Source organism: Silurus aristotelis, assembly GCF_946808225.1.
Source record: "Silurus aristotelis genome assembly, chromosome: 1".
Taxonomy (NCBI): Eukaryota; Metazoa; Chordata; class Actinopteri; order Siluriformes; family Siluridae; genus Silurus; species Silurus aristotelis.
In genome coordinates, this window is record NC_139574.1 from 3,404,247 (window position 1) to 3,548,425 (window position 144,179).

The following is a 144,179-nucleotide window of genomic DNA, read 5'->3' on the forward strand; positions in this document are numbered from 1 at the left end:
ACCTGAGGTGAAGCATCAGGTCCAGGTGTGTGTGTGTGTGTGTGTGTGTGTGTGTGTGTGTGTGTGTGTGTGTGTGTGTGTGTGTGATTGGAAATCAGGAGAGTGGGCGAGAGAGATAGGAGGAAAGCTGTAAGTTCTGTCTCTCTGTGAGCATGAGATAAGCGGGCGGAGTAAACACTGGTGTTAATGGTTTGCTCGGCGTGTGTCCAGACTACCACCATCTCCCCATCCCATACGCCCCCCCCATCCCCCACCTCAATAGCCCAATCTGCTCCCAATGCCCTCATGTCACACCAGTGTGATCTTCCTTCCAATATTTCCTAGCGTTTTGAATCTCATCACAAAATCAAATATGTTGCTTCTCCACAACTCATGATTGTCTCTGTCTGTAATAATTGGAGCGAAAGAAAAAGAGACATTGCACAATAAAGCTGAGAGAGAGAGAGAGAGAGAGAGAAAGAAAGAAAGAGAGAGATGGATAATAGAAACCATAGAGGGAGCAAGGCCAGGATTGAGAGACAGAGAATAGAAGTCAAAGCGTAGACAGATGAAGAGTGCATGATTGGACAAAAAAGAAAAAAAGACAGAGGAAAAAAAAAAAGGAGATAAAAATGCAGGATGGATGAAAGAAGGGCTGAAAAGGGCTGAATGTAAGCAAGACAGATCGAGGCATTGAAAAGGAAAGACAGAGGGAAAGAAGAATGAAAGGAAGAGAAAGGCAGATAGTTCAGGCATGGAGGGAGAAAGTATGAAAAGAGATATAGAGATGAAAACAAAAGACAGAGAAATATATAGGATGAGAGATGGAGGGATTGAAACAGAGACAGATAGAGAAGATTTGAGATGAGGAAAAATAGGAAAGAGGAAATCGTGACAGAGAATGAAAGAGGAGATGGAGAGAGACAGGGGGACGTCTCATTTTCCTTTTTTCATTTTTATAAGAAACATACAGACGTGTGAAGAGAAGACAAATATGTTTTGAGAAATTGAAGGATGGAAAGAAAGAGAAATAGAGGAAAAGGGTGAAAGTGTAAAATGGTAAGAAAGGATGGAGAAAGGTATAAATAGTATGAAAAGATAGAGGGAAAAAGAGAGAGGTGATTAAATGGATGAGGGGACAGGCAAATAGAGACAGGTAAAGAGACGGAGAAATGTGAAGAGAAAGATAGAGACTAAACATTGATCAATTGCAAGGGAGAGGGAGGATCAATCAATAGAAAGAAAGTAAAGAGAATGAAAGGAAAAGAAATAAAAAAAAAAAACAAATTCTGTTGTTCCTTTAAATACAATCTCCTCCATTTCAGAATAGTGGGCGGAGCCAGTATTTTTAGTCACTTTGAGTCTGAAGAGCAGGTATTAAGTTTGCATAAACGTTTGGTTCTTAAGTTTAACCTGCCACAGGAGCTTCATGGATCTTTTAACTGTTCATCTGGAACGAACCTCGGCACCCGAGAGTGGTCTTCATCATGCAAATCAAAAAAGAAGAAAGGTGAAGGATCACACTTACATTAATGGGCAATTTAAACGTCACCTCCTGCCTGGTTTTTAGAGGTTGGAGAAAACTGGAGAATTTAGAAAGAACCCACACAGCCAGACACCTTGAGCTCAGAATTGAATGACAAACTCTGGACCCACGAAGCACCACTTCCTGCACCACCACTCCACCGTAACTCATATTTATGTACAGTGAGAATACCGGCTCTGTTTCAAAAGAACAGATGCCATAAGGCAGTTTTTCATCCATACCGAATATATTTCCTGCACAATTTAGCAGCTGTGAAGAACAGGAACAACTGGAGGCGGGGTAGCACTGATATACAGCTCTGCCGTAGTCATTATTATTCAATTGTAAAATGTAAAAAAAAAGTTAGCCCAACAATGCTAATCTCATTTTTATCCTTGTTATTTTATGAAAATGTTATGCTTCCCTGTTCCCAAAAGGTTCCTCAAAAGGTTCCCGAAATGGCCCCAACGCCAGATCGGTGTTTTGCATTGCAGCCACTCTGCGATCCTTCAGGTAATCTTAAACCAAATAGATCACACGGCCAACTTTTCCATCTACGTTCAAGAGACCGCGGCGATCCGTCTTTTTGATGCAAATGAGATCGCATTTAGACTCATTTGCATTTATAGTGTTTTTTAGTGAAGTTGTACAAACGGCGTGATCGTGGCCCAATAATCCGACGTCTTGTGTCGCGTTTTGATTGGACACTCCGGAGCGACTGTGACCACTTGGGGCTTAACTTTCTTTAATGTTCGCACTGAAGTTATTATGCATTTAATCCCAATCATTCGCAAGCAAATTGCCCTATTTTAAATAATACAAGCTAGAACAGAAAGTTGTTCTGTCTTGAGGAACGGAATTAAAGCCTTCAGGCGGATTTAATTTGAAGGCGTAGATCTTCATGAACGAGCTCGCCTCTCATTAAATATGTACGCCATTAAAAGTGAGGAGGGTGTCATTTATATTCTCATAGACAGAGCAGAAATAACACCAAGAACGAGTTCTTCATTCCAAAGGTGACATATTTCCAAATGTATGAGAGTGCTGGGAATAAACTGGAGTCAATTCTTATTAATAACAGCATTACTCTCCGAGTGGCGCTCCCTCCGATATGGCCATGAGGCCACAGGGACCCTGATCCCATCACCCAGATTAATCAGACTGCTGTAATAAGCTGGGCACATGGCATTAGGAGCCAACGACATGTTCAGCTTCTGATATTGTACATTAAGACTGCTGAATATTTCTCATTTGTGCCATCTTTCGGTAGGACGTTGTAGCGATTTTATTCAGACATACATTCGGGGCGATGAAAAGAATTCAGACATCCATGAAAAAACTCACAAAGAGATGGCAAAAACATGAAACTCAATGCTGACAAGCTCAGTTGAGAAAGCTGGGAGACAGCACCAGTATGATCCTCTATTAACCCAAAATTCTATACCCCTAGCTTCTAAATCAAACTGTCATAAGTGCTGATGATTTGTCAGATTTTTCCTGTCTTTAAAACACTTACATGTAATATCCTGTCCAACCTGCACCCTTAGAGTTACTGGCTAAGAACAACTCTTGGTCAACTTGATTGGATCCCATTTGTTCAAGCACATGTATGTCTGTCATGCAGACATTCCACTGGTATACTTCAAGGCTTAGTGCTCAGCCTCCTCCTTCATGTTCCTTTGTTGAAACCTCCTCGCCTTCTTCTAACATTGTTGTGATCCACGATGGTACCTAGAGCCTATTATGAATGAAGTATTACTATATAAAGTTAAATCTCAGCAGAATCACTTTTATCAATTCTAGAAAACTGCTAGATATACAATGTGGTCAAACATGGGTGGACATCTGACAGAATTGCATAAGGTTCTGCAACAAACTGTATGCTGTAGCATTACAATTTCTCTTGCCGGGAACCAAAAGACTTAAGCAGTGTTCCAGAATGATGATGCACAAAACAAACTTATTGAAGACATGCTGTGTTTAGGCTAGAGTGGAAGAACTCAGTGGTCCTGCATTGACCTTCTCAACACAATTGACCTCCTCAATCCGGGGCAGGTGGTAGCTTTGTGGCTACGGCATTGGATATAAATCCCAGCAACACCAAGCTGCTTCAGCAGGGCCCTTGAGCAAAGCCCTTAACCCTCAACTGCTCAGTTGTAAGTAACTCTTTATAAGGGCATCTGCCAAATGTCATAAATTCAACACTGATGACCACCTCATTGGAAGCCTTTACAATAAGTAAAAAGGCTTTCCATGGAGTCAACTGAAGATCAAGTCTAGACATAATTACATCATTTGGTTGCTCCTTAGCAGGTTGTACCAGAAAGATTTAAAAAAAATTCAAAAAGGACACTTATAAACTTTGGCTCTGGATAAGGACGTCTACCAAATGCCATAAATGCAAATGTAACCCCAATGACCGCCTCTGGGGTTACCTAAAACTGGAACCTTCCCGATATCCCAATATTAATATCTCATTAATCCCCACAACCATGCTTCAAAATCTAGAGAAAAGCCTTTCCAGAATGTATTATAGGAAATGCAAAAGGTGTGGAAAGGTATGGAAAACTCAGTTTGGTCTTGGGTGGCTGACATTTCTCTTGGTGTGGGGTCTCTTTTTTTCTCTGTTTTTGTAGTAGAGAGTTGGGGATGTCTGACTGTGACTCTTTTGTTTATTATTTTGGCCATGGCCCACCCTGAAGACACGCCGTTGTAGAGTTGTGTATAAATATGTTAATCATTTTACTTGGCTAAACAATATACCGACACGCAAATCTTTTGTGTGCGTCTTGTTTTGTGTTTGTTAAAAAGATATCAATTCCCTTGAATCTTGAGTTACTTACTCTATCTGGCCTAACCCCATACTGGGTCCTTACATAAGGGTTTATTAGAATCCTTAATAATAAGGAAAATAATTAGCTTTTATAGAGTCTATTGAAGATCAAGTCTATGTATCATTGGTCATTTAGGAAAGGTTTTAAACATTTTTTAAAAAGGACACCACTTGAGCTTCTCCCCATATTTAGATTGGATTTATGGTACTCATTCCTGATAGGTCTCTACATCTAATCCAAATGTAGTAGCTCAATCTTTGGCAAATTCTTCTCCACTGGCTTCCTCTGGCTTCTTGCATTAGTTTTAGAACTAAAAAGAACCTGCTTATAAATCAAAAAACAAACCAGCCTTTCCCATACATAATGGCAATGGTCAAATCCTAGACTCTCTGTGGAATCTTAAACATGCAGATTTGTTTGTAAATGTCATGAATCTAAATGTAAGGTTAAATGGAGCAATATTGTGGCCTCATCAATTATACTCCAAGTAGATTACAGGATGAAAACATACCACAGCAAATCTTTCTAAAACCCTCTAAACCAGGATTTTATGGCCACCCCTCCCGGCAGTGTGCTGGAGCCGGGCCAGATGCTTCCTAGCATTGTGCTTATGTAATACCTTTAAAAAGCCACCATCATTTAAATATGAAAGCCTTCCTCCTTGCTTAAATACTGTGTAATTTGATGAATTAGCTCTGCGGTCTCCATGTCTGTTGAGAGATCTGTGGTGAGGTAATGAGCAGGAACATTCCTGAAAAAAAAACATCAAAATCATCTTTCATTTGTGTCTCTTGTTTGCCTCTGCTGGGATCCTGCTGATCTTTCTGCAGTCAGGAAGGGATAAAATGCAGAACGGGACACAATGACAAACTGATAGCGTTTTGGTTTGTGTGTGTTCTGTAGGTTTATCTGATTCGTAATTAACAGTGTGCTGAACAGTGTTGCAGATTTAGGAAACAGAAAGGCATTCCGAGTCATGTCTGATCTAATCTGTTTGTCTTACTTGATAAGATCTGCCACTTACTTGTCCAAGTTTGTCCCTCTTACTTAAACAAATCTGCCCCTGTACTTAATCAGATCTGAACCTTTTAATTAAACAGATAGCCTGTACTTGATCAGATCTGTCCCTTTAACTTCATCACATCCACCACTTGTAATTGGTCAGATCTGTCCATTTTACTTGATCAGATTTGTCTCTTTAACTTGAACAGATCTGCTCCTGTACTTGATCAGATCTGTCCCTTTTACTTGATCAGATTTGTTTCTTTAACTTGACCGGATCTGCCCCTGTACTTGTTTAGATCTGCCCCTCTTACTTAATTAGATCTGCCCCTGTACCTGATCAGATCTGTCCATTTTACTTGATTAGATTTGTCTCTCTTACTTTACCAGATTTTCCCCTGTACTTGATCAGATCTGCCCCTCTTTCTAGATTAGATCTATCCCTCTTTTTTGTTCAGATCCACCACTTTTAATTAATCAGATCTGTCCCTATAGATTTGTCCATGTACTTGATAAGATCCGCCCTCTATAATTGACCAGGTTTGTCTCATTGACTTGTTCAGATCCACCCCTTTCACTTGATAAGATCTGTCCCTATAACTTCATCAGATCTGTTACTTTCCTTAAACAGATTTGCCTCTGTACTTAATAAGATCTGCCCATTTACATTAGTATATAGGCTGCAAAACAAATCCATAACGTGTCCACTGTGGCCATGTTGTGGCCAAAGTTTTACTGTACAAACTACTTAAATATCATTCAATGTCTCAGTATAAACAGCCTATTGGGGGGCGTGTTCTAAAACACAAATTATGGACACTAACGCATCCCCAACTTCAATGGCACATCTTTAATAAATACAAAAATTAAATGTAATAAAGCTTTTATTGAAGTGAGGAAGTGAGTACTGATGCTCAAACCCCTGAATCCAGAGGACATGAATGCTGACACTCAAACCGCAGAACCCAGACACCAAACACAAAAAACACCTGAACTGAGAAGATATAAGTACTGTCACTCAAACACCTGAACCTGGAAGATATAACAACTGACACTCAAACACCTGAACCCAGAAGATATAAGAACTGACACTCAAACACCTGAACCCAGAAGATATAAATACTGACACTCAAACACCTAAACCCAGAAGATATAAATACTGACACTCAAACACCTGAACCCGGAAGATGTAAGTACTGACACTCAAACACCTGAACCCGGAAGATGTAAGTACTGACACACAAACACCTGAACCCGGAAGATGTAAGAACTGACACTCAAACACCTGAACCCAGAAGATATAAGTACTGACACTCAAACACCTGAACCCAGAAGATATAAGAACTGACACTCAAACACCTATACCCAGAAGATATAAATACTGACACTCAAACACCTAAACCCAGAAGATATAAATCCTGACACTCAAACACCTGAACCCAGAAGATATAAATACTGACACTCAAACACCTAAACCCAGAAGATATAAATACTGACACTTAAACACCTAAACCCAGAAGATATAAATACTGACACTCAAACACCTGAACCCAGAATATATAAGTACTGACACTCAAACACCTGAACCCAGAATATATAAGTACTGACACTCAAACACCTGAACCCAGAAGATATAAGTACTGACACTCAAACACCTGAACCCAGAATATATAAGTACTGACACTCAAACACCTGAACCCAGAAGATATAAGTACTGACACTCAAACACCTGAACCCAGAAGATGTAAGTACTGACACACAAACACCTGAACCCGGAAGATGTAAGAACTGACACACAAACACCTGAACCCAGAAGATGAAAGAACTTCAGAGTTGGAAAGTATACAAATACTTAGATAATGTAATGTAGATTTTCAGGTATCAGTATTTTACTTCACTATTTATATTTTGGACATCTTTTTACCTGCTACTTCTTACATTTTCAAACCAGACTCATTACTTTCATTTGAATCTATTTGGTGAAATGTCAATATTTATTCTTCTCACTGCACCGTTTTCAGCCCATCAACATATTTCTTGTCATTTCCTGTCTCTCACACACCAGAGACGTAGACTAGTTTCTGAAGCTCATAATGAACAAGGCAGAAGACAGTAAGAAGTCTGGGGTTAACGTGGATGAGACAGAGGGAGTCAGTGATGGAAACATGACTGGGAGCAGAGACATTCCTGATCACCTGATCATCATAATCCTTTCTCTGCTTGTGTTCTATATGGTGGATCTTCAGCCTGGACACATTCATTAGATAATTAAAATTCATTAAAATTAATTAGGGCTGTCAAAATTACCGCGTTAATAACTTATTAACGCAAATTCATTTTAACGGCATCAATTTTATTAATGCGTTAAATTTCAGTTTGACTATTTTTATTACAAATATAAATACATATAAGAGAGGTGAAATAAAAATCTTCAACACAACACACGTTTGTTTACGATGTCCTTTTTTACTTACATATTTTCATTTCACTTTTTTGTTATGTATATAATTCCAAATGTGTTAATTCATAGTTTTGATGCCTTCAGTGTGACTCTACAAAACACCAAAAGGTGTGTCCAAAAGGTGTGTCCAAACTTTTGGTCTGTACTGTATATATATATAAACTCCATCGAAAATTCATTTTTAATCAGTAAACATTTGTTTTATTGATGCGCCAAGTCTTAAATCAGCACCAAAATCCGCCATGATGTGCACATTTAACCCTCTGGGGGTCGTTTTGTGGCATTTTCTCCTCATAATGCAGAAACGCACTAAAATTACTTCATCTCTTTTGATCGTACAGATAAGAGCAATACATCGTTCGAATCTGTAAAGGGTCTACTTTTATTTGCATACACTCATAGACACATAAATGAAACCGTATTTAAATTAAACAAATCCGTATAAAAGTTAGATGTACAGTTTCTCTGGAATCACCTCATTAACCGTCCGTGTGGAAACATAGCATAGGTTCACGTTTGGTGTTTTGGTGATTTATGTAATTTAAAACACAAATATTACTTTAAAACATTTGCAAGAATTTTTGTCTTCATGCTCACTATTGGGTATGATTTCACTAATAATAAACATACGTTTGCATAAAACATCCATATTCGTCCATACGCATGTTGATTAGAATATTTAAACTTGTAAATATTAAATAAAGGTACATTTAGAACAGATAAAAATGTATGATTAAGTTTCGTTTAATGTTGCGTTAACTGATGACAATCTGTGGATTTGAATACTGACCCTCAATCACCTGAACACTGTGAAGTTATGGGAAAGAGTAGTGGAAGCCAGGCTGAGAGAAGAGGTGACCATCTGTGAGCAACAGTATGGTTTCATGCTGAGGAAGAGCACCACAGACGCCTTATTTGCTTTGAGGATGTTGATGGAGAAGTATAGAGAAGGACAGAAGGAATTGCATTGTGGATTTAGAGAAAGCATACGACAGAGTGCCGAGAGAGGAGTTGTGGTATTGTATGAGGTTAGGTGTGTCAGAGAAGTATGTGAGGGTGGTGCAGGACATGTATGAGGACAGTGTGACGGCAGTAAAGTGTGCAGTAGGTACGACAGACTGGTTCAGGGTGAAGGTTGGACTGCATCAAGGATCGGCCCTGAGCCCTTCCTGTTTGCAGTGGTGATGGACAGGTTGACAGACGAGGTCAGACAGGAGTCTCCCTGGACTATGATGTTTGCAGATGATATTGTGATTTGTGGTGAGAGTAGAGAGCAGGTTGAGAAGAGCCTGGAGAGGTGGAGATATGCGCTGGAGAGAAGGGGAATGTAAGTCAGTAGGAGTAAGACAGAGTACATGTGTGTGAATGAGAGGGAGGGCAGTGGAGTGATGCGGTTGCAGGGAGAAGAGGTGGAGAAGGTGGAGGAGTTCAGGTACCTGGGGTCAACAGTGCAAAGTAATGGAGAGTGTGTTAGAGAAGTAAAGAAAAAAGTGCAGGCAGGGTGGAGTGGGTGGAGAAGAGTGACAGGAGTGATTTGTGATAGTAGGGTATCTGCAAGAATGAAAAGGAAAGTTTATAGGACTGTGGTGAGACCTGCGATGTATGGATTAAAGACAGTGGCATTGAGTAAAAGACAGGAGGTGGAACTGGAGGTAGCAGAGCTGAAGATGTTAAGGTTTTCGTTGGGAGTGACGAGGATGGACAAGATTAGAAATGAGTTTATTAGAGGGACAGCACATGTAGGATGTTTTGGTGACAAGGTGAGGGAGGCGAGATTGAGATGGTTTGGACATGTGCAGAGAAGGGACATGAATTATATTGGTAGAAAAATGCTGAAGATGGAGCCACCAGGTAGGAGGAAAAGAGGAAGGCCAAGGAGGAGGTTCATGGATGTGGTGAGGGAAGACATGCAGGTAGTTGGTGTGAAAGAGGCAGATGTAGAGGACAGGGTGGTATGGAGACGGATGATCCGCTGTGGCGACCCCTAATGGGAGCAGCCGAAAGAAGAAGAAGAAGAAGAATCACCTGAACACTGTGAATTTGAATACTGACTCTCAATCCCCTGAACACTGTGGACTTGAATACTGACCCTCAATCACCTGAACACTGTGGACTTGAATACTGACCCTCAATTACCTGAACACTGTGGACTTGAATACTGACCCTCAATTACCTGAACACTGTGGACTTGAATACTGACCCTTAATCACCTGAAGACTGTGGATTTGAATACTGACCCTCAATCACCTGAACACTGTGGACCTGAATATTGACCCTCAATCACCTGTACACTGGTGACTTGAATACTGACCCTCAATCCCCTGAACACTGTGGACCTGAACACTGACCCTCAATCCTCTGAACACTGTAGACTTGAATACTGACCCTCAATCCCCTGAAGACTGTGGATTTCAATACTGACCCTCAGTCACCTGAACACCGTGGACTTGAATATTAAACCTCAATCCCCTGAACACTGTGGACTTGAATATTGACACTGATTTACCTTAATGCAGAGGACACAATACTGATGCCGAAACACATGGCAAGATCATTAATATACTGGGTATCTATGATAATTCTGTCAGAGCTGTCATTCTAGACAATTCCTCAACATCTTCTGACCAATCGCAATCAAGATCTCAACATCGCTGTGGTAATTAAGTGTGTGTAGCACTCTTAGTTAATGCTAGCACCGGCATTGAGCCCCTCAGCTCCACAAACATCCTTTGACAGATGGATTCTGTGTCTCTTGCATCAAATCAGCCAGCAGATGGATGGCGTTTGTCGGTGTTCTTCCAACCGTATCTCAATCCCACAGTTGTTGAGCTCTTGACCTAGTTTAAATCCCACACACAGCAATCTGTCCGCTCAACTGGCTAGCCGCACCGGCTAATATTTCATCATAAATGTCAATTAGCACTGAAATTACTGATGTAAATAAAGACGTATGGGTTTCACTCGCTTTCATACTCAACTGAGGTAGAGTTAATGACTGAACCATTCAGGTAGAGGACACACACACACACACACACACACACACACACACACACACACACACACACACTTCTTTAGCTTTACACTAAAGTTAATATGAATACAGTACATACCTGAACATACAGTTCCACCACAGTGTTTATTTCTGGATTCTAATTGGTCTGAAGCTATGGATTCACTTTCTATAGTAGCAGCTCTTCTTTGTTAGGTCCTGAGACCTTCTAATTGCTATGGTAACATCTCATTAGCTGGTCCACTTACAATAAACCCAGTTATGTGATGAAGTTTCCTTTAAAGAAAAGTGTGTTTCTGTAGCATGAAGGAGTTTCCAGTCCCAGCACGGAAACACATCGCAAATATACAATCATGCCAAAAGTATTGGGACACATGACTCTCCAGCTAAATGTGCCTTCTAGAACTTCGCTCTCTCAACCACTCATCCTTCCCTCTCACCCTCGCTTTCATCCTCTCCCCCTTCCACCCTCTCTTTCATCCTCTCATTCTCCCGCTTCCTTTCTTTCTTTTTCCTAACAAATTTTCCTTCTTTAGCCTCATCTCTTTTCTCTGTAGATGTTCATGTGAACTTCATCCCTGAATTAATATCGAAGTCATCAGGTGTGCAATTTCACCTTCTGCTGTCTGATCAGCTTTTACTTCTGTCCATCTCAAAGACCTTCCACATTTGCCTTTTTTTTTGTTTGTGAAGAGAAATGAAAGCAGGTTGTCTCACAGAACTCCAGTATATTTGGCGGCGAGTGCAAACGGGAGACGAAGCTGTGGATAATAAGGAGAGCCGGGGCGATTGATATGGAAATCAGTGGCGCTCTTTGCAACGCTAAATGAGGCCTCACTGTTGATTCGGCCTCGAATTACTCCGCAGGCCGCTCCAGCTCGGTCGCGTGTTGTTATTTATGCGGGAAAATAATTAGTGCTTGTTCAGAGAAGAGAGCATCCACTCCACATTCATCGTGTGGAAATATTGAGCTCTGTGGTTTTACGCTTTATGAGGCTCAGCCTGCTCTTTGTGTTTGATTTTATTAGGATGCACTGACATTTAAATTTATTAGGCACGGAATTGCCAAGCCGCTTCTCGGCTCAGGACCGTTCGTTCGTTAGCTTTTTTCATTTGTCTGCGGGGTCGTGTAGAAAAATGAATTAAAAGATGAAAGCGATGCGCGTGTGCACGGTCGTTAAGGTAAAAGACGCCTTTTTTTGTTGTTTTTTTTTTTTTTGCTCAGACCAGGGTTTGCTATAGCTGAAGGTGAAAGACGTTTGTTCCTTTTATTCATTTCTGGAACGTTCAGAAGAAAGATAACTCCGCTGACTGACAATAACATGGCATCAGGGCTTAGCGGAATTCAGGTCATTTCTTGGACAATGTAGTTTTTGAATGCATGTGTGTGGGGATGTGGGAGTTGGTGGGGTGTTGGGGTGCACAGATATCCAACAAAGGCTTTAGTAGAAAGGAAGAGACGTGAAGAAATTAGCATTTTATTTCTCCAGAGGTGAGAGCCACCTCGCTGCAGCGCAGAAAGATAAAATGTTTATTAGATTAGGGCTTTAGGGAACAGAGACCAGATTTAAAGAATGATTGTATTTCAACTAGAGAATCTGGCCTCCATTTTTTTTTCTTTTCTTTTTTTTTTTTGCGCTATTGATTTTGACTTAGACAGCATTTAAAGTTCGATCCGAGCCTCAAGCTTGCGTATCGGAATAATCCCCGCCTTATCAAGTTTTTTTTTTTTTCCCAAAATGTAATGCGAATGCCATCTGACATTTTGGCTTGGGCAGCCGTATTCAGACATATTCAGGCAGCCGGACCTTTTAATCCAGAATTTCAGACCACCGGCTCTCCTCTTAGCAAAGAGATCATCCATTTTTTATTTATGAGTAATGAGCTTGCCAGCCCTATGTGGTTCTTTCCCAAACTGTTATCGCAAAGCTGAAGGCACACAACTGTATAAGATGTCTTTGGATGCACCCATACGATAAAATATATATTTTGAAATATATTTTGAAATTTGTTTTTAAAGACTGTATACAAAAAAATTATTGCCCAAAGTCCTTGCCTTAAACACTGAGCTACAATCTCCAACATCTGGAGCAGTTCACAATCAATATTTGTCTAATAACATGACAAAAAAACATAAAAATGTAAATAGAATACAACCTACTCACCAGAGATGCAGACTCATAATGTGCACCCCCCCTTGAGAGGCTGTAATCCAGTGGTACTGCTCGTATTCACTGGTTTGGAAGTGGAGAACGAACCCTTTCCCTGGCTGAGACACGCTAGCTAGCTTCAGGGTTGACCGACTTCCTCACAATGTCTAGCTTTTCTTCAAAATAGATTTTTAAGTATGTCCGAGACCAAATCCATTTCTCTTCCTCCGTAGCATAAAAAAAGTCTAACTCAGATGTATTAATATGTGCAGAGCTACACACGTGTTTTACCAGTCGAACTTGGCTGTAACAGTTTCCGTCTGACCGACCAATCAGAGGACGGAGAAATGCTTTTAACCTTTCAATGTATCATCTTATAATTCTCTTCCTTGCTGAAGGTTAAGATTAATAGACTCTTGTGCAAAACCCCACTTTATGAAGCACAGAGTTTTGCTTTGAGCATGTGCATTACCCGACTCTGAATACATGGAACTGCATAGAAACCGATGTAACCTTTGAACTTGAATCTTAAACTCATTATACAACCCAAACATGAATTCAGTCTATACGGCGTATACTGTCTAGCACCTGCTTTGCACTAAACACGACTGACAGATCACCACATGACCTCTTTTTTTCAGTATTAACTCCTCATCGCACGTGCTCTGAATACGGATCAGAATGTCTGCTGTGATGCAATTAATTCAATCCTGAAGCATTTTTTCCTCCAGCTTTCCCAGAACACTCGCTCATTTTTTTCTTTTTTTTTTTTATTCATGCCAAATAGGCTACATTTTTACACAACCCAGCTGGCAGCAATGTCTTGCTAGTGCTAATCTTTATTTTCATGCTATGCTAATTTATGGTTTTAAATTTTTTTTAAGGGTTTTTTTTTTTGGTTAGTGAAGGTATCCCACTTCTCATGGGGGTTCCAGAAGGGCGCAGCATGTTAATAAAGGCTCCTTGATGCCCACAAATGATATACATTATGCCAGGAATTGATTCGATTTTTTTGAGAGAGGGTCCCCATAGAATTCCTAATGAGAATATAGTTTTGCTTGCTGTTTACATGTACTGTTATTCAGAAAATAGCAGATACAAGGAGTGGACCAAGCAAAGACACATACAGTACACAAGACAAAGACCAGAAACTCAATTATGGGTGCTAATTACTGATTAAACAAAGAGGGCAGGAGCTTAAAATAGGGGGAAAATATAGTCCTAGGCCATAATCCTGACAGCTGTAACTGTTTGAATTTTTTATATCCTTTAGTTGGATAAATAATTATAAAAGATATAATGAGAATATTTTAGTAGGAGCCATTTGTTTGTTAGCCTAGCTAACATTATATAAACTAGCTAGCTAGCTATACATTAAATGGCTTACTTTATGAAGGCAAACTCCCTGAAGATATGCTTACAGTTTTTAAAGAATATATAAAAGCTCCATTAGATGAAACATTTGATCTTACAATAATGTCCACACTTCTGAGAAGATTTTGTGCTCATTCAGCTACAATGGTGTTAGTAAAGTCAGGTACTGATGTAGGTGAGGTGAGGAGGCCTGGGCTGCAGTCATTGTTCATTACTATGCTCGCAATCTCAAGTTCTTCCACTCCAGGTCTTCCACACCAAACCATGTAAAGCATATCGTCATAGTCATGGTTTCTTGCACAAACGCTGGAGCAGGTTCCTTGTTCCAGCAAACAGAACATTTCATTCAAAGAAAAGTAAAAGTCTTATACAATTGTGTCTGCAACTTTATTCTTCACAAAGTTTTGAGAAAGAACTACATATAGCTGGAAAAGTATCATCTTCTGCTTTTTAAAGAGAAATGTTCTCAATGGTCCATACTTTTTTTTTAAGGTGGGGTGAGATGGGGTCTTAGGTAAAGGGGATGGGGTGAGAGTTGAGAATTGGTCTTGGGTCCAAAAAATGGCATGGGGCAAGACAAGGTCTTGGGTCAAAAGGAGGGGGTGAGGCAGGGTCTTGGGTTATAGAAATGGGGTGTGATGGCGTCTTGGGTCAAGTGTATTGGGTGAAATGTGGTCTTAGATCAAAGGGATGAATTGAGAGGTGACGAGAGGTGACCATTGGGTAAATGGGACGGGTGGGACGAGGTATTGGGTCAAGAGGATGGGATGAGACGAGGTTTTGGGTTATGTGGATAGGATGAGATGAGGTCTTGGGTCAATGGGATGGGGTGAGATGAGGTCTTGGGTTATGTGGATGGGGTAAGATGAGGTCTTGGGTTATGTGGATGGGATAAGATGAGGTCTTGGGTCAATGGAATGGGGTGAGACGAGGTCTTGGGTTATGTGGATGGGGTGAGATGAGGTCTTGGGTTATGTGTATGGGATGAGATGAGGTCTTGGGTTATGTGTATGGGATGAGATGGGGTCTTGGGTTATAGGGATGGGTGGGACAGAGTTGTGGTGTGTTAGAAGGTGGGATGTCTGTTACAGTTGTAGTTTCTAGTCTTTATTGTTTACTGTTTTTATTTCTCAGTCAAAAAGAGAAATTGTGCTACTCTCTATTTACATTTGAAATAGCCGTAAATATTGTCATGCTCTTAAAATATATCATATAAAATCATATTTATTAACATTTAAATTTTCTAGCATGTGGCAGATGCCTTCTTATCCAGAGTCACTTACAAAGTGCTTTGAAGTCTTGAGCAACAAATTCTGCTGCTGGGGACACAGACTGAGAATACTGTCAGTTTAACACTCTGTTGGAAGAGAAAATAGCAAAAAGAAAGTATTTTTTTTTAAAGGAGAATTTTTTATTAAAAAATACCACTCAAATGGAAGTTCATTCCACCACCACAGTGCCAAAAAAAGGAAGAGTCTGGGAGCATGCTTTCTTTGCATCTGATTTGATGGTGGAACTGGTTGAGCAGTGGTAGAGAATGGTTGGATCAGAGACGCATTGGTGGAGGATCGATGGAGCATGGAGCAGTGGATAAAGATGAATGGATTAGAGAAGAACTGGTAGAGAATGGGAGTAGAGTGGTACAGTCCAGGGTGAGATTAGTAGTGTGAGGTAAAGGGGTATACATCTATTTTGGATCAGTTGTAGACGTTAATGCCTTTCAGAGGCAGACTTGCCAGGGGTGAGTTGCAGTAGTCCAGTCCTGAGATGAAGACGGACTGAACATCTGACTGGCCGGTGATGTCTGATTCTCCTGCATGATCATATTCATATAAAGAGACAGCAATAACCGTGATAAAAATGTGCAAATAAATAAATAAATAATGCAAAATAGAAGATCGAATGAAGTTCTCCCGTTAACACTGATTGTTCGTCAATCAACTATAAATAGCATCACAATCCTTGGTTTATTATCTTCTGGAGGATCTCCTGCGTGTTTTATTATTGCATATGTACAGTCAATAAAGAGTCTTCTTGTGAAGTTTGCATGTGCAAGGTGTTTATTTAAAATCATGAATCAGTTAAGCATACGAAGGCAAATTCAATCATCTTCAAATTCAAAAATCTAAAGATCTTTAAGCAGATCTTCACAATGTGTCCAGAAGATACAGAAGATCAGAGATGGTGGAAAACGTTAAAAAGAGCTCATGAAAACTCTTGAAAATTTACAAGGACAAGGAAAAAGAATCAAAGGTGTATGTTATAAGCCAAAACACATCACTTCCTGTCTGGCTACAGGAAGATCATATGTTTGAGAGACACAGGTTTGTTGTATGTTGTAGAGAGGCAGGTTTCTGTAGATGAAACATCTGTATAGAAAGTATTTTTTTCTACGGATTGTCTGGAAAGAAAAAATACATATTTCTGGATAAATGTAGTGTGTGGGTCTTTTAATAAGCAGACAAAGATGTGAAAAGAACATCATTAGCCATTCTTGCATTTCACTAAAACCAGTTTCCAAGTAAAATGGAGGTGTGGAGAACTGGATCAGGAACGTAAGAGTGTTGTTTATCTTCAAAGGACCCTGCGTAGAAACATACTGACTTTGGAATGTGTTTGTATTTTGAATTATTTCCTTAATAAGTTATTTAGTCCTCAGGATGCTGTGAATGGAGCCAGAGATCAAGTAGATGTTTTCATACATCTGCTATCCATATGATCCACTCAACTCATTCTGTCCTTCTGCTGGGATCTCATCATGGATGATAGATAATCAACTCCTAGCAAAACTGACCTGCTTGTCATCCCAGGTGATTTATGATGTTAGGGCAATCTTGTTCTTTCACACTTTGAAGACCTGGTTCAGCCCTTCGTCCTATCAAAATTGGACTCCTGCAACTTGCTTGTGGGAGATCTGCCTCTGGAAGACATTCTACCTCTGTAACTTATACATCATGGTGTCACTCTGAAGAGATGATATTGGCATTGGACTTTGGATTAAAATGTTGTGAGTTCAAATCCCAGCCACACCAAGTTTTCACTTCTGGGCCCCTGAGCAAGGCCCTTAACCCCTTCAGGGTAGGGCATCTACCAAATTCCTGGTAAAGCCACACATCTTTTCTTTACCCTTGGTGGACATCTTCAGTTCATTTTATTTATTTACTTGTTTGTATAATAAAAAAATCGATTTGATTAAAAAGTCCTTAGTATTTAAAATAGATAAATGTATACCATACAGGTAAAAGTTTGTGCACCCCTGATCATCACATCCATACGTACATCCTTCAACGTGATTTCTTCTTCCTTTACTTTTACAATGAGTTCTACTCTTCTGAGAAGGCTTTCCGATAGATTTTTGGGGCGTGACTAAGGGCAATAGTGTTTTTTTTCAGCTACAAGGGCATTAGCGAGATCAGGCTTTTGATGCTGTATGACGATGTCTGGGATTAAGTCAGAGCTCTGTAGGGGACACTCTGGTTCTCGGTTCCAACCGTAACACCCCATGGAGCTTGGTTTTGTCATGGACAGTGTTTGGGTTTCTTAGGTCCTGGGAAGTGAACCGTTACGGCTACATTGTATGCAATTGTGTGTTTTAAACTTTGTGGTCACAGTTTGGTGAAGGTTTAAAAAAAAAATCGGTGATGATAATCAAGGGTGTGTATACTTTTTGCGTACATTTTGTTTTAGATGCATAAGATCTTTCATTTGGTTGTTTATAAATGTGTGTGCTGTACTATGACCTATACTGTTAGCATGCATGAGGCACGTTCATTTAAATAATCAGGGGGTTTATTCATCTCCCTCGCACCGAGTTTGGAAAGCAAGCTAGCTAGCCCTCCATATTCCCATCCTTGTATTCATAGCCAACACGTTCGCATGTTTTTCTTCTATTCTTCCTATTTCCCCGTTTATGATGTTTTAGCCTATGAACACCTCTTTCCTTCAGCTGTATTGGTATGAAGTAACACTTTCTTCTCTCTGTCGAATATCAAGCCGATCTGTTTCATGTTTCTCGTCTCCCTGGTTTCCCGACCTTGTCTTGTTTTTTCATGTTCTCCTTCTCGCCTTGCCTTTTTTGCACGAACCACGCCTGGGGCCCTTTCTTCGTACTTTGCTAACAACATCCAAGATCTAATGACACATCCGAGATCATCTAATCGTAGTAATTATGTTCAGGCTAATTAGGTACTTCAAACACACGTGCCGAGGTGATTAGTATAGCGGGATTGAGTTGCTTGAGATAATTGCACTTTCACACGTTGCTTGAAAGGGCTAAATCTATTGATATGAGAAACGTGGCGATTGTTTGGTTGGTGGTACAATGGCTAATGAGTGTGTACAGTTTTTCCTTACTGCAGAGCAAGAGTTATCGCTGGATGCTAAAGAAGAATATGAAAAACATATTAAAACACCTGGAAATTCATGGGAACTGGTAGAAGGTCGCTAACAATTTAGCATTTAAATCACACAATTTTACATAATTATCCCAGTTATACTCCTGAGCAGTTGAGGGCCTTGTGCCAGGACCCAGCAGTGGAACTTGGGTGGTACTTGGATTTAAACCCATGACATTTACATTTATGCTTTTTTGAGGTCCCACCTCCTTTTGTAAGTTTATTTAAATGTTACGTTTAGTTAAATGTTCTCCATGTTACCTTTTTTTTCCCAGTTGAAATTTTTTGGCAGAGCCACAACACGACCCCGTAGCATTTAGGAACAAAAAGAAATGTGACATATTCGGTTCAATTTAATTCCTATGCTGTTTTAACAATGGACATTGTTCCATAGCATTTTAATGGAAATGAATACAAGAACATTCTACAAAATAGTCTTTTTTTTTTTTTTTACTAATTAAACTGTACTTGACGAGTTGAACGTTTATTATGAGATTCCGCCAAATGAATGGTGTGAATGAGTCCATCCTGAAAAAATCTTTCCAAAAGAAAACTCTTAGGGTTAACGATCTACTCTATCCTGTAGTACGCTTTAAATTCACAAAACTCTATAAAATGATTACTTAGTCGCTAAGGCATTGGACTTTAGATCTGAAAGTTGTGATTTTAAATCCCATCCACCCCAAGCTGCTAGTCCTGGGCTCCTGAGCAAGGCCCCCATAACTGCTCAGTTGTTAAGATAAATGTAACTCGCTCTAGATAAGGACGTCTGCCAAATAAATGTACAACACTGAATTTAGGAAGCTTTGTTAGAAAGCTGCGGTTAGAGCACAGGGTCAGCCATGGACCCGAGAATGTTTAGGGCCTTGTTTTAGGGCCAGACGGTCTCAGCTTGGCACTGCAAGGGCTCAAACCCACACATTTCCAAATCTGGCAACCCAGAGCCACTGAGCTACAATTTTTGCTTTTGCATGGTTAAGCTTTTAGACCTGTTGCCATGACAGAAAATCCAGGCTGAGCTAAAAGGATAAAAAAAAAATCCCAGATCATGTCAAATCATCAATAATAAAATCCAGCTAATTGAGTAACTCATATTGAAAGAACCACCCCCTGAAATATACTTTTAAAGTGGACTTGTGCGCCTGTTGTCGACAATCAGTATTGCGCTGTGAAAATATCCACTTCGCCCCTCGTGTTTCCTTTTCGGCATGAAAATAAATGTGATTCCCATTCCCAGACGGAGCAAACAGAAAAATTCATACGACGGCAAACATCGATTCTCGGAGGGAAAAACACATTGGAGGGCTCACGGCCGCTTTTTCCCTTCACCGTGGGGCTTTATTGCTGTCTGCGGAATTGAAAATAAGCCTCGGGAGGGGAGTTTGATTTGTTCCCGGCGTCGACCATTTCCCTCTAACCGCTTGTGAAGCAGCTGTCACGTCACTGCAGGAACTAGAAGGTGCGGAGATCCATCTGCAGAAGGAGCAGTTAGGAAAGCAATCAGGACAGCTCCACGCCGAGTTTTTTTTTTTTTATACGCAGATGAAAAATATAGCTTAACATTACAGAGTGAGCTTGTGACCTCCTGCGATTGCTTGATGAGATCCCAGGAGAGGGTAAAAGGGACACATCGGTGTGGGCGTGGTCTTCAGACAATCGACAATGATTGATGGGAAAAAAGGTTGAAAATAAAAACTGACTATAAACCTCGCCAAAAGTTTCTGGACACCTAAGCATAGGATTGATATGTGTTTTTTTTTTTAAGATCTAACTCCAAATTTAGTCCTTGTTTGCTGTTATGATTAGCTCCACTATTCTGGGAAGATGTTCCACTAGATTTCTGTGACATTTAGATACAAGGGTGTTAGTAAAGTCAGATACTGTTGAAGGTAAGGTGAGGAGACCTGAGTTCCGATTCAATATGTTTAATAGGGTTGAGGTTCAGAGCTCTATAGCAGGCCAATCAAGATCTTCTACTCCTGCCCATGTAAAGCATATCCTCATGGAGCTGGAACAGGTTTGGGTCTCCTAGTTCAAATGAGGTAAAAATTTCCAAATTCGTCCTGTACAATTGTGCTAACATTTTTGGAAAGAAACACATATGGATAGAAAAGTCAGGTATCTAAATTTTTTTGTTCATATAGCGAGTAACAAATGCAGTTTGTTTGTGTGAAGGGAAGTGAAGGTCTTCAGTTTTTGAGGTCGACTGATTGAACGCTTTTGCTGATTTATCGGCACCAATAGTTGATTGCTGGAAGTATCGGCTAAAATCTGCATGCTGCACGGAGAGCGCTTTATTAAATTATTTTTTGAATTTTTCGTTATAGAATAATACTTATTAATGAAAATAATAATATTGATTTTATTTAGCAAATTTTTATGATTCAGTAAAGTTTTTTTATGCTTGTAATAAATTTTACATGGCGTGTTTGTTTGTTATATCCACTATCTATTTTGAAAACTAGAATTAATCGGTTGATTAATCATTTATCGGCAAGTACGAGCCGGTCTCGCTATCGGTATCGGTAAAATCCACTATCGGTCCACCTCAAGTCAGTATGCAATGGCAAAGGTGTGGCAAAGGCGAAATCTGCAGTTTTCTCCTGCCGATCTGCTGGGCATCATTGAAATTCCCTTTGTGCTGGCAGACTGAGGATCTTGACACTGACATGAGAGGAAGAAATTGCAGCTAAGGGACTCCAATCATTGCTGCTACTCTGCCTTTTCATGTTGATTGAAATTGCAGAAGAGCCGCACTCAAAGTCATCAAAGGGAAATGCGTGACACTTTCTGATTTCAGAGAGCCGGCCTTGTCACGAGACTCAGCGTAAAAAAGAAATTCTCAATTTATAACCTTCGTCGTTTCCCTTTTTATCCTTTTTATCCCCCTTTTATTTTTTCCAGCCCCTGACCACTTCATGAATACTAAAATATATCGAGTATGACCATGGCGATTGGCCAGTAGTGTATTTCATAGAAACGATTAATTCTGACTGACGGAAAGAAGGTTACAATCATTCACATTTGGTTTGAGAAGGTCAGGCTGTTTTATACAATCGGGTTCTTGCCTAATAGGACCAGGTTATTAAAACATATTCCACAAGACAACGGTTTTCTTTTTAACACAAGGACAGTAATAAATTACAATCACCAAAAAAAAGGTCAGCATTCATGCAGGTGAAAAGGAAAAAAGCTTTCTGGAACCTAATAACTGCACTGAACTAGAATGTAAGGCATGGCCATTAGCATTGGGAACAGAAAGAATTCAACAATATTCATTTATCCATTCATTCATTCGTTAGTTTGTTCATCATGGTCCGTCTTGTCCATTTATTCACCAGATCAACTCGCTCCTTTTTCTTACTCCACTGGTCTCTTTGTGTTGTTCATCGTCAATTAAATGGAAAAAAGTTCAATGACTTCTATTTATCATTCTATTTATCGCTTCTTATCCGTCACATTCCCTCTGCTCCTTTCTTTCTTCCTCGGAGTGATCGGCTGTAAATCAACAATAAAATGCTAAGTGCTAAGCTCCTCCTCCTTCTACAGAGCGTCTCTTTACGAATGTCTTCGGTTTTCGATCGATTTTCCTGCCGAATAAGAAAATCACGTAGCAGAAGCGTGACTCCTTGATGTTTATAGAACTTTTCATGACGGGTTGGAGTGATGCTAAAGATGATAACCCCCTGGTGTTCAACTTACCCTTTAACGTTGAACCATTTTCAATGAGTTCCTTCACTGAGTAAACCAGAGAACGATCTCCTTTCTAAACTCTCGCAGTGGCCAGTCTCGAGTCGGAGGAGCTGCTTATAGCTTTATCATTAACGTAACGATATATGATTGGCCACAACATTTTTATCTTTTTTGGGGGGGTCCTTTTTTCAATCCTGCTGTGTCTGCATCTGGGGGCAGGTTCTGGCACTTGATGGCCCCTGATTCAGTTTAGCCAGAAAAAACATGAAGCTGTGTAGAGTTTTGGTGTAGTGTATATTTGAAGAAGAATTGGTCGTCCTTGCTCTTCGAGAATAAAGTCTGGGGCAAAATCATATTGTACACAACAAGCTCCCCCTCTATCTTGCTATAAGTGGGCATTATGAGTTCTCTTATGTGGATTGTTAATGCTCTTCCTTTTTCCTGCAAAGTTTCCAGGTTCATTCTTCCTCCCAAATCATGGCAGTAGGTGGACTATGTTAACTTTCCCAAAAGTCAGAATGTGTGCCTTTCAATGGAAGGCTAGTCCATCCAGGGTATATTCCATGACTATGACTACACTACAGTGATTGCTGAAGATGTCCTCAGTATAAAGGGCATGGGAGAAAATGGTTGCCTAGCCACTGGACTCTTCAAAAAACATGATCCGTTTTGATGATGGGGCAAAACTTGAAAACAGTTTTACGCTGGCCTCTTCGTCCTTTTGCTAACATGGTAGAGCTAATTGAAGATTACCTGGTGGATTCTTTCCCAGGCAACCATAAAGATTGTGTCGTAGCCCCAGAGCACCTCCACCTTTCCCATTTGTCTCATTATGAAGAACATGATAAAACATGACATTGAAGATGGCCATTGTTCCAGGCAAACAGGAAACCACCAAAATTCAAAGATCTTTCTATGAGTCATCTTCGGTTTTGATGACATGGTAAAGAGTAACATTAAAGATAACCTGGTGGCCATTGTTCCAGGCGTAGAGCGCCCTCTCTCGAGCATTGTAATCGAGCATGGAGATGTGGAAGTATGGGTTGTGAAAGGGGATGTCCACGTACTCGTAAGTGGACGTCTTTGTATCATAGGAGTAGTAGACTTTTGCCCCTGTAAGGTGGGAGTTGGTAACATAGAGCGTTCCACAGATCATGAATGACTCTCCAGCATTGCGCTTGGAATACTCTGTGTTAAAGGTGCTCAGGGGCTCTAACGTCTCAGGCTCCAAGCGAGAAATCACTACGTTGCCTGCATTCTGGTTAGTGGCGTAGACAGCCCAGAGCCCCATCTCGTCGGCCATTAGGTCTATATCTGAGAAGCCGCCCCAGGTGTACGGGTAGACGTTGTGGAAGCCGGCATACTCGAGCGCCCTCTGAGCCAGAACACGGCCTGTCTCAAAGCTGTACCGGACCACAATGTTGCTTTGCTCTTTGTTGTAATACAGCGACCCATTAAACACAACGTGATTGGTCCCCGCCCACTTGAAGGGAAGGTAATACGTGCGAGACTCTTGACCCGAGACAAAATCTGCAATGGATTTGTACTCTCGCACCACCTTGCTGTTGGTGTACGTGTCCATGTACCAAACCTGCATGAACAAAAAAAATAAAAAAAGAAGAGATTGTTAGAAATTGTTCCAGGCATGAGATCAAATAAATGCACTGCAAAACAGCCTTTGAGCAACAGATTGCACGGTAATCTGCTCAGCCTAATGATCGCATTGAATTCTTTCGTTGCAAATGGGTTCATTATAGCACTTGAGCCAGAGCCAGAGAAGCATCTGAAAGACTTTGGCGATTTCGGAAAAGCTAGAGAAGTTAATGGCTCAGATGGGAGAAGCTGTTCGCAGTACAACCGTGCCCCAAAAAACTCCACCGTCCTGGGAAAAAGTTATAGTGCTGTTTCAGAAAGCATGTGAAAAAAAAAAGGTTTCTCACTTAAATGGACTTTATAAATCTTTGGAGCTGGACACAGAGTACTCTAGTTTGGTCAAAACCAACACTGCTCATCACCTGGAAGCCATGCTATAACCTGTGAAGCACGATAGCCTAATGATAATCAGTCTCCTGATTGATCTGCTCTTCAACACTGGTGGACAGTAAGGAAGTAAATGTAAATGTTACTGTACTTAATGCTGCACCATGGAATGTTCTTTTCCTTTCAGAACCAGTCCCCGATTGATATTTTATTCACAACCATAACATCTACATGTATGGCATTTGATGCCTTCTCCAGAGCCACTAAGTTAGTGATTTCACTTATGCAGCTGAGCAATTGGGGGGTAAGGGCCTTGGTCAAGGGCCCAACAGTGGGAGTTTGTTGGTGCTGGGATTTGAACTCATAACCTTCTGAGGAGAAGACCAGTATCTTAACCACTGAGCTACCACTACCATAACATCTATTTACAGATAATATAGATATAGTTATATTTCTTTATTATACTGCCACCATGTATTGTTGATATCTTGGGCAATTATGTGAAATACTTTCAGTGCAATAATAATAATAATAATAATAATAATCATAATAATCATAATAATAATTAGCTACACGTGCACTAACTTTTATAGCCTGACTTTTCTGCTTCTGTTTTACCGCTGCTACAAATTCCATTTCATGTTGCTACGCATTTCATTTCTCTTAATAAAGTCAAGAAGCTTTGTCATTTCCACCATATATATCTGACGCAGTACACAGTGATATGAGACAACGTTCCTCCAGAACCCTGGTGCTGCATTAAACAACATAAATCTACAAAACAGAAAACACAGAGCTCAGGACTAGTAAGTGTCCTCGCCACATAAACCTGGTGCAAACAGTGCAAAGACAACACAAGACAGTGCAGGACAAATACACAAAACACAAAATAGCACCAGCCAGTAAACCTGCTGTATATTACACAGTGTGGTGTGTAAAAGAGAACATGAGTGTACATGTAATTAAACACAATGTAAACAAAAGGGTTTGTGCAAAACATATATACCTTTTTATGTATATTGATTCTTTTTTTTTACTTTATTTTAATCTTTACTTTGATCTTTTACTGTAAGCAAATGCAACTAAACAATTTCCCAATGGGATCAATAAAGTATTCTGAGTCTGATCTACTAACCAGGGTGGGTTTAAATGCATCCTCCAGGACATAAAACCATATTCTGCATATTTTTTGGTCAACTGTGAAGCTCGCAACCCATCAGGTAAACCAGAAATAGTCTTCATTAACAATCCCACATTAGCCAAAGGTCTCTAATTTCATTATATCACTAATGCTCAAAGACCAACACAGCAGCAAAGCTCTAATGACAGCAATGAGCCAAAAATTGGATTGCTCATTTTGGTCACTATATAATTAGTTTTAATGTCCTCATTATGATTCCAACAGCAAAAAAAATGTGAAATGGAAGACAGTTGATTGGCAGGAGTGTACATGTGTCTAGAAGAATACACAGTGTGTACAGAACTACTAACTCTGAAGCCCATGATGAAAGTATGGTAATGACGGCATCAATTATCTTTTCCAAACAAAACAAATTAATTCAGCCCAACAGCTGAACGCTTTAATCATAATGCATTATTGATTTGTTGACGCTGACATTTAGCTCTATAAACAGATCGCTCTATTGTATTGTTCACAAGGAAGTGAGTGTTTATCTACCACATGACCACAATTACAGCCCGATAAAAAAAACGACGTCTTATTGATTCCACCAATTATCTCAGAGCCAATTGCTCCGAACCATCAGGGAACACAGCAAAAGAGAAGAGTTACTCACTCGATTGTTTCTTGGAGATGCCATTGGGTCGGTCATCCACGCGCCGAAACGCGTGCCCGACGTTTTGATGGTTACGGGTCCTGTGATTTTCATTAATTTGCCGCACGCTGTGAAAGAATGGAACACACTGATAAGATGTAGGCCTGCTAACTAGATTCCTGAAGCCAATTTCATGCCGGCGCTGATAACGTGGGCGCTTGTGTTCTGCATGTTGAAACAGAAATGACAGAAATATGAAACCGACGTTACACATTCGAACTTCTAGAATGGGGTCAGGATTAGGGAAGGTATCAATAACGTCAGATGTGCTTGTAGGTAAATTAATCAACCCATCTATAATATATACGATTGGCGTTTAAGTCAAAAAGGGACTTTTGAGGTTATAAAATAAAAAACTAACTAAATTCAAGGAGTGGAAATCGCATTTATTTGACTTCCCTGTTACCTTTCTGCACTTACCCCAGTGTTTAACTAACGCCTGGGATGTTTCGACATAGAAAGATTTGTCACTATGCCTGAACCGTCCTCGGACGACCTGCTTCGTCATCAGAGAACCTCCATGTCACGTCACTGACAGCCATCTTTGAAACGTGGACACTGTTTAAATGTCTTACTGCGGCTGAGAGTCTCATCACCGTACTGCGCTTTATGTCTTCTGTAGATATCCGCCGGTTTTACGCCTTCGTTTACAAGAAACTTCATCACCACGCGTTGTTTCATGCATGCACTAACACTGTCGTCTGCCATCTTGATTAGCGGCCTCAGGACCGGCCCGTGACTCCTGGGAAGTTTGAGTCTCCTTGTTCAAGCAAGGGGAGAAATGTAATGCCTCCGCATCTAAAGACGTCTCATAAAGGATGTTTGGGAAGAAACTTTATATATATATATATATATATATATATATATATATATATATATATATATATATATATATATATATATATATATATATATATATATATATGTACAGTACAGACCAAAAGTTTGGACACACCTTCTCATTCAAAGAGTTTTCTTTATTTTCATGACTATGAAAATTGTAGAGTCACACTGAAGGCATCAAGGGCTATTTGACCAAGAAGGAGAGTGATGGGGTGCGGCGCCAGATGACCTGGCCTCCACAGTCACCGGACCTGAACCCAATCGAGATGGTTTAGGGGTGAGCTGGACCACAGAGTGAAGGCAAAAGGGCCAACAAGTGCCAAGCATCTCTCGGGGAACTCCTTCAAGACTGTTGGAAGACCATTTCAGGTGACTACCTCTTGAAGCTCATCAAGAGAATGCCAAGAGTGTGCAAAGCAGTAATCAAAGCAAAAGGTGGCTACTTTGAAAACCTACAATATGACATTTTTCAGTTGTTTCACACTTTTTTGTTATGTATATAATTCCATATATAATTCCACATGTGTTCATTCATAGTTTTGATGCCTTCAGTGTGAATCTACAATTTTCATAGTCATGAAAATAAAGAAAACTTTCGGGGATACAGTGAATGAATAGTTGCAGGCTAAGAGCTTAATCTTAAACAACAACTTAGTGGAGACAAAACTGTTTAGATCTTTACCCCCTTTAATTAAAGCACATTTTCAGAGTGTACCCATTAGGTCAGTATTTTCTTCTGTACAATACTATGTTATGTCAGACAGTAACCGTTCAGCAGCCCCCTTCCCCCTGCCTACCCACTCCAGTTGGAATAATGATGTCAGTTTCGGTACAGTGTTTCTGCAGAAACCCAGACTATGCTTCAGACAGGTCATTGGAACATAAGTGATGTTTAAATTGAGCTGCTTGAGTTCACTCAATTACCTTTTCCACGACAAGGCAGGTACGAAAATAGTCTGGAGTTACTGTAGTTGTTGGGAACAGAGCCTGAACTAAGTGAAGTATTAACTGCCTTGGATGTTAGTTAGGCTAATGCAGGTAGACATGTTTTAACATGGACCTAAGTGGGCAGGAATTAGGTTTAGTTTGCAGCTTTAGGTGCCTTTATCATCTTTGCAATGTAACTCTCCTTAATCCCAAAAGAGATTGAATCCTAAAATTTGGACAGAAAAGGGAGTGGGACAGGTTTATTTGAAGGTGAGAATATATATATATATATATATATATATATATATATATATATATATATATATATATATATATATATATATATATACCAGGTGGTATCAAAAGGTTTAGAGATTAGCTTTGTTTACAAGAAAGTACTTTATTTATTTACGTTTCCACACTATCACCTTCAAAATAGTCCCCTTGGATCTCTGCAGTGTTGTCGATGTTGAAGATGAAGATGAAAATGCTGGATTTTCATCTTCAGGAGGAGGTTGAAGTCAGCAGGAGCCAAATCTGGCGAGGAGTGTGGGTGCGGAATTGAGATCATGTGGAATGTTTTCAGACGATCATCGTGCACAAGTTGCCGTACGATTTCGACATTTTTATGGGTTGAGCTCGTCGAAGGTCTTCTTGATCTCTCATCGTCTTCCGGCGATGTTCTTCCACTCTTGAAACTTCCGTGTGGCTCACCTCCAGCGTCGCAGCATTGCCGTATGTCAAACGCATGTGGCAGATTTGCCCAGATTCATGCAGAATTTCACGTTTGCTCTTTGTTTTGATTTGCGGTGATGAAATCGCACACGTGGTAACGCATGTGTTCAGAATAAGCACCAGTTACACTATTAGTCTTAAAACCTTTTGATATCACCTGGTATATATATATATATATATATATATATATATATATATATATATATATATATATATATATATATATATATACATACACACACTAGGTGTTGACAGAACTGTAATAAATAGTCGTGTGATGATAATGATGGGGTCTCTTTTGAGTGTTGTTCCCCTCAAGGTTTCTTTAATATCTATTCAGGGTGCTTTATCTTGCTACTGTTGCCATTGGCTCGGTCATTAGGGATAAAGTTATAGGGACTAGTGGTGTAACGGTATAATTTTTCGGACGGAAATTTAATATTTTGCATTTCTTACCTCTAACTGTTCCGAAATTGAACCGAATCATGACTTAAAAACCGAGGTACGTACCAAACCGTGAATCTTCGTGTAGTGTTACACCCCTAATAGGGACTAATCAATGAGCCTCGGCCGCCCACGACCCTGTCGCCGGATCACCACTGTTCCTTCCTTAGAGCACTTTTGATAGATTCTGACCACTGCAGACCAGGAACATCACACAAGAGCTGCAGTTTCGGAGATGCTCTGACCCAGACGTCTAGACGTTTCAATTTGGCCAACTCACTCAAATACTTACGCTTGCCCATTTTTCCTGCTTCTAACATTAACTTTAAGGATAAAATATTTACTTGCTGCCTAATAAATATGAAGGGATGATGAAGAGATTATCAGTGTTCTTCACTTCACTGTTAATAATATTATTATGTACAGTAATAATGTTATGCCTGATTGGTGTATTTAAGTTTGCCGTATCGATATCGTCATCGGAAGTTCGAAAAATCGTAAGTCGAACCATCTTAACTTAGGGACCATCTGTATTTGTAATCTTTTTATATCTGCTTTGCAAAAAAATTCCATTGTTAAACATTGAATTGAATTGAATTGAATTGAATCTAAATCTGCAGCAAAGACAGGTTAAACTGGGTCAGACTAACATACATGGAAATTCAGTAATCCAACTGAGAGGAAACTACTCACAGCTTCAAGGACATTGCAGTGATTTTCAAGTTGAAGAATTGCACTGATTTGCAGTTGAACTTATTTTTCAGTAAATTGTTGGATACATGAGAGCCTGGCAAGATCAACTCTTATATATATATATATATATATATATATATATATATATATATAAAATGTGTGTGTCTTTTTTTACGATCCAGGTCTTGATTTCAGCTAGATATGAAAAAAGATGGACAAGTGGACGAGTATTGCCTGGTTTGATCGGGAGGTGAGGTTGGAAATCATTAGCATTACAATAATATGTAATATGTACAGTAATTATATAGAACCTGAAGAAGGCATAGCAAGGAAAAACTAAAAGAAGCCCCAAAATGGAACCCTGAGGAACACCATAGTTAATGGGATCTAGAAGAATTCCAAGCTGCGATCCCAGGCACAGATTTAAAGATGTTGTTAGAGAATATCATGATCAACAGTATCAAATGCAATAATATCAAACTAGCAGACGATCCAGAATCAAAGGATAACAAACTCACATCTGATCTTTGATAATCTAACCTTTAGGTTAGCAAATCAACAACTTGTGTGGGTTATCCATGTTATTGGTAATAAAATTGGAGTTGTCGTCCAGCTTGACTTTCCCAACTGCTTCCTTGTATTTTGCGACGTCATCTCCGTAGGCAAACGCACACACTGTCAGGCTTCTCATCCTGCTGAGACATTCTAGTTAGAAACCTGCTGCTTTCAAACAGTGGCGCTTCAGAGTGAGGCAGGGAGAAGGACGAGTGAAGGTCAGAGCATGTGTTCTGAGGGGTGTTATTTAATTGGGTTTGTGGAGACAATGTTGTTATAGGGGATGATTCAATTTTTTTAATAAAAATCTCAATGAAATCCTGCAGAGTGTAAAGAACTCGTATACACTGTATTGCCAAACGTTTGCAGACACCTGCTCACTCTTCTGAGAAAATTTTCCACTAGATTTTGGAGTTTTTGCTTGTAGACATTTGTGTTTATCCAGACACAAGAGTGTTAGCAAAGTCAAGTACTGATGTAGGTGAGGTGAGGAGGCCTGGGGGTACAGTCAGCGTTCACATTCATCCCAATAGGGTTGAGGTCAGAGCTCTATAACGGGAGATCTTCCCCTCCAAACCATGGCAAGCAGATCTTCTTGGAGCTGGCTTTGTGCACAGGGGCATAGTCATGCTGGTACAGATTAGTGACAGATTAATCTAGGTACAGATTAGTTCAAGTGAAGGGAAAATGTTATGCTCCAGCATCCAAAAACGTCCTGTACAATCGTATGCCTTCATCTTTGTGATAACAGTTTGAGAAAGAACCACATATGGTTGGGAAGGTCCATGGGAAGTGGAGACAAACTTGAATGTAGACGGGTCAAGAGAGGGCAGAACAAGCTGTGTGGATGAGTTAGGAAACTTCAATAAAGCAAAAATCCTCATAAATCCTTTTGTTCCCAAACTTTTATGCAGCACTGTATTACAATCTTCCTGCACTAATTCCTGTATTTCCTGAGAAAGCAGGAAGCATTAGGGAAATTATCACGATGATGATGATGATGATGATGATGATGGAGTATGACTAATATGAGAAATGACAGTAATGCACAACAGCAAGAATAGAGCTAATGATTAGCAGCCTGTTTGCTCATCTAAGGAATTGCGTTATTGGTAATGATGATGATTGGGTTACTAGTAATGATGGTTGTTGTGACTGCAGGCTGCACCCTCAAATAAATAAATATAGATAGAGACAAAATATAGACACAAATGCATTTCTGAGGACACGAGCTGAAGTTGTGGCAGCGAGTCACCGATCAGGATCGAGCGCTCGCTCTTTTTTAAACTCGTTCTGATCGGCGCTTGGTGTATCTACTGATCACCACCATACAGTCCAGCATCAGTTCAACAGAACATTTAGAAAGGAATAAATGATGAAGAGACTCCAGACTCGAACTCGCCACAACACACGTGACCTCGTTTACGTGGTTTTTTTTGAAGAAGGTTTTGTGATGATAATTGTAACAGAAATCAATCAGTGTTATTAATATGATTCTATTAATAGATCAGTGTGCTGAGAGTCACATTCGAGTCTTTTTAGTCGTAATAAATCGTAGTACTTTGGATACTTAAGTACATTTGAAGGCAAAAACATTTGTACAACTACATGATTTGTGTACTTCGACTCTTGAGTAGAAGCATGTGGAGGAGACTGGAATGTGGTGGTGTCTGATTTTGCTTCAAATTCAAGATTGGAGTTCCAGCCATTAGGGTTGCACAAGCCTTAGTGCCGGTCCCAAGCCCGGATAAATGGGGAGGGTTGCGTTAGGAAGTGCATCCAGCGAAAAAACATGTGCCAAATCAAACATGCGGATGGTCTGCTGTGGCGACCCCTAATGGGAGAAGCCGAAAGAAGGTTTTTTATTGAAGATTGGAGTTCATGAGAAGATAACTAGTAAGGATTTGGAACTTCTAGTGTGGTCTTCCTCATGATAACCATGACAATTGGTACAAGTTGATCACTGACAGACTAATGTACCGCCCAACTTTCTATTTTCCCACAGAGGAGGAAACCCCACTGCACTGATATCATCAAGTAATTACACGGCATTGTGGGTAAAATATAGAAAATGATGTGTGTAACTACAGAACATGGACCAAAGTGCTAATGAAAGAAATTTGAACTCGACTTTCTTGCCAAAAGTTTGTGGACACCTGACCATAAGATTGGTATGTGCTTCTGTTTGAACATCCCATTCCACATTTAGTTTCCATTTGCTTGTATATACACGAAGATGTTTCAGTAGATTTTGAGAAAATTTATGAGATTCAGGTAAAGTTCCTAATAGGGTTGAGTCAAAGCTCTACAGCAGGAGATCTTCATGAAGCTGCGCACAGGGTTTGTATTGTCATGCTGGTTCGAGTAAAGGAAGTCCCCTAGCTTGATTATGGGACCAGTCTGGCAGAGACTGGTATATGACCTGGAAGAGTCGTGCGTTCCAATACTTTCGAAAATGGAGTGTAAATCAGCCAGAATGGATTTTTATATATTTTTTTTGCGATAAATGTCTGTTTAAATGACAGTAATTATGTCAATGGTTATAATTACTATCTGGAGTGTACACAGAGTTGATGTGACTTACTGAGTTTGCTCATGCAACTGCGCAGACGGCTCTCGAGACTCATCACTCGGTGATAGAGCTCGTCGTAATCGTACGCCCCGAGCTCGTCCTGGATCCCCGTCAGCACCGCCGACAGGTTTCTGATCTCCTCTTTGAACTGCGAGATGAGCTTCGTGTCTGTTTTGTATTGCTCCAGAACAGGGATCAGCGGCTGCAGCTCATCCATCCGGTCCTTTAGCTCCTACACACACAAACACACCAAACACTTACATCAGCACCAATGCATGTCTTTTTTTCTTCCAAACACGAGCATACAAATAAAACTTGTCACCTATTTCTAATATCATTGTCATCAGATTACCAAACACACACACAAGCACAGAGTCCGAAAGATGATACGCTATATGGCAAAAGTATGTGGACACCTGTTCATCAGACTGCTATGTGCTTCTTTTTTAAAATCCCACACTGTCCTCATTTACTCCAGTCTTCTGGAAAGATGTTTCACTGGATTTTGTGTAGATTTGGTTCCTCATTCAGCCACAAGGGTCCATTAAAATCAAGTATTGATGCAGCTGCGATGAGGAAGTCTGGGATGTGTTCCAATTCATCCCAATAGGGTTGGGTTCAGAGTTCTCTAACAGTTCCAACCCATGGAAAGCAGATCTTCATGGAGATGGCTTGGTGAACAAGGTTTCCATCGTCATGCTGGAACAGGTTTGGGTCTCCTAGGAAAACTTTGGGTGTCCCAACACTTACACCCAAAGTGAAAGGAAGTGATTTTGTATTGAGGCACGTAAAATTATGCGCAACTGACCGGAAGATACATTCAAAAAAGTCGGGTTTTCCAATACTTTTGGAAAACAGAGTGTATTTATTTAATTCTTTATTTATTTCAAACGCTTTGCTCGCTCGGCTTAAATACTTGTGATGTATTGGAGTCAGCTAATTTGCTCTCAGCACTGAAAATTCCAGTATCAAATAAATTTCCAAAAGCCAATGAAACCCACGTGATTCAGTCGACTCTCAGCCCTGTAAGATTAAGATTAAACACACACAATCCACCCCCCCACCACTAGACGATATGATCAACACGAGACGAGAGATCTTATTAACATATCGATTCCCTTTCTGGAAATAGATAGAAATTATTTTCCTCCTGTAAGGCAGGAGGACGAGTGTGGAGACATCTGGCTGCCGAGCTCTTGTTATGATGCTGCGCTTTCATTACCACGCCGAAGCCTCCGGATCGAGTTTATCACTCACAGCGCAGATTTATCACCGCGGACAGCCACAATACGCCTCGGTGCGTGCCGGATGCTGAAGTCAGGTGCGGCGCTCTGGCAAGCCTGAATTACTTTCCGCTTATTTATGTGGCTCTTATTGCTTTATACCTGTGTTGACCTTGGACAATGGAGATGGCCAGATTCACAAGATACTTCAGGTTTTAGTAAGATCTCAGATCACGTGTAAAACCTGGTAAGTTTTCAGTGCATCATTGGAGGTTCTCAAATCCGTTTCTGATAATAATAATAAGAAGAGTGTGGAAACACATGGTCTTATATAGTTTTGAATAAAAGACAAAAACACATGGTAGATGGACAGTGAATGAGTGGAAGAAAGTTCTGTGGAGTCCAAATGTGAAATTTTTGTCTCTAACAGAAGAACTTGTCTAAGATGAAACCAGGAGAGAAGATGGGATCAGACTGCCTCTTAATAGTTTGGGATTTATTCTGGAAAATGAAAGGAATCCTGAACCAACATGGCAACCGTTCTATACTTTCACCACCATTCAATTCTGACTCCGTACAACAAGACGAGGACCCGAAGCGTACGTCTGAGTTCTGCAAGCTGAGTTAGTTATCTAAAGTGTTATCTATCATGGAACGACCTGCCCAGTCACCGCACCTACTGAACAGCTCTGGGACGAACAAGAAAACCTTTGGCGGATATTTTTCCAAACATCACGCCAAAGTGTTTCAGCAGAATGTTCGGAGGAGCGAACTGTCTGGATGCCGAGAGTGTGTGAAGCTGCTTTTCATGTTAATTTAGGATTTTTCATGCCCATGTTTGTTGCATAGTAATAAAAGGAATGTGCATAATAATAATAATAATAATAATATTATGAATAATCCATATTTCAGTTTAGAACTGTTTTATCACATTTTTGCTGTCTATTACTTAGTCTATTGATCAATTTTATTCTGTAACTTCACATAACCTTTGTAAATAATTGTTTAGTTTTTTCAATAGCTTTACTATTTATTCTTTATAATAATATCATTTATTTTCTACATAAATCCAAATCAGACATTCATGGTCTCTTTCAGCTCTTTTTATTTCCGCATTCCAGTCGATTCTCTTCCTCACTCGATTTCACTTGGATGAAGATCAAGACCATTTCGCTCAGATTTGCATGAACCACATTCTGATTACCGAGTTCTTAAATCCATGAGCAACCCCCCCCCAATTGTGATAAGACAGCTGGGCTTATAGTCCCTTACATCTTTCACCATAATCACCCAAGCACGTTATTTCACCCCACAATTAATAAACTTGACTAATGTATGGAAACACTTAATAAACTTTACCTTGAAGTTCCTGGCCATGATGGTCTTGCGGTCTTCCTCGATCTGTCGGAACTTCGTCCTGAGCCCCTTCATCTGGTTCTCCATTTTCATGACGTACTGGAAGTCCCGCTGAGTGCGCAGGTTCAGGACTTCGATCGACTGCGACATGTTCTGGACCTGCACCATCAGTCAATGCACATTAGTGCGTAGCGCCACTTATCAAATCCCATTACTTCTTTGGCAATCTATTTCTTTTTCTCCGAAGCAAATCGTATATCAAGGAAAGCTGAATCAGGCGTGTCAAAATCGAGTCGAGAAAATATCACAATGCTATATCGAGTACAGCTCTGTTTGCTATCTATGTAAATGCTATATAAAGAGTTGTTAAACAATTTATTATTCAACACAACTCACTGGTCAACTGGACACCAGACTGTGTGTACAATGGGGTAAAAGGGGTACGATTTGAGGGGTAAAAGGGGTACGATTTGAGGGATAAAAGGGTATGTCGGAGGCTTGGGATAGAGTTGAAGTGGCTTGAACCACTAGAAGTTCAAATGTTTATTATGACGAAGTATAAAATTAGCATACAGGTAGTGGTAGCTTAGCGGTTTAGGTGTTGGACTCTGATTCCAATCCATGTCAAGCTGCCAATCCTGGGCCCCTGAGCAAGACCCTTAACCCCAGGTGCTCTACAATCTTATAACATCTGTTTTTTGGATATACATCTTGGGCAACTGTCTTGTCTTTCTTTATCATGCTGACGTTTTTTAAGAAATCACATGGTCCTCTGTCTAACACAGTTTAACCAGTGATTCCTTTTTCCAGATCGTCTTGCAGTAGTGAATGTTTAAAAATCTGCCGTAATGAAGGGCCTTTAGCCATCTTGAGTGGCCACCTCTTTTGGGTGGCAGCATAACGGCATAACGAATCTATAAATTAGAAGAAGGGCCAATTCAGAGGCAATAAATCTATGGAACTGTTAATAAATCAGTGCTAATGTTAGCATTTTCTGCTGATCCGCTGAATTAAGCACATGGTTTTAAACATTAATGCAGATACAAAGTGTTCTGAATCTAATGGTGTAGAACAAATTCCACTGACCAAGCAGCATGGGCTCTGTAGCCATCAGTTCTTCTACAGAGGTTGTGACTTCTATACATTAACAGCATTTGGCCGATTCCTTTATCAAGAGGCCATATTATCATTAATCTCATCCATACAACTGAGCAGCTATGGGGGTTGAGGGGGTTTGCTTAGGGGCCCAGGAATGGCAGCTTGGTGTGAATGGGATTTGAACTCATGACCTTTGGATCCAAAGACCAATGCCTTAAGCGCTAAGCTACCAACTCTTTACCTGCCAATTCCAGTGAAGAGGGAGTGGCCTCTGTGCCTACCCATCCCAGGAAAGAGGGTATGACTTCTTTGACAAGCAGTCCTAGTGAGGTGGGCATCTCTATGTTTTTTGAGTTCCAGTAAAGAAGACGTGACATTTTTACCTATGGGTCCCAATGAAGAGGGCTTGGTTTCTATGCCCACCAGTCCCAGTGCAGTTAGTGGGACCTCTATGCCTACCACTCCTAGTAAAGGAGACATGGCCTTTATAACTACCAGGACACATAAAGAAGTCATGGCTTTTATGCCAGTCCCACTGAAGAGGGCTTGAAGTCTATGCCTACCAGTCCCAGTGATGGTGGTGTAACTTTTATGGCCACCAGTCCCAGTGAGGGGGGCTTGGCTTCTATGCCCACCAGTCCCAGTGAAGAGGGCGTGAAGTATATGCCTACCAGTCCCAATGATGCTGGTGTGACTTTTATGCCCACCAGTCCCAGTGAAGGGGGCTTGACTTCTATGCCCACCAGTCCCAGTGATGCTAGTGTGTCCTTTTATGCCCACAATTTCTAGTGAAATCAGTGGGACCCCTATGCTTATCACTCCCTCTAAAGAGGCCATGGGCCATAAAATTGACTATGCGTCCACCTAAAGAAGCCATGTCCTCTATGCCTACCAGTCCAAGTGAAGGTGGCATTGCCTTTAGGCCACTAAACCCAGTAAAGCGTTTAAAGTTTATTTGTCATATTTACACGTCAGTGACAGTGTGTACAATAAAATTTGTAAGTGAAGCTACAAGCAAACTACAACAACTACAGCAAACATTGAACAATAAACAATATTAAACAGTAATGAGAAAATAAACAATAAAAAAATAGTAAAAATTAGGCATAAGAAAGTTATAATTATGTACTAATAATTATTAAGAGTTCAGAGAATTGAGAATTGTGCAGCCCCGGTGTGACCTTTATAACAACCATCCCCTAGTAAAAATGGTGTGACCTTTATACCTACAAGTCCCAGTAAAGAGGCTTTGAACTCAGTGCTTACCAATACCTCTATCGCACATACAGTAAAGTACGGACTTGTAGCAGTAATACCAGCATACAGACACCTTGAAGCCCTGAGCTGACAGGAAGTAAAGTGCATATATTTAAAATTACAAAAGACATTCATGGTACAGTTATTTTAAATGTTGCCAAGTCTGCAAAACTGAACTAAACCATGAATCTAGAAAGACATCTTCCTAAAGCTAGGCATTGGCTAAAGTCTGCTAATAATTCAGCTGAGCCTTTGCATTTACATTTATGCCATTTCTTAGATGACAATCTAAAGCGACTTACATTTATTTTAATCATACAACTGAGCAGCAAAGGGTTAAGGGCCTTGTTTCAGGGGCCCAGAAGTGACAGCTTGATGTTACTGGGATTTGATCTCTGACACAAAGTCTAATGCCTTACCCACAAGCCACCACCTCCTTTGCCGTAAACAATTCCAACATTTGCACATTTATACCTGCTTCATAACTGTATCTGTGATTTTGAGAACTGATGAATGAAAGATCGTTTGGGGTTTGTGAAGAACGTTTGACCTGAAAGAATCGAACACCAAAATGTCAGCAATATAAATCACTTTTATCAACATGCTGGTAACAAACGCACTCAGTCGACAGTCATTACACCTGCACACGCTGAGGGGAAGTGGTCTGGTCTGGCTTTTCTGCTCTCGGTGTTGTAGTCTTTGTACAGTAATGTGTTTTTACGTCAGCTTCGTTTCCTTTTCACACTGAGTTGTCACCTGCTCTATTGTGTTGTGTGTCAACCATTTCAGCGACACACCTGATTCTCTTCTGATGAATGTGTTCTGGCTGCCAGACAGCTCATGGCTCCCAATTCTGTTGAATTCTGACACTCGGCAGGTTGGCGCTGCGAAAGTGATTTGGATGACCTGTCATAGCATTGCTTTAGCATTGCTGATGTTCTGCTCTTCCGTGATGGTGAGATTTTCAAGAAGATTTCTAATCTCCCATTACTTTGGGTAAAAATGACTGCTAGCGAACTGCAGGATGGTGATCTAGGAAATGAAATAACAAAGATTTCCAATTCCTTAAGATTTGTATTGAGTTCAGTTGCTAAATATGGCTCTTTGGAGAATGCTGCATGGCACCTTGCCTGGTGAAACCAACCGTGGCTTTATAGTAAAAAGGTCTAGCACGACAGTAACAGCGATGTGCCGTTAGAGCAATTAATGCTCCAGGGGAATAGATGTGTGGAATCACCTGCGGTTGCTAGTTTGGGATTTTGTTCATCTTTGGTATCTGAGAGTCTGTAGTCTAGGACAATGGAGCATCTTGCACATGCATGCTAATCGCTAGCTCAGTGCTAAACTGGACAAACCTTTTAACAATCGAAAACAATTTTAAAATTGTGCCTTTTGTTTACAATAGAACATTTGCCGAGTTTCAACATTTGAAATGTTTACTCTCTTCCATTGTGAATCAAATATAATTTTGTAAGAGTTGTACATTATTGTATTCTGTTGCAAATCATTGCATTTCCGCATACCAGCTTTTGTAGACTTGGGGGTTGTACACTGTCCCAGGGGCAGACTGCACCACTCAAGGGCCCAACAGGTTTCTAGTGCTACTGCTTAAACCCCTGACCTTCTCATCAGTAACCCAGAACCTCTGGCATTCAACCGCAACTGCAACCTCAACTAGGGTCACTATTAGCTGATGTAGATAAACTAGCAGGGCTAAACCATCACCACTAATCAATCTATCAAATCATCTTATTTATTGGATTTACAAATGCAAAAACTACAGTTGAGGGTTAAGGGGTCTTGCTCAAGCACCCAGCAGGGGCAGTTTGTTGGTGCTGGGATTGAAAACTCACAACCTTGCCATCAGAAGTCTTAAACACTGAGGTACCATTTCCCTGTTGGAGATTACATGGAGTAAATCTCCCCTCACATGTCGTGTGCACTGAGGCTAATTTATTTAAGTCTATTTTAGTGACGTGTTGAGAAGACAAATGAGTAGATTACTTTTGCAATCACTGTTTTTTTTATGTTTTTTTTTCTTTCCAAAATGCATTTGGAGAAGCATGTTTTTTGTACAAATCAGAATTAAATAGACAGAACAAACATCACCCAATTAAACAAAAAAATGGGACAAACAATAGAATCAATAGAAAAGTAAAACTTTTGTTATCCATGCTTGCTCTTTGGAAGAGATGCAAATGGTGTTTTCTATCTCTCTTTCAATTATTGTTATTTAACACAATAACAATGAGTGTGTTATTGTGTGAATGCTGAATAGATTTAATGAGACCCCCCCCCCCCCATAAAGTTCCACCAAAAATTCCCTTCTAAAAGTAATGCCACATTTCTAATAACATTTTTCTTCATCCAATTGAATATAATTTGCAGCTATCAGGGCACACAAGGCTCGTAAAGACATGATCGAATTCCTGCTTTTAGTGGTGATCTTTTCACCCCCAACATGACACTATGGATTTCTAACATTTTATTGCTGATTGCAGAACTCATTTCTATCTTCCCTAAAGCCTTTAATGCGTCGCTTTTGAAAGTAAATTGCATGGCTTTTGGATCTCGGCCAGTTTAGCATGACTGCACTTTGATATCCATGCTTTCACTCGAGCTGTCCCCTTGGTCTGGCAGTGATTTTCCAGAAGCTGCTTCTGCAACAAGTACTTACTGGTCGTGGATGATTGTGGGATCGTATCAGTGGTGGTGGAGTTTCATCCTCTGTAGTCAGGTGAGACGAGGGTGAGCAGATGATTGCACCAAGCTATCTGTAGTCACTTTCTAGGATGATGTACCAGCTTTATGCAAGTTGAATAAAGGTTGACCGACATGGGTTTTTCTTTGGAAGATGCAGATATTTAAAATTCAGGGCAGCCGATGGCTGATATATAATGTCAGGTGTTTTTTGAGCATCAGTCAGCTTTAGTTTTTCCGAAGCGTTCACTCTTGTTGGACGGCGTCATCTTTTTTTTTGGCCGATTCTGCATACTGAATAGGTGGCGGAGCTCGTCGTAAGAAAGAGAACTATTTAGCTTAACTAAAGAGGCTAATCAGCTAAGCGAATGACGGAGTACACACAGACACTTGTCATTCGTTAGTCAAAAAACTAACAAATCCATTAATAATGATCACGGCAGGTGTAAACGCTTCTCGCTTTATATATTCACAGTTCTAGCTCTTCTGGGTTCCCTGTTTGAATGCCAAATACAAATTACTGCCACCTGCTGGTAAGGGAAAGCTATGTTCTCATACGCGCTAATCTTTTCGGCCACATGCACATTTTTTTGCCCCGACTCAGGCAATGTGAGGCGACGCCACAGTTGGCTTTCCTCATAGCTAGTTCTTTGGTGTTTGTTTGGTGTGTCCCTACCTTACCTTGTTTTTCGGGATGCTACCATGTAGTTCTCTTCAAAAAATTAGCAGGCAGAGGTTATGCAGTCTGCATGGCGCAAGAGGCAGCGCCACGCGATCCACAATAACGATTAGCTGCTTGCAGATGCGCCTGCGTATTAATCGGCCTAATTTGCAGCACAATCCGTTGTTGCCAATTATAAAAAACAAATGCTTCAGCCGGACGATCAATCAGTCGACTCTTAATATTGATACTGTACCTGAGGCTGTTGTCTGTAAGGAATATGGTTGTCGGTAACGATTGAAGTTTGAGATAATCACTGGAAGGTTGAAATCCCAAGTCTGGCCAAGCAGCCACTATTGGGTTGTTTACAATGGCCTAATGCCTCTAGATACACACCATGAGCCAAATGTGAACATTTAAATGCATAGCCAGTTTCCTGCCAAGAAGGCCATATATCAATTCATCAGCTTGACAGAACACTGGATTTCTGGAACTTGAACCCAGCTGTTTATTCCAGAGGATTCCTCATTTCTACTTCAGGTGGTGTAGAAGAGACAAATGACCAAGTGTGGACGAACATCTACTCCCAGCAGTCATTTTTTTGTACCTGTGCATTTTCATAGTTTTTTCACTGAACAAAACTCAACCTCGCATTTTTTTTTACATTCCCTCCCCCACAGACATTTGGATTACCAAAACAATATAGTCCCTGATCATTTCTTTTTCCGATTTAGTTCCGGTGTAGTCCCAGCGTCTCATCAGCAAGAGCAAATCGGACCCAGGAGACCCCAGTACATTGCAAGCCAGATGGTTTAAATTGATTCAAACACATTTGCATTTACTTCGCTTCCTTATATGTTGTGTTGTTCTACTTTCCACCAATCCGGAGTAGCAGGAATCTGCATTTTTCATTTCCACTTTTTGCAACCGCAAATATTAACTCAGCGTGAGTTGAGCATCCAATTTGTTTGTGATATTAGAACACCAACAGAATTCATCTCTTTTGGCAAAACTGAAAGCTTCATACAGCATTACAATCTGCCTGTATATGTCTAAGTGAAGTGTGTGAAAAGTATATGATGTATGATGTACCTTCTCCAGTAGTTGGCGTAACTGTCTACTCTTGGCGTCTCTGGAACAAAGGTTTTGCTCGGGGGCCACTACAGTGCAGATACAGCGACCGTCTGCATCCTGAGCTGAGCTGTACACCTGCCAACCCTCCTTTGGCCCGATTGTCTACACAAACACAAAATTATACAGTACATGATGTCATGCTTGGGATAACACACTAGTATCTATTAGCTTTAGTTGAGTGCACCATTATCCATTCAAAGCAACAATCAAAGCAATCAAACAAACCAGAGAATTATGCAAATACACATCTGAGTTGGAATCATCTCCCGAGCAGTGGTAGAAATGAGAATTTGGTGCCCTTGGACTGCTCAGTCCTGCTCCTTCAGCATGTCAATAAAATCAAATTAAGCCATTTTTTAGGGTAGTACATCATTCGAAAAAAAAAAGAAAAAAAAAACACTTTTACTTGTCAGATATACATTACAGGACAATTAAATTCGTCCTCTGCATACTCCAGAGATGTTAGGAGGCTCAAAGCACAGGATCCGTGATGGTACAGTCTTCCAGGAGCAGAGGGCCTTGCTGAAGGGCCCAACAGATTTAACTACTGAGGTACGACTGGTCTTTTAATTTGTAATAACTAATAAAATGTCTGGACGATTGATGAATGAACAGCCATATACAAGAGAATACATACAAATAAATAAATAAATGTACGGATTTTGTGTGTTGCGCATTGCATTAGTCTCACTGACTGTCACATCTGTTCATCATCTCATTACTGCTGCTGCAAAGCTAGACTCCCACTGGCAATAGCATAAAGTTCATGATTTCCATTAAACATCGTGATTTGCATTTCTCTGAAATGTTTCATTTGGTCCCCAGTCTTATGGCCAACAACAGACATTGGCAATCATTTTAGTACCTGATGTAATGATTACCAGGAAATGTCTGAAATCTCTGGTATCTGAATTCTGGGCTACATTCGGAGAACTCTCCCTGGAGTCTGTAGGAGGTTCTGGAGAAAGTATGTGTGATAGGATAAAGTTGTGAATAAGAAAGAAATGCACTCATCGATGATAAACGCTCCACTTCTGTGCCTCTGCAATATGATGTTATGCTAATCAGTGTAGTTTTTTAAGCTAGGTGGAGTCAAGGCCATGTGAGGCTGCTCTGAATATCAAAGAAGTGAAAAAGAACAGAGCAAATTTTCCTGCCATCTACAAAAGCAGCAGACACACAGAGGGGGAAAGAGAGAGTGAAAGAAGGAAAAAGTGGGAGAGAGAGAGAGAGAAAGAGAGAGAGAGAGAGAGAGAGAGAGAGAGAGAGAGAGAGAGAGAGAGAGAGAGAGAGAGAGAGAGAGAGAGAGAGAGAGAGATTGGGTACTGAAATCAATGACAGACATCTCTACCCACTCAAATAGATAGATAGATAGATAGATAGATAGATAGATAGATAGATAGATAGATAGATAGATAGATAGATAGATAGATAGATAGATAGATAGATAGATAGATAGATAGATGAGTAGTTGGTATAAATTAAACAGACAGACAGACAGACAGACAGACAGACAGACAGACAGACAGACAGACTGATTGATTGATTGATTGATTGATTGATTGATTGATTGATTGATTGATTGATTGATTGATAGATAGATAGATAGATGAGTGGTTGGTTGGCTGGTATAAATTAATAGATAGACAGATAAATATGTAGGTTTGTGAGTGGTTGGACAGACGGATGGACGGACAGACAGACAGACGGACGGACAGACAGACAGATTCCTATGCTAGTCTGTAAAACCCCGATCATGAACCATGTAAATTAAACTACCTCCATTATTTATATATGTTTATTTCATGATCTTCCTTATATTGGAATATATGGTTCTCATTGTTGCAATGGTTGTTAATTATTCTCACCTGTAGCCCCTTATCTCTGACTAGCCTTTTTATAGTCTGCCTTACAAAAATATTTTACACTCTGTTTCTTTTCCTAGTTCATTAAACTAGTCTTGGAGAAGGTGTTTAACCCCTCTGTGTGTGGGGATGATTAATTATAAATTACCCAGCAGTGTTCTACTCTGTTTTTGCCCTCCTGTGGTTTGAACCCTGTCAGGAGAACTGACACCAATACTTATAATTACCCGAACATGTTTTCAATACACACATACAATATGTCTCTCTTTGTAAAGGTGTTAGTGAAGTCAGGTACTGATGTAGGTGAAGTGAGGGGGCCTGAGGTGCAGTCAGCATTCACATTCATCCCAATAGGTTTAAGACCAGAGCTCTACAACAGTAGATCTTCCACTCCAAACCACCTAGTTCAAGTAGGGGCAAAATTTCATGCTCCTGCATCCAAAGATGGCCTTTACATTTGTGTGCATCCAACATTGTGGAAAGAGTTTGAAGAATAACCAGATATATATTACAGACTTGTATTACACATATTTATTAATACTTATGTCTGTATAGTGTATAAGTGTTCTAAGTGTCACTGCCATAAGAAAGATTGTTGGATGTGAAACCACTGTGCCAGCATCACTTGTGATTCAGCTGATTGCTTTAACAAAAACACATGATGCCAAATATTCCTCTGTTGATCCCTAATGAAGATCCAGTTCAGGAGCGATCCCACTTCATTAAAATAGTGAGCAGGGTGAGAGGTTCCACTAAAGTGTACTCAAAGTGAAGCGCACTCAGAGCTAATGATTCTGAATGAGCCCATAATAGTTATCATGCTAAGAGCATGGCATGGTACATGCTGGACACCAGCACTGGAGCCTCATGTGCTTCAAGAGCAGGGACACAATTGGAAAAAGAAGTTTATCTGCCCACATAGAGCACAGGGCAATTAGGAAGATTGGTCTAGCAGGGTCATGGGGCAACGAGGGAGGAAAGCCATGACTAGCAGAATTAGAGGTGGTCAGTCGGGTCTAGCAAAGTAGGTGGCAGGTAGAATTGAGAGTCTGGTCTAGCAGGGTCAGAGGGTAATAAGGGGAAGAGAGCCAAGTCTATCAGGGTCAGAGGCAAAGAGTTGCATCTAGCAAGGTAAGGGGCAAAGAGAATGGAGAGCCAGGTCTAGCAGTGTCAGGGGACAGAGAGGGCGAAAGACTTAGTCTAGCAGGTTTACGAAATGGAGAGGGCAGCGAGCTTGTTTAGCAAAGGTCAGGAGGCAGAGCACAAAGTCCAATAAAAACAAGGGCAAATATGTAGAGAGCCTGAACAAGTCCATCCCTGGTATCAAGGATAAAAGTCGCTACATTGGTTTCCTGTAGCTGCTACATCTAAATTACAACATTGATGTTTGTCCACAAATCCAAAAATGGACCAACACCCCTCTACCTCACAGCACTAATTTCACCCCACACTGCACCACATTTCCTCCAACTTTACTGCTGCTTTGCCAATCCCTCCATCCTTGACCTCTGCACCACTGATTCCTCCATCCTTTACAATTGCACCACTCATCTCTCCATCCTCCACCCCTTATCCCTCCATCCTCCACCACTGCACCAGTGATCCCTCCATCCTCCACCACTGTTGCATGATGCTTCCAATTCTCAATCACCACTCGACTGCTCACACCATATCTCAGGGTACATGGAAACAAGTTAAAATTTTTTTGTTTGTTCTGGTACCAAGGTGGTGGAATGAACTTCCACTTGATCTTTGAACAGCTGAGTCAAACAACATCTAAAGAACTATCTCCTCCAGCGGTACCTAAATAAACTATTTTCTCTCACAGCAGAGGTTGAGACCGATGGCATTCTCAGTCTTTGTCCTAATGAATCAGCATCAGAATGTATTTATTGATGGAGACTTCAAAGCACTTTGTTAGTCACTTTAGATAAGGGGGCATCTGCCAAATGCCACAAATTCAATAAGGGAACGTCCCACCCCCTTCAGGTCAATGGGTAAAAACGGTGTAAAAAAAGTTTCCGACTTTTGATTCAAACTTACTTTAAAATAACTCATTGTTCACGTGCATGGTGTTTGGTGTCGACAAGGTTTTAATGTTGTGTGTGACAGTAATTAATTTTTTCCTAGTACTTTTAGACATTGTTTCAGGAAATTTAAAGGCATACTTTCTTTCTTACAAACCAATTCAGCAAGTGAAAAAAAAAACCAGGCAAGGTCGGCAATTAGCAAAGAACAGAACATGGGCAAATCTGAGGATGAAAAATGTGTAAAAGAAATGAGATCAGAAAACCGGAGATGCATCAAACATGAACATAAACGACTTGATAATGAATAGTGACACTAAATTAGTTACTTTGCATTGACGAGACGGAAACTAAGGGGTATATACACTGATCGGGCATTACAATATAACATTATAACATTACGGTGAAGTGAAGAACACTGATGATCTCTTCATCATGGCACCTGTTATTAGGTGTCTTCATTTATCAGGCAGCAGGTGAACATTTTGTCCCCAAAGTTTATGTTAGAAGCAGGAAAAATGGGAGAGCGTTAGGATTTGAGTAAGTTTAAGCAAATTGTGACGTCTAGATGACTGAGTCGGAGCATCTCTAAAACTGCAGCTCTTGTGGTGTGTTCCTGGTCTGCAGTGGTGAGAATCTATCAAAAGTGCTCCAAGGAAGGAAGAGTGGTGAACCGGTGACAGGGTCGTGGGCAGCCGAGGATCATTGATGCACGTGAGGAGTGAAGGCTGGTCCGTGTGGTCCGATCCAACAGACGAGCTCCTGTAGCTCAAACTGCTGAAGAAGTTCATGTCGTTTATGATCAATGGGTCAGAACTGTTTTAGCAGCTTCTCTGTTTAGTGTAGCACCAGGGTTCCGGAGGAACGCTGTCTCGTTTTTACTGTGTACTGTGTCCCACTGTGTACAGTAGAAATGACAATAAAAGCCTCTTGACTTGACTAAAAGGAGACCAACACAATATTAGGCAGGTGGTCATAATGTTATGCCTGATCGATATATACAGTATATATATATATATATATATATATACACACACATAGACCCCTGAGAATGAATGCACATGAACTTGAACTAATGATGAGACAAAGTTGAGATATAACATGCTGCTAGCTAGCGTTATGTCTAGGCACGTGCAACACTCTGCCTTAAATGGAGTGAAGCGTGAATCTTTGACGCATACAAATAAAATGCAGATTTATATATATATATATATATATATATATATATATATATATATATATATATATCTTTTTAATGAATCAAACTTTTAAATGAATAAGAAATTGAAAAAAAAAAAATTTAAATCAGAATGCAAAAATAATAAATCCATTTAAACCCAGATCGTTTTGTGAGTCTGATTTACACACTTGACCTTGAAGGCTTCCAGAAAGTAATCAGATTACTGTCATGTGATACGAGCAGAAACAGACGTGAGGGCAGCTAATTTACTATGAAAGCAAATGTAAAAAAAAAAACGAATGACGCTGAATGAACGAAACCCATAACTTCATGATCACAGATAACAACCTTGAAGGGCAGACGTAAAACAAAGTGTGTGGTCCGAGTTGAGAGGTAAATCAGGGTGTTAATTGGGGGTGACAGTAAACAGGTATAAGTAATCAGGGACATCTGGTCATGTGAGGTGCTGGTGTTAATGGGAGACGTAGTGCTCGTAATGAACTATAGGCAATAATCCTGGTAGTGGTTGAGGATATTGGACTTTGGCAGGGTGTGAGTTCAAATCCCAAAGTTCAAAGGGTGTGGGTTCAAATCCCTACCACACCAAGCTGCCACTCCTGGGCCCCTGATCAAGGCCTTAATTAGTTAAATAAATATGACCAAATTAAATGTAAACCCTGTGAATTAGACGATATAGGAGGAAAAAGTTGGTGGACACCTGATCATGAGATTGTCTGTTTTGTTTGGGGTCAACATTTAGTCCCGATTTGGTCTTATGGAAGATTTTGTGAAGATTTGTGCTCAATCAGCTACACAGGTGTTTATAATGTCGGTGAGGTGAGGAGGCCTGGGATGGCTTTCCAATTCATCCCAAATAGGTGGTTTAGTGGGTTTGGAGATCTATAGCAGGAGATCTTCCACTTCAACCCATGTAAAGCATATCATCATGGAGCTGCCTTAATGCACAGGGGAACATATTGTCATGCTGGACTAGGTTTGGGTCTTCTAGTTTAAGTGGAGGGAACATTTCATGCTAAAGCTGTCCTGTACAAGTGCATGCCTCCAACTTTGTGCTAACAGCTTGGAGAAGAACCACGTATGACACGGAATGATGGATGTCCCAATACTTTTTGGATTTATCGCGCATTTTTATATCGTGAGGCTTGGATTATGTACTCCAAACCACCTGCTTGCATGAGGAATGAGTGAGGAAACCGTTTGCCTCGGAGGGCTGAGAGTCCGAACATCTGGATGTATACGGGCTGAAGAATGGTTCGAAGCAAAACACCTGTTGTTTTACTAAAAACAGCTGTCTTGTTTTACAAGGAAAGGAAATAAAAGGCAGGAGGGAAAACGCTCTCAGCGTCAGCGGAATCCAGACTCCATACGTCCGAATACCATTCTATTTTGTAGATGGTGTGACTGAATGCCAGGATTCTGTCAGCTCTAAGCACAGGAGGAGCTGCAATGCACTGTGAGATGCAGAAGATTTAAAGCCTGATATAAAAAAGGAAGAAAAAAAGGAAGGAGGGAAGAAAGAAACAACACTTACAGAATTGTATTTCTACTGCTTTTTTGTTTTTCAATACACATTATTCTGTCTATCCACTTTGTGCTTTCCCATGTAATGCAAAATAATGGTTTATTGAAGGAATCTAATGAGTGACCCCTCTCTCTTTTTCTCTCCGTTTCTTGTTCTCGTTTCTTTGTGTACCTGTCTCCCTTCATCCCTTTCCCTGTTGATCTGCCTCCCATTTCTGCCCAGCATTCTCTTTTTTTTTTTTTTTTTTTACTCTCTCACTCTATTTCTCTTTCCCTGTCCCCCTGTTTGTTAATTAATTTGAAATTAATATTTCTTTTACTGCTTCAGTCTCATTCTTTCACCCCGAAACACTCACTCTTTTCTGTCACTCTTCCTCTTTTTTTTGTTGCTCTCGCTTGTTTGTGTCCCCGTATCCCTCCTTCCCTTTTCCTGTCTCTCCGCCTCTCATCACTTGCCTATCACTCAGTCTCTTTTGATCTGTTTCCTTCTTTCTCTCACTGTCCCACTCTCTTTCTCTTTTTTTTTTTGTCTCACTCTTTCTCCGTCTCTTGTTCTGTCGCTCTTGCTTCTTTGTGTCTCTGTCTTTCTCTCGATCTTGGTATCACTCTGTTTTTCTGTCTCTCTGCCTCACCTTTCTGCCTATCATTGTCTACCACTCTATCACTCAGTGTCTTTTTCTCTTTATCTTTTCTTCTGTCTTTCTGTTTCTTGCTGTCTCCCTTATTATTTTGATATCACTCAGTTTGCTCCTCTCTCTCTCTCTCTCTCTCTCTCTCTCTCTCTCTCTCTTTGCCTCCTTTCTCTCTCTCAATTATTCTCTGTCTCTTTCTAACTTTCTACTTCTTACATTTTTAAAACAGACTCGTTAATTTAGTTTAAATCTTTTTGGTGACACGATCAATACTTTTTCTTCTCATCAACCTGTTTCCTGTCATTGCGTGAATTTTTCAGCTTCCACTGGTGAATAATTTCCTGTCTCTCACACACCACAGACGAAGACTAGTTTATGAAGATAACTATGAACAGAGAACAGAGACATTCCTGATCATCATCATCTTTTCTCTGCTTGTGTTCTATATGGTGGATCTTCAGCCTGGACACATTAATTAGAAAAGAACATTTGAAATGTGTTTATATTAGTATATTAATATGATGTGGCGTCCAGTTACCAGCATGACATGGGTAATAATAATCACTTTTTACTGAAGAACATGTCGGAGCCCAAACTTCTTTACTTTAGCTTCAGAAAAGGGCTCAGAGCCGATCCTTGATGCAGTCCAACCTCCACCTTAAAGCAGTCTGTCATTCCTACTGCACACTTCACTGCTGTCACACTGTCCTCATACATGTCCTGCACCACCCTCACATACCAGTCTAAAAACCTTCTCCAATAAAAGTAAAAAGAGGCTCAGGAAGAAAATGTTATCCTATCAATTAACAGAACATTCTGAAAAAACAAAAATAAAAAAGACTTTTAACCTTTACATTAAAAAAGAACAAGAACATTAAGGATAACAATCACTACACATCTTATCACCGCACTTTTTTACAATGCTTAAAGAATGTTATCAACATTCTGGGAACAAAAATAAAACTACCCGCTAAAAACATAACTAGAACGTTGCCTGTTAATGTTATTAATGTTATTCTAACACTTTCAGAACTAAAGATTTTTAGCTTGGTACACATTTTTCACATGTTCTACCAAAGAATGTCATCGTGCCTTTTAAGAGAACATTCTTGGAACAAAAGAAAACTAATAACGTCACTAAAATATTATATTTTCATAACATTTTTATCTTCGTGTTTATTTCACCAAAAAACCAGACTGTTGATAAAAATTATCTTTTCCCAAAGGAGTGTTTGTTCCAATACTTTTGAATGTCACTCATTTGTGACTCTACTTGGGGCTGTTCTTGCATTTCATGTCTTCTTGTGACTTAGTACTTTTGTCTGTGTCCTTCTCAACGTATCTCTTTTCTTCTGTCCTTCTGTCTCTCTTTCTTTATACTTTTCTCTATCTCCTCTCATTTATTTGCTTCTCTACCCCTCCCTTTCTTTCTTTTTCTATCTGTACCGCTCTTTCTCTTTGGAACTCCGGGTAAGGCACTGATTTATCCGAGTCATATCCGGAGCTTCCTGGCTGTAAAAGCTGCAGTGGTGGAAGCGTCTGATTCCCTGGTGACACTCGGCGGCTAAAAGACAGATGAGCTCCGACTCTCGCTCTGCCTTCAATTCCTGCAGTCCTAATTTAACAGGAAATGTGTGTCGGTGTGGAATGTGAGGACTCGCGGGGCTCGGCCACCTCGCAAAGAGAAAGAGAAAAAGACTGCACTTTATATGCCCTCGCTTTTTTTTCTCTCTTTTTCTTTCTCTCTTTCACCTCCCACAGTGCACCTGATCGCTCTCTCCTGTCTTTGATCTATCGTTCGGAGGTGGTGTTGAAATGCGAGGCACATCACGGCACAGAACAAAAGCAAACGGTTCAGGTGGATCCATGATTACCGCAACGGAAAGATGGATAGATGAAGAGAGATAGAGAGAGAGTGTGTGTGAGAGAGAGAGAGAGAGAGAGAGAGAGAGAGAGAGAGAGAGAGAGAGAGAGAGAGAGAGAGAGAGAGAAAGAGAGTGGGGGATTAGAAGTGGTGTTAGCTGATGTAAATGTACGTTATAGGACAAATACACTCAGAGTTCATCATCTGTCCATCCGTCATCACTCTCTTCCAGCTAAACACACACACACACACACACACACACACACACACACACACACACACACACACACACACTTCTGCACACTCAATGCACGCCTGTCATTCACAATTGGCCTTGTTGAACTGCTCTCTCCTCATCCATCTCCATCCTCAAGTTCTCTCACTCTGCCAGAGAACACGGTGTCTATCTGTCAGGAACACGTGCACGTGCAAAGTCGGTCATTTCCCCGCCATCCGTCCCTCCGTCCGAACCCCGACGTTCGACTCTGCGGCAAAAACGAAACACTCATCCGAATCTCCATGCTGAGGTCCTTAATTCCGAGCCTCCGGTGTGACGTGGAATTCTGCGTCAGGTCTACCGAGCCCGAATGAAGCTTTTAATAGTACGAACAATAAATTATTAGTCTGGAAATGAGAAGGAAACAAACACACTCCCGAGACTCGTCCTTTCTCTCGTTTCCTTTTGCTGCAGTGAAGCGTTTGAGAGGGAAAAAATACAAAGCTTGAGATCATTTTGTTCTTGTACACAAACATAAATCATGATTCATAATTCAAATATTAGAAGTAATATTTCTGCTCATCGATTGTTCGAGGTAAATCGACATCGAATGGAACAATGTTAAATCGCTTTCTCAGAACACACGCCCAGTATGTCTAACAACATAAGCCTAGCATGTCTCACAAAACGAGTCCAGCATTTCTCACAGCACGAGGCTAGTGTGTCTCACAGCATGAGCCTAGCATGTCTCACAAAACGAGTCTAGCATTTCTCACAACACGAGCCTAGCTTTTCTCACAACACGAGGCTAGCATGTCCAACAACACGAATCTAGCATGTCTCACAGCACGAGGCTAGCATGTCTCACAGCACGAGGCTAGCATGTCTCACAGCACGAGGCTAGCATGTCTCACAACACAGGCCTAGCATGTCTCACAGTATGAGCCTAGCATGTCTAACAGCACGATCCTAGCATGTCTTACAGCACGAGTCTAGCATGTCTTACAGCACGAGTCTAGCATGTCTTACAGCACGAGTCTAGCCTACCCTAAAATGAAACAGTTGTTCTTAGCTTCTGGCTCTCAAACAGTGGTTCTACTTTATAGGTTCAAAGACAACCACTGTCCTGATTTTGCAATCTAAAATATCCAGAATATTTTCTGTCAAACATTTTAGACGTCCGTCTCACAGTGGCTCTGCTAACTAGCCAATAAAAATGCAGAATGAATTGACGTATCAGTCGACATGACCTGACGCTAAAACCTTACACCATGGAGGCAAAAAGAGCTAAAAGAAAAAACGGTATGTTTGATTGCAATAAGAAAAGGATATCCGGTGTTGTGACATGTCTTCTACCTGATACCATAACCAGAATAGAATAACCGCATAGAAAACAATACTGCATGGAAGCAAAAAGGCCAACACTGCTAATGCGTGATTTATCTTGCTCTAGTTGTTTGTCATTAGTGCATAGTGATAATTACATCTTCGATTCTTCTATGCTAAACTGCATTATAACTTATGATTCAATAGCCGTCATCGTACAGTCTACATTTATATTTAGGGCAGACGCCTCATCCAGGGAGACTGGATAAGCCTCGTTTAAGTGCTCAGCAGCGGCAGCTTGGCTTTGCTGGCATTTAAACTCACAACCTTTCGATCAGAAGTCCAATGTCTTAAATATGAGCTACCACTTCCCACATACCTCTCCAGTGCAGGACATGAGGGTGATCATCTTTTCAGTGAACTACAGTAGCAATGAAGACAGTAATATTACAGGTAGTTTCACAATTACAATAGTTCAACTTAGGATATTTTGATCTCATGATGACGATAACAACAACATTTTAAAAATATTTTCCCGCAGCAAGAAAACAGTAGCAGGATATGCTCCGCCCTCAACCGTTGCTCGTGCTGCCACATACTGATCGAGCATAACATTATGACCACCCGCCTCATATTGTGTTGTTCCCCTTTTGCTGCTACACAGTTGCAATCCGTCGAGCATCAACAGCATGAACTTCTTCAGCTAATTTGAGCTACAGGAGCTCGTCTGTAGGACCACGCAGACCAGACTTCGCTCCTCGCGTGCATCAATGAGCCTCAGCTTCACCACTGTTCTTTCCTTACAGCCCTTTAAATAGATACTGACCACTGCAGACCAGGAACATCCCACAAGAGCTGCAGTTTTGGGGACGCTCTGACCCAGTCGTCTAGACGTCACAATTTGTCAAACTGGATCAAATCCGTTCGCTCGCACATATTTTCTGCTTCTAACACGACAAATTTAAGGACAAAATATTCACACGCTACCTAATAAATAAATCCACCCACTAACAGGTGCCATGATGAAGAGATCATCAGTGTTCTTCACCGCTCATAATGTTAGAATGTTATGCCTGATTGGTGTTTATATACAGTGAGGAAAATAAGTATTTGAACACCCTGCTATTTTGCAAGTTCTCCCACTTAGAAATCATGGAGGGGTCTGAAATTGTCATCGTAGGTGCAGGTCCACTGTGAGGGACATAATCTTAAAAAAAAATTCCAGAAATCACAATATATGATTTTTTAACTATTTATTTGTTTGATACAGCTGCAAATAAGTATTTGAACACCTGAGAAAGTCAATGTTAATATTTGGTACAGGAGCCTTTGTTTGCAATTACAGAGGTCAAACGTTTCCTGTAGTTTTTCACCAGGTTTGCACACACTGCAGGAGGGATTTTGGCCCACTCCTCCACACAGATCTTCTCTAGATCAGTCAGGTTTCTGGCCTGTCGCTGAGAAACATGGAGTTTGAGCTCCCTTCAAAGATTCTCTATTGGGTTTAGGTCTGGAGACTGGCTAGGCCATGCCAGAACGTTGATATGCTTCTTACAGAGCCACTCCTTGTTATCCTGGCTGTGTGCTTCGGGTCATTGTCATGTTGGAAGACCCAGCCTCGACTCATCTTCAATGCTCTAACTAAGGAAAGGAGGTTGTTCCCCAGAATCTCGCAATACATGGCCCCGGTCATCCTCTCCTTAATACAGTGCAGTCGCCCTGTCACATGTGCAGAAAAACACCCCCAAAGCATGATGCTACCACCCCATGCTTCACAGTAGGGATGGTGTTCTTGGGATGGTACTCATCATTCTTCTTCCTCCAAACACGTTTAGTGGAATTATGACCCAAAAGTTATATTTTGGTCTCATCTGACCACATGAGTTTTCTCCCATGACTCCTCTGGATCATCCAAATGGTCATTGGCAAACTTAAGACGTGCCTGGACATGTGCTAGTTTAAGCAGGGAAACCTTCCGTGCCATGCATGATTTCAAACCATGACGTCTTAGTGTATTACCAACAGTAACCTTGGAAACGGTGGTCCCAGCTCTTTTCAGGTCATTGACCAGCTCCTCCCGTGTAGTTCTGGGTTGATTTCTCACCTTTCTTAGGATCATTGAGACCCCACGAGGTGAGATCCTGCATGGAGCCCCAGTCTGAGGGAGATTTACAGTCATGTTTAGCTTCTTCCATTTTCTAATGATTGCTCCAACAGTGGACCTTTTTTCACCAAGCTGCTTGGCAATTTCCCCGTAGCCCTTTCCAGCCTTGTGGAGGTGTACAATTTTGTCTCTAGTGTCTTTGAACAGCTCTTTGGTCTTGGCCATGTTAGTAGTTGGATTCTTAATGATTGTATGGGGTGGACAGGTGTCTATATGCAGCTAACAACCTCAAACAGGTGCATCTAATTTAGGATAATAAATGTAGTGGAGGTGAACATTTTAAAGGCAGACTAACAGGTCTTTGAGGGTCAGAATTCTAGCTAATAGACAGGTGTTCAAATACTTATTTGCAGCTGTATCATACAAATAAATAGTTTAAAACTCATATATTGTGATTTCTGGATTTCTTTTTAGATTATGTCTCTCACAGTGGACATGCACCTACGATGACAATTTCAGACCCCTCCATGATTTCTAAGTGGGAGAACTTGCAAAATAGCAGTGTGTTCAAATACTTATTTTCCTCACTGTATACTGTATAGTTTATACATTACGGTAGTGTGAACTGCTCTGTTTTGCTAAAATTATGTACAAATCATTACCAAATTGCAGTATACTACCCCATACTGATCACCATTCTTTAAAACTCCTGGGTAGGATAGGCCTTGTCTTGACCATATTTTCAGGTGGCAATGGGGTCATCAGAACACATCTCCATCGTAGGTAAGGATTGACCTGTATTTGTTTATTTTTGCATAAACCCAAAACTTAAACTTGGGGCTCATGGGGGAACACACTGTCTCTAATGTTGACCATTCATATGCTCGTTAATGGTCCTGTATTGGAGGGAACATGGTAGCTCAGTGGTTAAGGAGTTGGTTGGGAGCATTATGAGTTCAAATACCAGCACCATCATGCTTAAGGGCCCTTGAGCAAGGCCCTCAACCATTCACAGCTTAGATGTGTAAAGAAGATAACTGGAAGCTGGATAATGGAGTCTACCAAACGCTGTAAATGTTGCTCCTGGAGTTGTGCTGCTGGAAAAGTAACGACCTTCTGAACTGTGAACTATCAGTAAACACGAGCAGAATGATGAAGCTCTTTTACCCAGTCATTCATCACATCATTTCATTTTAAGAGCTAGACAGAGAGCGAAAGAGAGAGAGGGAAGAGAAAACAAATAGTAAAGGTCGAGTGAGCTAGTAGTCCGAGTCCTGACTGATGATCACGCCTTTTAAACGAGTTAACATTTAGGCTCGGATGAGGAGGGACTCTGTGTCTTCTCGCTAAGCTTTCTTTCTGTAGCTGTTCCTGGACCATTCATCATCGTGGCCCACTCATTTTTAATACAGTTACTGCGAGCCGTGCTTTCTGCTCGAACTGCGTGGAGACGGACGTTAATGACGCTTTGACAAATGGGATGTGGACCAGCGACGTTAAAGCACAACGGCGCAGCCAGACGTCCATACAGACCGTGTGTGTCTGAGTGTGTGCTGCATTTCTCCGAACCTCTTCATGCATCTTATCTTCCCAACAACAGAGAGAGAAAGAGAGAAAGATGGTATATCATTCTTATTCTTTATCTCTGGTTCTATTGTCTTATGTCGTCAATTTTTCCTCCGAAACTAGCCATTACAACGTTATAGATCCTGCAGTTTGTATTATTTACTTTGTTTATTCTCCATCTCTCTCCTTCTCTCTGGTAATTCAACAGTCGCTACACACTGTGCAATGCATTATCTGTCTCACAAGCCCGTGTAGAACAAGTGCAAAGCAAGAGTGGGAGCAAGTGTGCTATCAAAGTCAGACGCTTCTACAAAAACCGATCCTAATATCCAACCTGCTGAACAGAGCTACAAAAAAAGTTCCTGTAATACACAACACCTCATTTAATGTTTCTTTTCAGTGCATGTTCTTCGTATTTGGTTTATAAACCACCCTGCTTTGATCAGTGGTGGTGCACCAGGACCAGCAGAGAAGGACTTGGTGCACCACCACCACTGATAAAAAGAATGTGGTTTATAAGCCAAATTATTATGTATTCAATTATTCAGAAAAGTCGATTCTGAGTGTCTGTATATCTTCAGATTTCTACCCATTCAGATTTCAGCCATCACATCATGTGTTGCCGGGATTAAAAGAACCTCCCATAAGGCCAGCTATGGATTTTTTTAGATTAAACTCTATGCTGCTCGACGCTGTTGTTTTAACCAATCAGATTGTAAGTCGGGGACACTGGGGGCCATCTAGCAGGTGTCCAATAACATTTAAGCATTTTCATGTCCTTTGATTGGATCGTCAGAGAGAGCACTAGTCAGGGCTCGCAAGCCCAGCTGTAGCAAACTGCGCAAGATCAAATATATTCATGCGGATTTAATAGCTTTGACTGACGGAGGAAAATAAATCGATTTGGTTATGAGGATGTTTACAAGATTTAAGAAAAGCCAGACAGCGTGCACAAACACACAATTTGCCTTCATTTCAAATCCCCAGGAAAACCGTAGAGAAAAAATGCATGGAAACCCCAGGGTCATTTTACGAGGTTAATAGTAATATTTCTGTTGGAGATGATGTACATGGCTGCACTGAAAGGAGACGTGTTAAATTGTGTTAATTGAGTTTCTTGCTTTACGCCATTCAGTCTCACTGTATGAGATTCCTGTGTGATGCAACACTCTGTTCTACTGCAATTCTCAAAAATACTGATAGTTTTTATAGCTGTGGCGTCATAATGATAGTAATAAGAGGTGGATAGATTCACTCAGGACACCACTGAAGCCCTCGGGGGAAATTCACGGGCCGGTACTGCATTTTGTTGAAATAACTCATGTTGCAAACGTTTTTCTGCTACACCCGGACAAAAAGTAATACAAATTATAAATCTCAGAATGAAAATATACCATCGCGATGTGTGGTGCTAAGACCATAACATTGGTTTTATAATATGCATTCCTTGCTAAGTTCTAACACCTTGTCAGGGAACCACCAGCCATGCCTCCCTCCTACACTCAGTACACTTGCACAGCTTGCCTTCTTACTTATCACCTTCACCTGTCTCCAATCTGGTGAGATAAAAAAAACTCCCTGAGATGGTATTAGGAAGAATCTTAGAGAGCAACCAAACTCAAAAAGGCAACCCATCCTCATCTGGGTGGCACAGGATATCCATTCATTACAGTTTTATCATTGCTGAGGTTCGCCACTTTTCACTGATGGACACTTGAGTGTAAAACAATTTATGGCACTTGTAGCCCTGAGACATTGTAGCAAATATAAATTACATTTCCATGGTTCTTAAGTTCCCGTGGGATCACCACCTGCAGGAGGGACCATAAGGGATGGTGCTGTGAGGATTGGGCAGCAGTCGAAGGCGGGGGCCTGCTTAGACTGCTGCCCCCGCGACCCGAATTACGGATAAGCGGGAGAAAATGAATGAATGAATGAATGGTTCTTAAGCTTAACCCTTCATAGTAACCTCATGGACCTTTAAGGCTGCTCATGTTTAGAAGATCCTCAGAGCACTGAGTGACCTCCAATATATCACGGATAATCACACTTGTATGCTGGAAGGGATGCCAAAGACCTCGACAATCTCAGATCTGCTATTCTGCAACCGCTATTCGTTTCATCTTACAAATAATAAGTAAACTGGAGTACATATGCGATCATTCAAACCGCATCTTTGTACTCGACAGACATAAATTTTAAAGCCGGATGAGGTCAAAGAAACAGCTCATTGATATGAATGCCAAGACAAACAGATCCAAATCTTAATCTAAGAGTACGTAAAGAAATGACTTTTTGTTGTTATACAGTGTGTTTCTGAGACTAATTGTCATGTAAGTGCAGAGTAGGAATGGTTTTATTTCATAAATTGGCAGCGAGAAACAGACAAAAGTCAAGCAATTAGCAAACAACATCAATAAAGCAAAACTTGGGGGGTATATAAGGGGTGATATAGTGGTTATGGTGAATTGATTAGTCATTGGTTTTGTGAAAAATGTAAAAGGTCACGATGATTCTAAGAGAATGGCTTTTTGGACAAACAAAACTGAAGGAGACTTGATATTGTTTTTAGTCCTGCTTAGCTGCATCTGGCATGAATCTCGAATCTGTGCAGAGAAATCACAATGACAACTGAGACGACCAAGCTGTTCTGGGAAACGTTCTGCCCAGAGTCAAAAAGCATTGTCTCGGTTCAGCTCATGGGTCCTCCAAAGGTATAACGATCCCATACAGCTAAAAGTACCTAAAATGGATAATAAAACACTGGATTACCCTGAAGTGTCTTTGTATGAGCCCTGATCTGAATCCTGACAAACAAGAAACGAATACAAATTAAAAAAATAGGTTAAACACTGTGATACAAACAATGAAAAAAAAAGTCTCTGTGAGATGCTGAACACAACAATCCTTTACACGGGGATATTCTAACACAAACTGATCAACACAGAAGTGGAAGAGACAAATGAACAAAAATATTCCTAAAGACCTGCACCAATGACAAAAAAACAGCGGTGGGGCCATACACAAATCAAAAGACATGTTTATAAGAACAAACAGTGGAATGCTGTACACTCCAGCTAGCTGCACTTTGCTAGATGGGGCTATTACCTGATGCTAATGGTACTGAAGCAAATAGCCAGTATTAGCTAGCTAGCATAATGGGGGTATAAACAATTCTTTCACTACAGTTTAGTTCAATATGTACAATGTAAACACGTGGAACGTGTAATTTGTTACTAGTCTTTAATGGGCCTTGTGGCTTACTTGCCGTTTTCGTAGTAGTTTTGTTACAGGGTCGGGTTGCTAGCCCCCATTATCCCCATTCCCCATTCAGACAGGTTGGTATGGCTGGGACTGAAACCCATAACTCCCAGATCCAAAGTCCAATTCCTTAACCACTATGCTAGGTTCTTTTGTTTCATAAAGGGGTGGCAGCATATTTTTCCACATCTGTAGAGAAAATAAATAGTCCAGAAGCTCGTTGATTTCTAATGCTAGCTGACTTGTTGCTTACAAAACACGTACTTTCATACAGATAACCCATTCCATTTGTAGAAATACATAACTCAGAGTTCACATTTGTCATTAGAGCAGAGAGGGGAAATGAAACTGAAAACATCATTGCCCGGATATGAAATCTCTATTCTCCCTCAGTGAGCTTTCTAAAGCTCGATAATTGACATAATTCCGTGTGATTAGCCGAAACATCTGCTAGAGAAACTGTGAAGGTTAGTGTGTTGAGAAACGACGTTTCTGAACCACTGATTTGATTCATTCACGAGGAATCCGGCAGTTGATCCATCGTCTGATCTGAGAACGACCCATTAGCGCCACTCCCACTAATCTGTACCACAATGTTCCTGACATGTCTAGGGTTTTTGGCTATTACGGAGACATCACGAGACTGAATCCTGATGAGGCCAGAGTCATTCATGTGCGCTGTAATTGGCAGTGATCTGTGACTGGGGAAAACAACCTTGTGAGTATCTGTGTGTGGATGTGACTGTGGTCTGTCTTTAACATGTCTGTCGGTTTGCCTGTTGATGAGTGTGACCTTGTGGACTTACTGGCAATGTGTGGATCTGGAGTGTTTTGACAGGAGCTTCATGGGCTTAAAACATGAGTCAAAAACACATACAAAATAAGATTAACTATAGCGCCATCATCAGACCATTTAGGCCCTTGTTACTTGCTTGAATAGGGGGGTTGGTGTACTACGTGTTACCAAGTGTCGTGTGCCTGAGACTTACGGTTTGGTCTGAATGATTCGTTAGAGAGGAAAAGAAGAAGCAAAAAGGAGAAGAAGAAGAAAAATGAAAAGATGAAAATGACAAAAATAACAAGAAGAAAAGAGCAAGAAACAGATGGAAAAAAGAAATAAAGACAAATCCTAAGAATTACAATAGGGAAACAGTACCTTTGGTGCTTGAACCTTTTATATCCCGAACAAAATCATTAAGGTTCCAGCAGCTTCAATGCTTGGACCCCTAAATATCAATCACTGAATCAAATCTCACCAAACCACCAACTATTAGACAATGAGAATAAGGTAGAAACAGCAAAAAAAAAAAAAGAAGAAGAAGAAAAGAAAGGACATTCCTATCAATAGTCTTCCAGCAGCTCCAGTCTTTGGACCCCTAAATGTCTCACTAAACAAAAAAATTGCTGGTGCGTTTGTTCTACTAACTTGAGTTATTAGTCTGAAAGATAAGGGGTCCAATCACCAAAGGTGCAAGAACCCTATTATATTTGTTAGGATCTTGTTAAGATTTTTTCTTCATCTGGTTCTTTTTTTCCATTTTTGAAAGATTGTATGCTAATGCCAGTTCAAACTCAAAAGTCTGTGTTCAACTCACCAGGCACCAACCATGAAACAGGACTATTACGCATATCATTGCTTTGCCAATGTCACGATCTTGTAAAGTCAGAACTGCAGAGGAAATAGCACTCAGTGTGTCATTGTACATTGTACAAAACCAGGAAGGAAATTTGAAGCATCTGGACATCAAATTTGAGGTTAAATGCGAAAAATGATGCATTTAGTCCAAATTCTACTTTGGCTTTGTGTTGACTATGTTTGACATTAAGATAATTCACCAGTGTTATACAGTATATACCATTATGATAACAGGTAAAAACCAGGTTTTCAACAAATAAAGTTAAAAACTTTTCAAAACCATAAGATAGAAATTGAAGACCTGCATCACATCAAAAACACACAAACAGATAAGTTGTTAGTAACTGGCCTTAACCAAGCCTTAAATTCAGTCTTTTAAGCAAAGTATCGCTAAACTTGCACATCTCCACAGCTGAAAAATAAAATTTAACATCTTTGTCCTTCCAGACTTATATGGACAAAAATTTGTTAACCATAAGATTCTTATAATAACCTCTAATTAGAAATAAGTTTATTAGAGGGACAGCGCATGTAGGACGTTTTGGAGACAAGGTGAGGGAGGTGAGATTGAGATGGTTTGGACATGTGCAGAGGAGGGACATGGGGTATATCAGTAGGAGAATGCTGAGGATGGAGCCACTAGGAAAGAGAAAAAGAAGGCCAAGGAGGAGGTTTATGGATGTGGTGAGAGAAGACATGCAGGTAGTTGGTTCAAAAGAGGCAGATGTAGAGGACAGGGGGTTATGGAGACGGATGATCCGATGTGGCGCCCCCTAATGTGAGAAGCCGAAAGAAGAACAAGAAGATTTCAACAAGATGTTCTATTAGATTTCTGTGGTGATTTGAATGGGATTCATTCAGCCACAAGGGCGTAAGCGAGGTGAGGAGGCCAGTCAACATATACATTTATCATGTTCCATATGGTTAAAGCTCTACAGCAGATCTATCACGTCGAACCATGTAAAGCAGATCTTCATGGAGCTGCCTTTGTGCACATAGTGCTGTCATGCTGGAGAAGGTTTGGGTCTCCTAGTCATGGTTCCAGTGAAGGTAAAATGTAATGCCATGCTATTTTGTACAATTTTGTACTTCCAACTAGTGGTAATATTTTTTTTTTCCTCCCAATTTGATCATTTTGCCAGGTTTCACTCTCAGAGAAATATAATGAAGGTTAGCGTGAGGTTTTTCCCCTAAAACTTGCTTACACCTTAAAAGAAAGTGCTAATAACATCATCTTCTTAACAAGAAAAGAAACTCGTGACACCCGTGTCTGTCCTCCGTTCTGAACAATGAGGGTTGAAATTCCATTTACAGGAGACGGGACACAATAATGGAAACATCAAACCGGGATAAAAAGCTGTATCCAAAATTGGGTGGAGGTGCTCATCAGAGAAGATGTGTGGTATTTTACGTCAGCATCAGGTGTTTAGAAGAAATGACACGGCGAGCACAAATCAAAACCGGTCGTTCTGACCTGCTGTTTGAGATCAGGTGCTCAGGAAAAGCAGAGGACAGACAATGAGATGAGACGAGTCGTGAGAGACGACGCTGACTAGAAAGGACGTGGCGGTCTCTGGCAATCGTTTATGAAGCACACGCACATATATACGCACAGAACAAATGAGAAAGCCAACAAGGTTCCTGGACAGGCATTAAGCACTGAGCCTGAGTGTTTAGTGTGTGTGAATAGAACCCTGGTGTGTTTTCCACCATGCTGTGACAAAAAAAACAAGACTGAGATCATCAGAGGAAACGCCAAGATTTGGACAAACAAACCAAAAAAATAAATGCTGAATGACACATAATGGTTCACACTCGTGCTCTGTGGGTGTTTCTACACTCATTTGATCCATGAGCACATTTCTGACTGATGGACATGAGGACATTTTCGGACCTGCATTCAGCAGTCAAATATTAACTACATTTACAGCATTTAAAGACGTCCCTCATCCAGAGAAACTTACAAGCCTTGCTCAAGGGCCCAGCAGTGAGAACCTGGCAGTGTTGGGATTTGAACTCATGACCTTCTGATCCAAATTTGACCGGCGTAACCACTGAGCTGCCACCTCCCTCAATTAAAGTGAATGTTTTCATTTCATTTGGATCCATTTAGGACATGGGGTCAGGGGTTTAAGCCCTGATATTGCCAAGCTGCCACTCTTGGGCCCTTGGGCAAGGCCCTTAACCCCTTTATCCTCCAGGGGCACTGTATCATGCCTTACCTCCAGCCAATCACATTCCACTATTTATACTGGCTGTTGTATATACACTACATGGACAAAATTATTGGAACCCTTGATTTTTCCAGCCACATGTGGTTCTTCCCAAATCTGTTACCACAAACTGGGAGGCACACAGCACAAAGCCAGCTCCATTAGGATCTGCTTTCCATGGGTTATGGTGGAAGACCTACGGCTATAGAGCTGCGACACTATTAGAATAAATGTGAAGGCTGACTGCACCCCAGGCCTCCTCACCTCACCTACATCAGTACCTGACCGTACCTACTAATGCCAGTGTGGCTGATTGAGCACAAGACTCCTCAAAGTCAAGTGGAACATCTACCCAGAAGAGTGGAGGTGATTATAGCAGCAAATAAGGACTAAATGTTTAATGGCATTTTGGAAATACAAAAAAAAAAAAATCATGCTATTATTTATACGTTTCCAAAGCCAGCGGTGAAAAACGATGTCGCTTCTTAAAACCCGTCTTAAAACTCCAAATCAGTCGCCTGTTTTGAAACATTTATTGGACAATTGAACGTAAACTCGCAACTGAATATCTCTGTCACGTGAAAAACATTCGCTCTCACTCGTCTCTCTCTCGAGATGAGATCTCGGCGTTGCAGGGGGAAAGCTTTGCGCTGAGACGAGACACCGGCTGAACAAATGGACGTGACGGCAGGGATTTGGCTTCTAGTGTTACTGTTAAAAGAAAGCCCAAGGCGTTGAGCAGATAGGATCCTGATGTCTTTGTGGAACAGAGGCAGCTGAATGACGGTGTTCCGGAAGTATCCGTGCCGTTTCTCTGGATTGTTCGAGGTTTGTAATCAGTGAGACAACATGAAGGACAGCAGATTGAGGTGGTGTTTCGGTTAAAAAGGGGTAATAAGTAGTGATGAGAAGATCAGATCATTTGAGTGACTTCTTCAAAATCCTTTTTTATAAAAACATTTAGCTCAATTTTTATAATAATGTCAAGACTTGGACCAAAAAAAAAAGAGATCTATTGCATTTATACAGATCTATGCTTCTATGGGAGTCATGAGGCAAAAGAATGAATGCCTTGGATCAGCTGATTCATGAGATGAACTGCTGAATTCTGTTTCCTGTACACAACTAATCCATCAAAAACACACATTTGAAGGCACGCTGTTTATCGGATGTCTTTGGATGCTGTAGCGTGAGATTTTCCCTCCACTTTAACTGAAGAAACTCAAACCTGTTCCAGCATGACAATGAAGTTATGCTTTTCATGGGTGAAAGTGGAAGATCACCTTCTATAGAGCTCCAACACCTTCATTAGTACCTGACCTACCTTCTGAACGATTTACCACAAATCTCCACAAAATCTAGTGGAACATCTTCTCAGAAGAATGGAGTTTATTAGAAGAGCAAATGAGACTAAATGTGGAATTGAAGGCACAAAAAGAAGCACATACTAATTTTATGCTTAACTTTTTTGCATGTAGTTACTTCAACACACACACACACACACACACACACACACACCCCACCATAAAATAGACTTTTCAAAGTTTTTCCTGCTTGCTGACCTTGTGCCTGTTTTTTGACCTTGAAACTAATTAATGGTTTGTCTTGCTGTTCATTAAAGTTGCGTAACCGCAAAAGCCGCCCGAGCCTTCGATGCTGCAGACGTTGTGGTTTCTCTTTAGCAGAATAATCCGCATTTAATTTCTGAATTATTTCAGAGACAGAGAAGCAAAACTGATGGGGGGAAAAGCAGCTGCTAGAATGTAAGCGCCAACAGGAACTAATAGACGTTCCATGACAGCAAACGTAGTTTTAAAGGATAAAATGTATAGATATAAATCGTTAATAAAAAGAAAGAATAATCATTAGTAATTGTTAGTGGTGTAAGGTGTTTCGCTTCGCTGCACAATGTACCGAATGCAAATCCTTTTTACGTGCGGGACAAAGTTACGATCCGAGTTTTCTCACGAGCGCATTAAGTTGCAGGCTGAAGTTCGTTTAGTTTCCGCCTCGCACTTTGAGTGCAGTGTCACTGTTTTATTTATTATTATTAAACGTGAAAAGATACACACACACACACACACACACACTTATATACACATCTATATTACCCAAATAGGGTCTAACAAATGTAAACTGTTTATTTAACATTTTCCATCTATTTAATTTTATTTAATCAGTTAAATTATTTTATAATAAAATATCAATTTAATTATTAAAAAAGAAAGTGTATTTTATTTTGATCAAATATTATAAAGTATAAGTATTATTTTATTTAACCAAACAGGCATTTTATTTGGAATAGTTATTTTTAATGTAAACTGTTGATGATCACAAATGTTAATGATAATAATAGTTAACTGCGTAAAAAAAAACCGACAAGCAATTTTACGTTTAGCAACCCACCCATAACACTACCGAAAATGCCAGACATCAGACATCCAGGCATCATATATCCTCATCCTGTCCTCGTCCTGATTCGCGAGTCACACGCCTCGTTACATGGTGTCGCTTCGGCGCTCGGACAAACTCCAGCTTATATTTAGAGCGTTTCATGCAATCAGAGTTTAACGAGGGGTTGCTGACCTCTTGTCCACGTAACTGCGTAATCACATGCATGAAAAAGATGACAGGAAAAAAAAAACATGCTGGACAAACGTGGTCCCTTTTGTGAGGTTTTATCGAAACAAACAAAAACATTCATCATTCAATTTTGTGTCAGAGATTTGAAATGAACAATTTGGATTATATAAAAGAGAACAATCGAGAACAAGAGATTTAGCTCTAGAATTGTCTCTGGGGGCAGTTTGGGCAGCGGTCTTGCACTTTTGAGACCCATCCTGGTTTTCTGTGGGCAACCATTCGTTTTAAAAGCCTACATGGGTCTCAATATTTGTGGGCCGTATCTACTTAGTGTGGAAGAGAAGTGGTGGCTCAGTGGTTGAGTTGTTGGACTTTCTTATCAGAAGGTTGTGAGTTCAAATCCCAGCTCCACCAAAGCCTTTAAGCCCGAATGTTCAGCTATATGAATGGAACAAATGTAAATTGCTCTGGATAAGAATGTCTAGCAAATGCCTTGAAGGTAAATGTATCGGCAGTCCACACCCACTGAGATACAGGGGGCACAAAAACACCAGATCAAACCAGGGGCCCCCTGATAATAATTATTAAAATAGGTTTTTTGCCATATTGTCTGATTACTACCCAGAAAACATGCCCCATGTGGGACCCCAGAGGGCCAGCCCAAAGTATGGGTTACCCACACTGAGTATAGTACCCCAGCCCCATTACCAGCATGAAATCCAGGGTACGAGTAGGTCCCACACTATGGAGCACATCTGGGGCCATAAGTCCACACCCAGCACAGAGTGGTCAGTGGGATGTTGTGGGCCCACAGGGGCCACACTTAGCCCCTACTGAGGCCACTGAGGTCCTACCTGGACCTGATAATATATAGCCAAAACATGAATTCCCTTCAGATCCGAGTTCAAATCCCAGCCACTCCAAGCGGCCACTCCTGGGCCCCTCGGCAAGGCCCTTACCTCAGAGCTGCTCAATTGTATGAATAAGATAAACGTAAGTCGCCCTGGATAACGGCGTCTGCCAAAATGCCGTAAATGTAAATCTCACACAACATACCAGAGCCCACAGTGGGCATCCCGAAATGACCCAATGTACATGGGCTACAAAGAGGCAATGTTTGCCTTGTAAATCTCTTTAGGAGTAAAAGGTAGAAAACAAAAAAGCTGAGCTTCCTGCACCGCCATTTCTGTCTTCTCCTTCTTTTGTCTGGTCCCATTAGGGGGCGCCACAGCAGATCGTCCATCTCCATACCCTGTCCTCTACATCTGCCTGCTACCTGCATGTCTTCCCTCACCACATCCACGAACCTCCTCCTTGGCCTTCCTCTTTTTCTCCTACCTGGTGGCTCCATCCTCAGCATTCTCCTACTGATATATATGTTTATATAATTGGTCGACATTTTGTAGGATTTAAAGAAGAGTCAGCACTTAATATTGAATTATTAACACTCTATTTTTACAGTAATTTATTTGCGCATTAAGTGTATCAACATTTCCAGTGAAAGGAGTAAAAAGCTGAAGGCCAGGAGATCCTTCAGCGTTACAAAAGATGGATTATTTATTTATTTATTTATTTGCAAGGAAACACACTCAGGTTTCTAACCTCTGTATCTGAATGCTTTTTTTCCTCTCTTCTTCTCATTTTTCTCCCAGAAGGAATTTGCAGACGCATGGGTCTACCCGTCGCTGGTCTCCTAACAGCACTAGTAGATTGGGTGGAGAAATACGGAGAATAAATAAAGCGTTTTTGAAAGACAGGCAGCGACTACGGCCTCGGCTCCTGCTGGGAGAACGCCGTGACACATTTCTCTACGAGACACGGCGACGAGGCGAGGGTTTATGAGCGGATCTGAAGCGGAGCGTCGAAGGATAAACAGTATGAAGTGGAGAGAAAGACGAGTGCAGGACACTTACGACTCCTACGTCTAGTTTCCACAGCTGCACTTCATGAGGAGTCAAAGTCATTTCTGCCTTCTAATGATCACACTGCCTCATATTTCTGATCAATTTATTATTTAGTCTAAGGATAGATAGATAGATAGATAGATAGATAGATAGATAGATAGATAGATAGATAGATAGATAGATAGATAGATAGATAGATTTTTTATAGTTTATTTTATATAATTATTTAATTATAACGTTACACTTTAATTTTTATTCTTTTTTTTATCCTTTTTTTTTATCTTAGCCCACTCTTTCATTCTCATTCTCTTTAATTTTATACTTATTACATTTTTTTTGTAAATGTTTTTCTACTCCTTAATTGTTAGAATACATTTTTATTCATTTTTATTTTACTCTTTATCTCATCCTTTATTTTATTTTCATACTTTTTATCTGATAATTCTTTTTTTTTCTATTTAATTATTTATTTCATTTATTTCATTTTCACTTTATTTTATTTGATTTTTTTTATTGTTTTTTCCTGCAAACTCTACTCTTTAATTATTATTTTTTTTTATTTCATTCCGATCTTTATTTCTCATCGTTATTGTCTTTTCATTCGTATGACACAATTCATTTTTAATTTCTTTTATTTCAATTATTTATTGAATTTGAACTATGAATTCTACTCTTTTTTGTTGTTCTTTTTTTATTGTTTTAGTTCACTCTTTTATTTGAATTAAATTAAGTTTTTAATTTGTTCTATTTTACTTGGTCAATGTTTTTCTTCTCTTTAATTCTTGTATTGATTTTAATTCATTAAGAAATATATTTTACTCTTAAATTCTGTCAGGGATTCACCCTGCCACGCCCCCCTCTGTAGCTGTCAGGGATTCACCCTGCCACGCCCCCGTCTGTAGCTGTCAGAGATCCACCCTGCCACGCCCCCCTCGATAGCAGTCACGCTGCTTCCCAGGATTACCGACAGCTGTGGCTCATGAAAGATCAGACTACATAAACTCACGTTCTTGAGTCACAGGCTGTCGGTCGTTATATTGTCAAGCTGGACAATCGCGTGGCTGCTCGACCGCCGGCTGTATATGCGAATTCCACTTCCGACTTGGATTACTCATTGCCGAAGGCTTTATGGATTATGCTTGGGACATTCAAACTCATAGCGGACAACGCGTATCGAGCGGATGTCTTTGTTTGTTGTTTTCAACGGCTTATGAGTGTTTTTGTGTTGTACGGTTGTTGAAATAAAAGGACAATGATCGGACTATATCGGCTTCCGCGTCTGCAGCCTGACAGAACGACCGACCTATACCGTACGCGGATTCGCCATTCCGCGATTCCGACCGCAACGGATCGGCAGCTGAACCCGGCTTCGGATTTTCTCCGGAAGCTCAGTGCCGCTTCTCGCGGTTCAGATCCACAGAAGCCGGATCATGAGAGCGCGGCTGCGCCACGCCCCTCAGAGAGCGCGAGGGGATTACCGGCTCGTTACTCGGGGAAAAAAGACGAATTGGGCGGATTTCTGCAAGGCATCGGCGAGTATGTGGCTGTTAACATTTCCCGGTTTCCTTCCGAACGAGCCAAGATTGCCCTCTGTATTTCCCTCCTGTCTGGAGAAGTTCTTGCCAAAGCCAGCTCACTATGGAGCGCCAAAGGGGGCAAATTCGGCTCACTCGCCGAATTCAGCGGGCTGCTTCTGGGGAAGTTGGGGATAGAGGTGGTGGATCTCCACTACAGTCCCCTTGAGGAGGAAGGTGCTCCATTCCAAGGTTCTCAAGAGCACGCGGCTCCGTGCCGGATCTCCCATGAGCCTGCAGCTCAGCCCCAATGTTTTGATGAGAGGGCTGCTTCATCTCAGGGTCTCTACCAGCGTGCTGCTGTGTTCCGGGGTTCTCGTGGACGCACCACACCATCTCCGAGCGTCGGCGAGCACACCATGCCGTCACAGAGCTTCTACAGGCGTGCCGCTCTGTTCCGAGGTTCCCGTGGGCGTGCCACGCCTCCACAGTGTCTCCAGGAGCGTGCTTTCCTGCCACAGTGTCTCCAGGAGCGTGCTTTCCCGCCACAGTGTCTCCAGGAGCGTGCTTTCCCGCCACAGTGTCTCCAGGAGCATGCTTTCCCGCCACAGAGTCTTCACGAGAGCGCGGCGCCGCCACAGAGTCTTCACGAGAGCGCCGCGCCGCCACAGAGTCGTCACGAGAGCGCCGCGCCGCCACAGAGTCTCCACGAGCGTGCTTTCCCGCCACAGACCCGTCACGAGAGCGCCGAGCCGACACCTCCGGTCACAGAAGGCGAAGTGACTCCTCCGAGTCCCTTTCCAGACGACGCCACATCCCAGAGCCCCTTCCAAGGCGACATCTCGCCCACGAAAAGCTCGGCTCCGCCCCAGGTCCCTCAAGAGAGCTCGGCTCCGCCCCAGGTCCCTCAAGAGAGCTCGGCTCCGCCCCAGGTCCCTCAAGAGAGCTCGGCTCCACCCCAGGTCCCTCAAGAGAGCTCCGCCCAGCTCCAGGTCCCTCAAGAGTGCTCCGCCCAGCTCCTGGCTCCTCAAGAGGGCACGACTCCGCTCCAGGCTCCTCCCGAGAGCTCGTCTCCGCCTCCGAGCGACCCCACGAGCTCGTCTCCGCTTCAGTGTCCCAAAGAGAGCTCCACTGATGTCGTGGACCTCCAGGCGAGCCCTTCTCCGCTCGTGGATCTCCAGGCAGGCTTCACCCCATTTCCAGGCTGCTCAGTAGGCTCCGATCTGCTCCTAAGGGTCCCAAGGAGCGCCCCTACGCCCAGGGGTTTCCCTGTGCACTCACCCCGGCTCCAGGACTGCGAAAGGGAAGTTGAACCGCTGCCCCCGGGTTCCACCGACGGCGACGGCTCACCCCACAGTCCCGCAGAAGGCGACGGCTCGTCTCCAGCGCCCGCAGAAGGCGACGGCTCGCCTCCAGCGCCCACAGAAGGCGACGGCTCGCCCCCAGCGCCCGCAGAAGGCGACGTCTCGCCCCCGGGCTCCACAGAAGGCGACGTCTCGCCCCCGGGCTCCACAGAAGGCGACGTCTCGCCCCCGGGCTCCACAGAAGCGACATCTCGCCCCCGGGCTCCACAGAAGGCGATGTCTCGCCCCCGGGTCCTCTTCAGGGCGAAGGATCGCATCCAGGCTCCACGCAGGGCGAAGGATCGCATCCAAGCTCCACGCAGGGCGAAGGATCGCATCCAAGCTCCACAGAGGGTGACGTCTCGCCCCCAGGTCCTCTTCAGGACGACGGATCGCCCACAGGATCCCCGCATGGCGACGTCGGTCCTCCAGGTCCCTCTGACGGCGACGTCGGTCCTCCAGGTCCCTCTGACGGCGACGGCGGTCCTCCAGGTCCCTCAGAGGGTGGTACGACGTTCCTGGTCTCCGCCCGGGACGTCCTCCACTCCCCGGTCATTGTCATGGTTGGCGTCCAGTTCCGGTTCCCCGCCATGGAGATCGCTCCGGCTTCAATCCCCGCCAGGGGCTTTAATCAGCCTCCCGTCAGCACCGAGGGCGTGGCTCCGTTCCGGATCCTCCTGCAAGGTGTTGTTCCATGCCGGCTCTCCGCAGAGGATGCTCACCAGGCCTCCGTTGCTCCCAGGCGTCTAAGGAGGCCTTCCTCGGAGTGCCCTGGCCCGCCTGGCATAGGTGGGTTTTGGTGTCGCCCCTGGATGGGGGGGTACTGTCAGGGATTCACCCTGCCACGCCCCCCTCTGTAGCTGTCAGGGATTCACCCTGCCACGCCCCCGTCTGTAGCTGTCAGAGATCCACCCTGCCACGCCCCCCTCGATAGCAGTCACGCTGCTTCCCAAGATTACCGACAGCTGTGGCTCATGAAAGATCAGACTACATAAACTCACGTTCTTGAGTCACAGGCTGTCGGTCGTTATATTGTCAAGCTGGACAATCGCGTGGCTGCTCGACCGCCGGCTGTATATGCGAATTCCACTTCCGACTTGGATTACTCATTGCCGAAGGCTTTATGGATTATGCTTGGGACATTCAAACTCATAGCGGACAACGCGTATCGAGCGGATGTCTTTGTTTGTTGTTTTCAACGGCTTATGAGTGTTTTTGTGTTGTACGGTTGTTGAAATAAAAAGACAATGATCGGACTATATCGGCTTCCGCGTCTGCAGCCTGACAAATTCTCATCCTTTATTTGATCATTTTTTATTCAATTTATTTTACTTCATATATTTATTCCATTTGAACTTTATTCTATTCTTTCATTTTTTATTAATTTTAGTCCAAATTTTTCAATAATTTTTTTTTTGGGTAAATGTTTTTCTACTCTTTCATTCTGATTTTCTTCCCTTTTTATTAATGAAGGTTTTATTGCATTCCACATGTTTATTCTGGCTAATTTTGTTTTCTTTTTTTATTCTGTTTCAGCTCATGGACCAGTCGTTATAAAACCACTGCACTCTCGTACTGTGTGGCTGCAATTTCACGTAAAAACGTGGATTTGAGTTCAAAGAAGTAAAAAGGAACGCAGGATGATGTGTGCAGGATGTGAAGAACGAGCGAAACGCGGTTTTTTCATTATTTTAACCTTTTAACATTTCCTTCAATTACACGTTTATTACCAGTGTGCAGGCAGTGAGTGTGTGTTTGTGTGTGTGTGTGTGTGTGTGTGTGTGTGTGAGTGTGTGTGTGTGTGTATGTGTGTGTGTGTATTAACATTCTGCTTTAAAAAGCAACAACAAATAATTAACCGTTTACAATCCATTCTATTTCCTTCTCTCTCTCTATCTGTCTATGGCCAAAAGTTTGTGGACACCTGACTGTGGCTTTTATAAGGATCCTAGAATTGATCCTAATAGTGTTGGAGCTCTTTAGCAGGAGATCCTCCACACACATCCAACCCATGGAAAGCAGATCTTCGTGAAGCTGGCGTTGTGCACAGGGTTTGCGTTGTCATGCTGGAACAGGTTTGGGTCTCCTAATTCTAAATTTCATTCCAGGTTCTGTACATCCTCAACAAACACCATGTGCCTCGGATTTCTGGTAACGGTTTGTGGAAGAAGCACGTGGCTGAAAAAGTCAGGTGTCCCAATACTTTTGAGTGTATATGCACGGCGTGAATGCTGGATTGTGATTGGCCGGGAGAAGTTCAGGTGTGAGTTCAGAGCGTTGAACACGCAGGTCCATACGGAGTGAGACAGCTATTGTAGATGTTTCCTAAAGACCCTCCTGAGCTCCACTGGAGGAGTTTTGCATGTGAAGGAACTTCTATGGTGAATTTCGGGGATTTCGATAACAGGATCGACAGATTTGGAGAAGAACTGGAGAAGAACACGGGCAACAGAAGGAGAAACCGCACCAGGAGTGAGACGCTGAGGTGTTTTGTTTTGAGGAGCGGTGAGGGAGAAGTGTTTATAGCTGCTATAACATGGAGCTAAAGAGCAGAATATTATAAGAGCCGCATATTGGAAACTTTTGCCTTCTGAAAAATTTGAAATATTTCTTTCCTCTACTAATCGTTAAGACTGTATGGAGAATTTGGGTGAAATACTTTAAAATCAATAACAAAATCAATTAAAATATAAACAGATTTTGAATGCGAGATGATTTTTGTGAATGAAATGATGTCTAAAAAATATTTCTCCTGCAAGAGTTATTGGGGAATATGTGCACTGTGTGTGTGTGTGTGTGTGTGTGTGTGTGTGTGTGTGTGTCAGCATGTCGACCTCCTATAACGTGAATAGGAGCAACAGTTTGCGTGTGTGTGTGGCCGCGCTCGCGCGTCCGCCGGTCTCTAGTGACACTGCATTTTCCACCTCATTCTTTTTTTTTTCCTTTCCTTGCAAACGCTCGCGCACCTCTGCGCAACAATCAGACCTGCAGTGTGAATCTGTCTCCACGCACGCACACACACGCACGCACACGCACGCGCAAGTCACGAGGTCACCGTTTGCTCCACTATTGACCTTTTTTTTTTTCTTTTTTTTTTTTTTTTTTTTTGAGTCAAACTTTAAAGCCGACCGTCGCGCGCGTGCACGTGCACGTTGCAGCCCCGCTGTGTAACAAGGCTTAAGAGAGGCATACGGAGCGCGCGCGTGCGCCTTCTTGTTCTTCACGTGCAGTCGCGGAATTCGCGCAAAGTTCGCCAGATGCATTTGTGAGATAAAAACGGTGCATCCTAATAAAAAAAAAAAACAACCATTATCATCATCCAGAAATCATACAGCGTATAGCCCGGGTCACGTGACACTCTCGTGTAAAAGACTCCTCGACTGTAAAAGAAAGCGCGCACACAGAAAGGTAATAAACGCGTTAACGGAGGCACGCGCTCACCATAGAGGGACACCATCCGTACACGACGAGGAGGAGGACAGGAGTCGGGACGCCGAGCAGCGCGCGCATCCTGCCCCGAGTCTCGGTCCTCCGCTTCTGCCTCCTTTCCTGGGGGTTCTTGCTCCGGTGTAGCACGGGGTGTGTGTGTGTGTGTGTGTGTGTGTGTGTGTTGGTGCAGGTCGGTGTGCGTGGCGCGCGCAAAACGGACCGCACTGACGGGAGCGGCGGCGATGGGGGCGTCTCGCGCGCTGAGAGACGAACGCGCTCTCCCGATCGGAGCGATGGCGCCGACCGGACAGGAGGGAGGTGGAGGTGGAGAGAGAGAAGTCGGAGGAGGAGGAGGTAGAGAAAGAGGAGGAGTGGATGCACGCGAATTGATTACCGAGTGGGTTAGCGCGCGCGTTCTCTGTGTCTCTCCCAGTGCACCTGATGATTATGATGATTAGCCAATCGCGTGCCAGCAGGGCAAAGCAAACATCAAACAAATAAACAAACAAAGAAATAATATTAAATCAGTAAGGTGATGTTCAGAGCAAAGTTTAGAAGGTAAATTCATCCATCCATCCATCCATACATCAATCAATCAAATAATCGAGGTGATGTTTAGATCAAAGTTCAGAATGAGGATGGGGGGGTTTGACCTTTTGATTATGGCATGATTCCATTGCTGGATGGAGTGTTTCTGGAGTGAAAGCTCCCCTGCTATAGAGCTCCAACCCTAGTGAACATAATGTGTGAACACTGACTGAACCCCAGGCCTCCTCACCTTCTCACCTACATCAGTACCTGACTTTACCAACACCCTTGTGGCTAAATAAGCACAAATCTTCACAACATCTAGTGGAACATCTTCCCAAAAGGTTCATATAAGAGCAGATAGAGATTCAGTGTTGAATGGGATGATCAAAAAGAAGGACATACCAATCTTATAGTCAGGTGTCCACCAACTTGTGTGCACTCCATCAGTATACTGTAATATTAACTGGTTTTAGTGGTGTAACAGAAGTTCTTCAGAAGTTCCTCAGACCAAAAATAGCCCCGGTTTCAGGTTTCTATGGTCAAAAGTAGGTCAAAAGTATTGGGACACTTGACTTTTCCAGCCGTATGTGGTTCCGTGCTTCATTCTTAAATGAATTCTGCCTCGTTTCAGAGGAATGAGTCGAAATCTAATTACACTCTGTAGACAACATTTTGTGGACACCTGACCATAAGATATTTATGTGCCCATTCCACACTGAGTCTCCATTCTTCACTCAACAAGATGTGTCTTCTGTGGAGATTTGTGCTGATTCAGTCACAAGGGCTGTAAAGTCAGGTACTGATGTAGATGAAGGTGAGGAGGCCTGGGGTGCAGTCAGTGTGGAAAGTTCATCCTAGTAGGGTTGGAGCTCCTTAGCAGGAGATCATCTTGTCCTTGGGATTATTCTTGCCACCCTGCCTGCTCTGGAACCTGATCCTAAACCTGTTCCTGATCCCTGTTCTGCTCCGTTACTGGTTTAAACTCTGGACTGTTACTGGTTTGTGTTTTTGCTCTTCTCTTTATTGCTCAGTTGCCGCGCCTGAATTCTGGACTGCTTTTTTTTCGACCTGTATTTCCCCCCCTGCCTCTTTCTTATTAAAAACAGTTTTCTCCTGTTGCATCCTGCATTTGAGTCCTTCCACTCGGTCTCACCGTCTCTGACGCTTCCCATCTAACCCGTGGAAAACAGATCTTCAAGGAGCTGGATTTGTGCACAGGGTTCGCATAGTCATGCTGGAACAGGTTTTGGGTCTCCTAGTTCAAGTGAAGACAAAATCCTCGTACTTTATCTTGAGAAGGAACCGCACCGGTGGAGAAGTCCGCTGTCCCAGTACTTTTGGCTATAGCGTGTAAATGAAAGAGCGATGGAGGAAAAGGAAGAGGACAAGGTTTCGAGGCGTTCGCTGGTCTCACACTCCGGCATGATTAGCGAAAGCAAACAGTTTAACACCCACTCATGACAGACTATACATTATGCAGGAGGAGATATTAAAGGGCACATTACAATAAGACACACACACACACACACACACACACACACACACACACACACACACACACACACACACACACGAGAACATGAGCATGAATAAACCCTGGATGAAAAGCCTTACCAGTGAATATTCCCAGACGAGGCAGCTCATTGGTTATTGCGTGTTTTTTTGTGTGCGCACTGGATGTGTAATGAAGTCGATCAGCTGTGTGTGTGGCGTGAACACGGACGTCACGTGTTGCTAGAAAACAGTTGTAAAGGAAAGAGCAAATGACACGTCAATCTTATTAGTGTAGAGTTTTTAACATTTGAAAATTTTTACTTTGCAAATCTCATAAACCCATATTTTTGTACACAATAGAACATAAGTTTATGTCTGTTTAATGTTTAAACTAAGAATATTGTCAGGGACCCACCAGCCACACCTCACGCTCCTAGTAACTCCCCATCATACTGAATCCCCGCACCTGCACTCGTTACCACGCCACGTTACTTAAACTCCGCCCTTCCCTGGAGTCACTGTCCGTTCTACAGTTTAGGCTGGAGAACACTTACGGACTACTCTCCCTACGGATTCTCCATCATTGGGATTATTGCCTTTCCTAAGGATTTCGCGGATTCCACTGACGTTACCTTTCTAAGGGATTATCTGGATTTTCTGGATCTGTATGTACTTTATTGTTTGCTGTTTCCCCTTTTTTCCCATGTGTTTTATCAAAACCTCGTTCTGCTGAACTTCTGGCGAGTTCTTCCTGCCTGACAAATATGTGCCATTTTAAAGAAGAAAAAAGAGTCGTTTTTAATATGATAGCTGCAAAAAAGTCAGAACCTGGCCATGTTTACCACTGTGTAGCATCACGTCTTCTGTCTGTACACATCTGGGAAATGAGGAGACCAGTTGCTGAAGATTTGGAAAAGGATGATGTCCAATATGTGTCTGATACAAGATTCTAGCTGCTTAACAGTTCTGAGTTTCCTTTGTTGTGTTTTTCGTTTCATGCTACTGTACTGTATTGTGTTTCTATCCAATCAGATTTCATCCATCAATTACGTTTTTTCGCCATTAAAACCTGTGTTGAGACTTCAGAATTCAGCACTGCGAGTGCCTGTAGCTTCAAATCCGTAGCAACGATCAGATTTCGTGTCAGTGACACCGAGGCTATCTAGCAATTGTCGCAAACTGCAGAAGATCAGATATATCCATGTGGATTTAATAGCTGTTACATTGCACAACGGCTGACAAAGATCTGGGAGATACACTTACAAGGACGTTTACAAGATTTACAAGAAAAGCATGCTAATCACCTTCATTTCGAATGCAGGGCGATGTAATGAGGTGAATATCGATGCTTCTGCTGGAGATGATGTATGCAGGAGGTGCAGCTGTGGCTACAGTGAAAGGAGAGGTGTTGAATCGTGTGCATTGGGTTTCTGTAGACGTTTCCATATTCTATAATATCGATGGCTTCCGTAGACGTGGCGTCATGATGGTGTTAAGAGGTGAATCAGGCAGGACACCACTGAAGACCTGGGGGGGAATTCGTGTTTGAAGTCCCTGAGACTTGATGAGGAAGAGACCATGAGAGGAACCAGACTGAAAAGGAAACCTATTCTCATTTGGGTGGCACGAAATGTCCATTGTTGTTTCATCATTGTTGTTTACTGATAGAGGTGAATACAGAACTAAGCCTTTGTATTAGACTTTATATTAATTACAGCCCATCTTCATCTTCCTGGTTCTTGGGGTTACACAGTAACCTCATGAATGTTCAGACTGTTCATGTGAAAAACATCCTCAGCAATCAGGATGGATCTGGTAGGTTTGGTAGGAAAGGAAAAAAAAGGGAGTGGATCCAATAAGAAAAGGGCCACAAAAGCTTTATAGAAGTGTTATGACACATTATGGTGCTCAGCGTTTATCGACGTCCCTCATGGCCATCACGAAACGGATTTTTGCTCATCCTCTAAACTCACACACACACACACACACACACACACTCGTCGTCCTTCATTCTTGCAGAGCTTTCATGCCTTTCAGTCCATTCTTCGAGCCTGAATCGGAGCCAAATCGATTCTTTTGGTTCGTTTGCTATTCAGTTTGATTACGTTTCACAAAAGGAAGAGAGAAAAAGAAATGTCAGAGGGGCATGTAGAAGTAAAAACATCCTCAATTCCTCATCTCATTTATTCACTGAGCAGAAAGATCCGAGAATGAGAATCGCCATCTTTTCCCTTTTTTTTTCAATGAATGTTTCATTTCATTTAAGTGGTACAGCCAAAAGTATCTGAACCTTTTTTTTTCTTATGTAATGTTGTTCTTTCCCAAACTGTTACCACAAAGTTGGAGGAAAACAATTGTATGGATTCATTAGTTGAGCTAGAAGACCCAAACCTGTTCCAGTGCAAACCATGTGCACCAATCCACCACCATGGGATGGAAGTGTATGAAAGGTCTCCTGCTATAAAGCTCCAACCCTATTAGACGTATTGAATGTGAACGCTGACTGAAATCCAGGCCTTCACACCTCCTCACCTCCATCTACAAACACACATATCTAAATGAGCACAGATCTCTACAAGCACACTCGAAAAAAACTAGTGGAACATCATGAGGAAGCCTGAAATGATCAATATCGGCATGATATCTTGGAAAGTAGGACAGAAAACGCCGGTTTTATAAATGACGAGAAGATTACATTGTGTTTATTTTCTCCATTTTGTTCCACATCAATCTTCAGAACATGGGATTTTTCATGAGGTTGGTGTGTAACCACTAATAATCCTAATGATCATCATAAGTTTCTCGAACACCCCATGAGGTAATTTCATGCGGATCGAAACCTATAAAAACGCAGTTAGACAGCTCAGCTATTCAACCTACAAAGTCTTGGGTCCATTAAGAAGGTGAGTGAAGTGGATGTGATGCACATGAAGAACGGCATTCAGAGCCGTGCACAAAAACACAGACAGAGAGAGAAACCTCTCTTAAAGCTTTTAGCTAGCTCCACATGAGAGCTGGGTAAGTTTTAATTACAACGCTGGCTGTGTAATTAGCGGAGAGTGCCTTCGAGATCTGGTTCTGCTCATCATGTACGAACGCGCACAGGAAGTCAAGCTTGCTTTGAACGTCCTCACCGTTTTTTTCTTCTGTGCACATATTTATAAATCCATATCGGTTTTTTTTTTTTCCCGATGCAGTCACCCTTAGTGCGTCTTTTTCTTTAAGCGTGACCTTCCTTTTACAGTGACACCCTTTAAATACTTCTATTTTACATTCTCAGGTAGTACAATATATCTTTTCTATGAAAATCTTCCTTATAAATGCTCATCTTGCTCAAATTCTTCTCACACACTTCAGGTCTACAGATATCGCCATTCAAAAGCAACCTCCCTACAGTGCTAGGAATAATAAAAATAAAAAAACGCACCCTCTTGAGTAGTGTTTTCCAAATCCACTGGGTTCCGAGTTCCTTTCTACAGTAGTGCCCTTCAAAATAAACCCACTATAGAGCCTCTTTTGCACTTCCTTCATGCAGTACATGTATTCTTGCTAAGGGGTCTTCCCCCGGACACAAGGGGCCTTCAAAAATGATCTTTGTTTACACTAATTTCTAGGGTTAGGATTCCCACCATTTTTCCCTTCTGTAGAACGACTCCTTGCATGTACCTTTTTGTTTAGTTCTGTTCAAACCAACGGCAGCTTTGATTGTTCTTTTAGATGGGATAAAAATTTGCATAATTGCCTGCCCTTCAAAATACACTATATCCTGTCCAGGGTAGTATCCTTCCTGCAAGTTTCCCTTGACAGTAAAGTGCACTTTCCCTTTGTGTTCCCAAGTGCAAATTCTTTTTAGCAATTTTGTAACACGCCAACAGGGGGCAGCACAAGGATGCACGCACAGTCACAGGGAGCACCAACTATCATAAGTCGAAAGACATCATCCTGTGTACACCGGGAGCCGGAAGGAAGCAACTGGTGACTACATGAGTTACCACGTCTGCGATTTCATCCTGGCCAGGATGCTCCAAGATTACAATGCACCCTGTCACCGAGCTCTCCTCACACTTCAGTTTCTCGCTAGACGTGACCTGATCTCACTTTCACACCGACCCTACTCGCCAGATTTGGAACTTCACCATCCTCCAGAAGTGTCGCCGTTTTGACACCATTGCGTAGATCCAGCGCAAATAGCAGAAGGTGCTTGACATAGCTTTGAATAGGAGACTTCCAGGACATATTTCCAGAAGTGGCAGGAATGCTGGGAACATAGAAGGGGACTATTTTGAAGGTGATAGTGTTTAAACGTAGATAAATAAAATACTTTATAAATAAACAGAGCTAGACTTGTAATTGTACCTTTCTCACAGATGGCTCTACCGCAACGACTTTCTATGCCAAAAGCTTTCACCGTTTGCTTTCTCTGTGAACCACATTTGTCAGAGTCCACGATGAACGCCTACGATTTCCAATTTCTTCCCACATGAACTACAAACCTTACTTGACTTAATATTCAAGTTCAAAAGGCCACCCTCCAAATGGTTTCCTTTTAACTTCTTTCAGAAAAAAATTATCTTCACAAATGAACCTTTCTTCAAGTTTTCTTCGAACATGAACCCCTGTATTTCTTTCCATGCAGTGCCCTCCAATTGTACCCTTTCCTCAGGTTCCCTTTAGACTAGCCCCACTCATTTCCTATTCAGTCGTATGCTTTCTTAAATTCTGCTTTTACCACCTATTTATGCTCCTTTCAATCAAAATGATCCCAAATGTACTTTTCTTCCATTTTTATTAACAATTTTTTTAATATACCCTTCAAATACACCCTTGAGAAACCCTTGACATTAGGGCCCCCCAAATGCACCCGCTTCTGAGTTTGCTTTATACATTTGTGTCTTTCATAACTTCCTCTCATATAGCCCTAGCTTAAGTGTCTTCTATTGTAATCCTGTCAGATCTGTTTCTGCAACCAAACGCCTTTTGTTGGAGGTGGTAACTCAGTGGTAAAGCCATTGGACCGGTCACAAGTTCAAATCCCAGCACCACCATTCTGCCACTACTGGGACCTTGAGCAAGACCCTTAACTCTCAACTGCTCAGTTGTAGGTCGCTCTGGATAAGGTGTACCATAAATGTAAATGCCAGAATCCCAGACAACATCAGTACTCTAGAATCCAGATCAATTAGTTCCAAGTTCCTTTGTTCCTTAATTCAATCTCAGCTAAATGACAGACAACTTAAATACCCTGGACATTTACTCTCACAACAAAAAGTCTCACTTATAGTCTGTACTAGTTATCATTTTCGAGCCTATTTACTCCAGATCGGTTTTAATTACAATCTGTCTTGCTTCAATGATTTCTGTTTTTTTCCCCCGCCCTGGTTAAAAATGATCGCTGCACTCCTGACCTGCCATTGTTTTTGGCTATGTCTACACTAACCTGAAAACTATGTTTTCATCTAAATTGCTCCGGATCATTTTCTCCACCCTAGGATTTTTTTTTCAATCGTTGCTCATCCACATAAACATTAAAACATTTATATCAAGATGCTTCGATCTGCAGTATTTCCGCCTGCCATTTATTTGCCTTCCGGCTCTTTGAAGCGTTGCGCTAATGTCAAGGCGTCACACAGGAGTAAGTTGCGAAACCAAGAGAGAATATAGATTTGGAGACCAAACACATACACTGAAATTTCGGACCATTTTAAAAACCAGTATCATGCTGATGATGATGTTTCCCCCAACAAGTAAGGATGAGCTCACAAAACTCATATTAACCAAAAAAATTACAAAATCCCACACAAATTTTTTATTGTTGTATAAAAGTTAAGGACACTGTGCAAGACTCACTCTGGCAGCAGAACTAAAAGGGAGAACCAGAAGGTAACACAGACATGAGGGATCTCTGGAATAAGAGACGACCCACCACACCACCGTCAACAAACCTGAGTGAACGTGTGAGAGTGAGGGGACGACAGCATATAAATATCCCAGTACACCAAACACTCCATATCCATGATCCCTCCAGATCTGCGCCTTTACCTCACAAACACCTACTGACTAAAGACTTGTCTAAATAAATATGTTTTCAGGATTGAACACTGAGAGTGTGTTTGAGTCCAGAACACTGACTGGAAGGCTGTTCCATAACTGTGGGGTTTATAAGAGAAAGATCTGCCCCCTGCTGTAGTCTTCATTATTTGAGGTACCAAAAAATAGCCTGCAACTTTTGATCTAAGTAGGCATGGAGGATCATACTGGTACAGAAGTTCACTCAGATACTGTGGTGTGAGACCGTTAAGTGCTTTATACGTCAGTAGTAGTATTTTATAATCAGTGTGAGATGTAATTGGGAGCAGTGTAGATGATTAAAACAGGGCTGATGTGATTATATTTTTTAGATCTATTGAGGACTCTTGCTGCTGCATTCTGAACTAAATGAAGCTTATTTATGCACTTACTCCAACACCCAGACAGTAAAGCGTTACAGTGGTCTAATCTAGATGTAACAAAAGCATCAACTAGTTTTTCCTGCATCCTGTAACGACATCATATTTCTAATTTTAGCAATATTTCTAAGGTGAAAGAAGGCGATCCTGGTGATATTTTTCACGTGATCCTCAAAGGAAAGACTAGAGTCAATAATAACACCAAGGTCTTTGACTGCTGTACACACTGAGACAGAAACACCATCCAGAGATGCCACGTGATTGGAAAGTTTACTTCTAGCTGCATGTGGTCCTAGTAAAAGTACTTCCAGCTTATCCGAGTTGAGCAGAGGGAAGATATTAAGCATCCACGACATTTGGCAGATGCCCTCATCCAGAGTGCCTTACAACCAAGCACTTGAGGGTTAAGGGACCTTGTTCAAGGGCCCAGCAGTGGCCTTAACCACTGAGCTACCACCTCCCTAATGGGGTTCAAGTGCATACTAGAAAGAAAGAAAGAAAGAAAGAAAGAAAGAAAGAAAGAAAGAAAGAAAGAAAGAAAGAAGCTTCATGCTTGTGGCAAATTTATGAAACCAATTCAGCTAAGATGGTGAATGGCATTGAAATGTCATTTTGTTATACATTATAATTCTTAAGAAAGAAAGAACGAAAGAAAGAAAGAACGAAAGAAAGAAAGAAAGAAAGAAGCTTCATGCTTGTGGCAAATTCATGAAACCAATTCAGCTAAGATGGTGAATGGCATTGAAATGTCATTTTGTTATACATTATAATTCTTAAGAAAGAAAGAACGAAAGAAAGAAAGAACGAAAGAAAGAACGAAAGAAAGAAAGAAAGAGAAATAAAGAAAGAAAGTTTATACTTTACACATGTACATTACAACATTGGATCAGCGCGCAGAGTCAATCATGATAAAGAACCCCTGGAGCACAGAGGGTTAAGGGCCTTTCTCAGGGGCCCCAGGAGTGGCAGCTTGGCGATACCATGGCTTGAATCAACCCGACCTTCCGATCAGTTACCCAGAGCCTTAACCTTTGAGCTACAACTTCCCCTCACTGAATCTAATTTAAAATAAATTATAAACGCTATAATGAAGACATTGTAGTCACAATCAGAAAATATGTACATTTTCGAGTCGATTCCAAACAATTTCATTCGCATGTCATTTGTGTCCTGCTGCCTTCATTGTATTTCTGTTGCTGCTTATGCCCTTCAGACACACTCTCTCTTCAATTTCATTCTAAAAGCTCTTCAGCTAACAGCATCTTCATCAGGGAGGTTGCCTCCTGGGTGCACTTGCTGCCAAAACCTTCGGCTTTGTAAAGAAATCTGTCAGACATGATGAGTAACCCCAGAACACACACACACCCACACCCACACACACACACACACACACACACACACATACACACATACACACACACACACACACTTTGACTGAATACACCACCACCGAGGCCTCACACTGTTCTGCTCTCCACCTGCTGGTGTAAACAAACACATAGCTGCTAATCACGCTCACATCGCCTCTAGCATCCAACACACACACACACACACACACACACGCGCGCGCACATACACACACACACACACACGCGCACACACACACTCCCACTGAGGAGCAGTCATCAGTCATCACGCCAGACATTCTGGAAGCGTTTTACACCCCATGAAGTTAGGGAAACGCTCAGACAGATGGGGTTTCTCTGAAAGCGGGATCTGATGAGGTCAAATGAGAAACCCAAATACAAAGAGACGTTGCTATTCATGCTGAGTTAAAGAGATCTCACCACGTCGCTTTATTTTCCCCCACTGAAAGTTACTTCCGAACACTAACTCTGCTTCATAACACACCAGCATTGACTTCTTTTCAGAGCAACACCACTATTAAGTACTATTAAGTGATATATAATGATACTCACTAATAACTGTGGTGTGGTGAAACTGGTGCTGGTTTGATGTTGATATCGGGGATGATTTTGGTAATACTGGTGCTGGTAAGATATTAATACTTTGGATGGTATGATGGTTATACTGGGGTGGTATGATAGTGGTTCTGGCGCTATTAAGATTCAATCAATTCATGTCTAATATTTATGTTCAAGTATTGACTTTTGATTCTCTATGGGGTTCAGGTCTGATCAGTTTGCTGGCCAGTCAAAAACACCAACACCGTGGTCATTTAACCAACTTTTGGTGTTTTTGGCAGTGTGGGCAGGTGCCAAATCCTGATGGAAAATTAAATCAGCATCTCCATAAAGCTGGTCAGCTTTTTTGGTAAATGGGTGCACTGACTGGTTTTCAAAAAACACAGTGGACCAACACCAGCAGATGACATTGCACCCCAAATCATCAAGGACTGTGGAGACATTTTTTCCAAATAAAGAGTCCAGCTCTTCTCTTCAGCCCAGGTAATATGCCTCTGACATTGTCTGTGGTTCAGTAGTGGCTTAACACGAGGAATACAATGGGGTGTCACAAGGTTCAGTTTTAGGACCACTGCTTTTCACAATATACATGCTTCCCTTAATAAATATTATTAGAAGGCATGGGATTAGCTTCCATTGTTATGCTGATGATACCCAGCTATACATCTCATCGAAACCAGACAATACAGCTCAGCTCGGATAACTGAGTGTGTTAGAAAATTAAAAAATTGGATGACGCATAACTTGTTTTTTTATTCTGATAAGACGAAAATTTTGCTCATCGGCCGAAAAACCAGTATACAGAAGCTCCAGCATTTCAACCTGCATTTAGAAGGATGTTCTGTAACTTCTAGTTTAACAGTAAAAGACCTAGGATAAAAGACAAGTTACAGTTAGTCCAGAATGAGTTCTCACAAGGTCGAGGAAATATGATCACATAACCCCAATCTTATCGTCGACCTGTTAAGTTTCAAATCCACTGCAAACTATTCGCTACTACAGATGTACCAGCGCCAGCTAAATTCCACTTTGTGTAGAGTTTGGACATTGGACCTCTTTGAACATTTTTAGGCTCTGGCATGGAGAAGCTGGTGTTGGATCTATGATGAGCTCAGATGTTGAGCTATTTTCTGAGTTGTTTGAAAGCTCCTGGTTCCACAACATCAAATGACTGTATAAGACTGTAGAAAAAACATTACTCATAATCCTACAGTCCAGTGCTCATATTAGTTCTCACTCTCCAGTGTTCTGTATTGTTTAAAGACTATAATCACACTCTTGATATCACCCAAATGAGGATGGGTTCCCCTTTTGAGTCTGGTTCCTCTCAAAGTTTCTTGCTCATAATATCTAAGGGAGTTTCTTCTTGCCACAGTCGCCACGGCTGCTCATCAGGGGTAAATACACATCATTCACCTCAACTGTTAAATGTTGTGAAAGACGCTATAGAAATAAACTTGGCTTGAATACGAAAACTGTAACCAAATTCCTTGACATGTCTGTTTGTGGTGGCTCTTGATGACTTGACCCCAGCCTCAGTCCATTCCTTGTGAAGTTCACCCAAATTCTTTAATGGATTTTGCTTGATGAGCCTCTTGGTTGGCATCTTTTTCTTCCACACTTTTTCCTTCCACTCAAATTTCTGTTAACATGCTGGGAAACAGCACTCTGTCAACAGCAGCTTCTTCGGCAGTGAATGTTTGTGGCTTCCCCTCCTTGTGAAGGGTGTCAATGATTGTCTTCAACTATCAGATCAGCAGTCTTCCCCATGATTGTGTAGCCGAGTGAACCAAACTGAGAGACCATTTTGAAGGCTCAGGAAAGCTTTGCTGGTGTTTTGAGTTGATTAGCTGATTGGCATGTCACCATATTCAAATCTTTTGAGATGGTGAATTGGTGGGTTTTTGTTAAATATCAGCCAAAATCATCATCATCATCATCATCATGGCGGCACTGCAGTAGCTCGCAGCGGCCGCTCCGGACCCAAAATGGTGCTAACTTTATTTTGTAGCCCGCCCTACACAACACATGGACATCGGAGCAACTGGTGTCCCTGTGTACAACCCCAAAACATTGAAAGAACTCAGAAACAACCCAAACAACACCATTAATGATGACCTGCGGCAGAAGCTACGTGACCTCGGCGTGCTCCGAGAACCAGGCCTCCAGACCTCGGCATCGCCTGCGGCGGACTGACGGAGAAGGGGGAATCGGAAGCGCTGCGCGAGGAAGCAGAAACGCGGAAAGCGAGCGGGTGCTAATGCTAGGCTAAAAGCTAACCCTAGCCGGCCCGCTCTACCATCACTACTGCTGGCAAATGTCTGCTCCCTGGACAATAAATTAGACTACATCAGACTCCAACAAGCTACTCGGCGTGAGTACAGATACTGCTGCGTTTTTGTGTTTACTGAGATGTGGCTGAGTGACAGAGTTCCGGACGCCGCGATCCAGCTGGACGGGCTAGCCGCGTTTCCGACAGAAATGCAGCTCTGTGCGGTAAGACTCGCGGCGGCGGTCTGTGTGTTTACATCAACACAGAATGGTGTAAAAACTCTGTGCTTGTTTCTACCTACTGCTCATCGCTGCTGGAGTTTATTGTTGTGAGATGTAGACCTTTTTATTTACCACGGGAGTTCACCACCACTATTGTGCTCGGAGTGTAAATACAACCTAGTGCTAATGCTAAGGAAGCGCTCAGTGTACTCTACGGGACCATTAGCGAACTTCAAAACACACCCTGATGGATTGTTTATAATCACCGGAGATTTTAAATCATGCAAATCTCAAGACTGTGCTTCCCAAATTCTATCAGAATGTGGACTTTGCAACCAGAGGAGAAAACACGCTGGATGTTGTTTACACAAACATCCGGGGCGCATACCGGGCGAAGCCCCGCCCCCACCTCGGGTACTCAGACCACATCTCTGTTATGTTGATCCCAGCATACAGACCACTCAGCAGGCGTTCAAGACCAGCTCAAAAACAAGTGAGAACCTGGCCAGCAGGATCCATGTCTGCTCTTCAGGATTGTTTTAAATGCACTGGCTGGGACATGTTCAGGGAAGCTGCAACCAATGGCGATTTCATCAACTTGGAGGAGTACACGTCAACAGTGACCAGCTACATCGGCAAGTGCATTGATGACGTGACTATCTCCAAGACCGTCACTACACGCTCCAACCAGAAGCCATGGATGACCGCCAAGGTGCATGTGCTGCTAAAAACAAGAGACTCTGCCTTCAGAGCAGGGGACAAGACGGCCTTAAAAACATCAAGGGCCAAACTGTCCCGTGCTATCAGAGAGGCGAAGCGCGCACACGCCAAGAGAATCCATGGCCACTTTCAGGACAGCGGAGACACCCGGCGCATGTGGCAAGGCATCCAGGCGATCACGAATTACAAGACACCACCACCTGCTTGTGACCGTGAGACCTCCCTTCCAGATGCGCTGAACGACTTCTACGCCCGGTTCGAGGTGCAGAACAACGTGGTGGCGAGGAAGACCATCCCTCCTCCCAGTGACCAGGTGCTCTGTCTAACCACAGCTGAAGTGAGGAAAACTCTATGCAGAGTTAACCCACGGAAGTCTGCTGGACCTGACAACATTCCTGGCAAAGTGCTCAGCGAATGTGCAGAACAACTAGCAGATGTCTTCACTGACATCTTCAACATCTCCCTGAGCAGCGCCACTGTTCCTACGTGCCTCAAGAAGACGACCATCATTCCTGTGCCGAAGAAGTCTTCTGTCTCCTGCCTCAATGACTATCGTCCCGTTGCACTCACACCCATCATGATGAAGTGCTTCGAGAGGCTCGTCAAGAGGCACATAAAGACCCAGCTCCCACCCACACTGGACCCCATGCAGTTTGCGTATCGTCCAAACCGCTCCACGGATGATGCCATCTCCACAACCCTCCATCTGGCCCTCACCCATCTGGATAACAAGGACTCTTATGTAAGGATGCTGTTTATAGACTTCAGTTCAGCATTCAACACAATTATTCCTCAGCACCTGATCGAGAAGCTGAGCCTACTGGGCCTGAACACCTCCCTCTGCAACTGGATCCTGGACTTCCTGACTGAGAGACCTCAGTCAGTACGGATCGGGAACAGCATCTCCAGCACCACCACGCTGAGCACTGGAGCCCCTCAGGGCTGTGTGCTCAGTCCACTGCTGTTCACTCTGCTGACTCACCACTGTGCACCAACGCACAGCTTGAATCATATCATTAAGTTTGCTGATGACACGACCGTGGTGGGTCTAATCAGCAAGAACGACGAGTCAGCATACAGAGAGGAGGTGCAACGATTAACAGCCTGGTGTGGAGCTAACAACCTGTCTCTGAACGTGGACAAAACCACGTTCCAAAGGGATGGTTGTTGACTTCAGGAGAACACAGAGTGACCATTCTCCACTGATCATCGATGGATCTTCAGTGGAGATGGTCAAGAGCACCAAATTCCTTGGTGTTCATCTGGCGGACAACCTCACCTGGTCACTTAACACCAGCTCCATCACCAAAAAAGCCCAGCAGCGTCTCTACTTCCTGAGAAGGCTGAGGAAAGCTTATCTCCCTCCCCCCATCCTGACCATGTTCTACAGAGGGACCATCGAGAGCATCTTAAGCAGCTGCATCACTGCCTGGTTTGGGAACTGCACCATCTCGGATCGCAAGACCCTACAGAGGATAGTGAGGACAGCTGAGAAGATCATCGGAGTCTCTCTCCCCTCGATCATGGACATTTACACCACACGCTGCATCCGCAAAGCACACAGCATTGTGGATGACCACACACACCCGTCACACACACACTTCACCCTCCTACCATCAGGGAAACGGTTCCGAAGCATTCGGGCCGTCACATCAAGACTGTGCAACAGTTTTTTCCCGCAAGCCATCAGGCTCCTCAACAAACATCTGAACTGAACTCTCTCTCACACATACACACTTACACACACACACACACACACACACACACACACACACTTACACACAACTGTGTGACTGATCTGAACAACCGGACTCAACACACATCATACACTTCGCACACCCAGGTTTCAGTACCATTCACACTTTGCATTATCGCAAATTGTTTACATGCCGTTTGTTGCTTATCTTCCGGGACTTGCTCTTTTTGCACAATATTCTGTCCAAATCCTTTGGTCACTGTTTAGTTTATTTTGATTGCTGCTATTGTAGAATTGCACAATTCTGTTTACATTTCTCTGTTTACATTTTTCTGCTACTGTGCACCTTATTCTGTCACGACAGGTTTTACTGGCGGAGCTATTGCTGTTTTTATTTTTATATTTTGTGTATTGTGTATTGTCCTGCACTGTCCTGTGTTGTCTTGCACTGTCTTGTGTTGTCTTTTGCACTGTTTGCACCAGTTGCACACATGCACTTTATGTGGCGAGGATCTTAGTTCTCGGCCCTGTGCTCTTCTGTTCTGTGACTGTTGTTTTATGTTGTTTTATGTAGCACCTGGGTTCAGGAGGAATGTTCGTTTCATTTCACTGTGTACTGCATCAGCTATATATGGTTGAAATGACAATAAAAAGCTTCTTGACGCCTCTTGACTCTTGATAACTAAAAGAACCAAAGACGTAAAGTACTTCAGTCGGTGTGCATTGAATTTAATACACAAGTTTCACAATTTGAGTTAAATTACCGAAACAAATGAACTTTTTAATGACATTCTAATTTATTGAGATGAACGTGTATGTCACTGTACTATGTTCCATACACAGACATTTAAAGCAGTGTGGTGAATGTAAGGAAAGGTGCTCTATGCGAACAAAAATGTGCAGAAAGTTTGATGAGGAACCACAGCATCACTTGACAAATAAATAAAGTCCAATCTGTAGAAAAGAGTAAAGCATAGGATCCTTTGATATCCACCAGCTCTCACATTTTAGTTTCCTCGTCTCTACTTTTTCTCGTCTGACCTATCTGAGCAGGATTAGTTTCACTGGGTGACTCCTGCAACAGCAGTTTTATTTATCTTTGCTGAGAAACCTCTCGAGATTAGCAGTATCTCTTTAGCTTGCCAGAATGGCCCTGCCATCACACACACCTCATTACACACACAATAAAGTATGCACATACATTAGTCAGATTTGAGATTAAAGCAATATACTAAGCACCACACACACACACACACACACACACACACACACACACACACACACGCACACACACACAAACACACACATTTGTAATATGAACAGGAAAATGATGCCTGTGCAGATTTTTTATAATGAAGCCAAACATACTGCACTAAACCAAAGACTAGAATTAGAAATTCATTCATTCATTCATTTTCTCCCGCTTATCCGTAATTCGGGTCGCGGGGGCAGCAGTCTAAGCAGGCCCCTGCCTTCGACTACTGCCCAATCCTCAAAGCACCGTCCCTTACGGTCCCTCCTGCAGGTGGTGAGCCCACGGGAAGGCGGCCCCACGTCACTCCGACGTCACGGACCTTGATATTTCCCTCGTAAGGGACCCCCAGAGCATAGAGGGTTAAGGGCCTTGCTCAAGGGCCCAAGAGTGGCAGCCTGGCGATACCGGGGCTCGAACCCCAGACCTTCCGATCGGCAACCCAGCGCCTTAACCGCTGGAGCCACCACTCCCCCAGAATTAGAAATTTTCAGAAAAAATTTGAATGGTGAAAAAACCAGCACAGAAATCATAATAGGATAAAATTGTTCTCAGTAAAACGAGTGTTTTGATATGTCACATGTCTATGTTTTTTTTTTTTTTTTTTGAGGGGGTGGAGCCAATTGCTTGATGTGACACTGTTATACTACCTATCAATCTAAGAGTTTTGACATAGAAAGTTTCACAGTTTTTCATATATTTGTATACATTTCATACATAACGTTATGTGTGACATCACGTGGCATCAACATGGTGATTCTTCTGATGCTACATCAAAGAAGGGTTATGTTTGGAAACACATGTTCCATGGAAGGTTTGTTCACATAAAATGCAAAATGAGTGATATTTTATTTTGTAGAATTACTTTTTTGTGGTATTGCACTTATGACCTTCTCATCTGCTCACCGTGCATGGGATTACCTTCAAATGCTCCTGCTGAGATGTTCAATTCCAATGGATTGCCTGGATTGATCTAAGGTAAAGAAGACACAGTGCAGACGAATCTTAAGTTGTTTTCTATACGTACGGATTAGACTATACCTTGCTTGTCTTTCTATCTATAAAATGTCTAACAAAGGATTTGTTGCATTTTACCCCGAGGCCTTCAGCGGTGTCCTGCCTGAATCAATGGTTGATGGTCACCACTGTTATTGACAGTCGCCACAATGGCCATATGTTGTTCGAATATAAAGACTATGGAGAATATTTGATCAATCCTGCCCATTTTACTTTCTCAGCCCCTCACACCTGTATCAATTTAGGCTTTTTGTCAAGGCAGAGATATTCTTCTTCCTCTGAAAGATGTTTACTGGGCTAGTGGAGTTCTTATTATTTTAGAAAAGCGATGTGTGCTTTGATTTGGGATGCATGCCATGTCTCCACCCCTGTAATTTGTCATTATCACTCACACCTGTTTCCATTTGCCCTTTTAATTAGTTTGTTTATTTATATCCCGGTGTGTCATTTGTTCCCTGATGGTTTTCCAAGCCGATTTTCCCTGTTTGTTTTTGGCAGGTTTAAGCTCAATGCTGTTTGAAGATCACCTGACCTGCACCTCTATGACCTTAAACCTGTCTCACAACTGCCTCCAGTTGCAATACAGGACATGTCATATCTGTTTTTCTTTTCTTTTTCCAACCTTCCTTTTTAAGACAACTTGTGTCAAAAGCTGCAGTTAGGAACATGCATATATATACACACATGTATTTATTCCATTCCAGTGTTAATGCTCCCATTGAGAAGGAGATCAGTCACCATGCCACTGGTCTTATGTGATCACTAAGCACCTGAGCATCATCCATGAGCTGAAATTCAGATTTATCTGACTTTCAGCACACACACATACATGCAACTGCTCATGGCTTAGCATACACAATCTGGACAGACTCGAGAGACCAGAGGGACATGAGGAACATTAATCTATTGAGGTCAATCGCCATGTGAACCTCATTGTAATCGAGCACCTGTGTTGAAATCCTTCTTCGTCAGGTACTGTGGGGAAACAGGTAGTGTAGAGCACTAATTAGACAATCACATCTTATAGAATTATCACAAAGTCCTCATGAAACAGCTTGAGATCTTTCAATCCGTCTGTTCACATCTGTTCCAAAAACAGGAGGTCAAAGTTAGCACATGATAAATCTATTGTCTGATTTAAACAACAGTTAGAGTTAGAACTAGTTAGAGTTCTGTTAAGCCACGCCCTCGATCAATCAACCTGACAATAGCTTAATGAAACAGTTGCTACACGTCAGACGTCAACCATTGTGATTTCAGATTGAATTCTATTTTGGGGAAAAACTAAGCTAGCTTGAACATTTATTTTTTACCAAAATTGACTTCAGTTAAAGTGATTATAATGTCCAGAAAAAGTTGTACTGTAGAAGTTTCTTAGTGTCTCCATGGATTACAACGAGCTCACAAAGCAAGTTTGGGATCTCGCTATTGTAAAGTATCATTCAGGACAGGGGAGACAGAGCAAGAATTTTCAGAGCAACAGCTGACCAGGGGAAACTGCACAGGGTCTTTATAAGCAGGTGGAGAAAATAGGAACAGGATGTCCATCTTGTTGAGGAAAAAAGACAAAAAGAAGAGTTATCAGGGCATCCTAGACCTAAAGAGACAATAAAAATAACTGTACATGCCACTTCCTGCATGTGGCAACAATCAATTGTATTTTTCACTTCATGGCATCTTTCTCACAAGCCCACCTAAATTACCCCAAACAACATGCCCTGGTCAGAAAAGACCAAGGTACACCTTTTTAGAAAAGAAAGAAAAATAATCCTAACCAAGGTGAAGCATGGTGGTGGGAGCATTGTACTATAGGACTGCATCACTTTAGCTGGAGCTGGGGATCAAGATAAAGGGAATCATGTGTTTTTATTTTCAAATCTATCCTGGAGCCAAAGCACAAAACCAAGTCAACAAAGAACAGGCTTAGTCAGAGCCTAGATCTAAATCTCATCAAAATCTCTCTGAAAAAAATTGAAGAAGGATGTGTACAGGTGAATCCCTCGCTTTTAGATCAGTCTAGAGCAGTTTGGCATGGAAGAAGTGGAATCAAAAACACAGCACAGAGGGTTAAGGACCTCAAGAGTAGCAGGATTCAAATACTGGGGCTTGAACCCACAACCTTTGGATTTGTGCGCTTTGACCACTGAGTTACCACTTCCCCCTGAAAAGGTGCTTCAACAAAGTACTAGTTGGAGGGGTGTACAAACCTATGAAAACTACTTATCAAATGCAATTTTCCTGCTTGTGTCCAGTTTCATGATGAAACTATTGGCACCACTTTGTTGGGCTGTTTGTCTCTATTTATGTAATCTAAACAAACTGCCAGTGGAGTCAATTGAAGACAAGCACCAGTCACACACTGAAATATAAATGAAGAATATTAGGCTAATCTCCGCCCACAGCACAGAAAGCTCCACCCCTTTTTACTGACATGTTAATGTGATAGATTGCATCGTCTCTTTCTCCTTCATGCAGAATTAAACACACTGTTGGTGAGTTCCTGTGCACAGAGCAAATGTACCGGGTGGTGGAACATCGGTGAAGGTCAGGAGTTGGCCGTACTACACACCACACACACTTATTCTTTTAGGTGTTGCATAATAGAGTAAAGACTTGTTACACTCAGGGTACGAAATATTACTATACTGTAGAATCACTCACATGACAGATATATGGGCAAAAATTTGTAGACACCTAAGCATTCGATTAGGATGTACTCTTTGAAGCCTCCACTCTTCTGGGAAGATGTTCCACTAGATTTTTATATGGAGATTTGTCAAGATTCATTCAGGTATAAGGGTGTTAGAAGGTAGTCATGTACTAATGTAGGTGAGGTTAAAAGGTCTGGGGTCCTCATTTAATGTCTGCAATACTATAGAGTGATGGAGTTAAATGGTATTCTCTCAATGATGCAGTGGTAAAAACTGGTTAGAATACCTGGGGACAGATGAGCTTTCTTAAGACTCCTCAAGAAGTACAGGCATTGTGCCTTCATAATCAGAGCTGAAGCCTTCTGGTGCAAGGACAGATCCTCAAAGATCCCAAGAACTCCCAAGAACTAAAACTCTTGCGCTTACCAGAGTCCACTGCCGTCCTGTCCGCCCGGAAAACACTGCGACCCTTAAGCTCAAAGGCGCTGCTGGAAATGTTGTTGCTGAGCCATGTTTCTGTAAAAATCATGAAATTACATTCCTTAATCCGCATGTGTGATGTTACCTGGAGCAGCAGTTCATCCATTTTGTTCGCAAGAGACCATACACTGGCAAGAAAGATGCTTAGGAGAGATGGTTGAAGGAGGTTTAGCCTTAGCCTAGCCCTAATGCTACCTCGCATCCCCTTCCTTTGTTTACGGTCGGACGCTGGGGTCTTGCTGCCGGCCGAGCTGGATCAGTGGCCCATGGTGTTCAGGCGATTTCTCAAGGGATTTCAAAGTTTGTTGAAAGTTCCTGTCTGTAGTTGTGACCGATGTCCGGTGTTTGCCGGCTGTATGAGACGTCTGCAAGCATGTTCTGAGTGAATAAACTTGTAGTAAGTGAAGAAATTACTACCGAATCGTGAAATCTGGAGAGACTCTGGGCCTTGCGTTATGCACGCGCCGCCATCTTGGTCTGCCATCTTATGTGGTTCTTCCACATTATAGTTTTCAGGTTCCTTGTCCATAAACATGAAGCAACTTGGCAATTCATGTTTCCTTTTAGCACCCAGTCTACAAAAGCATTTTTGAAATGCTGCCTCTCTCTCTCTCTCTCTCTCTCTCTCTCTCCCCCCACCTCTACATTACTTCCCCCGCTCACCATGGAAACGGAGGCTGTGTGATTATCGACCTCATGACCCGCTGCTTGTCAGGTCATTACAGGAAATGCACACAGGAGACTGTTATGTCATGATGGAAGGGTAAGAGAGTAAATCAGACGTGACGTAACCGTAACAATGCAGCTTCTGAGGGAATTTACATTATTTAGATCTGCGTTATTTTTAATTTATGCCCCAGTCTGTATTTAACACCAGGAACAGTCTAGAAATCTTTTATATGTAAAAAGATTTGTCATTGAGTGACAAATGAATGAATAATCATTGAGCGACTGTTCACTTTTTTTTAGCTATGGAAAATTCATTAGCCAAGTCTAATGAGTGCTTTAAATCATTGCTAATACTTACATTACTAGCTGGAGATTAGCATAAGCTAATTTGACAGGATATCTGAAATTATTACTTCGAAGTACAAATCAAAATCTGCTCCTGGTGCCAGGTAATTGTGAACATTCTGGATCCTTTCAGAGGTTTAAAATATGGCCATCAGATCTGATATATATTTTGTCCTTTTTTTTTTTTTTTTGACAAAGCTAAAAATACATAATTTTCAGAAATTTCTTTCCACACTATTCATTTCCTTAAAAGTTTATTGATAAATGCACAAGAATTTATTGACCACATGTTTACATTTAACACAATATCTATGTATACTCCATTGGCTTTTTATGAATTTGAATAAAAAATAATAGCTAAATCAGTAGTGATGACCAGTTGTTGTAAGTGACTGGTCTGCTCCTGCAAGTTCATTATTGCGTACCACTCGAAATCCAAAGCCATGCATATGACCTTGAAATTCTTAGTTTCAAAAGTTCCATATACTTTTTTCTTCATATACAGTGCAACCTCGATGTTCGCAGAGGTTACGTTCTATGGGGTTCTATGATAAGAAAAAATGACGAGGTTCTGACTCTCTTGATGGTTTTGTGGAATTGTGCATGTACTGTTAACTCAACAAAATTGTGAATTACTTGTCATAAATGTTTTATTTACTACTTTAAATGAAAATTTTTTTAAACATTTTTATGTAATTTATTAGTACAAACTCTGTTTTGAAATGTTACTCCGAACTTTCGAGCCACTCGCGGCTACTCGCGGTTACTCTTAGACAGTCGCAAACTATCGAGGTCATGAGTGTCAAGGTCGCGAGTATTGAGGTTCCACTGTATTTACATTTAGGGCATTTTATCCAGAGTGACCTTACAATTATCTCGTTTATACAACTGAGCAGTTATTGGGTGTAGGGCCATCCCAAGAGCCCAATAGTGGCAACTTTGTAGTGCTGGGATTTTACCTCATGACCTTTTGATCAGAATTCCAACATCTTTGACACTAAGCTACCACTTTCCTCCTAAAAACATCTATGTAAAAATCTGGGAAATAGGTCCATGGGTTGCAGACCACTGGAGACACAGGCAGTGGAAATACAGTTAATTAGGGAACATACATGACTGGGAACACAAGACTTGAGAATAAATTGCCTTGTAACTAGAGGCATTGAAATATAAAGCCCTGGGATTAAAAGAGTTAGAACTATAGGACCATTGGAAGCTTGACCCTTTAAAAAATTAAAATCTTTGTTACTATAGATCCTTGTATTTATATAGGTCTGGAAACATAGATACTTGGCATATAGAACTTTGGAAAACCTCTAGGTGCCAAAGTTTTGTTACTATGGAACCTTAGTATATACAGCTACAGCTGCAACATCTACACTGGGAATTTCACACATTGACTAAAAAAATTATAACCCTGTAAAAACAAGCATTTGGTATCTAGAAATGCTTAAATATAGAGTCATTGGAGATACTGAGCCTTGATTATACAGAGGCTTGGGAGAACAGGTCTAGGTCTTGGAAACATAGATACACCGGGCATTGGGAATATGGCACTGTGGGTCAATTGGTGGGTTCGTGGGTCAATTGGTGGCCACACAGAAGTATACATAACTTACATTATTTTTGCTTTATTTATTATCTGATTCTGAACGATGTTTTCTTTTAAAAAATGACCGGATTTTCTTCGCCTGTCTATGGCTCACTCTTGACACATGTCAAGATGCCTCGGTCACATGTCTCACCTCCATCCGCTACCTTCTTAAAGGGGCTGCTCCATATACTATTTGTATAGCACTTTTAACAATGAACATTGTCCCAAAGCAGCTTTACACAGATAATGTGGTGATACAAATTAATAAGATGTTCTTTATAAGTGTAAGTTTGTCCCTGATGAGCGAGCCGGTGGCGACTGTGGTGAAGGAAAAACTCCCTGAGATGCGTAAGGAAGAAACCTTGAGAGGAACCAGACTAAAAAGGGAACCCATCCTCATGTGGGTTGCACTGAATGTAAATTTATTGCAGATATACAATGTTGTAGGGTACCTGTGTGTGTTGACATTAACTACAGTCCAAATCCATCGTTAAAGCTCACGTTCTTACTATGGAATTTCAAGGAACCACCCAAAGCGTTGATGAGAAACATCCCCAGCTGCACAGAGTGGCCTCCAATCGAAGAGGACACTATCCAGAGGCAGGCCTGGATGAAGTGGGAAGATCCGCGGAGGAAAGAGGGAAAGGATAAATGAGTTATATAAAGGAGTTCTGGGAACATACAATGCATTGGTAACAAAAACCCTAGGAATACTGCAGGAAGAGAGGATCTGCTATAAAACATGCTGGAAAGACAGGCTTTAGTATTATACTCTTGTGGAGATGCAGAGCTTTTGAAATATTTGGCCTTAGAAACAGTTTTTTTTTTTAGATTTAGGAAGCCTAGGAATATGCTATCAATTCTAGGGATAATTAAACCTTGAGAATGCAAACATTGGGAAAATAAAACTTTATAAACATATCATGCATATGGATGGGAATGCCATGGGAATATAAGGACTTGGGAAACATGGGGATTTTGAAATCTTTAACCTTAATATCGGTTTATGTGAATATATATGAACATAGATCCATATTTTTGCTACCTTCCCAAGCTTACATGTGCACCAGCATTAGGCTGCCTACAGAGTTCTTGAGATGTGACTCACTTTGGAATGAACCAATTTAGACTCACGGGTGGGGGTGGGGGGGTATTCTGGGGTGACTGTGTCCTCTCGGTTTAAACGCACATGCTGCCCATCACATAGCGAATATTTGTACTGTTTTTGTGATTGGAGCCTTCCAATGTGAGTCACCTTCACCAAATTTAGGATGTGTCCATCAGAGAACCTGCTGTTTCCTGACACCTTTAAAAAGGCTGAGAGAGAGTGAGAGAGAGAGAGACACATGGAGAGGAGCTCTGTCTAATAACACCTGCTTCGAATGCAACCTTGACGTTAAGGTCTTGTCAATTAGAGGGAAAACAGACAGCAGAACAAAAAGACAGGATAATGCAATTGGATAAATGGATTATACAGAAGAGACAGGTTTAGCAAGAGCTTAGCACACAGAGCCTGTGTGTGTGTGTGTTTGTGTATGTATATATTTATATATATATTCGTTTACCCTTTTTTTTGCAGATAACAGCTCATAAAACTTTTAAATCTCTAATGGCTCGAGTCCCAGTTCTCAAAATGAGACATATTGTTCCCTGTTTGCTCGGTGCTCCTCATTTGTGAGACTTTCAACAATAACACTCGATTACGAAATAGCATCAACGTCCAGGAGCACATTGCCATGCAGAAATAACCAAACACAGAACCTTTGCATTGCAGCAGCATTCACAATAACATTGTAGACAGCCAGAGTGCAGATTTGTTTCTTTCATCATTACAATGTTAGGAATGCAGAGCTTTTGGGAACATAGTGCTTCAGGGAAATAGGATACTGGAAATATAGTGTCCTGGGATGATAATTTTATTGTTCTGATGGTGCTAATCCAGCAAATATGCCTTTTTTAAGCAGAGGTGGGGCCACTGCAGGCAACCCACTATTATCAGGGACCAACTGGTTGAACCCAAATGCAGGATGCAGACAGAAGTATAGAGAAGAGTCTTTGATGGTATGTGGGCTAGAGTGAGTAGGCAGAGAATTATTAGGTCACAACCCAAATGGTGCAACAGTCCAATATCCAACACGGGAGAGCAGAGACCGAGTCAGAGAAGAACAGTCTGATAATCCAAAAATCCGAATGCGAACAAACAGATTGACACAGGGTAAAGATACACGATACTTATTTCAAAACTGGCAAACAGGGAAATACAGGGCAGAGACTAAAAACAGTCCAATAACAAAGTCCTTAATACAAAACATCAAACGGGGTAAAACAGGAGCAAAATCACAAACTGAAAATGTGTGTTTGAATGTCGTCCTTAAATAGTGAGTGGAGTACAAAATGGCCACTGAACAAGAAGTGCTGGAGCAAGATGGCCACCAACCCGGAAGTGTGGCTTGTGACGCGGAAGATCCTGACAACTATGGGCCTTGGAAATGTGGGGCATGTGTCAGGTGGTGTAAGTATGGGTTTGCCCTGCCCAAACTGCCCACAGTATACCCACACATTTCCATGTTGGGCCTGAAGGGGCATGTTTACTGGGAAAGTGTTTCCCAATCAAGCACCTATTGTAGACCAATAAATGAATGTGTGGTTGGTGTATTCAAAGTAATTGATGATCAAAAAATATATGAAAATAAAATTTATCCTGGAAACCTAGGATCTTGTGATAATCAGGACTTAATATTATATACTAACAATACTAATAATGCTAAATAATTAAAAAATATTAATTTCTGGGTTCTGGTGGTGATAACCCAGCGAACATGCCTTTCTGCGGCACAAGTTGGGTCATTGTAGGCAGCCCACTATGGGCCTTGTCACTGGCAGGAAAAGGGGGTATCTGTGGGCATAGATGGAATAAGTGTGAGGTTCCCAGTCAAGCAACTACTAAAAACAAATGAATTAATGAATTAATAGTGTATTTAAAGTCATGGATTTTCAAAGGAGAAATATTGCTTATTTCGGTATACAAGCCAAACAGGGAGACATAAAAAGTGACAGATGAGCCAGAGCGATAGACACATTCCTTAAAAGAGAAGATGGGAGAGAAGAGACATGTTGAATAATTGGTGCAAAGAAATCTGGAGTGAGAGCAAGAGAAAAAAAGATAAGGAAAAGACAGGGAGAAAGAAGACAGATGAAAAGGGAGGAAGAGGAGGAGGAAGGAGATACAATGAGAGACAAAATAGAGAAAAATACTCAGACAGAAAAAGAGACAAAAGAGAACAGATAAAGAAAGTAAGAGGTGAATGTAGTGAAGGTTGGAGTAGGCAGAGCCACACACATATATATCAATAGTATGTGTGTGTTCGGATTCAAGGCAGCAGCTCTGATTAGGACGCGACTGGTGTAACAATGTACAGTGCTCCTGCGCTTTACCTCGTCTCGCTGTCTTTCTATCAACCAGTCTTTCCCTCTCTGTCACTCATTTTTCTTTCTCTGCATTTATACTCCACTTCGCTTTTTCCTCAAGCTCGCTTAAAACTATCACAATCACCAAATGTACAAACAAGAAATATCAAATTGTCCACAGAGACTCCTGAAGCTTTAGCAATGCTCACATCTTTAATTAGAGCAGGACTGGGATTCAATTACACTGTAATCCTGGGTTTGTTTTAGATATTAAACTTTTTCTCTCAGGATGTGCTTGTGGGCATTTTACTGTGAGTTCCAGTCAGCATAATACGCCGCTGCATTATGTGTGTGTGTGTGTGTGTGTGTGTGTGTGTGTGTGTGTATGTTTGTTTTAAAATCTTATAACCCAGTTCTTTCAGCTGCTCCCATTATGGGTCGCCACAGCCGATCATCCGTCTCTATACGCCCTGTCCTCTACATCTGCCTCTTTTAACACAACTACCTACATGTCTTCCATCACCACATCCATAAACCTCCTCCTTGGCCTTTCTCTTTTCCTTCTTCGTGGTAGACACTCAATTCAATATTTAATTCATTTTTATTTGTATACCGCTTTTAACAATGAACATTGTCTCAAAGCAGCTTTACACAGATAATGCGGTGATTAAAAAGTAATATGTTCTTTATGAGTAAGTTTGTCCCTGATGAGCAAGCCGGTGGCGACTGGCGACTGTGGCAAGGAAAAACTCCCCGAGATGGCATAAGGAAGAAACCTTGAGAGGAACCAGACTCAAGAGGGAACCCATCCTCATCTGGGTTACACCGAATGTCCATTTGTGGCGGGTATACAATGTTGCGGGGTGCAGTGATGATGATCAAAAGCGAAGTGTATTTCTGAGTCAGTGTAGGAGACTGTTGACATCAACTACAGTCCAATCCAGGCAGGCCTGGATGAAGTGGGAAGATCCACGGGGGGGAGAGGGGCAGGAACAGTGGTCACTGGAGCCTCAGGAGCATGTTTAACTCGACCGAGAGAGAGAGAGAGAGAGAGAGAGAGAGAGAGAGAGAGAGAAGAGGGTGACAGGAAGAGAAGGATATGGATTATTAAGTGTACCTATTGTTGCATGAGAGTTAAAGTCACTGTGCAGTTTGGACTCCGGCAAGACTCGCTATGGCAGCATAATGACACCCCATGTCCCTCCCCTGCACATGTCCAAACCATTTCAATTACACCACCCTCACCTTGTCTCCAAAACATCCTACATGTGTGGGTTCTTTAATAAACTAATTTTTTAACCTGTCCCAATCACTCCTAATGCAAATCTTAACATCTTTAGCTCTGCTACCTCCAGCTCCACCTCCTGTATTTTGCTCAATGCCACTGTCTCTAAACCATACAACATCTCAGGTTACACCACCATCCTATAACCCTGTAATTACTCCAGGTCTGCACATCTCCCTTAATCTTTAAAATTGGTACCAGCAAACTTCTTCTTCATTCCTCAGGCATCCTCCCACCTTCCAGAATCTTGTCGAAACTTGTTAAAAACTCCACTTCTATCTCTCCTAAACATCTCCATGCTTCTAATGGTATGTCATCTGGTCCTACCAACTCTCTACTCTTCATCTTTTTAATCGCTGCTCTCACTTCCCCCTTAGTAATCCTATCCACTTCCTGCTTCACCATCTCCACACCATCCAATCCTCTCTCTCTCTTTCTCTCTCTCTCTCTCTCTCTCTCATTTTCCTCATTCATCAGCTGTTTGAAATACTCCCTCCATCTTCTCAACACACTCTCCTCATTAGCCAACATATTTCCATCTCCATCCTTTATTGCTCTAACTTGCAGCACATCTATCCCAGCTCGGCCCCTCGGCCTGGACAAATACTTTTCCCCTTCACCTGCTGCTGCATCTCCTTGTACTCTTGCCTTCTTTTCTCATCACTCTGTTGATCCCAATTCTGTTTTGCCAACCTCTTTCTCCTTATGCTATCCTGCATTTTCTCATTCCACCACCACATCTCTTTGTCTTTCTTTCTCTTTCCAGATGTCACAACAAGTGCCTTTTTATTTGTATCCCTTATCCCTTTTGCAGTATATGCCCAATCATCCAGCACCTCTTCACCACCACTGAGCCCCTGTCTGACCTCTTACCTGAACTTCCACTACAGGGCTACCAGGTACACGAACTATGGTCTGCCCAGCCACCTTGGGGCCACCAGGAGGAAACGGCAGAAAGTCTGGAAGCAGCACGAAGGGGGAAACGAGTACAGGCCTAGCCTCGGCCACGCCTGAGCCGTGGCGTCCAGCCCAAGAGGAGCTGGAGATGTAAGGGAGAACCAAAGGGGACAGTGCAACGTCTCTTGAGCCATGAACAGGTCTACCTAAGCCCTGCCGAAATTCTCAAAAGGGCGTCTGCTGCTTCGTTTTTTTCATGTATGCTGCCCTCAAGGAGAGCAGCTTCCCTAGGGCCCACAGAAGGATCAGGCATGCCAGAGCAGAATCCCCTGGTGGTTAATGTAAGAGACCACCGAGGTGTTGTCCAAGCGGATCAACACATGGTTACCTTTGAGGTCTGACAGAAAATGCTTCAGAGCTAGAAGCATGGCCAGCAAATTGGGCCCTTTTCATAGACCTTGGGCAGAGTGGCCACTCATTTCTGCTCCCCAACCCGTAAGGGACGCATCCTACTTTAGCGTTACGTGAAGACTGGGAACTCTCAACACGGGGCCCTGAGATAGGAACCTGGGAGGAAGTCTTGGGAACCAGAGGCGCATCCACACACTTTGTAAAGGTTTGTAAAGGTGCGGGATGAAAGGGCAAGACCAAATGGTAGGACCCGATATTGGTACACTTTGGCCCTGAAAGCGAACCTCAGGAACTACCTGTGAGAAGAACGGATGGATACATTTTATATTTATCGTGACAAACCAGTCCTTAGATCTGATCTGAGACATGACCTGCTTGAGGGTCAGCATCTTGAACCTGAGTCTCATTAGTGAGCGGTTAAGCTGACTTAGATCTAGAATAGGATGCAACCCTCTATCCTTTTTGGGAACTATGAAGTACTGGCTGTAGAACCCGGACTCTCTGTCTAATGGAGGGTCCACCACATTGGCCTCCTTCTTTAGAAAAGTGTGTACCTCATGTTCCATGACCAGATCCTGCTCGGATCCCAACAGGGTGGGACACACACTGTCGACCGGGGCGGACGAGAACCGAACTGTATCATGTAGCCTCTGTCTACAGTACGCAGGACCCATTTAGAACACATCTGGCAGACCATCCCAAGCTGCCAGGTAGTCTTTTAAGGGTATCAGTCTCTCAAGACTGACCTCTGTTAAACCTATAGCCTAAACTATACCCTGGTGCAGCTCTAGAAGCCTCGAAGGAGGCCGCGAGTTTTCCAGGTCTGCAATGATGATGGGCAGAAATCGAGGGAAGTGCTCGCTGGAGCTGGTTGTGCCCTGAAACACTGAAGGTGTCAAGTTTGACGAACCAGTTCCCTGTGGGTGCCAGGGAGGGCACCATGTAATGAGATGCACCATGCCCTTTCCTGGCAGGATCCCCAGAACGTACTATGTCAGGACTGCTTGGCCAAAGCCCTCTTATTGAAAATGACAGTCCTCAGATCTGTCATCCCACAGGGCTTCTCCCCAGAGCGTTGCACAAGATCCCTCGCAGGGGGAGGGCAAGTAGCGACACTGTTTCTGTTTCTGTTGATGACTGGAGGTGCTGGGTTATACTTGGGGCTGCACCCAACGAGCAGTCGGCACTAGAGGGGCATCCAGCAACATGGCCCTGTCCCATGAAAGAAAGATCCGATAGGGTGAGCCATAGGTGCTTTTCGGTAAGGGCTAGGGTGGCCATAGCGGTCTCTTTTGTGTCCCTGAGAGCTAAATCCACCTACGGCGGAGCTCCTGGTCCTTCTGGCCACCCGACATGCCCGCCACGTCTAGCTCTTGCAGCAAGTCACACCATGGTGTGTAGGCACGCAGTGGCTTTACCTGCTGAAGCATAATTTCTACCCACCAGCGCCTTCAAAATACGTAGGGGCTTAGCGGGCAATGTTGGGGTCTTGAGGGACGATGCAACACCTGGAGAGAGATAGCTGGCCAATGTCTCTTCAACCCGGGGCACTGACCCATAATCATGTTCTTTTAGTCCCATGTTTTAAGTACAAAGCTGCTTTGGGACTAAATAGTGCTGGACCAGCAGGTGAGGTAAGAAAAAAAGGACAAACCCGTCTCAAAACCCTCTGCAAGGTCCATTTGTGAACTCTAGGAACTATTGTGCTGGTCCGTCTCAGAGTGAGCGGGGCCAGAACCGCGAGGAGTGGGGGCACCCTCCTTAAAGAGTGCCCACCAGGAGAGGAGCATTCGCATTGATATGTGAGCACAATGTGCACAGTCGGCTCCCTCAAGAACCGACTCAGCGTGCTCCGCTCCAAGGCAAGCCACATATAGGCTGTGTGTATCCCCCTGTAATATATCGGGGCAAGGAGGATCACACATATATTGGACAAAGAATATGGACAGACAATACACACAGAGCACTATGAACAAACAGAAAATAGCATTGGCTTCAATCCATGCCCTTTTTATAGCTTCCTGGTCATGACGTCACCCTGCCGGTGACAGATGACGGATTACCCAAGTGTTTTAGGGCGTGGACAATGCCGAAGTGTTCCCAAAGCGTTGTTGACGCAGCTCGAGTTTCTGAAAGGGAACCACAACTAAAAGTGCCAAAGAGAAGATTTAACCAGTAATCAAACTGCAGAACGTGGTTCAAGTTTGGATAAGAAAGCATTTTATTTCTATAAAATCTTTGCAATGAGTTTATAATTCAAATCACAATTTTGTGGCATTGAGGTATAATCCAGCAGTGGAGTCTCCAGGAATGTAATTGATCCTAATAAAAAAAAAAATAATTTCTACCCAAGATGTGAACGCTTACATTTACATTCATTGCATTTCGCAGATGCCCTTTTGGAGAGCCACTTACATTTACCCTATTCATTTAACTAAGCAGCTAAAGGATTAAGGGCCTTGCTCAGGGGTCCAGAGTGTCAACTTGTTGTGGCCTGGATTCTAATTCACAACCTTTTGAAGTTTCCACATCCCTAATTCTTATAATTATAATATTAATAATGAATACACCATGCTGACTACATCATTCATTGTGAGCTGTTAAACCAGGAAACTGTCCCATAAACATCACTGCATGGTCACTGGCATACCACAAACAGTAATTAATTCATCAATAAAGTTGTTTATTGCAGGTATGAAATCTAAAATTGAATTAGTGAAACGTCGAGACAGGTGCGGTTTAGTCGGCATGCCAAGTCCGCGTCAGCATGGCGATAACGGCAGAGTGATGGCTCGAGTAATACGTAGCAATAAACGCACCAATAATACACTGCGCTTCAGTCCATTTATTGTTGCCATAAAGAATAAACATCAATAAGACACCGGAGTGTGGAGAATAACATCGATAACACGCCGGACTGGTCCTGAACGCCCGAGGAAATGGAGGGAGAAGTTCAACACGAGGACTGTTTTATTAAAAAGTTGTGATGGAGAAGTTGCTGCAGCCTGGGGTGACAACAGGAAGTGAAAACAGAAACTTGGCGCTTGCTCTGGATCTACCGATGTTTCAGATAAAAACCATTCATACTGTATATATTCTATACTTGAACAAAAAAAGATGTTAAATAGAGATGAAACAGTGACATACTTCAGTGTCCATTTATATTCATATTCAACAGTATGCTTTGCAACTTTGCAACTGATGTGAATCTGAAATGTGGTTAGAATTTAGAATTTTGAAAAAATGGGTGATTTAGAGTTTGTAAATGATGAAATAATTATGTTTAAAGACTATTATATTGCATAAAATGTCAAATATTTTAAATACCCTTCATTTATAGTCTCTTGCAGTGGTGGACAGCAGGGAAATAAATGTAATTCGTTACTGTACTTAAGTAGCTTTTTCATGTATCTGTACTTTACTAAAGTATTTCTATTTAGGGAGACTTTTATTAACTTCACTACATTTGAAACTCAAATATTTTGCAAAATCAGTCTTTCCTTTTTATTTATAAGGATAAGGATATAAAGCTGGTCAAACACACCAACTTGTTTTAAACTTGATTGGTACTTGGTGTATCTACTGATCACCAACATACAGTTCAGCATCAGTTCAACAGTAAGCAGAACATTTGGAGAGGAATAAATGATTGAAAAACTCCTGAAATTCTGAAAGATATCAATCAGTGGTTGACTCATTAATATCATTCTATTAATAGATTGGTGTGCTAGGAGTTGATTAAGTAAAGAGTCTTTAACAAAAATGATGATATGAACATTATAGACATAATAAATCATAGAACTTTGAATACTTAAGTACATTTGAAGGCAAAAAATTTTGGACTTTTACTGGAGTCACATTTTACTGAGTGGATCTTTATGTTTACTCATGGTTTGTGTACATCGTCCACCACTGGTTTCTTGCCATCTTGCTTTCTGACTTTGAGGGGTTTGGGTTTGTGGGACTCTTGGACAACCTGGATGTAAAATAACTGATCAACAGCTTCATCCAACATTCTGACTTCACTCCGAGCAATCAATATGGAGGACACGTCCTCTTTTTACATGTCCAAAATCCTCTGACAATCATTGCAGAATAACCCCACCCTGCCCCATCACACAGCATGGTATACTACATTGTCTTAAACTGTTGCTCTAGTTTACTCATCCGGGGAGATACTGTGCTCATTCAGCCAAAAGCGTGTTAGCAAAATCAAACACTGATGTAGGTGTGGTGTGGAGGCATGGGGTGCAGTCAGCATTTATTTTTTTGCCTAAATACCTAAAAATAGATGGTCATAATGTAGACCCTGGTCCAAACTTATCTGCAAAAGGACCAGTGTCGGTGCAGGTTTTTATTTTATTTTACCTTTTAAAACAATCTCAACTAATTAGACAAGTGGAATCAAATGTGGCACCTTCATGAGTTCCTGCATCTCAAGAATCTTCTGATTAGCCCCCCACAGCCTTAACCATTTAGCTACCATTGCTAAGTCAAGAACTAGCGTGAACTCACTCTCCAGTGTTCTGTATTGTTTAAAGACTATAATCACACTCTTGATGTCACCCAAATGAGGATGTGTTCCCCTTTTGAGTTTGGTTTCTCTCAAGGTTTCTTCCTCATACACATCTAAAGAGAGTTTTTCCTTGCCATAGTCACCATGGCTGCTCACCAGGGATAAATACACACCATTCACCTTAACTGTTAAATTCTGTAAAGCTGCTTTGAGACAATGTCTGTTGTGAAAAGCGCTATAGAAATAAACTTGACTTGACTTAAATCCCATCCCCATCATGTTACAACTATTGAGTTTTTGAGCAAAGACCCTAACCATTAACTGCTCAGATGTATAAATTATTGAATAAGAGCGTCTGGTTAGGATGGATTGGATACTGTTCAAGTACTGTTTTATTTATTCATTAATTTATATTAAAAGACCTGTTTAAAGACATCTGTTTTGTGTAATCCGAATTGAACCGTTTGGCCTGAGTTTAACGACCCAGCTACTCAAAATAAACCTTCCTTAGTAGGTTTATTTTGCTTTGTATAGAGGGTCACTAAACCTCTCTAACCTTTTTTTGGTCCACGCTTGTTTTTGTACCCTTGTTCCCCGTTTTATATTTTGCTCCTTCTTTTACTGTTAGTTTGCGTTTAGTTTTGTTGTGTTTGTATTGCATGCGTGAACTTTATGAAATATTTTTGGACTTGCATCTGCATCCCATTCATTACACGATAACTCGCAGAAATGTGTTAAAACCTGGTGTTATTTTTAATTAAAAGGACACAGTATTGTATTAAATGCAAACAGCAGAAAGTAATTCATGTCACTACAGGCTTTGAAGTGCTTTATAGTGTTCTAAAAGGAAATTACGCTGCATTAAAAGGGCAGGTTTGTTAACAGGGTTTTTTTTTATGTTTGCCGCTCTTGGAAACTTGCTCCAGTGACTGCTCCATACACAGCCAACAATGCTTCTGAGACATTATGAAAACACTGAGGTCCTCCATGTGTTCTGTGAGGAAGAAGAAGAAGAGAGATTACAGCAGTGTGACAAACAGGGCAAAACCTGAACTGCTTTTACAACAGGACTGTGGTTGTTCTCTATTTTTAAGTCCTACTGCAACAAACAAGAGTGTTTCTGATCAATACAGTATTACAGCTCAGTCTGATTAGAGCTGAATTGGAGGTAGACAGTTATAATTCATACTGTATGTAGAATTTATTCATTAAATTATCCATTAATTTTTTTTCAGACATTTGCTCATTTATTTATTCAATCATCCATTCATCCATTTATTTATTTTATTTGTTTTTCATGAATTTATTAATTTACCCATCCATCCATGTATCTTTTTATTTTTTTAGCCAATAATCTGTTTATTTAAATATTTATTATATATATATATATTCATCCATTTATTTAATTGTTTGTAATTAATTCATTCATTTATTAATCTATTCATCCGTTTATTTATTTGTTTGTCATTTATTAATTTTTTCACCCATCCATCCATCCATCCATCCATCCATCCATCCATCCATCCATCCATCCATCCATCCACCCATCTATCCTTCCCTTAATTAATTTATTTGTTCGTTCATTAATCCACCCATTTATTTATAAATTCATAAATTTATTCATCCATTAGTTAATTTGTGCATTTATTTGTTTGCTTGTTTGTTAGTTAGTTTGTTTGTTAGTTTCATATTTGACATCCTTCTTCACATTCTACTTGATAAACACACTTTAATAGTAAAATGACAACTGAAGAAAAATGAATACACACATTTACCTGATAAAAGAACCTGTTTCTTATCAAGCGTCAGAACACAAACCTCGCAACGTGAAGGACAATTCATCATGATGATACTGATCAATTGTGTAATCATACAGGACACACAGGTGAATCCTTCTTCCATGGTTTGTGATGATGGCTCAATAATCCTGAGTAATTTGATGGGCGAGCTGATCGTGGTTAGACTCTGAGCTGCCAGTGACGACTCTTAGGGCTGTAACATGATCATTTCTGCTAAGATAAGCATCAAGCATATTGATTATATAGTAAAAGTGTGTGGAGGATTTCTTTTTTTTTTTCTAAAACACTGTTTAGGTCGAGTGGGATTTTTTTTTTTTTTTGGTAATTTCAGCCATGTACATTACAGTACACAGTAAAACCAGTGTACCCTTTTGACCTTTTCTCCCACCAGTATCCAACCAGTGAAATCATCTTGGATAAACATTACTAAATTACTGAATTGATTCAATAATTAATTGATAAATTACTAAATTACTGAAGTCATTTTTGTTTACTTGAAGAACCACCAAAGGAGGCGGTAGCCATTTTCCATTTTGCATCCTTAATGTTGCTATAGTATACCTTATTCTTTTCTATTTACTGCATTTGGCAGATGCTCCGTATCCCAAGCAATTTACAATCATCTCATTTATATAATGAGCGATTGATGGTTAAGAGCCTTGCTCAAGGGACCAGCAGCATCAGCTGGGTGGTGCTTGGATTTGAACTCATGACTTACGGAAGTGTCAACTACTGAGTTACCACTTTCCTAGAAAACCAATTTAGAAATGTAAAAAAGCAGGTCTATTGGTACATCGGCCTCTGAAAGGACAGGCATTATAAATATAATGTTTAGAAAACACATGCCTGGGAATGCAAGCCCTTAGAACTGTAACTATGGACCGTTACAACAGAGAACAGGGGGGGAACAGAGAACGCTGTCTGCTTCGAGCTCGCAGCATTCTTCAGGACTCCTCTCATCCCACCCATAGACTGTTCACTCTTCTGCCCTCCGGCAGGCGTTACAGGTGCCTCCGGACCAGGACCAGCAGACTAAAGAACAGCTTTTTTCCTAGAGCGGTCTCTTTAGTGAACTCTGACACTCACTGCTACACTACCACATTTCCCCCCCCCCACCTTACACTCTGTCACTTTGCTAATGGACTGTCTGAACAAAAACTTATACTCACCAAGACACTGATCATTTCTCACCTCACACTTTGTTATTGCACGGACTGTTTACACAAACCTTTGCTCATTTGCACACTGCTCTTTTTTGTATTGCTGCTCACCATTAACTTATTACCATTGTATATATACCCGTTCTCTGTTTATAGTTATAGCAATATATTATGTTCACCGTTCACATCCTTCTGTAAATCTCTGTGTATAGTAATAGGCATCTGTATATCATGTTCACAATACATATATATATATATATATATATATATATATATATATATATATATATATATATATATATATATATATATATATATATATATTTCATCTGTATATTATTGTTCATAGTACATATATATTCATCTGTATACTACATTTATAGTACATATACATCTTTAAATTACTGTTTATAGTCTACATTTCAATTTATTTAACTATGTAAATTCACGTAAAAACTGTATATCCTGCACTTGCTGTTATTGCACTCTGGTTAGACCCAAACTGCATTGCGTTGCCTTGTACTTGTACATGTGTAATGACAATAAAGTTGAATCTTATCTAATCTAATCTATGGCATTGGGAATATAAAGCACTGGGAATATAGAGCATTGGGAAGATGCAACAGTGACAGTTTGGCAGTAGTGGGATTTGAACTCACAACCTTTCGATTAGAAGTCCAACATTTTAAACATTGAGCTACAACTTCCCAATCCACTTTTCTGTCATAATAATAAGATCATTTGTTCAAATTACCATCTCCCTTCCATCCATCTCTCAGGGTACAAGAAAGACGTCATTCAGATAGACGCCATAAATGTAAATGTAAATAAAAAATCTGGAGAAAACTCCAAGGCAGCCATGAGTTCCCAGAGAAATACAACAGCAACAAGTAACTTTGGATCTTATGCGCATTCTCCTGCTTCACAACTTTGTTCTACTAAAGATGTTTGTGTAAATAGTTTTCAAAAGAAACGTATGACATCACATGAATCGATGGTTCACCGAGCAATGTTTCGTAAATGGTAATTGTGTTTTTACTGAAGAAGCTGCTGATCGAAATTCCATTGTAAACTGAGTGCTGCATGACATCCTGAAATACAGCATATTGTAAAAGAAATTATTTGTTTGCAACAAACCGATTTTGGGTTTGTAAACAAAAGCAAGTGAACATTTTGTCATCGAAGTTAGGAGCAGGAGAAATGGTCTACAACAAGCGCTTGTGGGATGTTCCTGGTCTGCAGTGGTCAGTATCTATCAAAAGTGGTCCAAGAAAGAAACAGTGGTGAACCAGCAACAGGGTCACGGGGGCTCGTTGATGCAAGTGGGGAGCGAAGGCTGGTCCGTGTGTTCCGATCCTACAGATGAGTTCTTTGAGAAGTTCATGCTGTTGATGATCAATGGGTTACAACTGTTTTAGCAGCAAAAGGGGGACCAACACAATATTAGGCAGGTGGTCATAATGTTATACCTGATCAGGCCGAGTTCAGGTTTCAATTTAAAGCCGACCTCTAATTACCGTTCAACAAGTTCAAATCCACATCGAATTGTATTTTCAAATCCAATAATCAGATTACAGAAATGAACTCGGACAGCAGGGACAAATCATTCCATATTGATGGACTGTCTCTTTGTGCTAGTGGAATTGACACTGTTAATCAGCACTGCATAATTAACAAACAAGTCTTTTGCAGCAGCATGACAGTAAATAGCAAGGCTCGAAGTTGACATTAGTGCAAAGTAACGTCATTTTATTTGACACAGACGAAGCCATGAGAAACAAAGAGAAGAATCATGACATGGCGTATGGAAGCCCTGGAATGACAATTAAAGAAGCTTTTTTTTATATAGTGGAAAAGAAAAAAAAACAATGGCATGGCTAATAAGAAAGATTTTTAATGTTTATTTCTATACCTTTCAAATACCTAAACTTCACAAAAGCTAAACCTACAGAAGCTTACAGTACAGTATATGCTGACTTGTTTGACGACTAGCTTGGTATTCTCCCCATGGTGTATTTAAGCAAATAAACCCAGAGTCCAGTTATCCAGACCCCTTCTGCAATGTGTGACAATGTTGAAACGGTTTTGACACCAATCTCATAGTTCTTACATGTGCTGATATACTCAAAATCCAAAGAGCACAGTTGAGAAGGTGGCATTACAAATACCCGAGGCCACTATTTTTCAATAGTTGATGCTAAAATCTTATTTTAGCCATGTAGCTTCCATGTGAACCACTTTTGCCACATTGATTTTATTCAACAATTCAGAAAATCTTCAAAGGTTACCTTTGTAGCATCATTGTTGGAACAAAAGAGAGAGAATGTGGTGGTGCTTTATACTTGGTCACCTGTAAAACTCTTTCTTTGCATATCCAAGTGATGTTAGGAAGCTTGGCTCAGAGCACAGTGTCAGCCATGATATAGCACCCCTGATACACAGAGGGTTAAAGAAGAGCGGCAGCTTGGCAATACCAGGGCTTATACCCCAACCTTCCAAACAGTAACCCAGAGCCTTAACCACTAAGCTTCCACCTCCCCCAACAATATGGAACACAATATTAGCAAGCAGGTCAAACCTAATATAAACCCACACAAGTGCAAGGTTAAAAAAAAAGGAGTTGTGTAGATCATCTGTTCATGGAACATAAACTAAAACTGAACCAGCCAAGATATAGGTCATTACAGAGACCCCACTGTCAGGTGATTAAGCCACTCTGCAGCGTTTTATAAGCATGACTAATCACCTCTGGCAAATTTGGTTACATTTCCTGTCACTTTGACATGCTGTAATTATGCATCACATGACCTTTTGGTGCTGAAGTGTTTCTTTGTGAGCAAACCTGACACCATTACATGTGAAGCCTCACAGTATAGCTTAGGAACAGCATGCTTACAGATCTGTGGGCCTGAGGATTATACTTCACACTGTCACAGAAATGGAAATGAGATAGACCTATGCCCAAATATTTTCAGTTCTACAACTTCATCTGTGGGAAAAACATTCCTTCTAGAGACAGGCCATAAACCCCCTCATTACTATTCCGAACACTCCTCTGCACACTGCTCCAGCATGTTTCCAACAAAAAATCTTAAAGTTGCACAAACTCAACCTCACCTGCAAAAGAGGAAAAAAAGCACTATTCAACAACGTACATGCTATCAGGAAAATAACAACCGAACATGTCACTGAGGAGGATGAATTTGAGGTCATGATATTCTGATCTTCCTGAATAATTTACACCAGCATGGTCTATGCTACACGATCAAGCATGGATGGGCACAGAAGATACAAATTGACCCAACACCTATTCTGTTCTGCACAAGGACCATTAAACAGCTAAGCATTAAGCATTAAATGCTGCCTTCTGCTTGACCATGACACAAGACATTTTTCAAGAGCAAACTGGGTTGTCTGGTGACATATGCAATACTCCAAAACCTCATCAACAAAAGGAGCCACTGCATCGCCAAGAATAGAATAAAATAGGTGCATTTACTTGTCACATATACATTAAATTCTTTCATCATATACGCAACAGTTTTAAGAAGCTGGGGGTCAGAGTGCAGAGTTAGCCATGATACAGCACTGAGTGTTAAGGGCCTTGCTCAAACACTGAAGAGTGGCAGCTTAGCAATACTTGTTTGAACCTTTGACATTCCGATCAGTAACTCAGAACCCTAAACATGGAACTAAGACTTCCCCCTTAGATAGCCCAGAACTTCCATGTTCTTTGGTTGCCATCATGATATTTGATTAAAATGGCCATCACCAAAGATAAACAAAATAAAAACATTTTTATTTCGTCCAAAAAAAAAAAAAAAAGAGGGCTTCCCTGGTGGTCTAGTGGTTAGGATTCAGCGCTCTCACTGCTGTGGCCCAGGTTCAATCCCCGGTCAGGGAACCAAACCCAGCCATCAGGGTTGCACAAGCCAGTGCACTCTTAGTGCCGGTCCCAAGCCCGGATAAATGGGGAGAAAGGGCATCCAGCGTGAAAACATGTGCCAAATCGAACATGCGGATCACGAATAAGGATGATCCGCTGTGGCGACCCCTAATGGGAGAAGCCAAAAGAAAGTATTTTGCACAAAAAAAAGGCCCAAAAGCAAACTTTAGGTGTTGGAGAATAGCTTCCGCTCAACAACCCCAAAATATTAGACATTGACTAGTTAATTCTGTTAAACATTCAAATAATCCTTTTGGGGAAAAGATACTCGGTTGCTCCCTACATGGACGAGTCCAGGGTAACTCTCACCAACATACTCTATCAGCAAGCACATGTTAAGACTAACATCAACACACACTGTGATAATAAAAGTCCAACTTTCCAAGAAAAGCGTTTTGGAAAAAAGGCAACTCTCTGATAACTCTCTCTACTGCTAGACTCTCAAGTGATCTAACTGCAAACATCAAAAAGCCATGACAAGATTGAAGTAATAAAAAAGCACCCTCACTGAGCCCATATCAGAGTCTGAACATAGTAATAAAGGATAGTAGTTAATACACGGATAATTGCTGTAATCATCTTCCTGTAGAAGAACCTCTACAAACAGAGAAGTAGAAACGTTTTTTATGGAAGGGAGTAAAAAAAACCTAAGAAAAGGGGATGCCGAGAACTGATGATTTATTTGGCAACCAGTTGCAACATACCGTGGGTGTTCAGTTAAAATCAAACAACCCCCAGTATTGCCAATCTGCCACTCTTGGGCCCTATGAGCGAGACCCTTAACCCTCTGTGCTTCCGGGGTGCTGTATAATGGCTGACCCTGTGCTCTGACTCCTAATATTGCTAGGATATGCAAAGAAAGTATTTCACTGTGCTGTAATGTAGATGTAAAAAGTAAAAAGTAAAAAACATCTTTGTCGGGATCAAGCTTGGTGGATAATGTTGTTGGGGTCAAGCTTGTTTGGGGAGTGTTGTTGGGGTCAAGCTTGTTTGGGGAGTGTTGTTGGGGTCAAGCTTGGTTGGGATGTGCTTTTGGGTTAACCTTGGCTTGGATGTGTTATTAGAGTCAAGCTTGGATGGGAGCATCATTAGGATCAAGCTTGGTTGTTGTTGGGGTCAAACTTGTTTTTTGGGTGTGTCACTGGGGTTAAGCTTGCCTGTGATGGGTCTCTATTCTGTCAAGCTTGATTGGGGTGTGTCACTGGGGTCAAGCTTGGTTCAGATGTGTTGTTGGGGTCAGGCTAAGTGGAATATGTTGCTGGGGTCAAGCTTGGATGGGGGTATTGTTGGGGTTAAGCTTGGTTGTTGCTGGGGTCAAGCTTGATTACAGTGTGTTGTTGGGGTCAAGCTTGATTGGTATATTGTCAGGTTCAAGCTTGCTTAGGTGTGTCATTGGGGTCAAGCTTGATTGGGGTATGTTGTTGGGGTCAAGCTTGATTGGGGTATGTTGTTCGGGTCAAGCTTGTTTGGGGTTTGTTGTTGGGGTCAAGCTTGGTTCAGATGTGTTGTTGGGGTCAAGCTTAGTGGAATTTGTTGTTGAGATCAAGCTTGGACTGCAGTGTTGTTGGTGTCAAGCTTGATCGGGTATGTTGTCGGGGTCAGGCTTGCTAAGGTGTGTTGTTGGGGTCAAGTTTGATTGTAGTGTGTCATTGGAGTCAAGCTTGATTGGGTATGTTGTTGGGGTCAAGCTTGATTGGGTATGTTGTCGGGGTCAAGCTTGATTGGGTATGTTGTTGGGGTTAAGCTTGATTGGGTATGTTGTCAGGGTCAAGCTTGATTGTGGCATGTCATTGGGGTCAAGTTTCTAGTCTCCTGCATACAAATGCCTCAATGCATATTGTACGTACATGCTCTATTCAGAAATCCATGGCAATTTCCTCTGTTAATAATATGAGGTCAAATTGGTTTTTGCACGTTTGCAACTATTGCTTTAATAGTAGACTCATATTCCAAGAGCAGAACCATAATCTATCTTTTGGGAATCAACTAATGACATCATCAAGAAACAATGGTCTATGATCTTTGTTCATGTTTGAAAAAAAATTGCATTAAAATGAAACATGAAGAATGGCAGGACCAAGCCAAAGTTCAGGATATTTCTCTAAAAAAAAAAAACAGCATTCAAGTTCTATAATGATTAAATAAATAATATTACATATTTATTTTAATCTTCCAAATATTTTCACTATGAATGACCTCAAAGGATTTGAAGCAGAATAGAAAGTACCAGGATTGATATTTCACCCTTATCTTCATCTTATAAAACCCATTTTTATGGCGTACATTTCCACCCGTATTTCTTACCGAGTCGAACGAGGTTAAAAGAATCCAACTAGGCAAAGTTGCCTCCATGTTGTTTCGTGTCAGATCTGCTGCGGCGTAGCAAACCTGAGTCTAACTCAATTCTTCCAGATGCATCAGTTGTTGCCAATTTCCTGCTCACCATGCTGCTAATAGAGTTGAATAAGCTTGTGTGTGGATCTGTCCAGTGTGCAGAATACATCTTATGAAAGTCCTCCATGGCAGTGAGTCTGAGGTCAAGCGCTGGCTGTGAACAAGGAACACAAGGGTCAAAGTGGTGCATAGTGCATCATCTGCTTGAGAACAAGAAGACAATGAGAAGATTGGGGGGGGGGGGGTTCTGTGTTTGTGTGTGTGGTGATTTATTAGGTACACTCTTGGAAATGCTATGGAGAAAAAAAATAGACACACATTTCAAAGCTTTGTTCTGTCAAAATCCTCCATCTCTGATTAACAAAGTGCCACAGACCTCATTATCATTTTCCAAAGAAGGTCACTCTGGATCGGGTTCAGAAACAGGAAATCAAGAAATTCACCAGTGGTGAAGTATTTGATTTAATTTCACTTCTTTACTGTGCTTAAATAATTTTTTGCCTACTTTATAGTTTTATCGAGTATCAAATATATGAAGATGTTATTAAGGCTGCTGGCCTCATTTTCAGTCCAAAAAGAACTCAAATTAATTCGAAAAATCTTTACGAACCAGCTTTTGTTGAAGTTGGAACAAAATATTGGCCAAATCAAATCAGTCAAGAAATTGGTGACTTTTTTTTGTGGTAAGGCATCGATACTTTATTTAAATATCATTTTCAGGTACTATTTACACCTCTGACAGACACTAAATGGACACCTGGGTTGTGGACACCTGAGCAGAAGAAAGAAATGTGGTTTGTAAACATCCCATTTTACATTTACTCCCTTTTTGATGTGATAAATACTTCCATTTTTCGGGGAAGATGTTCGAGATTTTGTTAAATTGACCTTCACAACAGCCACCAGGATGATTGGCTATTAATCTGGATTATCTTTACCTGTTTCTTGTTTTTTCTATTTTACTCATAAAATTCTCTAATCATCATCATTATTATTATTAATTTACAAGAATTAGACTCAGGACAATTAAACTCAGGTCCCTCCAGACAGTCTTGCATTGTTCTTCAATGTCCTACAAATGCCTTTAATGTAGTAACTTTAAAAAAAAAAAAAAAAATGACTGGACTTCTTAACTTTCCTCCATAATTGCTGAAAAAAAAGAACGAGAAATCTTTTTTTTTTGTCCTTTTACACATGACCTTTATTTTTTCCCTTTCTGCAGACTGCAGTCACTTCCTACTCATTATATCCTGCTTAAACACTGGTAGCTATTGTCCCCCTCAGTTAATTTACATTGAATTCAGTCCCTTTTTGTGTTTATCTGTAGACTTTGATGTTGATTCATAATGCAGCTTCGTGCAGCTCGTGCTCACCGTCCACTGTTCAAACCTCCAGAAAATCATTAGGTTCCCTAGCAACGTGACACACGGCACACACGTTAATGAGCAACGAGCCATAAGATGAGGAGACTGTTTGCTTGTATTTCTAACCCCCCAAAAAAGAGACGGATTTCAATAAATATCTGCAGAACTCCTGGCCTGAACACCTGACTTTTTTCAGATTCTGAAAAAAAGAGTCTTTATTCAGAAGACTGGGAGATGCTCGTTCTGTAAATAATGTGTTAACAAAACAACAGCGAAAGACGTGAAAACACAGACCAAGAACATGACGTGAGGTTATGAAGCATAGAACATACAGACTACAAGCAGTGCAACCAAAACAAAGCAACAATATTGCAGCAAAAAATCTCAACAACAAGACAAAAAACTACATATATAAATCTTACTTAAAACTTTCTTTTCGGCTTCTCCCGTTAGGGGTCGCCACAGCGGATCCTCCGCACGTTTGATTTGGCACGTTTTACGCTGGATGCCCTTCCTAACGCAACCCTCCCCAATTTATCCGGGCTTGGGACCGGCACTAAGAGTGGCTGGGGATGGTTCCCTGAACGGGAATCGAACCCGGGTCGCAGCGGTGGGAGCGCTGCATCTTAACCACTAGACCACCAGGGGACCTATATATAAATCTTACTTAATATATAAAAAAAATATTAATAAAAATATTTTAGTTTGCAGTGCTACAACTACCAGACTGCAAAACTACCGGAATCTGTAAAACTACCAGACTCTGGAAAACTACTGATCTCTGTAAAACTACCAGACTCTGGAAAACTACCGTATTCTGAAAAACCCACTGGATTCTGTAAAACTACCAGATTCTGTAAAACTACTGATCTCTGTAAAACTACTAGAATCAGCAAAACTACCATATTCTGAAAAACCCACTGGATTCTGTAAAGCTACCAGATTCTGTAAAACTACTGATCTCTGTAAAACTACCAGACTCTGTAAAACTACCGTATTCTGAAAAACCCACTGGATTCTGTAAAACTACCAGATTCTGTAAAACTACTGATCTCTGTAAAACTACTAGAATCAGCAAAACTACCGTATTCTGTAAAACTACCAGACTCTGTAAAACTACCGTATTCTGTAAAACTACCAGACTCTGTAAAACTACCGGATTCTGTAAAACTACTGATCTCTGTAAAACTACTAGAACCAGCAAAACTACCATATTCTGAAAAACCCACTGGATTCTGTAAAACTACCGGATTGTGTAAAACTACCAGATTCTGCAAGAGTTTTTTCCCGCATGCCATCAGGCCACTCAACTCACTCTGACAATACAGAAAAACAGAGGCGGAAAGTAACAAATGACATTTTCTCGTGTTACTGTAATTGAGTAGTTTCTTGTGTACTTCTACTTTTTAAAGTAGAATCTGTGTTGTTTTTTGTTTTTTTTAAGTATTGCCCTTAACTACATTTTAAATAATAAAAAGAAAAAGAAAATAATGCAAGGGGCAAAAAATCACGCCTTGGAAACTACTGCACTGGTCGATGGGCGGAGAACAAACGCATTAAACTCACAAGAAAGAAAGATGAAGACGGACAAGATGGACGCCAGTGATGGAGAAACAGCTGCAAGCAAAATGCCGTCGAATCGAAGGTCGTTCGTTGCGTACGCTTGCCGTCTGAATCTGCGATTTCTTTCATTATTATTAAAAACAACTAGTTTGAGATTTATATCTCCTTGTCTTTTTTTTAACTACACTAGAAATTTTTGCTTCAAGTGAACTACAAGACCCAAACCTCCATAAAAATAGGCTTTTCATGGACTGGAGTGAAAGATCTTCTGTTTTAGCGCTCCAAACCTACTGTATTTTTCATGCTGATGGCACCCCAGACCTTCTTAATTCTTCACCTACCTGACTTTAACACCCTTGTGGCTGAACAAATTTCACAGAAATCTCCACAATATCAAGTGGAACATCTTCTCTTACCACATCCATCTCACCACATCCATAAACCTCCTCCTTGGTCTTCCTCTTTTCCTCCTTTCTGGTGGTTCCATCCTCAGCATTCTCCTACTGATATACCCCATGTCCCTCCTCTGTACATGTCCAAACATCTCAATCTCTCCTCCCTCACCTTGTCTCCAAAACGTCCTACATGTGCTGTCCCTCTAATAAACTAATTTCTAATCCTGTCCATCGTCGTCACTCCCAACGAACATCTCAGCATCTTCCGCTCTGCTACCTCCAGCTCCACCTCCTGTCTTTTACTCAATGCCACTGTCTCTAATCCATACAACATCTCAGGTCTCACCACAGTCCTATAAACTTTCCCTTTCACTCTCACAGATACTCTTCTATTACAAATCACTCCTGCTATCACTCTTCTCCACCCACTCCACCCTGCCTGCACTCTTTTCTTCACTTCTCTAACACACTCTCCAATACTTTGCACTGTACCTGAACTCCTCCACCTCTTTCTCTGCAGCCGCCCCCCTCCACTGTCCTCCCTCTCATTCACACACATGTACTCTGTCTTACTCCTACTGACTTTCATTCCCCTTCTCTCCAGCGTGTACCTCCACCTCTTCAGGCTCTTCTCCACCTGCTCCCCAGTCTCACCACAAATCACATCAGTTGGAGTATCTTCTACACTCACTGTCAATTATTTATCGCTCACTGTGGATCTTCTTTTATTTAAATGGACTGAAATTAGGAGTGAAGAAAGCTGTATTGATGGAGATTTGGCTACAAGTAGACCAGCGTGTAGAGATTGTGTGATTGAGTCAGGAGTCTCTCGTTCTCTCGCTTCATTACGCCGTTCTCGCTTCTTCTTACGCTACTGATTTGATAAAACAGAGACAGAACAAAATCTGCTCATTGTAGCTTGTAAAGGAAACCTTTATTGCGATCGTTGTGCTGTTCTTCTGCAGATCTTCGTCAGGTCTTATCTTCTGTTTTCCGCTTTCAGAGCATGTGTAACTTATTTTCCCACAAAGACACGGCCTAGCAAAGTAAAATCCGCTGAATGAAATGGATTTGGAATTTAATTGGATCTTCTGCCAAACGACACTCCATTGGGCTACGCTGGAATACACTACGAGCTGGATGGGAGCCAGGGATGCAATTGAAAAGAGGTGGATAGGAGGACACAATGAGAAAGAGAGAGAGAGAGAGAGAGAGAGAGAGAGAGAGAGAGAGAGAGAGAGAGAGAGAGAGAAAGAGAGAGAGAGAGAGAGAGAGAGAGGCTTTCTGGCTTTTGCTGAAGATGTAATAACATCCAGGTGGCACTTTATATTTAGTGTTTATGAATTTATAATAAATCTGTAAATTTTTCTCAGGTTGTTCAAATACATTAAACATTTAGACAGTGGTGTGTGTGTGTGTGTGTGTGTGTGTGTGTGTGTGTGTGTGTGTGTGTGTGTGTGTGTGTGTGTGTGTGTGAGAGAAATCACAATGTACAGTATTTTATAGTGAGCAAACTGAGACTAATATATACTCACACTCACAGACTACATTGTCAAAAGTTTGCGGACACCTGGTCATAAGTACGATTTGTGCTTTTTGAGCATCACATTCTACATTTAGTCCCAATTTTCTCTAATAAATCCTTCCACTCTTCTGGGAAGATGTTCCACTAGATTTGCATGTGCATGTTTGTGTTTATTTAGACACACGAGTGTTAGTAAAGGCAGGTAGTGATGTAGGTGAGGTGAGGAAACCTGGGGTGCAGTCAGCGTTCACATTCATCCCAAAGTTTTTTAGTAGGGATGAGGTCAGATCTCTCAAGATTTTCCTCTCCAAACCATGCAAGCCATTTATATTCATGCAGCTGGCTTTGTGCACAGGAGCATTTGGGCTGAGGAGGTTTGGTTTCCAAGTTTATGTGTTCAGAACATTGTATTAAACCCCATCCAAGGACTTCCTGTACAATTGTGTGCCTCCAGTTTTGTGGTAACAGTTTGGAGAACAACCTTATGGCAGGAAAGGTCAGGTGTCCCGATACGTTTGCCATATAGTGTATATATGTTCCTTACACAAATCAGCACCAAGGCTAGAGATCAGACATGCAGTCTAACCCGACCGTCACTCAGGTACCACAATATGGAGACCGAGAAGGAAACTGGAATGTAAAAATTCTTGAGAAGATTGAGAAGATCTATGCCTCATCCTATGCTGCTACAAGTCTTCTGTTGTCCCTAAATAGATGGTAAATAATCCAATCGACATAGAAACCTGGAATGATTGGCAGTTGTGGCGAATTGAATTAGAATTTCTGTGCAGTTAATTGAGCCTGTGGAATACCTGCACGTCTGGTGCTTTCTCGATTTTCCATTAGTACATTCTTACTTCATTCGTGTGAGATCAAATCATTTTCATTCACATTAGATACATACACTGTACACCAAAAGTATTGGGACACCCGACTTTCCTAGCCATATGTGGTTCGGTTGTATAGGACGTCTTCGGATGTGGCGTCATGAAAATGTGTCGTGAATTGAATGGTAAAATTGGAGCAGTGACTGCACCCCAGGCCTCCTCACCACACCTACACCAGTACCTGACTTTACTAACACAAGCCTTGAGGCTGATTGAGGACAACAAATCTCCACAAGCACACTTCGAAATCTAGAACATCTTCCCAGAAGAGTGAAGGTTGTTATAACCGCAAATGGGAAGTAAAAGTGATTTAAAAACATATATTTTGTTTAGGTGTCACATTTTTTTTTAGATATTCTTTACATAGGCTGGAGTGGGGAGTTGGTGCTCCAACCCATGTAACCAAGTAATGGTGCAGTTCTTAAGTCACTAGACTTTGGATCTAAAGGTCAAGCTGGCACTCCTGGGCCCCTGAGCAAGTCCCATATTCGCTCAGGTTTAAAATGAGATGAATGTAAGTCGCTCAGAATAAGGGAGTCTGCCAAATGAGTGAAAGATCTCCTACTCTAGAGCTTTGACCTCCACCCTATTGACCACAATTTTTCACCATTCTGCAAACCAGGTGCTCTCCCTAAATCAGTCCCCTTCAATCAGTGACTCAAACCCAAACAAGTATTCAATCGGCTTTACTGAATTCTGTCTAATGGGCTTGACTGATCCCCAGGCACAGGGATCAAACTATTAAGCACTAAGGGATCATCTATCAATAATGGATCATGTAATGACCTTAGCAACGTAGCTCTGCTATGAGACATGGGAAGTTTATACACAGTCATGTTTCTGCAATAGGATTCTGACCATAAGTGCTTGGAACCTTCTTATTATACGTTGTCCTGCGGTAACCTGAAGCCCTACTGACAAAACAGTTTGCACTGAATACAAGTTTTTTACAATGAACACTTCAACTGAAAAAAGTTCCACAGAGACGTCTGGATTGATTCTTTTTTTTTTTTTCTTATCTAAAGGTCAGGCATTTTAGAAAGACCTAATCTTTAAATGTTGTTTTTATTTCTACCCAGGCTAGAACGAAGTTACACCAAATAACCTGAAAAACGCTCAAAGATGGTATAAAATGTAATAAATTTATCAGTTGTTTTAAATCACATACTGAGGAGGTCTTCAGTGGTGCCCTACCTGAATCAGCCCACCTCCTAATTTCATCATGACGCCACAACCGTCAATATTACAGAGAAACGCAGTAGAATCTCATACAGTGAGAACGAATGCCATCGAGCACGAAACCCAATGAACACAAGTCAACACGTCTCCTTTCACTGTAGCCACAACTGCACTTCATTAAATGCATTTCTGTGCTTTTTTCTTTTTTTTCTGTGCATTTGTGCATCAAATTCCAATGTTATTTGTCACATTCATATTTGTACAGAGTACGACATGCAGTGAAATGCGTTTTGCGACAGTCCAACTTGTGAAAATATAAAAATAAAAATAGAATATTAGGATAAAAAAAAAATAAGGAAATAAATAAAAGAAGTATAAGTATTAAGTATAGGATAACTAAAAGTATGAGAATGGATAAATTGTGTGTATAAGAATGAAAATATTTTGTGTGTTTTGGTACAAATTCTACAGGAAAGGAAACACAAAAGTATAAAAGTTTCAGTCGAGGAAAGCGGAGTAGACCTTGCTGGCCCTGATGGCCTTCCACACAAAGTGGCTTTTCATTATTCATTATTCATTAATAATTTTCTTTTTCATATTTCTGTCTTATCCAGGATTTATCCAACATGTGAAACTAGACACCCATCTTTTTTGCCGATGCAGAGCGACAGGGTGGAGGAGAATGCAGGCTTTAATGAGACTTTCAGGTCCACATGACTCTGGAATTGGCGGATTAACACACTCACAGTGAGGAGATCAAATCCTGGACATCACTCTGGAGGTCTAGAAATACAAGGTTATGAGGAACAGAGAGTAACGTGAAGCCGAGATTCCACAGACAGCAGCAGATGCTAAATCGCTCACTCCATCACTGTCTCCATTACTTCCATTACATAACTTCATTCCTGACTCCACATACACAGTCTGGCCAAAAGTATTGGAACACACTTTCTACCCAGATGTGGTTCTTTTTGGCCAAACTGTTACCACAAATTTGGAGGCACACAATTGTACAGGACGTCGCGAGATTTTGGGGAACAACCTCCTTCCCTCAGTTAGAGCATTGAAGATGGGTCGAGGCTGGGTCTTCCAACATGACAATGACCCGAAGCACACAGCCAGGATAACCAAGGAGTGGCTCTGTAAGAAGCATATCAAGGTTCTGGTGTGGCCTAGCCAGTCTCCAGACCTAAACCCAATAGAGAATCTTTGGAGGGAGCTCAAACTCCGTGTTTCTCAGCGACAGGCCAGAAACCTGACTGATCTGGAGAAGATCTGTGTGGAGGAGTGGGCCAAAATCCCTCCTGCAGTGTGTGCAAACCTGGTAAAAAACTACAGGAAACGTTTGACCTCTGTAATTGCAAACAAAGGCTCCTGTACCAAATATTAACATTGACTTTCTCAGGTGTTCAAATACTTATTTGCAGCTGTATCATACAAATAAATAGTTTAAAAATCATACATTGTGATTTCTGGATTTTTTTTTTTAGATTATGTCTCTTACAGTGGACATGCACCTACGATGACAATTTCAGACCCCTCCATGATTTCTAAGTGGGAGAACTTGCAAAATAGCAGGGTGTTCAAATACTTATTTTCCTCACTGTACATAATCATAGACATTTTACAGATTTGAATGATGTATTGTTTTTATCTGTACGATCAATAAAGACAGTAATTTAAGTTCGTGTCTCCATTATGAGGGAAAAACCCACAAAACGCCACCCAGAGGATTAATTGTGAAAGAAATAAAACAAAAGTTTACTGATTAAAAATATTTTTATCTGGAGTTTATTTATTTTATATCTAAGTAAAGAAAGGACGTCATTGATAAATGTATATTTTGCCAAAGGTTTTAATTTCGCCTTTTTTATATTTAGTTATTTATTTATGTATTTATGATGTATGCCAGTGCCGGATGAATGCCAGCTGTGCCAGATGAATGCCAAGTCTGGGCCAAATTTGTTTGCTGACTGGGCAGAATGTGGACTTTGCAACGAGAGGAGCGAACACACTGGATCTTGTTTACACAAACATCCCCGGCGCGTATCGTGTGGAACCCCGCCCCCATCTCGGATATTTAGACCACTGCTCTGTTATGCTAATTCCAGCATACAGACCGCTAATCAGACGCTCTAAACCGGTTCTGAAACAGGTGAAAACCTGGCCAGAAGGAGCTAATTCTGCTCTTCAGGACTGTTTTGAGTGCACTGACTGGGACATGTTTAGAGAGGCTGCAACCAACGGCGATTCCATCAACTTGGAGGAGTACACATCATCAGTGACCAGCTACATCAGTAAAGTGCATTGATGATGTGACCATCTCCAAGACCATCACTACACGCTCCAACCAGAAGCTGTGAATGACTGCAAATGTGCGTGTGCTGTTAAAACGAAGAGACTCTGCCTTCAGATCAGGGGACAAGGCGGCCTTAAGAACAGCAAGGGCCAAACTGTCCCGTTCCATCAGAGAGGCGAAGCACGCACACGCGAAGAAAATCCACGACCACTTCCAGGACAGTGGAGACACCCGGCGCATGTGGAAGGGCATCCAGGTGATCACGAATTACAAGACCACATCACCTGCTTGTGACCCTGACGCCTCCCTCCCAGACAGACAGACGGACGGACGGACGGACGGACGGACGGACGGACGGACGGACGGATGGATGACTAACCCAAATGGTGCTCTGTGAGTGTGTGCACTATGAAACATACTTGTGTGTAGATAAAAACATCACACTTTAAAAGTCTGCTGGCGTCTGGATTCCTCGCCCCCCTGATCAGCGTGGAGATTTTATGAAACACCTGAAAGCGGTTGTTTTTTCGGCGATAATTAGACGTTAAGTCCTTTCGGTGAAACTTGTGAGTGAGCTTCTGGTGCCAAACTGTCGCGTCTCTGTGTTTCACATTAAAGAAGAAAGTAGTTTTCCAGGTCGATGTTAATGTTAAATATGTTAAACATGTTCAGGACTGCAGAAGTCGTTACGTGTTCAGTGTGTATTGTTAATTTGAAGACAACGTTTGAGTTTTTATTGTTTCTGTTGTAACAGTGTTTATAAACCAAAATGGATGGAAGAATCATTGTAACGGTGAAGAGGAGGTTTTATGGATGTCTCCAGTTTCGTGATTTGTAACAATTTTAATTTTAATTATTCCCCAGTTCCTGGGTGTCTCCTGGTTTAAACTCCGAATGGCCTGAGGGGTGGCTGAGGTCCTTCACAATCTTCGTGGCTCTGGTACCGGCACCACATGCTGTAGATGTCCTGCAGGTCAGGGAGCTCGGTGCGGATGGTACGCTCAGCTGACCGCACCACACTCTGGAGAACTCGCCTGTCCTGCATGGTGCTGTTCCCCAACCAGTGATGCTACCCATCAGAATGCTCTCAATGGTGCAGGTGTAGAAGGTCTTTAGCACCTAAGAGTGAAGTTCGAAATCCCTTAAGTGTCTCAGATGGTACAGACGCTGCCGGGCTTCTTCACCAGGGTGTTGGTGTGACAGGACCAAGACAGGTCCTGTGTGATGTGAGAACAGCAGGGGGCTCAGAACGCAACCCTGATTAAGCCCTGAATAATTATATATGTACAATAAGATTATAAAAAATCGTGTATTATCCTGAACACACATAATGTTAAACTGTTTATTCCGTTTCGAATTTTAGGAAACATAAACAGTACGGCCAAAAGTATTGGGACACCCATCCTTTCCACCCATATGCGGTTCTAAGCGAAATTGTTCCCACAAATTTGGAAGCACGCAATTGTACAGGACGTCTTTAAATGAAGGAGCATTAAATTTTTTCTTTTATTGAACTAGAAGAACCAAACCTGTTCCAGCAGGAAGATCTGCTTTTCATGGGTTTGAGTGGAAGATCTTCTGCTATAGAGCTCCAACCCTATTGGGATTAATGTGAACGCTGACTGCACTCCAGACCTCCTCATGATGGTGATGGTGATGGTGATGTTGTCCCCCAGGGAGATCAGACAGTGTTATTATCAGTGCAACGTTGTTTTTTTTTCAACAATGTTTTTAAACACTTAGATTTTTTATGGTGGTGGTGGTGGTGATGGTGGTGGTGATGGTGGTGATGGTGGTGGTGATGATGGTGGTGGTGATGGTGGTGATGGTGATGTTCTCCTCCAGGGAGATCAGACAGTGTTATTATAAGTGCAACGTTGTTTTTTTATCTAACTGTAAAATATCTGCAAGGTTTCGAGCTCGGTGAGGGAAAAGTCTTTGAATCTGCTCTCTGCTTCTCCTGTTTACTGAAGCGCTTCTCATCTGCAGGCTCGGAGAGCCTGCAGATCCCAAGAAGTCCCAAGAAGAGCTTTTAAAAATAAAAATAAAAAAGAGCTCGGAGACGCCGATAATTGATATAGTGTGTGATGGTGAATTCATTTTTCGCTTTGGTGAGAGTTCAGGCAGACTCCGGGTGTAAAAGTATTGAAGCGACGTCGCTGGCAAAGAGAACAAGGCAAAGATTTACCCGGAAAAAAACTCTCTTTTTAAAAACTCTTTTTTGCTGTAATCTACAGCACCACAGGTCTGACCTGAGCTATAGAAAACCTTTCATATCCAAAATGATCACATATTCTAGTCATACGCATTCATCAAACACAAGATCGGCTTTTCGGCTCCGTCTTATCAACCGTCCTTTTTGTTTTTCCCGATTCATACATTTACTACAACATGCAAAAATGTGGCTAATTACTCTTAAAGTGCTGCTCTTAAAGCACCGAACGGAGGAAAATGACAGAGAAGACGATGTGTTCAATCTTTCATGTATAAATTAATGAAAAAGTAGCACCTCATGACTGGTGTAAATAATCCAGTTTTAAACTACTTTATATGATCAAAGGTTTGCGGACACCTGACTGTAAGATTGGTATGTGCTTGTTTTTGGAAATCCTATTCCACATTTAGTCCATAATAATCTCCACTCTTCTGAGAAGATGTTCAGGGAGATTTGTGCTCATTAAAAAAAAAATTAATTAATAAAAAAAATATAGGGAAGATGTAGGTGAGATGAGGAGGAGGTCTGGGTTGCCATTTTCATCCCAAAGGTTTTTAATAGGGTTGGAACTCTCTCAGGAGATCTTCCACTTCGAAGCATATCCTCATGGTGCTCGCTTTGTGTAATTGAAGTATAATTTCATGCACCAGCATCCAAAGTCTCAGTAAGAAGCACATACGGCTAGTAAAGTCGGGTGTCACAGTACTTTTGACCGTGTAATCTATGTAAAGATTTTTCGTCTTAACGACACGTTAGGTTGATCTCAGATGCGTATAGAATGAAGACAGAACCTGCCAAATCTACACACGTATTTTACATGTATTTAATGAATTTATAGTAACTTTTACACGCAATAGTTATTCAAGATGAAGTGTATATAGTTGTAGTCCATGCAGGTTCATCCTGGGCAGCAGGAGGCGATGTTCCCTGCTCTGGAACTCAAAGGAGGAGCCCAAGAGGGGATGAGTAGGTATTATTGACCTTCAATAAGGAAATGAGTTCTCCATGTTTGAGACGATTGTGAGAAAAGAGACAGAAAATATCCTATTAAATGGTAAATAGAAAATTTTAATTATTATAAATCAGATCTTTTAAGTTGTAAAGAAAATGTGCTTATTTTTAAAATAAAATAAAACCATTATTTTAATGAAAGGACAGAAGTTCCATTTAGTTTCAGTCTGAAAAACATACAACTTCAACAGAATTGAGTATTTAAACGCGATTAATCGCGCGATTGTCACCAGTTGACTCGATTAATCGCAACATATTCACACATTTATGTTATAAATGTACCTAAAATTAATACTTTTAAAGTTTTTAATACTTTAATTAAATGTATGTTAATTATTAGTGAAACCAAACTCAACATAGAGCATGAAGACAAAATATTCTTGTAAATGTTTTATAGTAATGATGGTGTTTCAAATGCCGTTAATCTTTAGGATGTTTCCACACGGACGCTTTTAATTGTCGGATGTGCGCATCATGGTGGATTTTGGTGTCTGATTAGAGACTTGGTGCATCAGTAAAACAAAACTTTTTTTTTTTTTTTTTATAACTGAGTAAAGAAAGGACAGTAAATACAGAATACATACATTACAGCAATGTGAAAAAATTTATACACCCTATGAAAGTCTGTGTTAAACATATAAATATTTAATATCATGATTTGTGATAGAAGAGTATCTTTGAGAGTGAAAGGGAAAGTTTATAGGACTGTGGTGAGACCTGAGATGTTGTATGGATTAGAGACAGTGGCATTAAGTAAAAGACAGGAGGTGGAGCTGGAGGTAGCAGAGCTGAAGATGTTGAGATGTTCGTTGGGAGTGACGACGATGGACAGGATTATAAATTAGTTTATTAGAGGGACAGCGCATGTAGGACGTTATGGAGACAAGGTGAGGGAGGCGAGATTGAGATGGTTTGGACATGTGCAGAGGAAGGGGGTATATCAGTAGGAGAATGCTGAGGATGGAGACACCAGGAAGGAGGAAAAGAGGAAGACCAAGGAGGAGGTTTATGGATGTGGTGAGGAAGACATGCAGGTAGTTGGTGTGAAAGAGGCAGATGTAGAGGACAGGGGGTATGGAGACAGATGATCCGCTGTGGCGACCCCTAATGGGAGCAGCCAAAAATAGAAGAAGAAAATATTTAATGTCAAGTTTAACAATACTGAGAGATTCAAGTTATATAACTAAACAATTAAAACTGAAGAAAATACTTTTTTTTACACTTTCTGTAAAATGTACTTAAAAAATAACTATTTCTAGTGAGGAATAAATGAGGACATCCTCACATTTATTCCCTCTTCAAATGGCTAAAATCAGACATAGGTGTATCACATCAGGTACACATGATTAGAACATCTTTACTCAGCTTTTTCGAAAGAGCTGTCTGAGGCCTTTAGAAAGAAGATTGTAGCAACTTATGAACCTGGTAAGGGATTTAAGAAGATCTTAAAAGAATTTGAAATCAGCTGTTCCACTGTCCGGAAAATAGTCGACAAGTGGAGAACATTTAAAACAACTGCCAACATACCCAGGTCTGGCTGTCCAAGCAAGATGCTAAAAGTTGTCATAAAAAACCCTAAAATGTCTTCAAGGGACCTACAGCAGGCTCTTGCTACTGTTGGTGTAAAAGTGCATGTCTCTACAATCAGAAAGAGACTACACAAGTTTAACTTTCATGGGAGGCGCGCCAGAGGGAAACCTTTGCTCTCTAAGAAAAACCTAAAGGTCACACTGAATATTGCCAGAGAGAACCTAGACAAAATTCTGGAATAATGTTCTTTGGACAGATGATTCAAAAATTAAATTATTAGACACCAGAACTGAAGAGGACCTTTAGGATGCTGGATCTGTGATGATCACAAATGTTGAGCTCAGTAGCTCATACTTTTATACCAAAGGACATTTACTTATAATCTTATACTCCAGTGCTCATGTTAGTTCTCACTCTCCAGTGTTCTGTAGTGTTGAAAGATTTATGATCAAACTCTTGATGTCACCCAAATGAGGATGGGGTCCCCTTTTGAGTCTGGTTCCTCTCAAGGTTTCTTCCCCATAACATCTAAGGGGTTTTTTCCTTGCCACAGTCACCACGGCTGCTCATCAGGGATAAATGCACACCATTCACCTTCACTGTTGATTTCTGTAAAGCTGCTTTGAGACAATGTCTGTTGTGAAAAGCGCTATAGAAATAAACTTGACTTGACTTGACTAACTGAAGACATGTTTGGTGTAAACCAAAAACAGCATTCCAGTAAAAGTACCTTATACCCACTGTGAAACATGAAGGTGGAAGTGTCCTGGTTTGGAGGTCCTGGTTCTGGGGATGGCTACAAAAACCACAATGGCCTCCACAATTCTCAAATAGATGATGATGCAACTACGACTTTGCTAAGAGATAGTTGCCTGTAGAGCAATCGAGAGAAGGACCTTAGTAAAAGTGCTGACCAAGAACCTGATGGTCACTCTGACTGAGCTCAGGAAATCCTGTGTGGAGATGGGGCAAAGTTCCAGGGGAACAACCATCACTGCCGAACTCCATCGATCTGGGCTTTTTTGGATTCATTGGATTTTACCAACACAGTCTAAGAGTCCTTTAAACTCCAACTGGGTTTCAGTGATGGTTGTCCATCCCCAGACATGCATGTTCCTTGAACATGTCTCAAGGAACATGCATGTCTGGAGATGGACAACCATCACGCGCTTATGGTTTTTTAAACTGCTGCAACCAATTCTTTTATGGTTTTTAAGACACATTTATGTTCCCTGAGACACAAACACCTAGTCTTTTATGGTATAAGAGACACATGTATGTTCCTTGAGACATACAGTAACGACCAAAAGTTTGGACACACCTTCTCATTCAAAGAGTTTTCTTTATTTTCATGACTATGAAAATTGTAGATTCACACTGAAGGCATCAAAAATATGAATGAACACATGTGGAATTATATATGGAATTATATACATAACAAAAAAGAGTGAAACAACTGAAAAATGTCATATTGTAGGTTCTTCAAAGTAGCCACCTTTTGCTTTGATTACTGCTTTGCACACTCTTGGCATTCTCTTGATGAGCTTCAAGAGGTAGTCACCTGAAATGGTCTTCCAACAGTCTTGAAGGAGTTCCCCGAGAGATGCTTGGCACTTGTTGGCCCTTTTGCCTTCACTCTGCGGTCCAGCTCACCCCTAAACCATCTCGATTGGGTTCAGGTCCGGTGACTGTGGAGGCCAGGTCATCTGGTGCAGCACCCCATCACTCTCCTTCTTGGTCAAATAGCCCTTGATGCCTTCAGTGTGACTCTACAATTTTCATAGTCATGAAAATAAAGAAAACTCTTTGAATGAGAAGGTGTGTCCAAACTTTTGGTCTGTACTGTACATTCAGCCATTTGTAGCTTGTGTAACTGTTAAGGCACAAAGACAGGTGCGAGTGATCATGTGAGCAGGTCATTGGCTATGCTGGGGGCCGATGGGACATGTAGGCCTGTGGCTTCTAGGCATAATCCTGGAGACATGATACAAATACTGTACATAACTACCATCAGTCAAAAACAGCACTTTTCATTTTAGGTGAATTTAAAAGATGGGAAATTGAAAAAAATTGCTTGTATTTAATTTTTTCTCTTGTGTTTTGGAGGTTGTTTTGCAGACTTCAGGTCTACAAGGTCTGAAGTGTTTTTGATTGTGTGTTATAAAATTTCCTACAAATAACAACGATCAGAACACTTGGGTCAGGGCGCAGATATTCCGTGTCGACACGCTCAATACGGTCTCTAAAGTGCATACATGAACAATATAGAGAATAGTCGGTGGACACCTCCACAATAACCTCCACTCTTCTGGGAAGATGTTCCACTAGATTTTGACGCCATGATTCCCAGATCAATACATCATTTAATGCTGCATTTTATTGGCTAGTCAGCAGATCCCGAGCAACTTCCAATTATCCTATTTATACAACTGGGGCCATGCTTAAATTCCAACCAGTGTCAGCTTGATGGTGCTGGGATTTGAACTTCTGACCTTCTGATCAGCCGTCCAACATCTCAGCCACCGAGCTCCCACCTCCATTCAAAATCATGCAATGAAGTCATAATCATTGATCTCCATAAAATATATATCTCCATATATTTTCATTCATCTCGATTCAAAATGTCTATATATCTTTATTCATCTCCATTCACAATCTCCATATATCTTCATTCTTCTCCATTGGAAATCTCCATTCAATTTCCATTCAATATCTATTTGATCTTAATTCATCTCCATTTATCTCTATACAATATCATCAACAGCAGCTACGCTCATTTCTCTCCACTGCTTCTCTTTTTCTCCCCATCCTGAGGCATCCTGAGGTTGCTCCAGCCCCAGTCACGTCCCACCTCATGAAGATTATGGACCTTTAAAGAAGTAGATGCCGAACTCGCAAACTTCCCGTACCATCTACATACGTACCAGTGCCAATTGGATCCCACTTCATGTAGAGTTTGGACATTGGACCTCCTGGAGTGTTTAAAGGCTCTGGCATGGAGAAGCTGATGCTGGATCTGTGATGATCTCAGATGTTGAGCTCAGTAGCTCCTAGTTTTATATCCATAAAGAATGTATAAGACTGTACAAAGAACATTACTTATAATCTTATACTCCAGTACTCATGTTAGATCATTCACTTTCACTGTTAAATTCTGTAAAGCTGCTTTGAGACAATGTCTGTTGTGAAAAGCGCAATAGAAATAAACTTGACTTGACTTGACTATACAATCCCAATTCAAATTCTCCATTTAATCTCCACTGAATCTCTATTAATATTCTCCATTTAATCTTCATTCAATCTCCATTCAAATTCTCTATTCATCTCCATTAATCTCTATACAATCTTAATTCAAATTTTCCATTCAATCTTCTCCATTCATCTCCATTCAATTTAAATTCAATCTCTATTAGTAGTCTCCATTCATCTCCATTCAATCTCCATTAATAATCACTATTCATCCATATTCAAAATCTACATTTAATCTCCATTCAAATTCTTCAATAATCTCTATTCAATCTCTATTAATATCCTCCATTCATCTCCATTTAATCTCCATTCAAAATATACATTCAATTTCCATTCAAACTCTATTTAATCTCTCTTTAAGTTGATACCAGGCATCAGGCAACACTTGCAAAAAGACAAAAATAAAGCACTGTAATGAAGTGCTACAGTAACTGCTCCAGGTGTCGCTAATCACACTGAACTGATAGCAGCCGGTTGAGAGTGAAGGAAGTTTCTAGAACATGCTGAGATTTGAGGCCACTTGGTGTTGAGATATGGGATAATGAATAGGTTGTGTGAAATCCCTCCTGCTCTCCGTGCTGTAATTCTGTGCCACTGATTTCTTTATTTTTTGTGTTAACGTCGCCGAGGCTTCATAAGAATTGAATTGCACCCCTCCTGTGTTTATAAAGCACCTGTTTGCTCTTAATCAGTCCCCCTGTGCTCACTCCATGTCACCGTTCTTCAGGAATCCATCAGGATTCAGTTTCAAGCGAACAGCAAGGAGGCGGAGAATTTATTTCCTCGTTACCCGGAGCGAGATCGTCTTGGAGGAGGGGAAAGTCGAGGAAGAAAAAATAAATGCATGTATATTTCACATGAATAATCCCTTAGCATGCGTATAAGCAAAAAAAAAAAAAAAAGGGAAAAGGAAACCAGTTTTTCCCAATCCATAGAATCCTTATAAATAAATAAATAAATAAATAAATAAATAAATAAATAAATAATGAGCTTGTGAGCATAAAATCTAATGATTAAAATGTCAATCACAAGAGTAAATAAATAGTTTAAATATACATATAAAATGTAATCAGTAAATCGCTAAGTAAATAATAAATAATAAACAAATAAATATCAATAATTCATGTACAGTTCATTATAATAATAAATTACAAAGTCAATCATTAAAAAAAAAATATTTATTTATATAAATAAATAAATAAATAAATACAATAATAAGCATGTAAACATAATATCTAATACATTAAATGTCAATCACATATGTAAATAAATAAATAAGGCATTTAATTATATAAAATGTTGATAATAAATGATTTAATTTATAATCAATTACAATCATTTCATGAAATAAAAATAAATCCATTTACAATCCATACAAATAAATAAATAAATAATTATACAGTGGCTGTGAAAAGTCTGAAGAAATTGAATTCTTTTCTCAAGGGACAATATTATAGAAACAAAACTTGGATATATTTTAGAGGAGTCACTGTGCGGTTTGGACAGTGTGCAGTTTGGACAGTACAGATTTACTGTCCTCTGAAAAATAACTCAACATTCAGCCACTACTGTTTAAATAACTGCCAACAAAAGTGAGTCCACCCTCAGTGATAGCAGCTGTACGTAGTGTGACCAGGCAAAGCCACACGTCCTATTCATCATGTTCGTGTTTTTGTCTGCTTCACAGAACCATACAAATTTGTTTCTTGTATTAGAGCAGATAAAATTGCCTGCTTTGAGTTCAATTCTCTCATACTGACCACTGGATGTTCAACATGCACCTCATAGTAAAGACTCTCTGAGGATTTGAGAATTAGAATTGTTGCTCTACACAAAGATGCCGAGGCTGTAAGGAAATCGGTGAGATTGTTGATGAGACTGAGATAAACTTGTTTGGCCCTGGTGAGGAGAACTAGGAAAATTGTGTCTTGCCTACATTCAAGCATGGTGGTGGCAGCATTGTGGTCTGCATTAATGCTGCTGGTACTGTGGAGCTGTGGTTCATTGAGGGACACATGGATTCCAACATGTACTGTCACATTTTGAAGCAGAACATGATGCCAAAATGACTACTGCCTTGCTGAGGGTGATGAAGTGGCCAAGAATGTCTCCAGACCTGAACCCTATTGAGCACCTGTGTGGATCCTCAAGCGGAAGGTGTAGAAGCACCATGGTCTAACATCCAGCAGCTCTGTGATGTCATTATGAAGTGGAAGAGCATCAACCTGTGCAGCTCTGGTGAATTCCATACCCAGGAGTATTAAGGCAGTGCTGGGTAACGATGGTGTTCACACATAATATTGACACTTGGGACACAGTTTTGACAGGTTCACTAAGGGTGGACTCACTTTTGTTGCCAGGTATTTAGACAATAATGTCTGTATGTTGAGTTATTTTTAGAGGACAGTAAATCTGCACACTGACTACTACAAAAATATATACAAGTTTTATTTCTATAGTATTTTCTCTTTAGAAGACACATTCAAACGATGCTATAAAAAAAAAAATATATATATATATTGTTTTTTTCCCTCTCAAGTTCACATTCTTATTTTTTGCCTGCTCAGATGTTAGAATTTACACTGTGGAGTATCTTTGTGTGTGTGTGTGTGTGTGTGTGTGTGTGTGTGTGTGTGTGTGTGTGTGTGTGTGTGTGTGGTGTTTAATCTTTCTGCACCACCTGCAGATGTGTTAAACCCGGTTTTAACACCAAGGCTTTTGATTCCACATGGAGGAGGAAATTTGTGTGAAATAGCTTCACGTTATAATGGATCAGAGGAATCGAGGTTATCCTGCTGAGATTGCTGAGCTTTCACATATAAAGCACTATTTTCCTTCTTCCATAACACTCCGTTTTATTTATTTATTTGAAATTGTCTGTAACAAGCGGTTTTCTGCTTCGGCGCCGTGTTCAGGGAGACTAAAGTGATGTGGGATCTTTTTCCCCCAACCGAGAAGAAATCGCTGTGATGTACACACGAAAGCTTGAAAGCAAATAAATATACACAGTATGGAGGAAAGCTTGTAGACACCTAAACATTAAATTTGTGTGCATTTGCTCTAATGTGAAGCTCCACTCTACTGGGAAGATGTTTCACTAGATTTTGTGGAGATTTGTGCTCGTTCAGCTACAGAGGTGAAGTCAGATATTTACATTCATCCCAATAAGTTTGAAGCTCTCTCGCAGGAGATCTTCCACTCCAATCAGATCTTCATTGGGGTTTTTTGCACAGGGTTTGCACTGTCATGCTGGAAAATGTCTGGATCTCCTTGTTCAGCAAAGAGAAACCGCAAACATCCTATACAATTGTGTGTCTCTAACAGTTTCAGGAAAAACCACATCTTCAGGCTGTCCATCTTTGGAGGTGATGGGAACTCCATCAAGGTATCAGGATGGATCAGGCTGAAGTGGTCAGCATTACAGGTATCTCAGGAGCATGTTAAGCTCCTGATACAAGTAACCTACATATGACCTGATATGGAGCTCGTTGGAACAGGTTTTTTGGGTCTCCTAGTTCAAGGAAAGGAGAACTTTAATCCGCCTGCATCTAAAGACGTCTTATACAATTGTGTGCCCACAATTGTATAAGTTTGTGGAACATTTTGGAGAAGAACCACATATGGGTGGAAAAAGCCAGGTGTCCCAATTCTTGTATACAATTCAGTGTGTAATGTGTTACTTTTGACTTCATTCCATGTCAGAATGTTGTTAAAGGATCATTAGATGAGAAGATAAAAGTGAGAACATCGGCGTAGAGTGAGGATTCTCTCATCGTATGTATAGAACATTATCTGCTGATAAATGTGTGATGGGCAGGAGAATGGAACACTGACCTGCATCCACTATTCACATAGACTTCTCATACATCACTACTTTCACTTTTCATACTTAACTCCGTTCCGAAGCGAGAACTTTTAGTACTTTTCTTTGAAATGTAAAAGGAGATGTTTGACTTTCAGTGGAGAAATACTTCACTTTCAATTCAGTTTTATTTCCCTTGCGCTTTTCACGATGAGATTGTCTCAAAGTGGCTTAACAGAATGTAAGACAAAAAAAGTGAAATAGAAGTGAATTACGTATGTGTATTTAACTGTGTTTAACTGTGGAGGAAAAACTCCCTTAGATGATATGAGGAAGAGACCTTTAGAGGAACCAGACTCAAAATTGGAACCTATTCTCATCTGGGTGGCACCAAGAGTGTGATTATAAACCATGAAAACATTACAAACACCAGAAAGTGAATAATGTCCTTTCTACAGTCATTTGGATTTGTGGATCCTGAGCAACTCATAAATTGGCTCAACATCTGAGATCATTATAAATTCCACACCAAAACTCCATGTCAGAGCCTTTAAATGTTCATCAATGATGCAGAATATGTAGAATGTTATTTTAAGTAATGTTTAAGAGGTTGATATCCTCAAAGTCTCAAAGTCTGAAATTTTCATGAACCAGAGTACTAGTACTTTTATTCATGTACAGGAACGATGTAGATCCTCCTCTTGTAGAACAGCCTTCGAGTTGGTTCTCGGGACTCACACACAGTGTTTCAGTGTTTTGATGGAACGCATATTTGTTGAGTCTAGCGTTGTGTGAAAGGTTTTTCTCAGGTTGAGGAGCAGATCATGGGGTTTTGGGTGAACTGGAATGCTGTCAACCTTCACGCTCATCTATTCATCCAGGTTTGTTGGTGGTGGAATGGCTGTGAATCTTATATCCCAGAGATCTTTCATGTCTGATGCTTTCTGGCTCTTCTTTTAGTTATGACGTTATAACAAATCTTAAAGCAGTCTCTATTTTTCACAATGTAACAATAAGGATTCCTAATTTTCATCGTTTCTCCAGATCCATTTCTCTCCATTGGTTTCAAAGTTACACATGCTCCTGGGGTACCAGTGATCCTGTCCTTTTGTCTGCTCGCGTTTCTACTTCTAAGGATGTTCTTAACATAATCAACCTAATGATCAATGAAGTTGGGGAAGTAGTAGCTCAGTGGATAAGCTGTTGGACTTCAGATCAGAAGGTCATGGGTACAAATCCCAGCACCACTGAGCTGCCAATGCTGGGTCCTTGAGCAAAGCACTTAACGTTCGAATGCTCAGCTGTATAACTGAGATAACAGTAACTCTGGATAAAGGCATCTACCAAATACCATAAATTCCATAAAATGTTGCAGTGGAGAATTAAACTCAAGAACCATGAGGAAAGATATTAGACTGTAATTAATGTAAACGGTTTGCTTCAATGGTTTAGGATTACAACTGACATAAAGAGTTTTGCACTCAAGTGTCCATCAGTTTATAAAATTAAACTTCATCCAACAGTATCTCTTAGTTCCAGCAGTTTCAGCCACCAGCTCATCCGCATTTGACGTTGTTTAAGGTCCTGAATGTATTCAATACCAGTGTAACCAGTATAGAGCTGTTAACCCTGTGTATGTTTTTCTTCACCACATATAACTGGAAATACCATAAAACCTATAAAAACGATAAACAGTTTACTTGCTTGCGGAATTTTAAATCTAAACCCTAATGCGTCCAACTGGAAGACGGTGTTCTGCATAGCTATAGGTTTGAATCTCAAAGTTCTGATCAGGTTGAAGTCATTTCTCAATTGCCCTCAGGTCATGTGACAACCCTGTCCTTGGCACGTCTGTGTAGTTTGCGCCGACTATCTTTTAGAAGAACTCGTTCATCATGCATAAGGTGGGAGTGTGATTCGTTCTGACACCACGCTTCCTCATGTTCAGGGCCAAGGCAACGAACCTGACTGAACTTATTTAAATGTCTATGTGCCTTTGAAGTGTGCTGACAAAGAGCCTTTATTATTTTTTTTTTGTCTTCCTGACAGCCTCAAAGGTCTCTGATGGAGCCAGAACGCCTCCAGGCCCATTCAGCATCGTTTCTCCTTCCCCTCTGATCAAACCGCCTCGCCTTTTCAAATTCACCCTTGAAGTAGTCTGAAAGACAAACATGCAATGGGATGTCGCTTTTTCAGTGGCTTCGCGCTCCGGAATGCCAATAAAGTTCTCCCCCGCCTTTCCCATCTCTCTGTTTGGACAGGGGGTGCACGCTTGAGCAGCGGCATCTCAAAAACGACCGGCTGCGAGAAAACATACGAGCGCTGCCAGGTCACCAAATCAGGCTCGTAATTAGAGGCAGAGGCAGCCGAGCATGAACCCGCGCGCTATCTCAGAGCGTGCTGCGTCCAGGTGCCATTATCTCCCGGTTCAAAGATCAAGGGCTCGACTTTGGAGTTTTCTTTTTTCTGTTGTTTTAATGATGCCTGTGTGCCGCTCATGCAAGGTAATGACTCGTTAGCTGATGTGATGTTTAACGTAATGAGCAAGTTCCCCGCCTATTGCTTTCATCGACTGTGTTTTGCGTGAAGGGAAATGACGACGAGGAGTGGTCGAGTGGAGATGATGATGACAAGGACTTACCTTAGCACGATCTCCTGGTCGGCTTCGATTAAGCCGATTTGCTGCTTCAGTAGAGAAACCATAACTACAGTAAGGAAGGGTGTTAGTAAAGTCAGCTACTGAAGTAGGTGATGTAGGTGAGGAGGCCTGGGGTGCAGTCAGCATTTGCATTCAACTGCAATAGGGTTGAGGAGCTCTATAGCAGGAGATCTTCCACTCCAACCCATGCATCTTCTTAGAGATGTCGTTGTGCACCTTGGGTCATGCTGGAACAAATTTTGCAAAATTGTCCCCTTGCACAGCAATACAGCTCCCCCAGCGTTAATGCCACTTCTGTAGCGTGTCCTGAAAGTCTTCCATTTGAAGCGTATCAAGAACCTTTTTTGATTCGCACTGGATCTCCGCAAATGCCCGTGGACAGAATAGCACCAGCTCTCGGTGTACACAGGATGATGTCTACTGGCACATTGACTTATAAAGGTCGGTGCTCCCTGTGACTGTGTGTGCAGCCTTGTGCCGTCATCTGTCTTATTGCTGGAAAAGGCCAGTGACAGTTTATTTGAAATTTTTCACAGCAGTCTTGATTTTGATACGTCAAAGGTGTTGATTCACTTTCTATTACAGTCCACACTTGTTCTAATGTTCTATCTTTCCATAGTTGCTGTTCGCTCACGTGTAGACGTTTAAAAAACCTGTTAAAAGTGGCACGTTTTCCGCCCAACATAGACTTGTTCCTTTCAAACCTACACCACGAGCTCCTCCTCCTCTTCTGCTATCGCTAAAAGGTCATCGTATTCCATCTCCGTTCCTTTCGCCTTTCATGTCTCTGAGCCGTTTTAACCATTTCCTCCCTGCACATTGATGAGGCACGTGGATTACTTCAATGCATCAGGGATCGATAACAGCTCCGAGATGTTGGGCTCAGTCCGGAGAGCTCGGGTTATCTCATCAGACAGCCACGTTCCTCAATCCATAGGTCATGCTGTGTTTACTACAGCAGCCCGGCTGTGCATTAGTATGGGCGAGACGGGGTTTCTGAAGCCTCCCTCTGCCTAGCAATAAGACCCTACACACACTCTGGGCTGATTTCATGGTGGAGTGTTTGAGCCATCTCGCTCGCTATAAACACACACTTTTTCTCTCTCTCTCTCTCTCTCTCTCTCTCTCTCTCTCTCTCTCTCTCTCTCTCTCTCTCTCTTTCTTTCTCTCTCTCTCTCTCTCTCTCTCTCCCACACACACACAGATTGGAGATGCTTTTCTTCTTTTTTTTAAGTCTCAAAAGGGCTCTCTGTGTCTTTTTCAGGCGGCTCGATTATAAAAGATATTTCTTTGAAGATTTTTTTTGTGGACTGGAGGAAAAATATCACAGTAAAAGAAATCGCAAAAAAAAAAACCCATTGAATGAAGTAAAACCTCCGACGTCAGAAATGTGTGAAGCACCAGTAATGCTCTCCAAAGTCCATTAGACTGCTGCAGTGGCACTGGGGGACGGGGTCTCGAGGGAGTTTGTATGAGTGTGGGTGGGTGTGTTTTATTGACCCTGACTCATTGAAGGTTGTCTGTGTTGTTGGTTGTGCCCACTGAGCATTAGTAGCCTTGTGTCACACACACACACATACTCACGTGTGTGCTGTGGCTGCTCTGTATATAATTACATTATTCATGGGCAGTTTTTATTGTTCACAGTGATCAGAGACATAAAAAGTGCCATAAAACTCGAGCTGGTTTGCTTTAAAACTCATCCGTTTTTTTACGGTCGGATATATTTCATCTCCGCGTGTTCCTGACGGTTTTATTTGGCTTTTTCTTTCGCTTCAATTTTGAAGGGTTTCTCTCTCATTTTTTATTAATGCAACAATCGTAAGATACATTTAAATCCGTCCTAATTTAATGCTGGAAATGACCGACACGGAGGTACACAAAGGTAAGCAGGGGTACACGGGGGTACACAGGGGGCACTCAAAGGTACAGGGAGGTGCACGGGGGTAGACAGAGGTACTTGAGGTACACGGAGGTTTACAGGGGTTTACAGAGGTACCGGAGGTACACGGAGGTACGCAGGGTACTTAAAGGTACACGGAAGTACATGGGGGTACACAGGGGTATTCAAAGGTACAGGGAGGTACGCGGGGTTCACGGAGGTACCTGGTCTTCCTCAGCAAAAAGAAAATGAAGTGGAGAGGAAATCTCATTGATATTTTAAATCAAGCAGATTTAGGGGCAGATTTGGGGGGCAGGTTTCAGTGTGTTCTGATGTTCGACTGTGTTCCATGCTGTGGGTTGGTTTCTTGTTGCCATCATTGGTCAGGGAGGCATCAAAAGCAACATTTGACAGATTATTTTATCCAAACCAACTACATGAATAAACAGTTGAACATTAACGAGGAAGTTTGTAGCTCAGTGGTAAAGGCATTGGACTCTGGATCGGAAGGTCATGGGTTCAAATCCCAGCACCACCAAGCTGCTACTGCTGGGCCCTTCAGCAAGGCCCTTAATCCTAAAATATTTACTTGCAAGTCGCTTTGGATAAGGGCGTCTGCTAAATGCTGTAAATGTAAACAAAGGCTTTAAATGCACTGAGCTTATATACGTATATACTGAACCCTTAAATGCACTGAGTACGGTGGCCGAGAAGTGCAAAACACATTAACAAATCCGAAAACAAATTACCAAATCCGAAACCAAATCACCAAATCCGAAACCAAATCACCCAATCCGAAACCAAATCACCCAATCCGAAAACAAATCACCCAATCCGAAACCAAATCAC

At 41.4% G+C, this 144,179-nt stretch overlaps 1 protein-coding gene across 1 annotated transcript; it reads right to left on the minus strand.

Moving 5' to 3' along the window:
• Positions 1–22,581: 22,581 nt before the first annotated feature.
• Positions 22,582–75,040, minus strand: olfm3a (olfactomedin 3a). Its single transcript, XM_083547251.1, has 6 exons — positions 74,654–75,040; positions 42,394–42,537; positions 35,589–35,744; positions 33,019–33,238; positions 26,199–26,305; positions 22,582–24,013 (listed from the first exon to the last, which is right to left on the minus strand). Exons 1-6 carry the CDS (start codon positions 74,720–74,722, stop codon positions 23,336–23,338), a joined length of 1,374 nt encoding a protein of 457 aa, XP_083403377.1. The 5' UTR covers positions 74,723–75,040; the 3' UTR covers positions 22,582–23,335.
• Between the last annotated feature and the right edge of the window lie 69,139 nt (positions 75,041–144,179).

What these genes read in the sequence shown, in the direction of transcription:
- olfm3a (XM_083547251.1), bottom strand. Translation starts at nt 74,722, where the DNA reads ATGCGCGCGCTGCTCGGCGTCCCGACTCCTGTCCTCCTCCTCGTCGTG. An exon ending in ACGGATGGTGTCCCTCTATG is followed by an intron (nt 42,538 to 74,653) that starts GTGAGCGCGTGC and finishes GTGTTTGTGTAG; the next exon opens with ACAATCGGGCCAAAGGAGGG. An exon ending in TCATGGCCAGGAACTTCAAG is followed by an intron (nt 33,239 to 35,588) that starts GTAAAGTTTATT and finishes TTGTGTGTGTAG; the next exon opens with GAGCTAAAGGACCGGATGGA.